The sequence below is a fragment of the Eucalyptus grandis genome, chromosome 7 (genome assembly GCF_016545825.1).
Source record: "Eucalyptus grandis isolate ANBG69807.140 chromosome 7, ASM1654582v1, whole genome shotgun sequence".
NCBI lineage: Eukaryota > Viridiplantae > Streptophyta > Magnoliopsida > Myrtales > Myrtaceae > Eucalyptus > Eucalyptus grandis.
Genome location: NC_052618.1, coordinates 55,711,862 through 55,854,145, shown reverse-complemented (window position 1 = coordinate 55,854,145; position 142,284 = coordinate 55,711,862). Strand labels below are relative to the sequence as shown.

The 142,284-nt window shown below is 41.9% G+C and overlaps 12 protein-coding genes and 4 pseudogenes across 15 annotated transcripts; 6 read left to right on the top strand and 10 right to left on the bottom strand.

Moving 5' to 3' along the window:
* Positions 1-8,101: 8,101 nt before the first annotated feature.
* Positions 8,102-19,709, bottom strand: LOC104455885 (annotated as a pseudogene).
* LOC104454333 lies at positions 19,689-23,170 on the top strand (annotated as a pseudogene).
* A 7,860-nt stretch (positions 23,171-31,030) lies between these two features.
* LOC108960635 (L-type lectin-domain containing receptor kinase IX.1) lies at positions 31,031-33,108 on the top strand. Its single transcript, XM_039317956.1, is given in 1 exon segment — positions 31,031-33,108. A coding segment is annotated over 1 exon segment (2,001 nt). The 3' UTR covers positions 33,032-33,108.
* A 5,925-nt stretch (positions 33,109-39,033) lies between these two features.
* On the bottom strand, positions 39,034-43,128 carry LOC104455884 (annotated as a pseudogene).
* Positions 42,768-43,803, top strand: LOC104454331 (eukaryotic translation initiation factor 3 subunit G-B-like). Its single transcript, XM_039316943.1, is given in 2 exon segments — positions 42,768-43,523; positions 43,525-43,803. Coding segments are annotated over 2 exon segments (528 nt in total). The 5' UTR covers positions 42,768-43,142; the 3' UTR covers positions 43,672-43,803.
* Positions 43,804-54,021: 10,218 nt separating this feature from the next.
* On the top strand, positions 54,022-55,768 carry LOC104455883 (annotated as a pseudogene).
* Positions 55,769-69,554: 13,786 nt separating this feature from the next.
* Positions 69,555-79,042, bottom strand: LOC120296235 (L-type lectin-domain containing receptor kinase IX.1-like). The gene is made up of 2 exons (XM_039317955.1): positions 78,798-79,042; positions 69,555-71,421 (listed from the first exon to the last, which is right to left on the bottom strand). Exons 1-2 carry the CDS (start codon positions 79,040-79,042, stop codon positions 69,555-69,557), a joined length of 2,112 nt encoding a protein of 703 aa, XP_039173889.1.
* Positions 79,043-79,448: 406 nt separating this feature from the next.
* On the top strand, positions 79,449-81,664 carry LOC104454332 (L-type lectin-domain containing receptor kinase IX.1). The gene is made up of 2 exons (XM_039317954.1): positions 79,449-80,326; positions 80,389-81,664. Exons 1-2 carry the CDS (start codon positions 79,449-79,451, stop codon positions 81,446-81,448), a joined length of 1,938 nt encoding a protein of 645 aa, XP_039173888.1. The 3' UTR covers positions 81,449-81,664.
* A 1,128-nt stretch (positions 81,665-82,792) lies between these two features.
* On the bottom strand, positions 82,793-85,598 carry LOC104455878 (wall-associated receptor kinase-like 20; the record flags this gene model as incomplete). Its single annotated transcript, XM_010070590.3, has 3 exons — positions 82,793-84,105; positions 84,543-84,599; positions 84,791-85,598. Coding segments are annotated over 3 exons (1,917 nt in total), but the record flags the coding sequence as incomplete, so codon positions are not given.
* Positions 85,599-87,451: 1,853 nt separating this feature from the next.
* On the bottom strand, positions 87,452-90,688 carry LOC104454329 (BTB/POZ and MATH domain-containing protein 3). The gene is made up of 5 exons (XM_010069144.3): positions 90,077-90,688; positions 89,310-89,658; positions 88,829-89,105; positions 88,083-88,323; positions 87,452-87,812 (listed from the first exon to the last, which is right to left on the bottom strand). The coding sequence occupies exons 1-4, from the start codon at positions 90,478-90,480 to the stop codon at positions 88,100-88,102; spliced, it is 1,254 nt and encodes a 417-aa protein (XP_010067446.2). The 5' UTR covers positions 90,481-90,688; the 3' UTR covers positions 87,452-87,812; positions 88,083-88,099.
* Positions 90,689-93,124: 2,436 nt separating this feature from the next.
* LOC104454327 (BTB/POZ and MATH domain-containing protein 3) lies at positions 93,125-94,978 on the bottom strand. The gene is made up of 4 exons (XM_010069143.3): positions 94,365-94,978; positions 93,909-94,257; positions 93,553-93,829; positions 93,125-93,438 (listed from the first exon to the last, which is right to left on the bottom strand). Exons 1-4 carry the CDS (start codon positions 94,727-94,729, stop codon positions 93,341-93,343), a joined length of 1,089 nt encoding a protein of 362 aa, XP_010067445.2. The 5' UTR covers positions 94,730-94,978; the 3' UTR covers positions 93,125-93,340.
* A 5,708-nt stretch (positions 94,979-100,686) lies between these two features.
* On the bottom strand, positions 100,687-101,478 carry LOC120296234 (BTB/POZ and MATH domain-containing protein 3-like). The gene is made up of 4 exons (XM_039317953.1): positions 101,474-101,478; positions 101,274-101,353; positions 101,007-101,146; positions 100,687-100,905 (listed from the first exon to the last, which is right to left on the bottom strand). The coding sequence occupies exons 1-4, from the start codon at positions 101,476-101,478 to the stop codon at positions 100,687-100,689; spliced, it is 444 nt and encodes a 147-aa protein (XP_039173887.1).
* Positions 101,479-108,460: 6,982 nt separating this feature from the next.
* On the top strand, positions 108,461-114,717 carry LOC104454326 (probable methyltransferase PMT11). Its single transcript, XM_010069142.3, has 9 exons — positions 108,461-109,535; positions 109,935-110,084; positions 110,198-110,468; positions 111,075-111,185; positions 111,428-111,587; positions 112,916-113,173; positions 113,255-113,377; positions 113,762-113,839; positions 114,045-114,717. The coding sequence occupies exons 1-9, from the start codon at positions 108,837-108,839 to the stop codon at positions 114,250-114,252; spliced, it is 2,058 nt and encodes a 685-aa protein (XP_010067444.2). The 5' UTR covers positions 108,461-108,836; the 3' UTR covers positions 114,253-114,717.
* Positions 114,718-115,111: 394 nt separating this feature from the next.
* Positions 115,112-121,636, bottom strand: LOC104454325 (protein HESO1). Of its 4 annotated transcripts, none has more exons than XM_039316276.1 (10): positions 121,163-121,636; positions 120,635-120,729; positions 120,376-120,518; positions 119,423-119,587; positions 118,084-118,262; positions 117,896-117,991; positions 117,468-117,537; positions 116,484-116,611; positions 116,032-116,142; positions 115,112-115,933 (listed from the first exon to the last, which is right to left on the bottom strand). In XM_039316276.1, the coding sequence occupies exons 3-10, from the start codon at positions 120,512-120,514 to the stop codon at positions 115,478-115,480; spliced, it is 1,344 nt and encodes a 447-aa protein (XP_039172210.1). In that variant the 5' UTR covers positions 120,515-120,518; positions 120,635-120,729; positions 121,163-121,636; the 3' UTR covers positions 115,112-115,477. The 4 variants fall into 4 exon arrangements, with proteins under 4 accessions (XP_039172210.1, XP_010067443.1, XP_010067441.1 ...); XM_010069141.3 differs by having other exon boundaries at positions 121,277-121,636; XM_010069139.3 differs by having other exon boundaries at positions 120,376-120,521; positions 121,163-121,634.
* A 5,499-nt stretch (positions 121,637-127,135) lies between these two features.
* On the bottom strand, positions 127,136-129,209 carry LOC104454324 (protein phosphatase 2C 37). The gene is made up of 4 exons (XM_010069137.3): positions 128,512-129,209; positions 128,080-128,397; positions 127,860-127,965; positions 127,136-127,742 (listed from the first exon to the last, which is right to left on the bottom strand). Exons 1-4 carry the CDS (start codon positions 128,983-128,985, stop codon positions 127,399-127,401), a joined length of 1,242 nt encoding a protein of 413 aa, XP_010067439.2. The 5' UTR covers positions 128,986-129,209; the 3' UTR covers positions 127,136-127,398.
* A 6,938-nt stretch (positions 129,210-136,147) lies between these two features.
* Positions 136,148-139,284, bottom strand: LOC104454323 (tropinone reductase homolog At5g06060). Its single transcript, XM_010069136.3, has 5 exons — positions 139,143-139,284; positions 138,804-139,011; positions 136,826-137,042; positions 136,607-136,713; positions 136,148-136,514 (listed from the first exon to the last, which is right to left on the bottom strand). Exons 1-5 carry the CDS (start codon positions 139,229-139,231, stop codon positions 136,320-136,322), a joined length of 816 nt encoding a protein of 271 aa, XP_010067438.1. The 5' UTR covers positions 139,232-139,284; the 3' UTR covers positions 136,148-136,319.
* Between the last annotated feature and the right edge of the window lie 3,000 nt (positions 139,285-142,284).

Sequence of the window (142,284 nt, the reverse complement as noted above, 5' to 3'; positions counted from 1 at the left end):
GGGCGTCAGAATAGCATTCTTGCTGTGGCCCCACACGCGGTTGGGAGTCGACTCTGATACCACTTATAACATCCCGGGCCCCACTGTGTAATATTATCCACTTTGGGTCACCCGCCCTGGCGCGGAAGAACCGCTATCCCAGCCATGGTCTTTTCCCTCATGGCTTTAAAACGTGTTACACAGATTAGAGGGACCCAAGCCTTATAAGCTAACCAAGACCTCCCTCCCTAAGCGATGTGGGACAAGAGATATAACCAAGACCTCCCTCCCTAGGCGATGTGGGACAAGAGAGGAGGTTGTCACACAATATAAAAAGGTCAGGTTTCTTTTATCAACGTAAAGAGCCGCACGTAAAAGGAGCCACAAGATTCCAGAAGCTGCACAAGAAAGACGTCCAGCCACACGAAGCCTTGAATAAGAATGCGAAGCCGTATGTATGTGAACCAAAAGACAAACGTTGGAGTTCTCGATTTTGGCGTATGGGAAACACTCGAGCATGTGAGCGATTGTAAACTCTGATTCTCCGATTATAGTGGATTATTTGCTACTAGCTCTCCCTGTGAACGTAGGTACCGATACTCAGACCGAACCACGTAAATTTCTAATATCCTTTTATTTCTCATTTATCTCTCTAGAGTTTGCGCGTTGACATAAATTGCAAGATCATATCATTTCCGTGTATTATATTCCAACAAGACCAATAACATTTGCTAATTAAGCCAATCCGATCAATTTTTGCCAAAAATAGTTGATGTAGACACCAATCATTCTATGTGGTGCGGTCACATTGATGTGGGCATTTTCAATAATATTTTTGTGGCACCCCTCGACGGCTCCCGAACCGTTAGGGTCGCCACAGTTTGATTACCATTCTCTTGCTTAACCTAAAGGTCTATTGATCCCGGGGGGTTTATATCTTTTAGATCGGTCCCTGCGTAATTTATATGGCAGAAGCACATCCATCAACTCCCTTCCTTATATTCAAAAAACGATGCACACCTACTAAACATTTTTAGGTAAAAGCCGAACACTTTTATTTACTTAAACCAGATGGACATCATTCATCGATACATCAAAATGTCATAGTCTTCTATACTCGACTAATACTTCAAAAGATGACCAACATCTCCTCCAACAGTCGTATACTTAAAGTCCATCGATCAGTGTCGGCGTCCAAAAGTTCCTTCCTTTGCTATCCTCCTCCTCGCAGTCATATCCAACCACTTGATCCATCTACCGATAGCAGTGGCAACAGAGATATCTTATCTAGTCTGAAATGTTAGTCCCCAAACGGGATGAGTACAACCACTCAACAGTAAAGATCCATCAAACTACACAATGCAACAAGCAAGACAATCAAGATATCACGAGTAAAGCATATATCATTCATGCTATCAAGCATACATCACCATGCAGTCATGCATATATTACCATGCAGTCATGCACATCTTGCCATGCCATCGTGCATATACCACCATGCAATCATGCATATCTCACCATGCCATCGTGCATATATCACCATGATTCGTATCATCCATGCTATCAAGTATACATCACCATGAGATCCATTCACGCCTTCATGATCACACTTTCAATATCAAATAGCATCAATTTACTTTCATAAGCAGATCAACACCCATGCATATGATTCAATTTCAATTCTTATCTTTCACAAGAATCTCATTATTTTTCATCCAGGGACCAATGTTTGCATCCCACAATTTATTGCTCGCATCCAACCTAGCATCGCGAGGGCCTCCGGCATGCAACTCTGGGCATCCAGCACACACCTCCGGGCATCTCGTATCCCAACTAGCATCACGAGGAATCCCCCCGGCACACACCTCCAGGGCTTCCAGAATTACGTACCGCCATACCACCAGGCATTCCCCCTAGACATTATGTACCGTATACTACCGGGCATCTCAAAACTCCCGAGAACATCTGGCACACACACTCCAGGTATCTGGCACCCACACTCTGGGCATCCCAACACTCCCGGGGCATCGTCGGCTCACACCTCCGACGGTCTCGTTATTATCACAATATATAATCTCATATATGTCTCATTTTCATCATGGCATTTGATGCAACAATATCAAAGATCTAAACCATCTTTTGATGTCACATGATATGCCAAACATCGCCATATATGCAGCATATATAACCACTCAAGACATCATATTTCGTAGGGCAGTCCATTTATTCTTGAAAATACAGCAAATTTCGGATAAAGCAAAATGCACTTCTTTAATAAAAATTCTGGAAAAATTAGTAAACGATCTCAATAAATTCTGAAAATTTAACACGATGTAAACAAGATCCAGAGGAAGATATTTCATGCAGAACACTATGTCAAGAAAGTTTCACATCAATCACATAAATCTATACATCACAGCAAAAGAAATTCCAATACCACTTTTGCACAGTTTCAGAAATAATTTCGATTAAACCCTTAAATGAACTCCGAAAATTATGAGATTTTAATATGTTATAATTGAGACATAGAGGTAAAAGTCTCATGAAGAAATTGAAATTTAATTCCTTCTGGATTAAAATCTATAATTTTTTATAACTCTTCCTATCTCTCGGTTCACTGTCCAGATTCATCCTTTTCAAAGAAAATCGTTTTCCCCGATCATTACTTGTCCGTTTATCCTCAAATTTTAGTATGGATGTCGTCTACAACTCTCATCAAGAACACGAGATCAAATTCGGACTAGATAATTTCACAGAATTCACGGAATCACAACAAATCAACATAACAATTTCCAGATCTAGCTTCATCAAAGAAAAATGGTTTCATCGACCTATACTTGTCCGTTTCCTTTCAAATTTTGATATGTTATTCTCCAAGAAGTCCTTTACAACTTTTATCAAGAAGTTGAAGTCAGTTTTCAACTAAAATATTGCATGCAACTCACGAAATCATCAAAAGTCGAACTATTTTTCCAGAAACAGAACACCAGGCTAGAACACAACTCTTGTAGCTTCGAGATTTCACACTTCATCCACATCCGAAATTTACCATTTTCTACACACACATCACAGCAAGCAAAGGGTAGATTGATGGACTCTACTTGTCTCTAATTCCTTAGCTTGACGACAAGGAAAACCCTAAGCTCGGGCTTGGCTCAACGGCGACGAAGACCGGCGGCGACGGCGGCGGCAGCTCAAGCACAGGCACGGGTGGTCTCTTCTTCCTCACACCGTGCACTCACTCACTGCTCGCATCTCTCTCTCTCTCACTTGCTCGCTCGCTCGTTCGGTCTCTCTCTCTCTCGGTTTTGCCGTCCGTTTTCCACTTTGGTCACTGGTTTTGTTAAAAACCAGTCAACAAAAGAGATGCTTCGGCGGCAGAAGGAGGCGAAGACAGGTGGAAGGGAACGTGGCTGCTCTTGGTGGCCTCCTTGCCACTTGAAGACATGGATGAGGCGTGGCTTGCAGCTGTCCAACACACTCTCTCTCCGCTGGCCACCTTGCATATTGCATGTACGACGTGGCCGATTGAAGCAATTCACAGCTGCTTCCTTCGGTCAACAATTCCCTCAATTGTTGACCGTCCAAAGACGTGGACGTGGCTGCAATTTGTTGACTCTCCTAGTCAACTGAAGAAGAGTTCAGGCAGCAAGGGGACGACGGTTGCTGGGGAAAAACATGGGCTGCCACTTGGCTTATCCATGCACGAACGTACCCCATTGATTGACTGTCCCAAAGTCAACTAATTGAAGTCCAACAAGGGTGGTCGGCGTGCCCTCGTGTGCCGCATGGGGACTTCTTCACGTGCATGTAAAATTTTCTCCGACAATTAATATTTCGAGACGTCGCGTGGCGATGAAACGGGTCGAATGTGGTGCCAACGATGATGATGATACGACGGGGTCCAAAATCGGTGCCGATGACGAATTCCGATAACAATTTCATCAATCCGTGACGTATCGTTATTTTTCCGAGGTCGGCAAAAATACGGATGCCACAATTTTAATACTTTTCAATTTTTATTTTATTTTTCATTTTCTTTCTCTCTTTTTTTTTCCTTCTCTTCTTCTTTCTCTAGCTGGTTGCTAGGTCTCGGGCAATGCTCGCCCTTCCCAGTGGCCATGGGAGCAAGCTTTGCCCATGGTCAACCTCGCTGGCCTTTGCCTCTAGTTGGTTGTTAAGACTTGGCGATCAGCTAGAGGAGGAAGAAGGGAAGGGGAAAAATAGAGAAAGAAAGTAAAAATATATATATTAAAATATTATTGTAAATTGTCTATGTCAAGGTTGGCCACGCCATGTAAGGCAACCAGTGTTCACATAAGCTGTTTTCAATCAAAATTGTCTAAATAGACTCAATTGGAAAAAAGATTAAAAAGATTATAACTTAATTGACACAATTAAAACGTTTATGACTGAATTGTCAAAGTGTAATGAATTTAAGACTTTTTATCCCCCATGGATGTGAATGGGGATCAACAACGTTGCTACTTATGTAACTCTTTGATTTCAACTGTCAGATCTCTTTATCTCGATATCTTAGATATATTGTTGTTATCAATTAATATCTAATTTCAAATCATCCATGAAAAAAAAACAAAAGAAAAGAAAACACTTATATAATATCTAATTTCAAATCATCCATGAAAAAAACAAAAGAAAAGAAAACACTTATATCCCTTAATTCAAGGGTCCATACAGTAAAAATGGATAGAGCAATGTGAGAGCAAAGTCAAGGTTGATATGTTAAGAGTGCGTTTAGTAATCATTCTATTTATGTGAACAATTTCTACTTAGAAATAATTTTTTCTAATTCCATTCCATAGACAAGTTTTTGAGCATTCGAACACATTTGTTAATTGCATAAAATATCTATTCTCATAATAGAAAAAGAACAGAGACTCGTTTGACACTACCCTCAATTTTATTTTATTTTTTGTGATGTGGAATTTCTTTTAATTTTTTAATAATTTTCTGAGATTTTTCTTTTCTTTTCTTTTTTCATTTTTCCTTTCCCTTCTTCTTCTTCCTCTACCCAACAACCTTGCCGGCCTTGAGGGAGCCTTGTCAAGGGCTGGCGAGGTCAACCTCACCACGGTTGGGCAAGGTCATCGAACCTCATCTCTGTCCGATCACCAGGCTCGTTGCCAAGCCCAGCAACTAGCTAGAGGAGGAAGAAGAAAAAACAAATTAATATGACTTGAATCTAGAATCATTCTCGAGAACAAATGAACAATTCTTTTTTACCTATTGATGTTGTTCCAAATGTATTCCTTAGCCACTAATCTGTCCCCGATAATACAAAAATTAGCTGACAAATTCAAACGGATTTTTTTTTATTTGGAACAAAAAACAAAAGAATAGAAATAGTTAAGAATTGGTTGGTTATCAAACAAGCCTTACATGGGGCAGCAGATTTATTTCGGATTCTTTGATCTACTTATTCAAAAACCCAACTACACGATATGTCACATTATCTAGTAAACTAATTTTAGAACCATTGGTACTAAAAAATGGAATATCTCACTCAATCTAGAAGCTCAAACAAGAAGGTGCGCGACAGTGCTTCAAGTGAAGCACTTTCACAATTCGTCAAAAATTAACCACGCCGAAAAAGCAACACTTTATGTGCCTTTTGGGTTGAGCCTTGTGAGGACTTTCCGAGTTGACAACGACAGTTAGATCCACCATCTAATCTAATGCACTTCCTTCCAAAAATTGGTGGAAATTGTCTTTGACGGTGATATAAATTCTTTTTTACGGCATTCACCTTGGTGCCGTGCCTTTTGAAGAGATCAATTAAACCACAACTTTTAAAAATCAACAATTCGAGTGACATCGATTATTTGTATTGCCAAAAAATTCTATGTTATATTATGTTAGAATAGAATATCTAATATGTCTTGCCAGAGATATTAACATTCAAGATATAAATCAAATGACTTCTTTTGGCAACGCAAATTTGCCCCAAATTGAGAAATTATGTTCTATTTGCTCCATAAATCAAACCCCAAAACCAAAGTTCTTGTGAGGACTTTCTGAGAACCTATTATTACATTGACAACAACAATTAGGTCCATCATCTAATGCACTTCCTTCCAAAAACTGGTGGAAATTGTCATTGACGGTGCTATAGCTTCTTTTTTACGGCATTTACCTTGGTGCCATACCTTTTAAAGAGATCAATTAAGTATCACCACTTTTAAATTTGACCATTCAAGTGACATCGACTATTTGTGTTGTCAAAAAATTCTATGTTATATTATTTTAGAATAAAATATCTGATGTGTCTTGCCAGAGATGTTAACATTCAAGATATAAATCAAATGACGTTGTTTGGCATTGCAAATTCGCCCCAAATCGAGAAATTGCGGTCTATTTGCTGCATAAGTCAAACCCTAAAACCAAAGTTCTTGTGAGGACTTTCTGAAAACCTATTATTACATTGACAACAACAATTAGGTCCATCATCTAATGCAATTCCTTCCAAAAATTGGTGGAAATTGTCATTAACGGTGCTATAGCTTCTTTTTTCCAGTAATCACCTTGACGGCAGTGCTCGCTGGTCAACTATAGTTAATGTTTTCATTCTCTTCTCTCTTGAGGAACTTGTTGCAAATATTGCTAGGGGAGTGAGAACTGAATTTTGTATTGCAATATTAAATTAACCCTGCCGCTCAGATAATGATCAATTTCAAGCTAATTCGAAGTTAGGACATTTCCCGTTTTCATGGAAACTTCTTTACCTTTGCTTCCTGGGCAAAACGAAGTGAATGTCTCGTCTCACGAGCTATATAGCTTTGGATAGTCTTGTCTGAGCTCCAGCTTTGCTATTTGAGGCGGTAGGTAGGCAATACGTCATGCCAAAGAAGTATGTGCTTTGACTAAGCCTTTACGTGGTTATAATAAGTAGAAACTTTCCAATAAAAAAATTATTTAATTCATGCTCTGAGGATAGTAGCAAAACAAGAGCATTAGAAGGGTGTCTGCAATTAGAGCTAAACCAAGCGAAAAAAACCATACTGACGACAGATTGTAAATTCTTGACAAGTCACTGTTAAGAATTGTCTGTCTCTTAACACTAGGTATAAACCAATCTAGCCGTATTATCTGTAGTCATGCTTTATTGTCTTTAAGTAGAACAGGCCATACTCGAAATTAGCATTGCTGCATAACTTGGTTAATGTTACCTACAAAGTTTTCGTTTCTATTACCTTTAAATGCTTTGTATGAGGAACTTATCGCTAATTACAAACTTTCCTCTCCGAAAGAGAAAAACACCATACTCCACCAAATCTTTCCAGTACCACCATAGCTTCGGCATCGTTAAGGAAATAATGGTCCGCCATAGAGGTTTCAACAGGTAAGTCAGCACCATCGAAATATTAACTTTTGTTCTGCTTCCTGGGATGAGTCAATTTGAGGGGAGCCATTTCTAGCAAGAATCTATGACTGGACTGATATTGCAAGGACAAGTAAGCTTCGAGTTGTTTTTTCACTGCTAGATTGCCATGTTTTCTCTCCATGCGAGCTCTTGCCTGATTATGGAGGGAAATAGATCTTGCTTAACACATGAAGTCAAGATCTGGCTGCAACATTTCTCTGCCGCTTGTTAGATCAGTTCATATAATCTAGGAGCAAGCTCTTAAGATCTTTTACATTTATCTCTCATTCGAGTAGTTTAGTCATTATGGGGATAACACGATCAGAAAAGCTAATAGGAAGATGAGTTGCATGATCCGCAATTGCAAGCCAACAATAAAAAAAATATAAAAAAAATAACTAATTAATTAATTAATTAATTAATTAAAAAAAAAAGAAGCTGGAAAGTGGAAAGGCGCCCCAGACTCGAATTTGTATTAGCATGGATGGATGTTTTAGCATGTCAGGATGTATCCAACGCTGATTGAACTCGTCTTGGTTGATTCATGAGGCATCAGTTATAATCGAGTCGAGCAGCCAAAAGAACTTAAAAGATAGGCTCTTTATGTTTCCAGATAGTGAGGTTTGACCCAGACGCATGTAGTCAAAGCTTATTCACTACAAAATATACTTTTGTGCATCCTGTCCAAAAAGGTTCTCTTAGTGCTAAATTCAAGAACAAGCAGTAAACCTACGGTAAAAAACTGCCTTCTGAAGAGGTTCTGTATTACATGAGAGACATAAACTTCAGGATTGTGAAAGGCTCCATCTTTGTGCTTAGAGACAAGTACAACAACCACGCATGATCAATAAAAATAAACTACCCATGACTATTCGACTGTGTTACCTGGTTCTGCAGAATTAACTCTCTACTACTTCGGCCGTTGCAACACTCATGATATACTCAATTTCTTCGGCAACTTCTTTCATGGAAGGACGGTTCTGCCTCCGTTCCTCCAAGCATCCCACGGCAAGAAACCCAAGCGCCTTCATGGTCTCCACGTTGGCGGTGCTCGCCTGTTCCTTTAGCATTGGATCCACAACATCCATTATCCTCTCCACCTCCACCATCCTCTGCACATAGACCGCCAGATTCACATCATCCGTTGCTCAATTGAAGTCTATCACCTTTTGAGATGTCAATAGCTCCAACAGCACTACTCCGAAGCTATATACGTTGCTCTTATCAGTCAGCTGGTAGTTGCGATAGTACTCGGGGTCAAGATATCCGAGTGTACCTTGAGCACACGTCGATATGTGGCTCATATCAGTGTGAGCCAACCGAGATAACCCAAAATTTGAGACTTTGGCCTTCAACTTCTCATCCGGCAATATGTTGCTAGACTTGACATCTCGGTGATATATCAGAGGAATTGTTGAGTGTTGGGATTGTCAGATTCCCAAAATCGGATTCGACACTAAATCGAACCCCTAAACTTGTGCGGAAGACGAGCCCGGGAAAAACATATGCATCACCGATCCTAAGGCACATCACAGAATCGAACGTACCTTGTTAGCCACAGATTAAACACCGACGCCGATATGAGGAAGAGAATTTAGCCATGTTCGATCCGATGACGCCAATTCGCCTTGAAGGGAAGATGGGTGTCGCCTCTTGCTTACTGTTCTTTCTTTTGGAAGCATTTTTGAGGGAGAGAGGGAGGAGGAACGTACGTTGCTTCAAAAGGTGTCTTCCTCCCTCTTTATTTCCCCCTTATATATGTCCCCTCCAAAAAGAAACGTGTCCCTTCATCATATCTCTCTATCCATAGGCCATAATATTGTGGGCCGGGCTTTTAGGCCCAACATGGGCGGACGGGCCAACTTAGGCCCATCACATTAATAATTAAAACCATCATCTCCCACTCGCACATGGTGAGCCGAACATGATCCTCTTTACCTCTCTTCAACATTCATACCGGTGAATAATCCGTGCGACCAGCATACTTTGAGAGCTCGTTGCCATACATCTGTTAGGAATATATAGCAGCTCATAATGGGCATCACACTCGAGTAGATTTAGTATGCAGTACCCTAGATCGATCGATCACATTTATATCTCTCTTGATCTCTTTTAAACAATGATATATATATATATATATATATATATATATATATATTGTATTCACAATTATGATTATCCCAAAGACAACCATAATTGGTCGACCAGTGAATACAAAACTACAATGTGATTCTCCAAATTCGATTTTCCTCTTTCCTTCAAACTTTCAATTTCAGTTCAGCTTGCTTTTCTAGAAATGTCCCATTAGATCGAATCAACTCATGATCATTGGCAACATCCTAAGATAGCAAACACTAAATAGAAATCTTGAGAATAAGTAAAAGTCATGAGGGCACTAAAATTGAGGAACCAGTTTCCTCAAGAGTCTCACACGGCATAAAAGTTGAGATCAAACTTTTGCCACTCTTATTGGTCGTCTCATGCATACGTAGTATGAAATACGTATTACGGTATTAACTCATTTCCCATGGAGCGTATGTCTACACCTTCAATACCGTACAGATGATAGTTCAGACATACCTAATGTCTAACTTGAGTTCACATATCTACTCATTCAGAAAATTCATTAGAACTCACATCTGGCATCTTAGACAGATAAAGTAAAATATGTGGGGTATTTTACTTTCGGACATAGTAAATATTGTCCTCATCTTAACACCCAGTTAAGGTGACAAATATATTTTAAGCTTGAGCTCTCAATTATCACCTAGATAATAAGCTTAAAAACCGTCTCATCTCTATTTATCACATAGTAAATAGAGGCGATTACCCGTGTGAATGGGCTAATCTTTTATCTGTCCGATATACTTTCTCAACTTAATGTAATGCACTGAGCATCAAGATGCATAAAAGTCAAACAAAGATTCATAGGCATTAATAATGAAAAACACAAATTCATAAAAGTGAACAACTCAGGGAAATTACAATATTCAGTACATCAAACTCTACGCAATCCTAGAGATTTTACATGACCACAAAACACATCTCTAGGTATTGGTTTTGTCATAGGATCTGCTACCATTCTATGCGTAGATATGTACTGTAAGTTCACATCCTTTCGTGCAACCATATCTTTGACAAAGTTATACTTGGTATCTATATGTTTGGTCTTGCCATGATATTTTGGATCTTTGGTGTATGCTATAGCTGCTTGTCTATCACAGTTAACCAATAATGGATTTGCAGCTTTCTCAATAACACCTAAATGATCCAAAAATCTCTTAAGCCAAACTCCTTCTTGTACTGCTGCTGATAATGCCATGAACTCAGCTTCCATCGTGGACAAGGCTATACACGTTTGCTTCTTACTGCTTCATATATGGCGCCATTGTTCAGTAAGAAAGCAAATCCAGAGGTAGATTTCCTTTCATCTAAATCTCCTCCCCAATCAGCATCTGAATAGCCTTCAAGTCGCAGATCATTTCCTTGGTAATTCAACTTGTAATCAGCAGTTCCCTTCAGATACCTCGGTATTCTTTTAACGGCTTTCTAATGTGCTTGACCTGGATTGGATTGGTATTTACTCACCATTCCAACTGCAAAACATATGTCAGGTCTTGTATACATCATAGCGTACATCAAGCTCCCAACAGCACTAGCATAAGGAACATTTGTTCCTTTTCTTTTGGAGTCCTTGGACACAATCTATGGCTCAATCCTTCACCTTTTGCAATAGGAGTGTCTATGGGTTTACAATCTTGCATACGAAATCGTTCAAGAACCTTATTTATATATGTTTCTTGCGAAAGAGATAACGATCTCTTAGAACGATCTCTTGAAATCTTAACTCCAAGAATGTATGCAGCGTCACCCATATCCTTCATCTCAAAGTTGGAAGACAACCAACTCTTGATAGTATTAACAAACTCCATATTACTTCCGACAATTAATATATCATCAACATATAATGATATGATCACAAATTGATCTTTGGATCTTTTGATATGTACACAATGATCCTCATCTATCATTGTAAAATCATATGCCATTATGGCATTATGAAAACATATATACCATTACCTTGACGACTGCTTAAGGCCATATATCGATCTCAAAAGTCGACATACCTTTTCTTCTTGGCCTTTTGTAATGAAACCAGTAGGTTGTTCCATATATATTTCTTCCTCTAATTCTCCATTGAGGAAAGCAGTCTTTACATCCATTTGATGTAACTCAAGATCCATACTAGCCACTATTGCCAGAATAATGCGAATAGAGGTAAATCTCACTATAGGAGAAAATGTTTCTTCATAATCAATTTCTTCATGTTGGTTATACCCCTTCGCCACAAGGCGATCCTTATGCCTTTCTATCGAGCCATTAGCTTTTCGCTTTATTTTGAGAACCCACTTGCTCCCAATAGCTTTGCGTCCTTTTGGAAGATCAACAAGTTTCCAAACTTGGTTTGACTTCATTGACTCAATCTCCTCTTCCATTGCATGAATCCATTTTTCCTTACTAGGGCAAATTAGAGCCTCATTAATATTTCTTGGCTCATCCTCATCTTGCGGAACAATCATAAAAGTTTCCCCTTCAATATCAAAATGTCGACGGGGAATACTTTTGCGACTTGTTCGCCGTATGGGAGATTGTACACTTTGTACATCATTCCCCATTATGCTCCCACTAGGATTAGATAATGATGGTGTTGTCTCATCATGTGGTTATAATTGAGAATGAGTTGAATTCAATTCATCACTTCTCATATTACTCCCACTTGGACGAACTCCACTAATATCATTATCTTGATCCAATGTTTCAAATAGGGAGTAATCTTCCCCTATTTCGCCCTTTCTTAGGAAATTCATCCTCTAAGAATGTGACATCCCGTGATTCAAATTCAGTTGTACTCCCACTTTCCTGCTCACCTATGAACACATACCATTTCGAGTGTTCAGAGTATCTTATGAAAATACTCTTCTTTCCTCTGGGACCCAATTTCCCAAACTTGTGAGAGGGCTCATGAGTATAGGCAGCACAACCCCATGACTTAAGAAAACTTAAGTCCGATTTTCTACCTGTCCATAACTCATATGGAGTGGAAGTAACTGATTTGGAAGGCACCCAATTAAGTATATAGGCAGCAGTTAACAACGCATCACTCCAAAAAGTGATAGGTAAGTTAGCATGCGCCATCATGGACCTAACCATTTCCAATAGAGTTCTGTTTCTTCTCTCCGCAACACCATTTTGTTGAGGAGTATATGAAATAGACAACTGTCTTTCTATTCCTTTTCCATCACATAATTTTCTGAACTTATCAGATAAATATTCTCGACCTCGATCGGATCTCAATGCTTTTATTTTCTTGTCTAATTGATTTTCTACCAAGTTCATAAACCTTTTGAAACAACTTAATGCTTCAGATTTATGAGAAATCAAATAGACATATCCGAATCGAGTATAATCATCTATAAAAGTGATGAAATAAACAGCCACATGCCTTCCTCTCACATTCATTAGACCACAGACGTCAGAATGGATTAAATGCAGAGGAAATTCAGCTCTTTTACCTTTTCCAAATGGTTTCCTTGTCGTTTTCCCTACTAGGCAATGCTCACATATGGGTAAATCGATTTTTTCAATATTGCCCAACAAGCCCTCTTTGGCTAGTCTATTCATACGTTGTTGGCCAATATGACCAAGTCTAGCATGCCACACATTCACATCATTATCATATGAATTAGGAGACGTGAGAAGGGAATAACAAACATTTGCATTAACATAGTCAATATCAAATACAATGAAACCATCCTAAAAATAATCATAACCATAGAAATTTGTATCCAAAAACAAATCCACACCTCTATTATGGAAGTTCATATTAAAACCTAGCTTGACCAATACTAAAACAGACACTAAATTCCGACGAATCTCTGGAGCATACAATACATCATGTAGGAACAAAGTGCGTCCACCACGCATGTTCAGTTGGCAGGTGCCAATTCATTTTACTTCAGCTCTGGAGTTGTTCCCACATAGATCCACTTAGTTCCAGTTGGTACTCGTCGGAATTCCACGAAGGATTCTCTATCCTTCGCTACATGGTCTGTCGCTCTTGAATCCACAATCCACAAAGGATTAGACTCAGTTAAGAATACAGAACTCGACACATAAGCAAAGTTTTGAAAAGTACAAGGGGTGTATACCTTCTTTGGCTCACGATTCTTGTCACAATTGTAACACTTCACTCTTGTAAGCTTCTTCATTCGAGGACGCTTTTCTCTTTCATGTTGGTTAAGCTTAGGTTTCTTCCCTAAATGACCTGCTTCCTTGCCTTTCCCTTTATCGAACCAGTTAGGACGTTTGCGCTTAGAGCTCGAAGCTCCATGTGAGCCAAAACCAGCATGATAGATTTCAGCTTCCAGCTTAGCCGCCAAGAGGCAGTCCTCTTCAGCTCAAGATGACGCACTGCATCCTCAAAGGTTTTGATATTCTCATTATGGGTCAGGTGCACCTTCATATGCTCCCAACTCTGAGGCAAGGAACGAATCACTACTTGCACTTGCTGCTCATCAGTCAGGACATGGCCAGCATCTTTCAGCTCATTAATCATGTTTGACATCTTTCTAAGATTTTGCTTCATAGTCTGACCATGAGGCTTCTTATAAGAGTCAAACTTAATAGTGAGCTACCTTAGTCTGGTCACCGAAGTATGACCAAATCTTGCTGCCAATGCTTCACACATTTCCTTGGCATTCTCAAAATGCCTAAACTCTCGCGTAACATCATTTTCCATGCTACTCAGCAACGTAATGTGAGCAAAGGAGTTCTTTCTTTTCCATGCAACAAATGTTTCCTTATCTCTCTTGTGTTGTGCAGTGTTTCCTTCTTCAAGTTCTACCATGGTCAGGTTAAGAGCTTCTAGTGCCTCTTGCTCTTCCAGCACATATTAAATTTTCATGTGCCATATTTCATAGTTATCGCCATTGAGCTTCTCACTTTTGTTTAGCTCAGCAACTGTGCTTTTTGTGGCTGAAGCCATTGATCTGAACATATCAGACATATATGCACGTATTATTAATGCCTATCATTTATGCATCCATTTTGCACAGACCCATCATATTAATGAACAATTTCAAATAAGGTTTCAGAATCAAAAAGTCACTATGTTTCCAATCATCCTCCAAAAATCCTAACTTAAAACTATCATTAATATAATTGTCTTATGCAAAATAAATTCTATGAAGCTACAAAAATTTCTATAAACTACCCACAGCAATCAACAATAATAGAAAGCAAATAATATTTGACATACAATAGAATAATAATGCTTTCACATAATACAACTTACATATCAATTGCGACATCAACAACAATCCAGTAGTAAACATTACATAAGATGTCCACAAAGCACACTAAACAAAGACCAGCCAATACATCTAACACCAAGTCAATACACAAACTGGGAAAGATCCTATTTTGTTCAATTTCTTGATCTTTTCTCTTGTAAGAATCCAGTAATAATCATCTATAAAATCCATCACAATTTTCCTCTATGAAGCGGCTTTGTTGACATCCCATATACGATTCAACACTCCTTGCCATTCTGGTGGAATAGTGTTCATGAAAAATCGCACCATCTCAGACTATGGCATGGGACGACCATTCCATATGACCTTTTGAATTTTCCTGTTGACTTCAAGAACGTGATCAATTAAGTCACCACTCTCCCATCGATGATCAATCAGCTCGGCTATCAACTTAGAAAGCATTTCCTTTTGTTCATCGGTAATTGGACGAACAGGTGTGCGCAACCTAAAGGGAGGCATTGTTCCTGCAACAAATGCAGAACAAATAAGGGATCACATATAATCCACATAAACTTAATTGGAAAAAGAAACACATTCTTTTCCTCCTTTTTTTTTGGGTCAACGGTCAACGATCGAAGTCAACGGGTCAACGGTCAGCCGGGTCGAGGTCAACGGGCGGTCAAGTCGGACCGGACGGGCCGGGTCGGACCGGTTGGATCGGACGGACCAGTCAAGCCGGTCGGATCGGACGGACCAGTCGAGCCGGTCGGATCGGACGGACCAGTCGAGCCGGTCGGACTTGTCGGGCAAACCGACCGGCACATGCGGCACGCGTGTGCAGCTGACGTCACGATGACGTCAGCTGGCGCGTGCCACGCACGCGCCATCAGAGCCCCTGCGCACGTGCGTTGCACGTGGGCGCGTCGGCCCCGCGCGCGCATGCGACGCACGCACCTGCGTCTTCGTGCGCGTGGGGGCACGTCCGGTGGCCTTTGGCGGCGTTCCGCCACTCGTCGCGCTCGTCTCGATGAGACCTTCCATCCAACACCATCATAAATGGATTTCGACTTACAGAAACTCGAAAAAATGGATGAACAGTGCTCGGGTGTCGGGATTTTTCCGCCCTGATCGGTGTCGGCCGATTAATTTCACAAAAAATCAATAAGAAATCATCCATAAACATGAAAGGGGTCGGGAAAAACATGGAAAAAAGGATCGGGAAACAAGAACTACGGCTTTGATACCAATGTTGGGATTGTCAGATTCCCAAAATCGGATTCGACACTAAATCGAACCCCTAAACTTGTGCGGAAGACGAGCCCGGGAAAAACACATGCATCACCGATCCTAAGGCACATCACAGAATCGAACGTACCTTGTTAGCCACAGATTAAACACCGACGCCGATATGAGGAAGAGAATTTAGCCATGTTCGATCCGATGATGCCAATTCGCCTTGAAGGGAAGATGGGTGTCGCCTCTTGCTTACTGTTCTTTCTTTTGGAAGCGTTTTTGAGGGAGAGAGGGAGGAGGAACATACGTTGCTTCAAAAGGTGTCTTCCTCCCTCTTTATTTCCCCCTTATATACGTCCCCTCCAAAAAGAAACGTGTCCCTTCATCATATCCCTCTATCCATAGGCCCTAATATTGTGGGCCGGGCTTTTAGGCCCAACATGGGTGGACGGGCCAACTTAGGCCCATCACATTAATAATTAAAACCATCACTGAGAAATGAAGGTAAGCAAGGCCCTCGGCCGTGTCATGTGCAATCTGGAGGCGACGAGTCCAGGACAATTTACCCTGTCCTTCACCACGGAGATGATCCAGTAGAGTACCATTCTCGATGTACTCATAAACCAAGAGCGGCTGCTCAAGCTCGACGCAACACCCGAGTAAACGAACGAGACTTCGGTGATTGACTTGGCACAAGATCCAAACTTCGTTCAGGACCTGATCAGTTCCTTTGGTGTTCCCGAGTTTCGCACACTTGATGGCAACAACAGTGCCATCATCTAGGATGCCTCGATAGACTTCGCCATATCCACCAGCACCAAGAAGCCGGTCCTTAGAAAAGTCGGCCGTTGCCTTTTTTATTTCTTTCCCAATGAACAATTTGGCTGCTCTGCCGCCCCTGGCATTAAGGATATCCCCACTCTCCCTGGTGAGGCGTTCTCGAGCCTCTTGAATGCGCCGGTGACGCCTATGTAGCAACAGAGCAGCGATGGCTGCAAGAAGGGCCACACCTATCCCAGACGTTAAACCTGCAACGATTTCAAAGTTGTCACACAGTGAATTGAGGACTGCATTTGATCTCATAAGACAGCAAAACAAGATGCTTTCACGTAGCTCAAACTGTAATTGTCATCTTCACACAATATAAGACCTACTGTGAAGGGAATTCAGCTAGATGCAAATTTTGACGATCAACAAATTATACGTGAAGTGTCCAAACATTCTATTCCTAAATAATCTTGTTAAATTGAGCTATCTTGGTTTCATCGACCATGATTTCCTTAGCCTAAATTCAGTGGAATCAGAGCCATCCTTTTAAATTTTGAAATCAACTTATGATTTGTAAAGTAAAACCGAATTTTTCAAACTGAAAAATTATGCTCTTCATTAAAATGAAATTATAATGATGCGGAACACATCGGAAAAAAAAATATCAAGATGTTATAATTAGAATAGGGAGTAGGCACCTGTTATGAAAGTAGTTATATCCGTTCCATAATCATCCGGATTTTGACATGTCACATCTGCACCAAAAGACAAGAAAATCCACTGCTTACCTATTTTTCGGATGGAGCAATCAAATAATAATTGATTACCAGTTAGGGTTTCCAAGAAGCAACATAATATTATTAAAAATAAATAAATATAAATGTACATAAGATTTATGGTTACTCTCGCACCAAAAATAAAAATATATGGAAGAATAAAAGTGCCCAAAAAACACTTTAAAAAACTTAGGGTGCGTTTGGTTGTGTTTCGTTTAAAAATTGTTCCAGAAACAGAAATAAAAAAAGTGTTTCTGTTCGGGAACAATTTCTGAACAAAAAAACACGTTTGGTAAACTTGTTCGGGAACAAAAAATAAATAGAAACACGTTTGGTAAATTTGTATAATTTTTTTATTTCTTTTATTTTTTTAATATTTTTATTTTATTTTTCTATTTTCTTTCTTATTTTTCTTATTTATTTTTCCTTTTTTTTTCTTTTTCTTCTTTGGCCGGTCGCCGGCCTCGGCCATGGCCGGCGACCGGCCGGCGAGGGCCGGCGGCCTCGCCCAGCCACGGCGAGGCTCGCCGGCCCCCGGCGAGGCCGAGCCTGGCCGTGGCTGGGCGAGGCTCGGCCTCGCCTTGGCTGGGCGAGCTCGAGCTCGCCCAGATCCGGCAAGGCCGAGCTCGCCCAGTGGCCGGCGAGGCTCGGCCTCGCCGGGCCACCGCCGGGCTACGCCGACCCGGGCGGTGGCCGGGCAAGGCCGAGCCTCGCCGACCGCGGGCGAGCTCGGCCTCGCCGGCCCCGGTGAGGCCGAGCTGGCGTGGTGGCGGGCGAGGCTCGGCCTCGCCTTGGCCGGGCGAGCTCGAGCTCGCCCGGATCCGGCAAGGCCGAGCTCGCCCGGCCGGCCGGGCCACCGCCAGCGACGCCGACTGGTGGTGGCCGGGCAAGGCCGAGCCTCGCCGGCCGCTGGACGAGGTCGGCCTCGCCGGATCTAGGCGAGCTCGAGCTCGCCCGGCCAAGGCAAGGCCGAGCCTTGCCCGGCCACGGCCGGGCTCGGCCTCGCCGGGCGGCGAGCCTCGCCGTGGGCGGGCGAGGCCGCCGGCCCTCGTCGGCCGGTCGCCGGCGATCGCCGGCCATGGCCAAGGCCGCGACCGGCCAAAGAAAAATAAAGAAAAAGAAGAAGAAAAGAAAAAGAGAAGTATTTCTAGATTTTGTTCCGAAACAAAAAACAACTTTTTGTGTTTCTTGTTTCTGTTTTCTTTTTTGTTTACGGGAACAAAAGAACAAAAAAGGAACACAAACGCACACAAACGCGTTTGTTCCTTTTTGTTCCCAGAACAAAAAAACAGAAATTTCTGTTTCTGGGAATGAGAAATGGGTGCAGCCAAACGCACCCTTACTCTCTACACAAACTCCTAGAGTGAGGTCCCACGTGAGCCCGGGCTGGCAAAAGCACCTGCTGACCCCGCCCCACGCTGGGTCGGCCCGGCACGTGGGATTCCCGTCGCAGTCCGACTGGGCCCCGGAGACGGGCTCCCGATCAGCACCCACTGGATCTCCATCCCGGGCTTGGGCCAGAGGCTCACAGGCTCGCTCGGGTCCAGGTTGATGAAGCCCGTGTACGCCCGGCAGCCCGCGTCCTTGACCCGGATAGAGTAGGACATCGTCAACCCGCCCACCCGGAAGTGCAGAAGATCTCTGAGGCCGCGCACACCGCCGCGCCGGCCGTGCCGTTCATGTAGGCGTGGCAGAGGCTCGCCGACGAGCAGTTCAGCGGCGAGTTGAGCAGCGTGGGGGTGCAGTTGAGGTAGAGGATGGTGTTGCTACCTGTGACGTTGAAGGGCAAGGAGGAGTTGAGCTGGACGCCCTGGCGGACAAGGTCAGACGTGACGCAGGCGTTGGTGAGCAGGCTTGCAGGCTTGATCACAAGCCGCTGGCTCTCCGGGTCAACAGAGGTGATCGGGTACGAGTTGTTGAGGGTGTCGAAGAAGAGGGTCCGCGGCGTCGCACCGGACCTTGTACGACCGGTCGCCGCACGGGGAAGTGCTCAGCGGGTAGGAGACCGAGGTGGAGCCGCAGTCCAGGTACCGGTAGCATATGAACTCCCTAATTTTCTTCTATGGACGTCTCTTTTACAGTCATTCAATTGTTCTTGTAGAAGAAATCTAATAGTTTGTCTTCCGAATCTGTCCAATTATATCTTGATTAGTTGATTTTCTATACGGATTGAAATAGATCTCTCACGACCAGTGATCTCTCAATCGTCTTTGGAGAAAGCAATGTGGAAAATTTGAATAAATTGCATTTGTATTTCATTGTAAAGACATATCTACATGACACTTTAGCTGCTGATGCAATCTCTCAGTTCGAAAAAGCTTTAAGTGGGAGTGAATTGACAATCTCGCGTGAAATGGTTTCTTCAAGGAATCTTTATAGGTCCAACGTTGGTCAATTTTTTGCCTCATAGAGGGAGATCTTGATGACAGGTACTAAATATGAAGAAACAAAGGTAGCTGGGGATAACTTGGCTCAGCTTGGGAAAGGAGGTGTTGTTCTCATGGTTTGCAGGACTTGTGGTAAGAAGGGAGATCACTGGACATCAAGATGTCCATATAAGGACCTTGCTCAACCAGTTGAGACCTTTGTTGATAAGCCAGCGGCAGCAGAGCCAACAAGCACTAAGGGAGCTTATGTGCCCCCGAGCATGAGAGCTGGGGCAGAGCGGATGGGGACGGAGATGAGGCGTAGGAATGAAGAGAATTCTGTCCGTGTAACTAATTTGTCGAGGACACTCGGGAGCCCGATCCGCTCGAACCGTTTCGCACGTTTGGCCTAGTTAGTCGTGTGTATGTTGCGATTGATCAAAAGACGAGGTTTGAGCAGGGGTTTCGGCTTTGTCAATTTGTGACACCTAAATTTTACTATTTTACTTAAAACTTAATCGCATACAAAATTAGGAATTGGTCGCCAAAAAAAAATTAAAATTAAGAAAAAACCGTCGGGTTGGGCCGGAGCTGGCCTTGGCCCGGCCCAGCCCCCTCCCTTTCCCTTTGCCCTTGCGCTAGGCCCGGCCCAGCCCAGCCTCCTTTCTCCTTCAGCCCAGCCCGCGCCTGTTCTTCCTCCCTCCAGCTGGTCTTCGCTCGAGGACCTGCAGAAAGACAGAACAGAGCGAGCAGCGAAAGCGGGAGCAGCAGAGGATCGGGTGGCAGACGGCAGCGTGGTCCACGGGTCGGGAGCGGCCTGGTCGGCGGCTGGCATGGCTGGTCTTCGCACGATAACCTGCAAAAGAAAAAGGTGAAAGGGCGAGGAACAGCAACAAAAGGGAGAGGCAGGAAGGATAGAGAAAAAGAGAGGAGAGGAACCGGAGGGAGGGAGGAAGCTCGAGGGAGCATCTAGCCGTGGCCGGAGGCCCATCCGTCCGCCCGTTGCCCGCCGTCCGAGGGGCGAGGGGCGAGGGGCTGAAGACGAAGCCGAGACAAAACACAGAGAGAAACCGAGAGAGAGAGAGAGAGGAGTCCGAGCGAGGAAGCGACTAAGGGAGAGGAAGGAAGCTTCAGCCGTCGCCTCAGCTGCGCGCGAGCCCCGCCTGACTACCCCTCCGCCAACGTCCTCAAATTGGATCCGGTACGTCCTCCTTGCGCCCTGTTTTCACCCGGTTCTGTGCATCCCGAGCCGGAGTTTGCGTTCGAATGGTTTGCGTGAACTCCGGCCTGTCCACTTCCCCTTTGGTTGCTGTATGTCTATTTGTTTGTTGGTGAGAGTCTCGGTTTGGGTTAGGGTCCTAGTTGAGCTAGAAACGCGTGATTCTGCAGCGCCCTCCACATGTTTGATAGAATGCCACAACGAGATCCAGTCTCCGTGGCTTTGTCTTTGACTGAAATCGAGTTGTCCAAGCATGTCGCGCTCTATTGTGATGTCCGGTGGTGTTGGGTGACCTTGGGCGTCGGTCGTGTGGTCGTTCGCTACGTTCCCATCGTCGTTGTTGCTTGTTCGGTGTTTGGCCAAGGAGGGTATGCTCGGCCGATGATGGTGATGATCTCCGGCCAACTAGTGGCCGGCGGAAGTTCGGCGGTGGAAGGGTCACCGGTTGTTCCGGGCTGCGTTGTTGTTTGGCTGAGTCTCGATGAGGCCATGTTTTGGGCAGGGAAGCTTCGGGCGTGCAGGGGTCAAGCACGAAGGAGAAGAAGACCAAAAAGAAAAAAAAATGAAAGAAAAAACAAAAGAAAAAGTAAAATATAGAAAAAGTAAAAAGTAAAACAAAATATAGAAAAAGAAAGCAAAAATTTGCTTCGGGAATGAGGAATGCAGAGAAAGGAGTGCAGCAGAAAAAGACAAAACGGAAAAGGACAAAAAAGAGAAAAGAATTAAAATAAAATAAAATAAAAAAGAAAAAATGTGAAAAGTGCGCTGGGGTGTTCTATTGTAGGTTGAGGTGTTCTATCGTGGGCTGAGCTCATTTCAAATGTGGGCCGGAAAAAGAGTTAAAAATTTCATGGGCTTTTATAATTAATTTCGAGCAGCCTTTTAGGATTAATGTTTTTAGTTTAACCTGATACAGTATGATTCGGGTCTGTTTAGTTGGGTCGGGTCTCATGACCCGGTCCGAATCCTTTTTTTTTATCAACAATAAATAAATATTAAAAAGAACAAAAAAATCAATTAAAATTTGAAAACAACAAATAAAATTAATTAATTAATCAAAAACCAAAAAATTCGAAAAAAAAATTTTAAAAAGCTTTTTGATAAATCCCAAAAAATTCGTAAAAACTTAAAATTAAAATTCATCAAAAAAAAAGTTTAGATTAATCTTTTGGTTTACTTTCTTTTAAAAAATGGAAGTCTTTCAATTTAGAATTCTACTCAAGAGGTTATAGTTGTCTTTAAAGACGAATACCTTTGATTATGTAATTTTGGTATGTCGATTTTGGCTTCCATTCAGTCTAGTTAGTATTAGCATTTATCTGTTCCTTAATGTTAATTGTGTGCTCTCCCATGCTATTTATTTAATGCTTTCCTCGGCTGCTAATTGCTACTTTAATAATTGCGCACCCGCATGATTATGTTAGTGGATAGGTATAAAGTCAATCCAAACTGCCTGACAAAAATCTTTTCTTTTAAAATAAACGAGATTAGGTACCAAAATGGCACTAATTGGTTAATTAGTATAATCAAGTCCCCGAACTTAGATTCTCTAGTTACGTAGGAAGTGAGGCACGCTCCCATGTCTCACTTGATTTCTAGCTGACCCCAATAAGCTAGTGGCGACTCCTTTTGTGTGAAATTCCTAAAAATATCCCAATGTCACGCGGGGTATGGGTTTGGGAGAGCCCGCGCCTAATCATGGGCCTTAGGCTCGTCCTTTAGGCAATACCCCCAAACCTATTCCCTCCCCCGATGGTAGGTCGTGACATCAACTTTGTAAACAAGGAAGATGCTGAGAGGGCGATCAATAAGCTCAATGGATATGGCTATGATAACCTCATCCTTCGTGTTAAATGGGCGACACCCAGAGCCAACTAAAACGAAATATGTGAGGTGTTATCAACCCCAGCGCAGCCCTAGTTGGCCCACCAGCACTTCCGATGGTGGGTCTGGACCTTTTCTTTTTTGGGTGTATTGAAGAATTTATGGTATTTTAAAGTTAATGTTTCCATTCTCTTCTCTCTTAAGGAATTTGTTGCAAATATTGTTAGGGGAGTTAGAACTCAATTTTGTATTGCAATATGAAAGTAACCCTGCTTCTTAGGTAATATAAATTTTATTCTCATTCAAAGTTAGGACATTTCCCATTTTCTTGGGAACTTTTTGAGCATTGCTTCCTGGACAACAAGAAGTGAACGTCTTGTCTCATGAGGCATCTGGCTTTGGACATGATGTAATAGTTGTCGCGACCAAATTTTCGGGTGCACCACCTAAAATTTGGCTAATGGATTACTACATCTAAATTTAGCCCGGACTCTCCCAAGCCCATACTAATTTACGACTTAGGTTCAAATTTTTGACATGCAAATAGATTTTATCTATGAATCGCCAATAATCAGTTTATGGTAGGTCGATTAGACACCTAAGTAAAATAACGAGAGAATTAGTTTACTCCTACAAACTAGAGACTTTGGGTACAGGGACTTGATTACACTAGACTTTTATAATGCCCTTTCAGTACCATTTCCTTTTATTTTCAAAAATATTTTTGCATGCAGCTTGAATTGATTTTAAATCTATTTCCCTACCATGTGAAGTGATCATGTGGATGTGCAAACCACCAAGTTAACACCCAAGAAAGTAATGAATAAATTGCGAAACTTACCTTGTAGCAATGAAAGTATCTGCGTCGTTAAATCAGAATTTACATCATCAACCCTATATATGATTTTTAATTACTACGCAATTTTTTTTTTGTTTTCATTTCATTAATGAGAATCATGCTTTATGCAATGCAACATAACTAAATGACCTAATTCTAATGACAATCATTAAATGACATACATTTTATGAATCTAATTTTAAATGACATGCACATAATATTTTTTGTGTTTTCTTAATAAATGTGCAATCTATCCTAGAGAATGGAATTAATTTATCCTAAGACATTTTTTTGTATTTTTTTATGAAATTCGAAATTAGAATTGCTAAAAAAAATCTAATTAAGGTGAGATATTATCTATTTTAAGTTTAGGATTAGACTAATTTGAATCCAATCTTAATTGAGAAATTTATCTCGACATGCAATTTAATTCAAAAATATTATCTAACCCAGATATCACCTAAACATGCATTCTAATATGATTAGAAAGATATCTAACTATTCTATTATGCTATTCTGTCTAGGAAATTAATTGTAATCTACATGATATGCAAATGCAATTTTTTTTGTGTTTTTGGGATAAATAAAGCAATTGAAAGATAAGCATCACACGGTGATCAAAGACATTACCCATTGTTCGAATTAGGAAACAATATCTAATCAATTTGATTATTTCGCTAATAAAATCGATAAATTGATCTTAAGCCTTAAAGATCAAATATCAATTTTATTCCCGCGTGATTAATTATTCCATATAAAGCCTTATAGATTGAATAAAAAATTGGCGTGCAGTTGCGAATTGGGCAATAAATCATAATTGGTAATACACCGATAATTCAAATATGCACATAAGATATCGAAAAGCATGCATTAGGCAATAAAATATCCAAATCAAATTTAATTACCTAATTTCGCAAATAATGTTACCAAATTTGAAATCAACAGAATCGGCTCAACCAGCGTTGTGTGGTTGTGCTCGGCGGCAGTGGGCTCACAGTTTGCGGGATTGACTCGGTTTGGACACGAGTGGAAATAGCGGTTGATGTCGAGGGTTCGGACGGCCACGGGCATCAGGACTAAAGCACGACCAAGAGTGCAACTAGTCACGGCTTGGCTCGGTTTGTTTCGTTGGAACTGGGATTGCTTCAAGGTCAACTATTGATCTCACGAAGACCCTTCTTTTCAAGCGGTGATCAAAGTCTCCTTCACCAGATTTTCACCACTTGGCCCTCTCCAGATATTATCTCTTTTGACTTCCCTCTCCGAGCAGGTGCTGGAACTCACGACTAATCGAACGTCTCGTTAGTGTTGATGGAGACCGGACTGGACAGTGTTGTGGCAGAGAACAACGACGAAAAACAACGAAGACATGGCAGCGTATAGCAGTGATGTAATAGCGAGCAAGAACGTTGCCGCGCGGGTTCAGATTGAAGCAGCAGCAGCCTCGATCACTGGGCAATAAGGGGCGGCTCCATGGACAGCGGTAGCAACCGCCGAAAAGGGAGCAACAGCGGAACGGTAGCAACGGGGTAGAGGACTCGCGCGATGGGGGGGCCGCCAAGAGATTCTCTCCCTTCTCTCCCACGCATGTGTTTCTCTATTATGTGCGTTGAGATTCTTTGATCCGATTCCTCCCTTTCGTAAGAAACGACCCTCTCTCTCTCTCTCACGTATGGCCATGTATATCAATCATGGCCTTTTTTCTTTTGACTATTGACCTCTGAATCTCCTTTTTTTTTTTTTTTTTCACTCACGTCTCTCTGTATCATGGCTCCTTTTGGCCGTGAGCTTCTTTCAATGGTGGGCTCTATTTTCTCGTGAACGAAGGTGCTCTCGCTCTCTTTGCTCCGAATTGTGGCCGTGCATTCTCGATTGTGTCCCTCTTGCTCTTCAATTGTGTGGCTGACCCCTCTTATATGCATGCACGAAGCTCCCCACCAAGGAAAGAAAATGTGGTAAAATATTATAAAATTTTGGCTTTTGTTTTTCTTTCCTCTCTGGGGTGCGCTCAAAATCTACAACTTTCACATTTTCAAACGAAGAATATATCACGCCGTGGACGTTCCTTGCTGATATATGCATGAATATATAAAATGTCAACTATCATAACTTCATTTCTTTTTATTCCTTTTCATTGGTCAAATTTTCCTTTTATGCTCTTGAACGAATATTGACACAATATTTGTTTTAGTCTTGTTCCAATTCTGAATTTTCCTCCAAATATTTGACGAAGATATTCATTTCTTGTTTGAAATAAAGGAATATCACATCGAAGAATAGAATGCCTTCATATCTATTAAGCTTAAGACCATTCGTTTGAGTCCATCCACCATCGTCGATCCAATGCGAATGCAATAATAAGAAAAATGAATGCACCTAAAATTATATGCTATGCAATTAATATTATATTTTTTAGGGTTTAAAAATTAATCCCTAATTTTTTTAATGTGATAAATGGCTAAACAGATCGCAAAATTTAGGTGTCAACAATAGTCTTGTCTAAGCTCCGGCTTTGCAATTGAGTGGGGTAGAGTTTATAGCATGGTAGGCATGGCTTGTCTAATTTTGCTTCGTAAATTCAGTTTGCTTATTGTGGATTTAGATCCTCAGCTTAGCTGATGACTGTGTATAGTCGGAATGGATGGACCTCAGCTCGGTTGACGATGTAATGTATCAACACTTCCGTTTTAAGTGTGATTTCCCGCTCTGATCATTGTTACCTTTACGGCTCTGAATTTTGTACAGCCATTATGTATGTTGCCATGTTTTAGCTCTTTTTCCTCGTCAAGATGACCTGGATGTACTAATCTCAGTGCTTCCATCAAATCCGGAACGATTTTCCTGAAAATCAGGTTAGTCCTGCGATCCTTCTATGCTCAGTTGGTAGGTCATGTGTATTAGCATCAACAGAATCCCGTGAAGGAGCTTTGGTTTCTTGTTGTTGGATGCTTGCACTACCATAGAAGAAGAAACAGTTCACAGGATGATGACTTGATCTACACTTTAGAGAGAGAGAGAGAGAGAGAGAGAGTGCCTGTAGAGAAAGTCAAACAACAGAAATATTTGATGCAGAATTTGTAATTTACTTGGAAATCCTTTTCATTTACACGGAAGTCTTTTTCATATTGCCAATTTGGAACTCGGCCCAAATCTACATATCCCGGTTTCTGTCTTACAAAGAACCTTGTATCTGCATTGGTTCAATAAGCCAAGGTATACCTTGCTGAAAATGGACTGAGGGACGCCGGGACAGAGTAGTCTGCCCCAGATGGTGATACAACTAGCAAGAACCGTCACAAAGTATAGTCAACCTATTCGATTGAGAGAGGTTTGTTGTTTGAAGGAAATTTCCACGAATTAATGCCGCTGTGTCTTGCTAAAGGATGTCAAAAGAAGCTGAAAACGACATTTTATAGGGACGTACACTTCATGAGATCAATGAGGCAGGAAAGCGGCAAGTGAGCTTCAAGGGTTCCTGGTAGCCCGAATTGTAGGTCACCAAGACATTAATTGCTTTCCACTATATAACTCAGGATCCCCAACTGCCATGTACTAGCGAGGAAAGTGAGATATTGGTTCGCACAAATTGAGATTTTGGTTGTTTGTGCCGTGATCAACGGTGCTTTCGCCGAACAGTCCTAAGTAGGCATGACCGTGGTTGGGCAGGATTACGAAGCCAACCAGCGCGAGGAAAAAATTTCTAGCCATAACGGATTTTGATGGGACTAAATCTTTGATAGGTGAAAGAGAATTAGGCCGAGAGATCCTTTTAATAGTGTCATATTCTCATTTTAGTGTCGTAAACTTCCAAGCGATTAATAAACAGCCACAATTTTTTTTAAAAATCTATCATTCAAATGACATGGACCATTCGTGTCGCGTGAAAATCTTATGCAGCTTTTTTTTTTTATAATAAATAATCCCACTCGTCTCACTACATATGTCGACATTTAAGATATAAATCAAATGATGTTTGACAACACAATTTTCCTCCGGATTCCATAACTAAACCGTAAAGCACTTAAAAATGTGTACACACGGTCTTCTCGTAGAACATTTCTAGATAAACATGGAAAAAAATATTGGGTGGCCTGTCTTACTAAGTTAGCAATAAACAATTCCGTTCGTTAATCAATGCAGTCCACGTTTTAGATTTTTCAAAAATTCCTTTTTCAATCGCATGCTCTTTTCCATAAACACCCATCGCCTTCATCTTCACGTCCTCGACAAAAACTGCCATAGCCACTTTAACAACCTAAGCTTCAAAGCTTGTGGAGCTTTCCAGTGCTGGATCAACTTCCTCTTCAGCTGCGTGACAGAAAATACACATCGAATAATTCTTTCTTTTCCTTATAAAAAGGACCTTTGCACAAAAGCAATTTGGGAAAAATCGGCACCCTATTTGGGCACACGTATTTGAAGTTCCCTCGCCATTTACACAGCTCCTTCTTCGTCTTCTTCGGAATCGATTCACAAATTAAGGGCTTCGCTTCTCTCGCCGTGTTGCAAAGATGGATCCTCTGTAGTTTTTGGCGGATTGTGATATGAGAGACGACGCAGTCAATTTTCGTTCCTGCTTTCGTGCCAATTTGGACTTTCCGAGTCAGTAGGCAAAGAGATTCCGTGTGATGGGTGAACTTAACAAGGAGCGAGAACAGAAGATGTGAACACTGTTCATGGAAAAAGAGCAAGCGTGTGAGAGAAGGATTCCTGGAAAAATCCGAAACATGGGCCTCATCATGAATGGAGTGATTTATGAATGAAGTGATTTATTATTGACACTAACACTGAAGATGGGGGACCACATGGAGGAGTGACTTTTCAGTAGGAGCCACTTAAAAAAGTGAGGTTATTTAAGGTACGAGAAAGATCAAGTAAATATTTTTCTAGTATGAATGTCCCTTGTCCAACCATTTCAACAAGACTGCAAAGAAGCTGTTGAATGGGTCAAATTTTGGTTTTGAGAATGCATGGTTCACTATAAAGCACACCATCCCAAACTAATTGAATGGTGCAAACCTCATCTTTAACAGCTGTAGAATACACTTCTCCTTCAACCATGTCTTGTTCTCTTTCTTTGTGCACTCTCTTGATTATTTTCTCCCTCTTCTACTCTCCTGTTATCCTCTTTGTCAATTCTCTTTCCTTCAATATAAGTAGCTTTGACACGATTGGAGGTGACATAATACTCGAAGGAGTTGCGAAAATTGTGTCTGGATCCATTGTTCTCACTGGAAGATCCTTTTTCAAATTTGAACAACGTACTCAAATTTCAGTCAATTCCGTCAACATTTGGCCTTCAAACCGGAGCCTCAAAGTTGTGCCCCTTTTTCTTCTCTTCTTCTCCACGATCTTGGCTAACTCCCTCGGTGAGGCACTCTTTTCTTCTCTCTCCTCAGGTCTTGTACGAAGCAACAACCCCACTTTTCTTCTTTTTTGACTTTTTGACTTTTTCTTTTTTTTATTTATTTACATATTTACATATTGGCTGGACTCCACAAATGAGGTGGAGCAGCCAACAAAAGCACACCATCCACCCTATGTAGGAAGATCTATCATGCCCACTTTTCTTCTACAAGAGTTAAAGCTTCATCACGGGTAATGCATTGGTCATTATATCGGATCAATTGTTGTCAGTGTGGACTTTCTCAAGTAGCAAAAGCAATTTGGGAAAAATCGGCACCCTGTTTGGGCACACGCATTTGAATTCCCCTTGCCATTTACACAGCTCCTTCTTCGTCTTCTTTGGAATCGATTCACAAATTAAGGGCTTCGCTTCTCTCGTGGCGTTGCAAAGATGGAGCCTCTATAGTTTTTGGCAGATTGTGATATGAGAGACGACGCAGTCAATTTTCATTCTTGCTTTCGTACCGATTTGGACTTTCCGGGTCAGCAGGCAAAGAGATTCCATGCAATGGGTGAACTTAACAAGGAGCGAGAACAAAAGATGTGAACGGTGTTCATGAAAAAGAGCAGGCGCATGAGAAAAGGAAATCCTGAAAAAGTCCGAAACATGGGCCCCACCATGAATGGAGTGATTTATGAATGAAGTGATTTATTATCGACACTAACACTGAAGATGGGGGACCACATGGAGGAGTGACTTTTAGGAGGAGCCACTTAGAAAAGCGAGATTATTTAAGGTACAAGAAAAATCAAGTATATATATTTCTAGTAAAAATATCCCTTGTCTAGAGATGTGCAAAAAAATTGAGATCTGCCTAAACCGCCTGGAACCGGATCGGAACCACTTGGAATCGATGGTTCTTAAGGGAATCGGTCCGATTCCTGGTTCCAATTTATGGGAACTGGTTTGGTTCGGATCCGCCCATCCGGATCAAACCGGTTATATTATTTTAATATTAAAAAAATTAAAATTAGCAAATCTAAAATTTAAGATTCCAATCACCATCTTGTCTCAATTCACTACTCTCCTACTCAATCTTGTCTCTCTTAGTTCAAAATCTCCCCGACCTGCCTCTTCCTCTCCAATTCACCTTCGGATCTGCTCATATCTTTTCGAGTCTTAGTCCGAACTCGATGAAACAGTGAGTTGATTCTCTTTCCCCCCCCCCCTCAAACTTGAACTCTCTCTCCACGTCGTCGCCATCCTCATCACCACCTCCACATTCACTATCACTATCGTCCTCTTCGTTGTTGGGCTCGTCCCGCTTCTACCTCCCCTCTTCCTCCTCCCCCTCCTCAAGCCTCCCCCATCATCCTCATTTTCGGGGACAAGGGCGAACTCAAAGTCTAAGAATGGCTCATTGTCCCCATTGTCCTCCTCATTCAGTCTCAAGGGAGAAGCAAGAGACGGCAGAGGCGGTGGCGAAGATGGTGGTGATGGTTGGGACGAAAGCAGCATGAGGGTCGCAACCGCCGCCACCGCAACGCTAATGCTTGAGGAGAATAAAGCTACCATGATCAAGAGAGTTAGAATAAGTAGATGTGGGGAAGGCGAAAAAGGAAAGGCGTGGAGGTTGGACCGGTTTTTATGGATTCACCCAGGAACTGAACCGGACCGGACCGGTGGTCCAGTTCCCAGGTGAATCCATGCAACTAGCAGGCGGTTCCTGGTTCCAATTTTTTGGAATCAGTTCTTAGCGAGAGGTTCCCAGTTCTAGGGTGGGAACCACCCACCCAAACCATGCACGCCCCTACCATTGTCCAACCATTTCAGCAAAGACTGTAGAGAAGCTGTTGAACGGGTCAAATTTTGGTTTTGGGAATGCGTGGTTCACTATAAAGCACACTATAAAGCACACCATCCCAAACTAGTTGAATGGTGCAAACCTCATCTTTAACAGCTGTAGAGTACACTTCTCCTTCAACCATGTCTTGTTCTCTTCCTTTGTGCACTCTCTTGATTCTTTTCTCCCTCGTCTACTCTCCTGTTATCCTCTTTGTCAGTTCTCTTTCCTTCAATAAAAGTAGCTTTGGCACAAATGGAGGCGACATACTACTCGAAGGAGCTGCGACAATTGTGTCTGAATCTGTTGTTCTCACCGAAGGCTCCCCAGCGCCATCATTAGAAGTAGGCCACATGCGGTATGCCGAACCCCTAGGTTTATGAGATTCTGCTACGGGGAAACATGCAGACTTCTCTACTCGTTTCTCTTTCACCATTGATACTATGAACTACACTCAACGTGGTGATGGCATTGGCTTTTTTCTTGCTCCTGTTGACTTCTCAATCCCACCCAACTCCGCCGGTGGATACCTAGGACTCTTCAATTCTACCACATATCATGGTGGGTCTCAGTACCAAATTGTGGTCATTGAGTTCGATACTTCCTATATCGAGACCATACCAAATGATATTTCAACGGAGCACATAGCAATTGACATAAAATCAGTCCCGCCATGTCAACATGCAATATGGGATTTTGCAGCACACAGCAGCAAGGCAACTAATGTTATGGTGACCTATGATTCTACTAGCAAGAATCTTAGTGTATTCTGGTCATCTGATGACAAGCCGGTTTCTCCATATAACAAAGATTCCTCGATTTCTTGCCCAGTTGATCTTGCTGACATTCTTCCTGAATCAGTAATTATTGGATTCTCAGCTTCTACTGGCCAATATTCAGAGAAACACAGCATCAATTCATGGGAATTCAACTCAAGCCCGGACATTGTGCCTCACCGGTCCGCCGATCTGTCAAAAAACGGGGTAGAGGTGGATATGTCGAAAAAGGGGGTAAGTAAGATGTATAGGATTGTAACATTCATCACTTTTCCCGTAGCATGTCTGTTGCTGGTCATTTCAGCAGGTTCTTGCTTATTTATGATCAAGATGAGGAAAAAATTTGAGTTTCGGTCTCTGACTCACACTGACAAAGAGATAGTAGCATTGCCACTGAAATTCTCTTATCGAGAGTTGCTTGTTACGACAAATGACTTTGCAAATGATCGAAGACTGGGCCAAGGAGGATCCAGCCAAGTTTACAGAGGATTTTTGAACCGTTTAGATCGCCAAGTCGCCGTCAAAAGAATCTTTGCAGAGTCCAGACATTCAAAGAAGCTTTTCACCAACGAAGTGAAGATACTAAGCCGCATGATACACCGAAATCTGGTGCAATTCATTGGATGGTGCCAAGAAGAAGGTGAGTTTTTGCTTGTCTATGAATATATGCCTAATGGTAGCCTTGATAATCATCTCTTTGGAACACGAAAAAGTTTGCCATGGGATGTGAGGTACAAGATAGCTTTAGGGCTAGCATTAGCCCTCAACTATCTTCATGAAGATCTAGAGCAATGCGTTCTCCACAGAGATGTAAAAGCTGCTAATATATTACTCGACATGAACTTCAACACAAAGCTCGGAGACTTTGGTGTGGCTAAGCTCGTTGACCCTCAGTTCAGGACACGAACGACGGACGTGGTAGGGACATATGGTTACCTGGCGCCAGAATATTTGAGTGAAGGTAAGGTTACTAAAGAATCCGACATGTTCAGCTTCGGGGTTGTGGCTCTAGAAATCGCATGCGGTAGGAGGACCTATCAGGAAGGAGAATTTCACATTCCACTGCACAAGTGGGTTTGGCAGCTTTACCTTGCTGGAAACATTCTTGAAGCAGCGGACGAAACATTTGGTTCGAGTTTCGATAGGAAGGAAATGGAATGCTTGATGATGGTGGGACTATGGTGTGTGCATCCAGATCCCAAGATGAGGCCAAAAGCGGGACACGTTATAAGATTTCTTCAGCTAGAAGTCCCGGTGCCTGAGTTTCCACGTGACACCTATGAGGCCTCCCCTTCATATCAGCCATCGGCACTAAGAATAGAGTCTTCCTCTTCTATGCAAGAAATGAGTTCCTTTTCAGCTAGATAGATCATGGCTCCTAAAGCCATCCGGCAGCACATGTTGACTTTTGGGAAAATGAAACAAATGTTGTGACGGATTAGTTATGCTCAATCGACCTTTTCTTTGCTGTAATATATTGTCTAGCTGCTGATCATTTGATTGATGTAGATGTCACAGAGACATCGGTACCGTTAAAGATGCCCACTTCTACAAAAGCTTGTATTGCATAACCTGATTTTTCAAGGAATCATGCCAAAGAAGTACGCGCTTTGACTCTATTTCAGTTATAATCTGGAGATGCCTTGAGTCTTTACAGGGGCCAATTTAGTCGAAAGATTGGGTGGTTATAATAGGTAGAAACTTCCAACAAAAAAATTATTTAATTTATGCACATAGGATGGTAGCGAAACAAGAGCACTAGAAGTGTGCCTGCAATTTAGAGCTAAACTAAGGGAAAAACACCATACTGGTGACAGATTGAAGGTTCTCTGACAAGTCATTGTTAAGATTATCTATCTCTTAACATTAAGTAGAACAGGCTATTCTGGAAATTAGCGGTGCTGCATAACTTGGTTAATGTTACCTACAAAGTTCTTGTTTCGATTACCTTTAAATGCTTTGTATGAGGAACTTGTCGCTAATTATAAACTTTCCTCTCCGAAAGAGAAAAATGCCATACTCGACCAAATCTTTCCAGTCCCGCCATAGCTTCAGCATTTTACGGGAAATAATGGTCCGCCGAAGAGGTTTCAACAGGTAAGTCAGCACCATCGAAATATAACCTTTGTTCTGCTTCCTAAGATCAGTTAATTTAAGGGGAGTCAGTTCTAGCAAGAATCTATGACTAGATTGATATTGCAAGGACGAGTAAGCTTCGACTCGTCTTTTACTGTTAGATTACCATGTTTTCTCTCCATGCGAGCTCTTGCCAGATTATGGAGCGAAATAGATCTTGCTTGACATGAGCAAAGATCTGGCTGCAACATTTTTCTTGCCACTTGTTAGATCAGTTCAAATAATCTATGCGCGGATTCTTAAGATCTTTTACACTTATTATCTCATTCAAGTATTTTGGTCATGATAACACGGTCAGAAAAGCTAACTGGAAGACGAGTTGCACGATCCGTAATTGCAAGCTAAACAATCAGAAAAAAGGAAAAGCAGGAAAGTGGAAAGGCGCCCCGCACTCGAATCTGTATTAGCATGGATGGATGTTTTAGCATGTCAGGATGTATCCAACGCTGATTGAATTCTATCTTGTTCAGTTTATGAAGCATCAGTTATGACCGAGTCAAGTAGCCAAAAGAACTTAAAAGTTAGGCTCTTTATGTTTCCAGATAGTGAGATTTGACCCAGATGCATGTAGTTAAAGCTTTGTTCGCTACAAAATATACTTTTGTGCATTCTGTCCAAAAAGGTACCGCTAGTGCTAAATTCAAGAACAAGCAGTAAACCTACTGTGAAAAAAACTATCTTCTGAAGTAAGCACGTCTATCCAGAGGTTCTGTATTATACATGGAGAGACATAAACTTCAGGATTGCGAAGGGCTCCATCTCTGTGCTAAGAGACGAGTACAACAACCACGCATGATCACCAAAAATAAACTACACATAACCATTCGTCTATGTTACCTAGTACTGTAGAATTAACTGTCTACTACTTCGGCTGTTGCAATACTCATGATATGCTCGATTTCTTCAACGATTTCTTTCATGGAAGGACGGTTCTGCCTCCGTTCATCCAAGCACCCAAGCGCCTTCATAGAGACATAAGGACCAATAACATTTGCTAATTAAGCTCATCCGATCGATTTTTGCCAGAAATAAATAATCTTTTTTGATGTAGACACCAATCATCCTATGTGCGAGCCCTCGCCATGCGGTCACATTGAGGGGGCTCGCCGTCGCGTGGGCATTTTCAATAATATTTTAATACTTTTTCGATTTTTATTTGATTTTTCCTTTTCTTTCTCTTTTTTCCCTTATCCTCTTCTTTCTCTAGCCGGTTGTCAGGTCTCGGGCAAGGCTCTCCCTTCCCAATGGCCACGGGGGCAAGCTTTGCCCATGGTCAACCTTGCTAGCCTCCGCCTCTAGTTGGTTGTCGAGACTTGGCGATCGGCTAGAAGAGGAAGAAGGGTAGGGGAAAAAAAAAAAGAGAAAGAAAGGAAAAAAAATATTAAAATATTATTCTAAATTGTCCATGTCAAGGTTGGCCACGCCACATAAGGTCGCCGGTGTTCACGTAAGTGGTTTTCAACCAAAATTGTCTAAATGGACTCAATTGGAAAAAATATGAACAAGTTTATAACTCAATTGACATAATTATAACATTTATAACGGAATTGTCAAAGTGCAGTGAATTTAAAACTTTTTATCCCCCACAGATGTGAATGGGGATCAACTTATGTGACTCTTTGATTTCAACCGTGATCTCTCTATCTCGATATCTTAGATATATTGCCATTATCAATTAATATCTAATTTCAAAACATCCATGAAAAAAAAAAACACTCATATCCCTTAATTCAAGGGTCCATACAGTAAAAATGGATAGAGTAATGCGAGAGCAAAGTGAGCGTTGCATTGTAGCCATTCTATTCATGTGAACAATTTTCTAGACAAGTTTTTTATTATTCGAACACATTTGCTAATTGCATAAAATATCTATTCTCGGAATAGAAAAAGTACAGGGACGCATTTGATACTACCCTCAATTTTTATTTTTATTTTGTGATGTGGAATTTCTTTTAATTTTTAATAATTTTCTGAGATTTTTCTTTTCTTTTCTTTTTTCCTTTCCCTTCTTCTTCTTCCTCTACCCGACAACCTTGCCGGCCTTGGGGGAGCCTCGTCAAGGGCTGGCGAGGTCAACCTTGCCATGGTTGGGTGAGGTCATCGAACCTCATCTCTAGCCAATCGCCGGGCTCGATGCTAAGCCCAAAGTGTGACTATTTGGAGGAGAAAGAAGAAAAAAAGAAAAAATTAATATGAATTGAATCTAGAATTGTTCTCGAGAACAAATGAACAATTTTTTTTTTTACTTATTGATTTTGTTCCAAATGTATTCCTTAGCCACTAATTTGTTCCCACTAATAAAAAAATTAACTGACGAATTCAAACAGAATTTTTTTTTGGAATAAAATACAAAAGAATAAAAATAATCAAGAATTAGTTGGTTATCAAACAAGCCTTACGTGGGGCACCAGATTTATTTCGGATTCTTGATCTACTTATTCAAAAACCCAACTACGCGATATCAATATGTCACATTATCTAGTAAACTAATTTTAGAACCATTGGTACTAAAAAATGGAATATCTCACTCGATCTAGAAGCCCAAACAAGAAGGTGCGCGACAGTGCTTCAAGAGAAGCACTTTCACAATTAGTCAAAAGTTAACCACGCCTAGTTCAAAAAAAAAAAAAAAAAAAAAAAAACCACGCCGAAAAAGCAACAACACTTCACATGCCTTTCGGGTTAAGCCTTGTGAGGACTTTCCGAGTTGACAACGAACATTAGATCGACCATCTGATGCACTTCCTTCCAGAAATTGGTGGAAATTGTCTTTGACGGTGTTATAACTTCTTTTTTATGGCATTCACCTTGGTGCCATGCAGATCAATTAAACCACAACTTTTAAAAATCAACCATTCGAGTGACATCAATTATTTATTTTGCCAAAAAATTCTATGTTATATTATGTTAGAATAGAATATCCAATATGTCTTGCCAGGGATATTAACATTCAAGATATAAATCAAATGACATTTTTTGGCAACGGAAATTTGCCCCAAATGGAGAAATTTTGTTCTATTTGCTCCATAAATCAAACCCCAAAACCAAAGTTCTTGTGAGGACTTTCCGTGAACCTATTATTACATTGACAACAACAATTAGGTCCATCATCTAATGCACTTCCTTCCAAAAACTGGTGGAAATTGTCATTGACAGTGCTATAGCTTCTTTTTTACGGCATTTATCTTGGTGCCATACCTATTAAAGAGATCAATTAAGTATCACCACTTTTAAAATTCGACCATTCAAGTGACATTGACTATTTGTGTTGTAAAAAAATTCTATGTTACATTATTTTAGAATAAAATATCTTATGTGTCTTACCAAAGATGTCAACATTCAAGATATAAATCAAATGACGTTGTTTGGCAGTGCAAATTCGCCCCAAATCGAGAAATTATGTTCTATTTGCTCCATAAGTCAAACCCTAAAACCAAAGTTCTTGCGAGGACTTTCCAAAAACCTATTATTACATTGACAACGACAATTAGGTCCATCATCTGATGCACTTCCTTCCAAAAATTGGTGGAAATTGTCAATAACGGTGCTATAGCTTCTTTTTTCCGGTATTCACCTGGATGGCAGTGCTCGCTGGCCAACTATAGTTAATGTTTTCATTCTCTTCTCTCTTGAGGAACTTGTTGCAAATATTGCTAGGGGAGTGAGAACTGAATTTTGTATTGCAATATTAAATTAACCCTGCCGCTCAGATAATGATCACTTTCAAGCTAATTCGAAGTTAGGACATTTCCCGTTTTCATGGAAACTTCTTTACCTTTGCTTCCTGGGCAAAACGAAGTGAATGTCTCATCTCACGAGCTATAAAGCTTTGGATAGTCTTGTTTGAGCTCCAGCTTTGCTATTTGAGGCGGTAGGTAGGCAATCCGTCATGCCTCCTGAAGAATGAAACAAATGTTGTGACGGATTATTTATGCTCAATAGAACTTTTCTTTACCGTAATATATTACCTAGCTGCTGATCATTTGGTTGTCTAGCTGTCACAGAGACATCGGTAACGTTAAAGATGCCCACTTCTGCAGCAGCTTGCATTGCATAACCTGATTTTTCAAGGAATCATGCCAAAGAAGTACGTGCTTTGACTGAGCCTTAACGTGGTTATAATAAGTAGAAACTTTCTAATAAAAAAATTATTTAATTCATGCTCTAAGGATAGTAGCAAAACAAGAGCATTAGAAGGGTGTCTACAATTAGAGCTAAACCAAGCGGAAAAAAACGTACTCGCGACAGATTGTAGGTTCTTGACAAGTCACTGTTAAGAACTGTCTGTCTCTTAACACTAGGTATAGCCAATCTAGCTGTATTATCTGTAGTCATGCTTTATTGTCTTTAAGTAGAACAGGCCATTCTCAAAATTAGCGTTGCTACATAACTTGGTTAATGTTACCTACAAAGTTCTTGTTTCTATTACCTTTAAATGCTTTGTATGAGGAACTTGTCGTTAATTATAAACTTTCCTCTCCGAAAGAGAAAAACACCATACTCCACCAAATCTTTCCAGTCCCACCATAGCTTCGGCATCTTTCAGGAAATAATGGTCCGCCATAGAGGTTTCAACAGGCAAGTCAGCACCATCGAAATATTAACTTTTGTTCTGCTTCCTGGGATGAGTCAATTTGAGGGGAGCCAGTTCTAGCAAGAATCTATGACTGGACTGATATTGCAAAGACCAGTAAGCTTCGAGTTGTTTTTTTACTACTAGATTGCCATGTTTTCTCTACATGCGAGCTCTTGCTTGATTATGGAGGGAAATAGATCTTGCTTAACACATGAAGTGAAGATCTGGCTGCAACATTTCTCTTGCCGCTTGTTAGATCAGTTCATATAATCTAGGAGCAAGTTCTTAAGATCTTTTACATTTATATCTCATTCGAGTAGTTTAGTCATTATCGGGATAACACAATCAGAAAAGCTAATTGGAAGATGAGTTGCATGATCCGCAATTGCAAGCCAACAATCAAAAAAAAGAAAAGCTGGAAAGTGGAAAGGCGCCCCAGACTCGAATTTGTACTAGCATGGATGGATGTTCTAGCATGTCAGGATGTATCCAACGCTGATTGAACTCGTCTTGGTTGATTCATGAGGCATCAGTTATAATCGAGTCGAGCTGCCAAAAGAACTTAAAAGATAGGCTCTTTATGTTTCCAGATAGTGAGGTTTGACCCAGACGCATGTAGTCAAAGCTTATTCACTACAAAACATACTTTTGCGCATTCTGTCCAAAAAGGTTCTCCTAGTGCTAAATTCAAGAACAAGCAGTAAACCTAAGGTAAAAAAAACTGCCTTCTGAAGAGGTTCTGTATTACATGAGAGACATAAACTTCAGGATTGTGAAAGGCTCCATCTTTGTGCTTAGAGACAAGTACAACAACCACGCATGATCAATAAAAATAAACTACCCATGACTATTCGACTGTGTTACCTGGTTCTGCAGAATTAACTCTCTACTACTTCGGCCGTCGCAACACTCATGATATACTCAATTTCTTCGGCAACTTCTTTCATGGAAGGACGGTTCTGCCTCCGTTCCTCCAAGCATCCCACGGCAAGAAACCCGAGCGCCTTCATGGTCTCCACATTGGCGGTGCTCGCCTGTTCCTTTAGCATCGGATCCACAACATCCATTATCCTCTCCTCCTCCACCATCCTCTGCACATAGACCGCCAGATTCACATCATCCGTCGCTCGATTGAAGTCTATCGCCTTTTGAGATGTCAAGAGCTCCAACAGCACTACTCCGAAGCTATATACGTCACTCTTATCAGTCAACTGGTAGTTGAGATGGTACTCGGGGTCAAGATATCCGAGTGTACCCTGAGCACACGTCGATATGTGGCTCATATAGGTGTGAGCCAACCGAGATAACCCAAAATCCGAGACTTTGGCCTTCAACTTCTCATCCAGCAATATGTTGCTGGACTTGACATCTCGGTGATATATCGGAGGAACTGCCAAGAAATGAAGGTAAGCAAGGCCCTCGGCCGTGTCATGTGCAATCTGGAGGCGGCGAGTCCACGACAGTTTACCCTGTCCTTCACCCCGGAGATGACCCAGTAGAGTACCATTCTCGATGTACTCATAAACCAAGAGCGGCTGCTCAAGCTCGATGCAACACCCGAGTAAACAAACAAGACTTCGGTGATTGACTTGGCACAGGATCTGAACCTCGTTCAGGACCTGATCAGTTCCTTTAGTGTTCCCGAGTTTCACACACTTGATGGCGACAACAGTGCCATCATCTAGGATGCCTCGATAGACTTCGCCATATCCGCCAGCACCGAGAAGCCGATCCTTGGAAAAGTTGGCCGTCAGCTTTTTTATTTCTTTCCCGGTGAACAATTTGGCTGCTCTGCCGCCCCTGGCATTAAGGATATCCTCACGCTCCCTGGTGAGGCGTTCTCGAGCCTCTTGAATGCGCCGGTGACGCCTATATAGCAACAGAGCAACGATGGCTACAAGAAGGGCCACACCTATCCCAGACGTTCAACCTGCAACGAGTTCAAAGTTGTCAAACAGTGAATTCACGACTGCATTTGACCTCATAAGACAGCAAAACAAGATGCTTTCACGTAGCTCAAACTGTAATTGTCATCTTCACACAGTCTAAGACCTACTGTGAAGGGAATTCAGCTAGATGCAAATTTTGACGATCAACAAATTAAACATGAAGTGTCCAAACATTCTATTCCTGAATAATCTTGTTAAATTGAGTTATCTTGGTTTCATCGAGCATGATTTCCTTAGCCTAAATTTAGTGGAATCATAGCCATGCTTTTAAATTTTGGAATCAACTTATGATTTGTAAAGTAAAACCAAGAATTCTCCAAACTGAAAAATTACGCTCTTCATTAAAATGAAATTATAATGATGCAGAACACATCAGGAAAAAAAAATCAAGATGTCACAATTAGAATAGGAAGCAAGTATCCTATCCATTCCACGACCACCCAAATCTTGACATGTCACATTTGCACCAAAAAAAAGAGAAAATCCACTTCTTTACCCTTTTTTGGAGCAATCAAATAATAATTGATTATCAATTAGGGTTTCCAAGAAGTAATATAAAATATAAATGTACATAAAATTTATGGTTACTCTTGCACCAAAAATAAAATATATAAGAATAAAAGTGCCCAAAAAACACTTTAAAAAACTTAGGGTGCGTTTGGAACCACTTCCCAAAGCCCCTTTGAAGCCTAAAGGTACTTGGCCAAATGCTAGGCCGTTTGGGAAAAAAATTTGAGCCCGCATTCATGGAATGCCAGCATGTGCGGCCGAAAGCCCAAGGCGGGGGACCCGCCTTGGGCTTTGGCTTTTTCGGCATGCCCACACGGGCATTATTCATAACTTTTTTTCCGAAATTGTCCTCACGAATGTTTTGTTTTTCCGGTTCTTGCCCTTGTGTCGCAACTGTTCATCTTCTCAGGGGATTCGGTTCCGATTGTGTGAGCGGCCGCGATCGCTAGAGGGACGCCGGCGATCGTCGGGGGTGGCGCGACCGACGCCGGAGATGGCGCAACCGCCGGAGGTGGCGCGACCGAGGGCCGGGTCACCGCAAACCCGGATCCGGGGCGGCAGACGGTCTTCTCCTTCCGCGAGCTTCTTCTTCCGCGAGCGGTCGCCGGCGACCGTCGCCCAGACGAGCGACGCCAGGCGGTGGCGCGACCGCCGCGACCCACGGCAAGGTCCGGGTCACCGCGACCCAGATCTGGGGCGCAGGTCGCGGAGGACCTTGCCGCCCGATCCTGGGTTGCACGACCTCGCGGCCCTCGGATCGGGTCGCGGCGGCGTCGCGCGACCTCCCGCGACCTCGCCGCCCCCGAGCCCGAGGGCGCGCGTCGCGCGACCCCGCCGCGACCCAGATCCGGGCGGCGAGGTCCTCCGCGACCTCGCCGCCCAGATCCGGCGTCGCCGGAGGTCGCCGGAGGTCGCGACGGCCGCGCGACCTCGCGCCCCCAGATCCGGCGATCACCTGGGAGGTCGCCGGAGGTCGCCGGAGGTCGCCGAAGGTCGCCGGCGGCCACTCGCCCTTTTGGTCAATTTTTTTAATTTTTCTTTTGATAATTTTTTTTTTTTTTTTTTTACCACAAAGATCTTTTGCAAGTGTAATTTCCCAAACGCTATTTTGCTCAAAATACTTTACAAAGAGCTTTCAAAGTGCAATTTACCAAACACGGTTGCGTTTTGGAAAACACCTTTTGCTTCAAAGTGAGGTATTTGATTTTCCTAAAGACATTCCCCAAAAGTAGTTCCCAAACGCACCCTTACTCTCTACACAAACTCCTTCGGTGGGATCCCACGTGAGCCCGGGCTGGCAGAAGCACCTGCTGACCCCGTCTCATCCCCCGAGAAAATATTGGGTAAGTTTTACTGCCCACGTAGGCGAAATGTAAGACCATAGAGAAATCGACACGTGGCAAATTTTGGGCCCCCCTGTCAGCCCCCACTCTCTCCCTTAACTCCGTCTCTCTCCCCTTTACTCTCTCTCCTCCCCGCCGTTTCTGCGCACAACTCCCTCGGCTCCCCATCTTCTCTCTCCACTTCTCTTTTCTTTCTCTTGCGTCTGCCATGGCTCGAGCTCGAGTCTGCTCATGGCCGACGAGCAGTTCAGCGGCGAGTTGAGCAGCGTGGGGGTGCAGTTGAGGTAGAGGATGGTGTTGCTGCCGGTGACGTTGAAGGGCAAGGAGGAGTTGAGCTGGACGCCCTGGTGGACGAGGTCGGACGTGACGCGGGCGTTGGCGAGCACGCTCGAGGGCTTGGTCACGAGCCGCTGGCTCTCCGGGTCGACAGAGGTGATCGGGTACGAGTTGTTGAGGGTGTCGAAGAAGAGGGTCCTGCCGGCGTCGCACCGGACCTTGTACGACTGGTCGCCGCACGGGGGGGAAGTGCTCACCGGGTAGGGGACCGGGGTGGAGCCGCAGTCCAGGCACCAGCAGCATATGAACTCCCTAATTTTCTTCTATGGACGTCTCTTTTACAGTCATTCAATTGTTCTTGTAGAAGAAATCTAATAGTTTGTCTTCCTGAATCTGTCCAATTATATCTTGATTAGTTGATTTTCTATCTGGATTGAAATAGATCTCTCCCTGACCAGCTGATCTCTCAATCGGCTGCTGGAGAAAGCAATGTGGAAAATTTGAATAAATTGCATTTGTATTTCATTGTAATGACATATCTACATGACACTTTACCTGCTGATGAAATCTCTCAGTTCGATAAAGCTTTAAGTGGGAGTGAATTGACAATCTCGCGTGAAATGGTTTCTTGAAGGAATCTTTATAGGTCCAACGTTGGTCAGTTTTCTGTCTCATAGAGGGAGATCTTGATGACAGGTACTAAATCTGAAGAAACAAAGGTAGCTGGGGATAACTTGGCTCAGCTTGGGAAAGGAGGTGCTGTTCTCATGGTTTGCAGGACTTGCGGAAAGAAGGGAGATCACTGGACATCGAGATGTCCATATAAGGACATTGCTCAACCAGTTGAGACCTTTGTTGATAAGCCAGCGGCAGCAAAGCCAACAAGCACTAAGGGAGCTTATGTGCCCCCAAGCATGAGAGCTGGGGCAGAGCAGACGGGGGCAGAGATGAGGCGTAGGAATGAAGAGAATTCTGTCCGTGTAACTAATTTGTCAGAGGACACTCGAGAGCCCGATCTGCTCGAACTGTTCCGCACGTTTGGCCCAGTCAGTCGTGTGTATGTTGCAATTTGATGAGAAGACAGGTTTGAGCAGAGGTTTTGGTTTTGTCAACTTTGTAAACAAAGAGAATACTGAGAGGGCCATCAATAAGCTCGACGGGTATGGCTATGATAACCTTATCCTTTGTGTTGAATGGGCGACACCCAGAGCGAACTAAAACGAAATATGCGAGGTGTTATCAAGCCCAGCACAGCCCTCATTGGCCCACAGCACTGCCGTTGGTGGTTCTGGATTTTTACTTCTTTGGGTGTATTGAAGAATTTCTGGTATTCTGAAGTTAATGTTTCCATTCTCTTCTCTCTTGAGGAATTTGTTGCGAATATTGTTAGGGGATTTAGAACTCAATTTCTGTATTGCAATATGAAATAAACGCTGCCGCTTGGTTAATATCAATTTCAATCTCATTCAAAGTTAGGACATTTCCCGTTTTCATGGGAACTCCTTTACCATTGCGTCCTGGACAAAAAGAAGTGAATGTCTTGTCTCACGAGGCATGTAAGCTTTGGACAAGACGCAATAGCCTTATCTGAGCTCCAGCTTTGCTAGTTGAGCGGCCAAGGTTATGGCATGGTATGCATGGTTTATTTTGCTTTCTCAAATTCAGTTTGCTTATTGTGGATTTAGATCGTCAGCTTGGTTGATGACTGCGTATAGTTGGAATGGATGGACCTCAGCTCAGTCGTCTATGTAATGTATCAACCCTACGGGTCTGAACTTTGTACAGCCATTATGTATGTCGCCATGTTTTTGCTCTTTTTCCTCATCAAGATGGCCTGGATGTACTAATTTCAGTACTTCCATCAAATCCTGAACGATCTTTCTGAAGATCAGGTAAGTCTTGTGATCCTTCTATGCTCAGCTGGTATGTGATGTGTATTAGCATTATCGAAATGCCGTGAAGGGGCTTTGGTTTCTTGTTGCTGGATGCTTGCGCTACCATAGAAGAAGAAACAGTTCACAGGATGATGAACTTGATCTACAGTTTAGAGAGAGAGAGAGAGAGAGAGAGAGAGAGAGTGTGTGTGTGTGTGTGTGTGTGTGTGTGTGTGCGCCTGTAGAGAAAGTCAAACGATAGGAGTATTTGATGCAGAATTTGTAATTTACTTGGAAATCCCGGGAAGTCTTTTTCATATTGCCAATTTGGAACTCGGCCCAAATTTATGTACTCCGGTTTCTGTCCCACAAGGAACCTTGTGTCTGCATGGTTCTATAAGCCAAGATATATCTTGCCGAAATGGACTGAGGGACCGCAGGACAGATTATCCTGCTGACGGATGATGATACTGGGAGTTCTAGCCGAATAAACCTCATTGCTTCTCCTACTTTAGGTCTCCCTTAGGATCCGGATGTGCACACCACAAACCCACAATCATCTAGCATTACATTCACTTCTAATCAAAACAAGAACCCACCATCATGAAGCATCCCGTTTGCTTCTAATCAAAACAAGACCTCCACGGCTCATCAACTGCGTCAAGGATGCTATCTGACAGGTAAAGCTGCTGAACCCACTTAACTAGTGGAAAATGGTATTCCACAACCTGATAGGTCTTCCCGCAAATCTCCATAATCACAACCACGAAGCTGACCATGGCAGACTCTTTCCTAATCTTCCCATCGTTCACATTGGGGGTGTCAACAGTTGTTTTTTTGAAAACCAAACCGAACCGAATGAGACCCAAACCGAAATTTCGGTTCGGTTTTTCAGTTTTTGGTTTTCAGCTTTTAATTTTCGGTTTTTGCATTTTTTTTTTTTTTGTCTGTTGTATATATTTTTTGTTTCCTAGAAATAAACTCTTATCGGTTTGTAAGTTTGGTTCGGTTTGGTTAACCGATAAAAACCAAACCGATAAAAAAAAATTCAGTTTTTTATGAGAACCGAATCAAATGAAAACTGAACCGAAAAAACCGAATTTTTCGGTTCGGTTCGGTTCGGTTTTTGACACCCCTAGTTCACATATTCCAGTGCCAGATAAGTAACCACATTTCTCTACTGCATGTGCCATTTGAGTCCCCTATCTGCAGTCGACGGGCTTAGCCACTCTGATATAGACAATCTTTGTCCTATGATATTGCTTCCAATAGTACATGTGCTGATTTTTCTGTGAAGTACACGTTGCTGTAAGTTTTCATAAAGATAGTAAAGGGCCGACACCAAGCCTAGAGCTTTGCTGTACCTCACACCCCATGGAAGACGTTTTAGAGGCCCAAAGAGATGATTTTCAAGTCTGCCGTTAGGCATGTTGTCCTATACAAGCAGAAACTCACCTTTCTCTCGACACCATCCACTAAATTGCACCAGGTTTTGATGCATCATGCAGACTGAAAATCTTCACTTCATGGATGAACACTTTCTGGGAATGGCTGGATATTGCGAAGATTCTCTTGACAGCTACTAGATAATCTATGCAGCACAGCTTTCCTTTATAATTTGGCCAAAAGCCATTAGTAGCTGCAAACGACTCGTGATTAGAGAAATTCATTAGAAACGCTTCCTTATTGCTCTATTAACATCAATGGCAGTGCCTGCATTTGCTCGAGAATGATACTTTTTCCTCTTCTCCACAAGCAAGCATCACAACCACTGATAGCAACAGACACGCTGCAAGAACCGTCACAAAGTGGGGTCAACCTGCGAATTTTGCAGTTTGACTGAGAGAAAGTTGCTGTTTGAAGTAAATTCCCACGAATTGATGTTGTGTCTTGCTGAGGGATGTCACAAGAAGCTGAGAACCCAATTACGACCTTTTTAGGAAAGTACTTGGTGAGATCAATGAGGCAGGAAATCGAAAAGTTGGTTAGATAGTCTACCGAAGCGGTGTCGTCATTGAACGACCAAAAGATGCGGAATGCCTGACATGTCTAACTGACCTCAACCAACAATGCCACATGGGAAATCCGACGCCCCTGGTCCCAGCACTTCTGGACCTAGCAAGAAAGGAGTAGAGGTGACCCCAGGAAATATTGAAAAGGTCCCCAGCTTGCTCTGGGGATAAAAAGACAAGGCGTACAGTGTTCTCACAAGAACACAATGCGGAAGACATCACCTCAAGTAACTTTGCAGATCTGTAAGGATGCATTTGGCTGGACTTATAGGAAAATCCTTTGGGAAAATATAAATGACTTTAAGGCTTTGTTCGTTTTGCGGAAAATAATTTCCGAGAAAATATTTTCCGAATTTTTCGGCGTTCGTTTCACGAAAAATGAATTCCTTTGGGAAAATGTTTTCCATAAAAGGAAAAAGTCTTCTCAATTAGGGAAAAATATTTTTGACTTTTTAAAAGTGGAAAACATTTTCTTACTTGATCTCTCTTATCTCGGATTTCTACAAATCCAAATTTCCCCCTCCCCTTTCTTCTTCTTCTTTTCTTTTTTTATTCGAATTATTTTTTAATTTTCTTTTTCTTCTTTAATTTGAGTCATTTAATTTCCTTTTTCTTTTCTATTTCTTTTTTTCTTTTTTTTTCTTTGTTTCCCATCTTCTTCTTTCTTGGCTAATCGTCGGCCATCGCTAGGCGAACCTCGAGCTCGTCGATCTCAAGCTCGCGCTCGCCGACTCGAGCTCGACACTCACACTCGCCAATCGGGGAGTGGCAAGCCTTGTGCTCATCGGTGAGCTCAAGGCTAGCTCGTGGCCAGATCGCGAGCCACGCCGTGGCCGAGAATCGGCCAAGAAAGAAGGAGATGTAAAACAAAGAAAAATAAAAGAAAAATAAAAATAAAAAAATTAATAATAGATTTTGAAAATTAATAATAATTAAAAATCAATTTTAAAAAAATATGAAGTATCCATTTTAAAAAATAAAGGATTAATACCGGAAAAATCCAAAACTCCAGTACACCTATGGCAAATTTACCCAAAATTATTTTTTTGACCACCAAAAACCCCAAACCGATATACCTTTGACAAATTTACTTCAAACTGGTATACTTGTGACAAATTTACCCTATGTTAGTTTTCGTTAAATTTTATTGTCAAATTATTAAGTTAAATGACACGTGATAGTTGACGGGTATACCAATTTGGGATTTTATGCTCCGTTTGTCACATTTTACAATTTTTGTGATTTTTTTTATAATATTAATCCAATTTAGCGGAGGGTATATTTGTTACAAATTTACCAGTTTTAGGATTTTTTGTGGTTGAATAAATTAGTTTGGGGGTAAATTTGTTATAAATGCACCAGTTTATGATTTTTTTTATAGTTAGTCGGGGTAAATTTGTCACAGGTGTACTAGTTTGGGATTTTTCACGGTCAAAAAAATAGTTTTGGATAAACTTGTCATATGTGTACTAGTTTGAGGTTTTTCAGGATATTAACCCAAAAATAAAAAAAAAAAATTAAATAGAGTATATGAAGGAAAAGATTTTCCTTACCGAACAGGGAAATATATTTTCCACTTCATTTTTAGGTTTCATCCGAACACCAAAAAATAATTACATTTTCCTGAAAAATGACTTCCTAGAAAATATTTTCCAGAAACACCACATTTTCCGCAAAACGAATGGAGCCTAAGTTTAAAGGGATTTTCCAAAATACAAATTGTGTTTATTAAATTGTGATTAGAAAGTCCATTAAGAAATACTTTTGAGTAAAATAGTGTTTTGAAAGATTATACTTACAAAGTACCTTTGTGGTTAAAAAGAAAAAAAAAAAAAATCATCAAAAGAAAAATAAAAAAGTTGGCCGAGAAGAGTAGGCGGCCGCCGCGATCGAAATCTATTGCCAACGGCCGACATCTGAGGTTGCAAGACCTTAGGCGGACCTCAGAGACAACTAGCGAGGGCCGCCTGGTTGTGCGACCTCAGGTAGCCCTTCATGGAGGTCACGACGACCCAAATCTGGGTTGACAAAGGTCGCACGACTCGACGAGGGCTGCCTAGTCGTGCAACCTCAGGCAACCCTTCACGGAGGTCGCGTGACCTAGATCTAGGTCATGGTGATGCAACTTGCCAGGGTTGCACGGCGGCCGCTGATGGTCACCGAGGTAGTTGTGACCCTGTCGTTCTCTCTCCAGCCTGTCGTCGACCATCACAGCTGCTCACAACCACACCATGCGACAAAGAAGATGAACAATGAATCACAAGGGCAAAAATGGAAAAACAAAAATTGAGTGGGGATAGTTGTTTAACAAAATTTTCATACTTAGGAGCCTTCTGAAAATGCTGAAAGCCAAGGTAGCCTAGAACTTGCCTTGGGCTTTTAGCCTTTCAAAGGCAAACATTTCCTCAAGATGAGTTTAAAAAATTTTACAAAACACCATATAATTGGCCAAAAGAACTTTGGACACCTAAAGCTCCTTCGCAAAGCAATTCCCAAAGCGAGTCCCAAACACACTCGTAGTGTGACATCCGGATTTCGTCGGACCTCGAATATGTAATTGTCCAAGACGGGTTGACGAATTTGTCATCGGACTACGTCAATGACACCAATTACGACTCGGCTTCATCACCACACTCGCCGTAACGAAACGTCATGTTTCATCACATTCTCGTGATAGCTCCTCATCTAAATTTCTCGCTTAACACGGTCGGCTATGAAGACACGTTAATCCCGAGCGGCCTCGCACATCGACCGAGCTGAAGGGCCGTAGCATGCAACGGCCATGCGTATGTCCGGAGCATCTTCTCCATGCAAGAATGAAGCAACCGAAGGCCCACGTTCGCAGCTCCATGCACGCATTCTTCCTCATCGAATGGCCATGCAGCCGAACGCCCATATGCTACCACGATTCCTATTTTGGTAATTACGTACATGCGGTGGTCAACTAAAGAAGTATATTGACCACCATGCAGCCCATGCCCACGTCCATTTTGATAGTCAACAGAAGGGGAATTGTTGACCAAGAAGCAGCTACGTTTCTCCTCCTAGGATGGCCAGCACACGAACGAAATCTTGGACCATGCATCAAATGAAGTCACGCCACGTCCATCCCTCTCTCTTGGGCAGTAAACGAAGACACCGGCGCCAAATTTGCTTCTCCTGGTGACTGCCACGAAGATCCATTTAGTTGACCCATGCAGTCAACTAAATGAGGACACGCCTATGCCAAGCAGCCACGTCCAAGCCGCGTCTTCTCTTTTCCCCCTCCCTCCGCACGTCGAGCTTCCACCTGCTGCTGCGTCGACTGAGACGTGTCAACCACAAGAAAAGGAATTTCTGGCCATACGGAGAGGTGACCGCCCACTCGCTTCGGGCGTGACACGCCTGCCAGCCGTGTCTCTCCTCTTGCCGCCACCACACCTGTGTTTTGTTGACTAAATTAGTCAACTAATGGAGGGGTAAAAACAAACTACGGAAGCAAGAAGGCAGAAGGCTCGAGAACGGAACAGCGAGCGTGAGAGAGAAAGCGAGAGAGAAAGAGAGGAAGAGGGGGGGATCGTTTCCTCTTCCCCGTGCGCCGTTGCTATGCCGCCGAAGCCGGTCCAACCTCTGGCACCATTCCGCCCATGCTTCGTCGACCACTCGCACCACGTGCCGCACCACCCACATCACCAACCTCCCGTGCTGCCGTAGGTCTGAGTTTCAGTCGCCGTCGCGTTGTTGTCGCCGTGAACCGGTGTATTTACTAACCCGGTGAGTTTATGCACTAAACTCTTCTTAGTAGACTAATGTCATCTAAGGGGTGTTTAGATTATGTGGTTAGTTAGATTAATCTAGTAATTTAATTATGCAAACTATGCATGTTAGGTGGTTAGATTAGATTAAGTGAGGCCTAGATAAATTGTATTATTTATCGAGAAGGGTTCGGGAATTTTCCAGATCCGTATCGGTATTTAATTTAGTGATTTCAGCCTAGGTTGGTAATTTTAGAATTTAAATTGGATTATATAATTAATTTTAGAAATTAATTAATTATTAATTATTTTTCCGGAAATTAGGCCGAGACAGTCGGTGACCGGAATTTCGTACTGATTGCAATGGTGTGGTTAATTTCTACAATTGAGTGTTAAATTATGCAAATTGAGTGCTAATTGAAATTTTGAGTATTTAATTCCAAAAATTGTGAATTTCAATATTTATTCAGAAAATCTCGGGTGCCGGGTTTTAAACACCGAAAATGGTTTTATATACTATATAAACTAGTGGGATTTAAAAAAAAGAAGGTTATGAATTTTCCGGGTCCAATCTGACTGTGTACCCACGCACGACTATTTTCACCGGCTGTTTTTAATAAGAAGAAAATAGACCAAGATCACTATTTTAACTGAGACATTTGAGTGCAATGCATAGTGTCTTGGGCCGAGATTGATTGGTCGTGTGATGATTAAGAGAACCTATCCCCGAACTGTGTCGGATGGACGTTACCCTATATGGGATACCCACTCATTGGGTTTCGGGTCGCAGTAGAGGCTGGACCTATGTTCCTTCGGGAAAGCCGTCTTTGAGAGACGTAGCCGTGCTCAATAGGGTGAGACAATGCCTAGCTACGCCAGTAGACCACCGAACTTCAAGTAGGTTGTGCCTTAGAGCGAGCGTAATTATCAATTGGAACGCGTGTTGAGTGAAATATCTGCGCCGGATTATGGGACAAAATTGTGTGACCTGGAATAGGATGTGTCATAATGATTTGGCCCCATAATCAGGACCCTTGTGCTGATTTGAGAATTGAGTGTGGCGTTCCAGTGGTTGGAGCTTAATTATTGCTCATATCGGTATGGCTATCGATGATATAAACTATCGACATGGGGTGGATTTGAGGCGAGGTAAGTCCTCTATACCAAATGCGTGATTGTGTGATTAGGGCGCATCTAGGCATATTACCCTCCTAATTGAGGTTTAGAGCGTGAACTCGCTAAGATTTATATCTCACCCCGTCATGGGATAATTTTTCAGGACCGTAGAGCGGAGGACCTGGAGTCGTGCTGAGATGATATGAAGTGTAAGTCAGTTATGACCGCTTCTTTTTGGAGAGTTGGTCTTTTGTAGTCTCTTGGTCAAAGACTCTGTATATGACTCAATTGGTTTATGAAACTGTGTTTTGTTTGTAAATCTATTGTCCTGCTTTTCTATCCCAAGCTTTTGATGTCAGGGGATTAGTAATTCGCTTCCGTATGTGCAATAAAATAAAAGGGTCGGCGACTCATCCTGGGAAGTTGTAAATTTTATCGACCACCAAGGGATGGGCACGCGCTCAGGGTTCGAGGCGTGACACGTAGTATGAGAGCGATCAATGGGGAACTTTTGTTAGTTGAATGGTGGCATTCGGGGTGTGACAATTACAAACTTTTCTTATACTCAAATTGGACAATAAAGCATACTAACATATACTGTGGCCAAGGTTATCTCATTATTGGCAGCACGGTGACTAATTTATACTTGTCGAAAACTTGAAGAATCTAAAATGGATAGGAATGAATGGGATGAGCAACTACAACTCAATGAATAATGCATCTTTCTTCATAGTAGATTGAGCATCTACCGTGCATATTTACAAAAGAAAATCATTTAATTCAAATCTATAGCATAGCATATGTACGAGGTCAAAAACAAGTTTCATCTTTTCAACAAAATTTTATACATATTTGAAATATTTGTTTCCTCAGTAATATCAAAATAAAATATCAATGATTCATTCCATTGATCTATCTCAATAATTCACACGTCAATAATCCATCGTATTAATTAATCTCATTAAATCACTCGTTAATGGTCCATTTCATTGACTAATCTCAAACTACATATCAATAGTCTATCTCATTGATTAAATTCGTGCTCATATATCTAACCATGATCATGTGTAACACCCCCACGATAAAGCAACCGGGATTTTCCTTGGTTAGGTCTCCACTTATATTGCCTATGGCTAGTCTACATAGATACCTTGACATTAGTATTCATACCTACAAACCCCTAATCGGGTCCACAACAATATTAAGTACCTACTGCCATTATAATCAAATCATGAATCCTACTCATAAACATGTTTCACAAACCGAATCAAATTACATTTCGCAATTTAATTTGTCAAATAAATTACATTTGGTAAAGAATTTCACAAATCAAAACATATAACCGTTCATAAACCATACTCGAAAGCTTTCATAAAAAAAAAGTTTCGCAAACTCAAAATATATAATGTTTCTAGATCCATTTCATGTACCCCTGCCCTTTTTCCTTTCCTTTTCTCTTCTCACTTTGCGCGTGGTCTTTTGACCCAGTCAACACCGCTATTACAATCCAAGTCACGGCAGGGACCGCATTTGCTCGCGCTTTTTCCTCCTCCACGAGCAAGCATTCCCCGGTCACAACCGTTGATAGCAAGAGTCACAAAGTATGGTCAATTTGCGAATCTTGCAATTCGATTGAGAGAGATTTGTCGTCTGAAGGAACTTTCCACGAATCGATGCTGTGTCTTGCTAATGGATGCGGTAAGAAGCTGAAAACCCAATTGCCCCCTTTTGTAGGAAAGTACTTCATGAGATCAATGAGGCAGGAAAGCGAGAAGTGGGTTTTATCGTCTGAGCGAAACTGTGCGGGTCATCCAACGACCAAAACACTCCTCGCCTTCATCATCACATTCTCGACAAAACTGCCAAAGCCACTCCAACAACCAAGCTTCAAAGCTTGTGGAGCTTTCCAGTTCTGGATCACCTCCTCTGCAGCTGCATGACAGAAAATACACTTCGAATAATATTTTCTTTTCCTTAGAAAATGACCATTCACTGCATTTGAATTCCCTCGCCATTACACAGCTTCTTCTTCATCTTCTTCATTTCGAATTGGTTCAGAAGTTAAGGATTTTGCTTCTCTCGTCGCGTTGCAAAGTTGGAGCCTCTGTAGTTTTTGGCGGAATGTGATCTGAGATGACGAAGTCAATTTTGTTCGTGTTTCCGTGCCCATTTGGATTCTCCGGGTCGGTAGGCAAAGAGATTCCGCGCGATGGATGAACTGAACGAGGAACAAGATCAGAAGATGTGAACGGTGTTTATGGAAAAGAGCAAGCCGAGTGGAAAAGGGATTTCTGAAAAATCTGAAACGTGTGCCTCGCCGTACACGTGATCCACAAATGGAGTGATTCATTGCCTGCCACTGACATTGAAGATCGGAACCGACAGACATTTCAGAAGCAGCCTGACTTGAAAAAACCAAGCGACCGAGTTATATTTAGTGGGAAGGTCCCTTGTCCAACAATTTCAGCAGAAACTGCAAGGAAGCTGTTGAACGTGCCAAAAACTGATTTTTAGGAATGCCTGGTTCATTATAAAGCACACCATCTCAAACCAGTTGAATCGCCAGTGCGAACCTCATCTTTAACAGCTGAAGAATACAGTTCTAACCATAATTATGTCTTGCTCTCTCTCTCTTTGTGCGCTTGCCTAGTCTTTTTCTCCCTCGTCTGCTGTCGTCTTAGTCTTATCCCCTTTGTCAGTTCTCTTTCTTTCAATATAAGAAGCTTCGACACCAATCTAAGCAACATACCGCTCGAAGGAGTCACGAGGACCGTGTCTGGAACTGTCGTTCTCACAAAAGGCATCTCTGCGCCTAACTTTTGAACAGGCCACATGCTTTATGCCAAACCAATAGATATATGGGATTCTGTTACAGGGAAACAAGCAGACTTCTCTACTCATTTCTCTTTCGCCATTGAGGCTTTCGGCACTGATCAATATAACGATGGCATTGCCATTTTCCTTGCTCGTGTTGGCTTCTCAATCCCACCTGACTCCACTGGTGGATACCTAGGACTCTTCAATGAGAGCATGGTTAATCATGGGCCTCTGAACCAAGTTGTGGTCATTGAGTTCAATACTTGGGTGAACCCAGAATTTGATCCTCCAATGCAGCACATAGGAATCAACATAAACTCACTCTCCTCGCTTGTTTATGACAGGTGGAATCCTGAATCACACAACGGCAATGCAACTAATGTTCTGGTGGCCTATATTTCTACTAGCAAGAATCTTAGTGTATTCTGGTCATTTGATGGCAAGCTGGTTTCTCCAGATAACAAAAGTTCCTCGCTTTCTTACCAAATTGATCTTGCTAAAGTTCTTCCTGAATCAGTAGCGATTGGATTCTCAGCTGCTTGTGGCCTCTATGCAGAGAGGCACGGCATCAATTCATAAGAATTTACTTCAAACTCGGATGTTATACATCCCCTGTTGGCAAATACATCAAAAAAGGGGGTAAACTCTATGATGTATAGGATTTAACATTTATCACTGTTCCTGTATTATGTCTATTGCTGGTTATTTCAGCATGTTATGCATATCTATGATAAAAAAATATGAGCTTCGGGCTCTGACTGACATTGACAAAGAGATATTAGCATTGCCAGTGAAATTATCTTATCAAGAGTAGCTTGTTGCGACAAATGGCTTTGTAAATGATCAAAGACTAGGCCAAGGAGGGTCCAGCCAAGTTTATGAGGGATTTTTGAACCGTTTAGATTGCCCAGTCACCGTTAAAAGAATCTTCGTAGGATCCAAACATTCAGAGAAGGTCTTCACCAACGAAGTGAAGATAACAAGCTGCACGATACACCGAAATCTAGTGCAATTCATTGGATGGTGCCAAGAGGAAGGTGAGTTTTAGCTCGTTTATGATTATATGCCTAATGATAACCTTGATAATCATCTCTTTGGAACTCATAAGAGTCTGCCATGGGATGTGAAGTATAAGATAGCTTTAGGGCTCGCGTTAGCCCTCAACTATCTTCATGAAGATCTAGAGCAGTGTGTTCTCCACCGAGATATAAAAGCCGCCAATATATTACTCGACTCGAACTTTAACACTAAGCTTGGAGACATTGGAGTGGCTAAGCTCGTTGATCCCCGGTTCAGAACTCAAACAACAGATGTGGTAGGGACATATGGTTACCTGGCACCAGAATATTTGAGTGAAGGCAAGGTTACTAAAGAATCCGACATGTTCAGCTTTAGGGTTGTGGCTCTAGAAGTTGCATGCGGTAGGAGGACCTATCAGGATGGAGAATTTCACGTTCCCCTACACAAGTGGGTTTGGTAGCTTTACCTTGTTGGAAATATGCTTGAAGCAGCTGACGAGACATTGGGTTCGATTTTCAATAGGGAGGAAATGGAATGCTTGATGATGCTGGGACTGTGGTGCGTGCATCCAGATCCAAATAGAGGGCCAAAAGCAGGACAAGTTATCAGATTTCTTCAGAGAGAAGCCCCAGTGCCGGAGCTTCCACTTAGCACATACGAGGCACCCACTTCATATCGGCCATCAGCTCAAAGAATAGAATCGTCTTCTATTGAAGAATTCAGTTCCTGTTCAGCAAGATAGATCATGGCCCTGAAGCCATTTTGACTCTCCAGATATAAAATAGATGTTGTGATAGATTATTTATGATCAAACTGTTAAATATAAAGGAACTGAGATTGATAAAGGAAGAGAAAGAACACGTGTGGAAAAACAAAGAGAGAAAAGCAACAACGAACTGATGATACAGAAAAGCAACAAAGAGCTGGTGATCAACGGTAAAGAACTCGTGATGAAGACAAACTTGGATCGACATCAATGAAGAAGAAGCCTGGAATGAAGATTGACATGGATCGCGAAGTCTGTGCGGTTATTCAGCTGAAAGTGGGAAAAACAAAACGTAGAAACAGTTAGTTGTATTCTGGTTTTCTTAATGAGCTGTATTCAGTTTTTCTATTCTGATAAGAAGTCTTCTTCTTCCTCGATGAAGTAGAAGAATAGAAGGAAGATCAAGCTGAGATAGAAAACGAGAGAGCAATCATCCATGGATGCTCTGCACTGAATAGCATATACATGTTGAGATAGAAAGATAGAAAACAGGGGAGGAAGAACAGAGGAGTTGTATTCATAGTTGTTCAATAATACACAGAAAGCTTTGTAGTACAATCTTATTGAAGTAAAGTGATTCGAGTGTTTTGTTTACTGATTCTTCTGTATCTAGATTCATATTCTTCATCTTCATCTTCATCTTCACACAAACGACCTACTTTTTGCTGTAAAGATGTATCATAGTATTGTATTAGTTGATTGATTCTCGTGCACTCCTGTAGGATCACACCAGGAAGAAGTAACGAATTCTTCGAAGTGCGTTTGACATGTCTGAGTTACGCCAGATGAAGCTACTCCAGTTGTCACATCTGTCAGTGCGCTCCTGCCTCTTCGGCAGGCAGTAAAAATCAGTGGATGTCTAATCTCGGAGTCTGAGTATTTATTGATCACATAAATGTTGCTATAAACATTGCCATAAACAAATGTTCGATACACCAATCGAGATTACAAAGTGATTGTTGACAGTTCATTCTGACTTCTGTTGAAATTCTGAATCTTTCTGCTGTGTATCCATTTCCAGCATACTAATCATCTATTTCCTGATTTGTAGTTTGAGGTTCATCTATCAAACAAAGCAGCTACCTCTGTGAGATGAATTTATAGAACCAAGTCACAGTGACTTCAACTCCTTCCAGGTGCAAAAGCTTTCAATCTTCTAGGTTCTCTCGTCAAAAGAATCAGAAGAGTTTCTCAATTAGTCCTTCATATACTTCCTTCCCTGTGATTTATATGGGTATTACCCTAAAAAATGTAACCCATGCAAGTAAGTCACTTTTAAAAAGAGGCCGAGGCTGACTATGGCTCACAAGGGTCATTCTCTGTCAAAGGATCAACTGAAAGAGAAATCTCAATGCCTTCTTCAAAATGTTTCCTACACAAAACAAAGAAGCATAAAAAGAAAGAGCCTCCTCTAGAATATTTTGGTCCATGGACATGACATGGGTTGAAGGACTGAACAATTCTTAAGGAGGGTTTCAATTTGCAATGAAATAAGTTAACGTCCAAATTTCTGAAGGTTTTCACCCTAATATTAATTCGAAAAAGCCTGTTTGCATGACAAAAATTCATTTTTTCAACGTACTATAATAATTTCATGGAGCTTTTAGTGAGAAGACAGGAAGAGTGAATCAGCAAAGAAACGCAAAATGACGTCGTTTTAGCACAGATTTGAATTTTAATATAAAAAATTAATTAAGTTAAATTATTAAAAAAGGGGGAGGAAGACACTTGCAGGTGGCTAAGGGCTGTGCCTCGCCGTCGCCTCCTCACCATCATTGGGAATGGTTGGCTACCTAGGTTGACGAGAAGCGAGGGCTCGTGAGCCCTCCCTCGATCTCGACAAGGGCGACCGACCCTCACCAAATTTGAGGGAGGACCACGACCCTCGCCCTGCATCTAGGCGAGGGCTTGTGAGTCCTCACCTCCGATTGGCCAGTGGTCACGGCACCTGACCAGGCCCGACGACCCCGACTAGCCCTCCCCCACCGTTGCTGGCCCTTCTTGACAACTTTTGGAAGCGGCGGCGAGGTGTAAGGACCCGGGCCCGTTTTAAATCCATGAGGACTCGGTGTCCAAAGCGAACAATATTACACAGTGAGGCTCGGGTCGTTACAAATGATATCAGAACTGACTCCTAACCACGTGTGGGGCCACAGAGCGCTGTGCTCCCAAGGGGGGGAGAGTGTGACGGCCCAAGCCGCAAGGAGGAGGGATGGCGGTGTATCAGCACTTCGATTCCCGGACATGCACAAGGAATGGGTCCCTCTCTTATCCCACATCGCTTAGGGAGGAGTCCAAGACTAATTTATAAAGTGTTGGGTCCCTTTAATCTATATAACGTGTTTTAGAGTGAGGACTCAATATCCAAAGCGAACAACATTACACAGTGGGGCTTGGGTCATTACATGATTGCCCTTGCTGTTTGTAATCTCTCTCTCTCTCTCTCTCTCTCTCTCTCTCTTTGTTTTTTTAATTTAATTAACTTTTATATTAATTATTTACCCACGTCAGCAGCAAAACAATGTCGTTTTTGTATTTGTCTAGTCACGTTAGCTTGCAAAACGATATCGTTTTGTACTTGTCTTGCCAAATAATCGCCACGTAAGAATTTTGGCCAGATTTTCTTGCTTTTGACATTGATCCATTTTGCTCAAATTTTGGCACTTAACTGTCATATTCCTAACTTTTGATACTTAAATGTCATTTTATGCCAAGTTTTGGCACTACAGGTGTCTAACACTCATATAATGCTTGTTCTTCACACAAGCATTCTTTTCATATCCACCTTTCGGAATAGATTTTTATTTCCTTCACAAGCCTGTACAAAGTTTTAACAAAATCAATTTTGCTTTCGAAAATGACTTCATAAGCCACACTCGTCAAGAAACAAAGTCTGTGTATATGATAAAGTCCCTCTCAGAAGAGCTTATGTAAGTGGCAATGTAACCATGCACACGGGGTTTCAGGGAGAGCTACTTATGAGCTCAAGTTTCCCAGACGACCAATAACGTCGTGTTCTTTCCCTTCAAGTGTGGCGTTTGCTGCTCAATCAATGATAAGGCCTAAAGTGACCTTCAATATTGAGGCAGAACAGCAAATTTGACACATTAGGTCAATTCATCTGGCTAATTCTATGTGCTCCCAACTAATGCGCAAGTAGCCAGGTTATTTGAATACGCTGACACCGGTACATACAAATTTAGTGTGTGCGTGTGTGTGTGTACATATATCTTGCTTGATGAATTTTGCCAGAGAAAAAGCTTAAGTCTTTCATCTTCGTCAAGAGGAAGGGCGCTTCAATGACAATTGAAAGAGAATAATGAAGTAGGAGAAGGTGGATGGGGGAGGCTGGACCTTCACTTGTACGTTTGACATTTGAAGTTGCTTCCAGATGAAACATAGGCAACCATCAAGAAAATTAGTCAATGTAGAAACTGAAAACGCCAAGTAACCAAGCATCTTGCATCCTCTTCCTACTATGTCGTAGATAGATCGTGATGACACTTGATGTTGTGTCGCACAGCCAATGAAGCATCCTCGTTGCTGAACTTCTACAAGAAATGCAAGAAGTAAGCATGCTATTCAATAGATATGTAATATCATATAAGCACGATAATGCATTATATTCAAGACCATTATTAACAGCAAGGTCCATGAAATTGTGGTACAGCTACTTGATTATCAGATTATAGTGCTGAGGTATGCTATATCTTAAGTAATATCCAAACCATTGGTTTGGACCAGTGAACTCATCTGTAGCGTTAAGGCACTTAAAGCTTATTTAAATCTGCTAGGATCCTCTATTTTTGTTCGGTTTGGACCAGTGAACTTATCTGTAGCGTGAAGTCACTTAAAACTTATTTAAATCTGCTAGGATCCTCTATATTTGCTCGACAGCCAAGAACGGTGCTCTTGGTCATCAATTGATGGAGTCAGACCGTCGTGGACTATATAATGCATTAAAACTCATATTAACTGCAAATTGTTTCCTCCTCACAGGCCTTAATCGAAGCCCTTAATCATTGTTTACCACGCACCTTGGTGACTTTTGGTCTCGATTCTCGATCCCCTCAATTGCTTATCCATTCTGTTCTTTGCCACATATTTATCCCTTACGTCACGCCACTTTCCTTCAACATTACTTGCTTCGAGCCTGATTCGGATGACATAATCTTTCAAGGTGATGCCAGGATTTTATATGCTGCCATAGATCTCGCTAGGATTGAATACGTGGTAGTTTTTACTAATAGGAGGTCGCCTTCAGTACTCCAAGCCTGTTTACATATGGGATACCTCGACTGGAAGACATCTCGACACATTTCTCTTTCTTCCATGGCCTATAGCGATGGCTTTGTGTTTTTCCTTGCTCCTGTCGGCACCACAATCCCAGCCAACTCTGCCAGCGGATTTCTAGGATTGTTCCAGCGATGGTAAAAACGGAAAGAGCATTGCGAGAGCAAAGTCAGGGCCGATTTTATTCAAGCGATTTGAAAAGTGGGGCAGCAGATCTATTCTGGATTCTATTCATACGATTTACTTATTCAAAAACCCATGATATGTCACGTTATTTAGTAAATAATTTTAGAATCACTGGCGCTAAAAAGTGGAATATCTCACTCAAGCTGGAAGCCCAAACAAGACGGTGCATGACGGTGCTTCAAGAGAAGGACTTTCACAATTCGTCAAAAGTCATCCCCGCCGAAGGAGCAACAACCCCAAACAAGAAGGTGCGTGACGGTGCTTCAAGAGAAGCACTTTCACCATTAGTCAAAAGTCGACCCCGCCAAAGGCACGTAAAGTGTTGTTGCTTTTTTATTTGAGAAAAAGAGCAACAAGACGTGCGTTTTGGCTTACGTGCCTTTCGGGTTGTCCCTTGTGAGGACTTACCGAGAAAAACAACGGTCAGATCCATCATCTACTGCACCTTCCTTCAGAAAAAAAGAGCAACAACACTTCACGTGCCTTTCGAGTTGTGCGGACTTTCCGACAAAAACAACGGTCAGGTCCATCATCTAACGCACCTTCCTTCCCATAATTGGTGGAAATTGTCGTTGATAGTGCTATAGCGCTTTTTTTTTTTATAATAATAGTATTCACCTTGGTGTTGTGGCTTTTTAAACGATCAATTATCATAAATTTTTAAATATTGACCATTCAAGTGACATTGGCTACTTGTACTGTTGAGAAATTCTATGTTACATTATTTTAGAACAAATTACTGGAGATGTTAACATTCAAGTTACAAATCATATGACGTTGTTTGGCAACACAAATGAAGAAATGTTCTATTTGCTCCATAAACCAAGCCCTACACCCAAAGATCTTACCCCAAAGGAGAAATTGTGTTTAATTTGTTTCCAAAATATCCTAGCCCCACAATTTCAATTTGAAGGGATTGCTTAGTGGCAAGGTATCTTGTCTTTTGGATTACCCGGCAGTGGCCAAGGCAATGGCGAAGCCGAACTTGAGATATTGATCCCAATGTGCGTGTATAAAGGGCTAACTTCTCTATTTCCAAACTTGCCAAACTCAACAAATAAAGATTTTGGTTATTTTTTTCATGAGCCACGGTGCTTTCGCTGAACAATCATAAGTAGGCCTAATCGGAGTTGGGTGGGATTACAAAGCCAATTGACATGAGGAAAAATGCATAGCCATCACAGATTTTCATGGGACTAACTCTTCAATGGGTAAAAGAGAATCAAGTTAAGAGATCCTTCTAACAGTGTCATAACTCTTTCACGGTGCTCATTTTAGTGTCATAATCTTCCTAGTGATTAATAAACTACCATCATATTAAAGAAAATCAATCATTCAAATGACATTGACCATTTGTGTCGCGTGAAAAATCCTATGCTACTTTATTTTTAGAATAAATAATCCGACTCATCTCGATATAGATGTCAACATTTAAGATACAAATCAAATGACGTTCGGTAACACAATTTTCCTCCGGATTGAGATATACGTTCAATTGGCTCCATAACGGTTTGATAAAGCACTTGAAAATGTGTACACGCGATTTTCTCATTCAACATTTCTAGATGGAGATGGGGAAAATATTGAATGAGGCATGTCTTGCCAAGGTAGCAATAAACCATTCCATTCGTCGATCAACATGGTCCACAATTTATATTTTTCAGAAATTCCTTTTTCAATTGCCTGCTCTTTTTCATAAACACCCATCACCTTCATCTTCACACCCTCGATGAAAATTGACATAGCCACTCCAACAACCAAGCTTCAAAGCTTGTGGAACTTTCCAGTGCTGGATCAACTTCCTCTTCAGCTGCATGACGGAAAATTGATTATTTTCCTTAGAAAGAGGATCTTTACACAAAAGCAATTTGGGAAAAATCGGCACTCTGTTTGGGCACAAACCTCACTGCATTTGAATTTCCCTTGCCATTTACATAGTTCGTTCTTCATCTTCTTCATTTCAGAATCAGTTCACAAGTTAAGGGCTTCGCTCGTCTTGTCACGTTGCAAAGATGGAGCCTTTGTAGTTTTTCGCGGATTGTGATTTGAGAGACGACGACGGTCAATTTTTGTTCTTGTTTTCATGCTGATTTGGATTTTCTGGGTCGGTAGGCAAAGAGATTCCATGCGATGGGTGAACTTAACAAGGAGCAAGAATAGGAGATGTGAACAATGTTCATGGAAAAAGAGCAGGCGAGTGAGAAAAGGATTCCTGGAAAGATCCGAAATATGGGCCTCACCGGACGCATCCGATCCATGAATGAAGTGATCTATTACCAACACTGACACTGAAGATGGGGGACCACGCGGAGAAGTGACTTTTCAGGAATGAGCCAATTAGAAAAGTGAGAAATGAGGTTATTTAAGGTACGAGAAAGACCAAGTGGATATTTTTCTAATAAGAGTGTCCCTTGTCCAACCACGTCAGCAGAAACTACAAAGAAGCTGTTGAAAGGGTCAAAATTTATTTTTAGGAATGCCTGGTTCCCTATAAAGCACACCATCCCAAACCAGTTGAATGGTGTGAACCTCATCTTTAAGAGAGAGAGAGAGAGAGGAGAGAGAGAGGGTGTGCCATAAAATTTTGAATATTCTTCCGTTTGGGCTCCAATCAACACGTGCCGCTGGGCGATTTCACAGCCATTGATAGCAAGAGATGTGTAGCAAGAACCATCACAAAGTATAGTCAACCTATTCAATTGAGAGAGGTTTGTTGTTCGAAGGAAATTTCCACGAATTAATGCCGCTGTGTCTTGCTAAAGGATGTCAAAAGAAGCTGAAAACGACATTTTATAGGGACGTACACTTCATGAGATCAATGAGGCAGGAAAGCGGCAAGTGAGCTTCAAGGGTTCCTGGTAGCCCGAATTGTAGGCCACCAAGACATTAATTGCTTTCCACTATATAAATGTACTAGCGAGGAAAGTGAGATATTGGTTCGCACAAATTGAGATTTTGGTTCTTTGTGCCGTGATCAACGGTGCTTTCGCCGAACAGTCCTAAGTAGGCATGACCGTAGTTGGGCAAGATTACGAAGCCAACCAGCGCGAGCAAAAATTTCTAGCCATAACGGATTTTTATGGGACTAAATCTTTGATAGGTGAAAGAGAATTAGGCCGAGAGATCCTTTTAATAGTGTCATATTCACATTTTAGTGTTGTAAACTTCCAAGCGATTAATAAACAGCCACAATTTTTTTTAAAAATCGATCATTCAAATGACATGGACCATTTGTGTCGTGTGAAAATCTTATGCAGCTTTACTTTTATAATAAATAATCCCACCCGTCTCACTACATATGTCGACATTTAAAATACAAATCAAATGATGTTCGACAACAAAATTTTCCTCCGGATTGAGAAACTAGGCTCAATTTGCTCCATAACTAAACCATAAAGCACTTAAAAATGTGTACACATAGTTGTCTCGTAGAACATTTCTAGATGAACATAGAAAAAATATTGGGTGGGGCTATCTTACCAAGTTAGCAATAAACAATTCCGTTTGTTGGGTAGGCGACACAACATCAAGTGTCGTCGCGATCTATCTACAACATGGCAGAAAGCGGGTGCAAGATGCTTGATTACTTGGCGTTTTCGGTTTCTACATTGACTAGTCTTCTTTATAGTTGCATATGTTTCATGTAGAAGCAACTTCAAACGTCAGACGTACAAGTAAAGGTCCAGCCTGCCTCATCCACCTCGCTCCTTTTTAATTATTCTCTTTCAATTGTCATTGAAGTGCCCTGCCGCTTGACAAAGATGATAGACTTCAGCTTTTTCTCTAGCTAAATTCATCAAGCAGGAGATCTATATATATCTGTACTAAATTTGTATGTACCAATGTTAGCGTATTTAAATAACCTAGCTACATGTGCATTAGATGGTAGCACATAATTAGCCATATGGATTAACCAAATGTGTCAAAGTTGCTGTTCTGCCTCAATATTGAAGGACACTTTATGTCTAGCAGCAAAAGCCTCACTTGAAGTAAATAACACGACGCTATTCGTTGTTTGGGAAACTTGAGCACATAATTAGTTCTCTATGAGTACCTGTGTGCATGGTACATTGCCACTTATATAAGCTCTTCTGAGAGGAACTTTATGATATACAGACTTTGTTTCTAGATGAATGTGGCTCCTGAAATCATTTTCAAAAGCTGAATCGATTTTTTTAGGACTTTGTACAGGCTTGTGTAGGGGAAAAAAACTATTCTGAAAGTTGAACATGAAAAGAATGCCCGTGCAAAGAACGAGCTAAGCGTCTGGTGACGCGTACATTACACGGAAGACTATATTAGAAGAGATTGAAACCGCCCCCTAGGAATTGTTCAAACCGTCAACCCATCTCACGTCCAAGGACTAAAATATTCTAGAGGAGGCTCTTTCTTTCTTTTCATGTTTTTTTATTGTGTAGAGGAAGCGTTCTGAAGAAGGCATTGAGGTTTCTTTTTCAGTTGATCCTTTGACATGGACGACCCTTGTGTGACCTAGTCAACCTCGGCCTCTTTTTAAAAAGCGGCTGGCCCGCATGGGTTACATATTTTGCTCCTATCGCTTGTCTTTCTGAAGTGGCATTATTTCCTAAACTCGACCCGTTCTGAGCCTTCAAATGACTTTACGACCTGCTCTGATCCTTGCTTAAATTTGAGTTGAATATACATCTATCCTGGCAAGATTTTCATCGAGTTCATGTGTCATCATGGGTTGTTTTAAATTAATTGATTACATCAACAGTATCGTTTTTCAAGAAGAAAAGCTGACGTGTTTTACTGAATTTTTTGACTTCCAACAGCATTAGGTCGGAGTTGGGAGGCTAATACCCATATAAATCACAGGGAAGGAAGCATATGAAGGACTGATTAAGAAACTTGTCTGATTCTTTCAACGAAAGAACCTAGAAGATTGAAAGTATTTGCACCTGAAAGGAGTTGAAGTCACTGCGACTTATTTCAATAAATTCATCTCACAGAGGTAGCTGCTGTGTTTGATGGGGAATCTCTTAACTCCAAATCAGTAAATAGATCAGAAGTATACTGGAAATGGGATGCGCAGCAGATAGATTCAGATTTTCGACAGAAGTCAGAATGAACTATAAACAACCACTTACCCACGCCGTTGGTGGCAGATGGTGGAGTTGTATGCTGGCCACCCGCAAGGTCAGAGTTCAACTTCCCACCTCGTCATTTGCGCGACTTACCTGCGGCTTGGGTCCCTGCGGTCGCCCCAGGTTTACGCCGTCAGTTGCCAGCGCTTCCTGAGTCACAAAAAAAAAATATATATATATATATAAACAACCACTTTGTTCTTACCAAAAAAAAAAAAAACTATAAACAACCACTTTGTAATGTGCTTGAATGGCGTACCGAACATTTGTTTATGGCAATGTAGATAGCGACATTCCGGTGATCAATAAATGCTCAGTCTCGGAGATTAGATATACACTGATTTTTAATGCCCGCTGAAGAGGCAGGAGCGCAGTTACGGATGTAACAACTGGAGTAGCTTCATATGGCGTAATTGAGAAGTGTCAAACGCCATTCGAAGATTTTGTTACTTATTTCCTGGTGTGATTCTACAAGAGTTCGTGAGCGACCACCTTTTTGCTATTATCTTTTGGCGAATCAATCAACTAATACAATACTTTGGTGTATCTTTACAGCAAAGAGTAGGTCCATTGATCATAATTAATCTGTCACAACATCTATTTTTTTTTGTTTTTTGGTGATCGAGGAACTACCTTCCAATGCCCGGTGGCACCGTCAGACGAGCCACTATTTAGATGTAAACCTCAGGGGAGACTAACCCAGCAACCCACCGCCAGGCCCTCACTTAAATCATGTTGACAATGAGGGGATTTAAACTCTCGACCGTAGCATTGCAGGAGAGAGCGAATATCACTTGCGCTGCCCATGGGTGGGTCATCACAACATCTATTTTATTTCCAAAAAGTCAAAATGGCTTTAGGAGCCATGATCTATCTTGCTGAACAGGAACTGAATTCTTGAATAGAAGAAGATTCCATTCTATGTGCTGATGGCTGATATGAAGTGGGAGCCTCATATGGGCCAAGTGGAAGCTCGGGCAGCGGGTGCTGAAGAAATCTTATAACTTTTCCTGCTTTTGGTCTTCTCGTCGGATCTGGATGCATGTGCCACAGTCCCGCCATCATCAAGCATTCCATTTCCTTCCTATCAAAACTCGAACCCAATGTCTCATCCGCTGCTTCAAGCATGTTTCCAGCAAGGTTAAGGGTGCGCATGGTGAACTTCCTCAGCCCAACAATTTCTATTCTTCTCTTCCCCAGAACAAAAAAAGAATAGAAACCTGTTTGATATGACAAGTTAGTTTTTGTTCCTAGGGAACAAAAAGTTAGCCCGAGAATGGTTTTGGAATAGAAATGAGAAGTAAAAAAAAGTTGCTTCTTGTTCCAGGGAACAAGTTTAAGAAATAAGTGAATTTTATTTTTTTATTCTTCTCTTGCTGACCACCATTGACCGCCCTTGATCGCCGCTCGCCGTGGCCCGCCGCCGTCGGCCGACCCCGCCGCCACCGCCGCCGGTCGCCGGAGGCCAACCGCCGCCGCCGCCGCACGTCGCCGCCGGCCGACCGTTGCCGCCACCGCCGGACGACCCCCGCGCCGCCCCGGTCGTCGGAGGCCGACCGATCGCCGCGCCACCGCCACCGCCGGCCGTTTTGCCGCCGCCACGTCACCGCCCGGCCGGCCGCCACCCACCAACTACCGCCGTCGATCGCCGTCGCGCACGGCCATGTCGGCCGCCGAAGGCCGGCGGTCAACGGCGGCCGATGGGCCTTGCGGCAGCGATCGGCGGCGGCAGCTAGCGGCGGCGGCGTCAGTGTGGTGGGTCACCGGCAAAAAATAAAAAACAAATAAATATAAAAAAGAAACTATTTTTTACCAAACGCATTTCTATTCTTTTTCTATTTCAGAGTAAAAATTTTGTGTAGTTACCAAACAAGTTTTTACATAGAAATTGTTCCGAATAGAAATAGAAAAGAACTATTTTTGAAAAAAAAAATTGTTCCCCAGCCAAGAAATGTTACCATGCGCAACCTAAGCTGCCAAACCCACTTGTGTAGGGCAACGTGAAATTCTCCTTTCTGATAGGTCCTCCTACCGCATGTGATTTCTAGAGCCACGACTCCAAAGCTGAACATGTCGGATTCTTTAGCAACCTTACCTTCACTCGAATATTTAGCGCCAGGTAACCATATGTCCCTACCACATCTGTCATTTGTGTCCTGAATCGAGGTTATCTTGGTTGGCTCACACTGATATGAGCCACATATGACGCGTGCTCAGGGTACGCTCGGATATCTTGACCCTGAGTACTATCACAACTACCAGTTGACTGATAAGAGCAATGTCTATAGCTTTGGAGTAGTGCTGTTGGAGCTCTTGGCGTCTCAATAGGTAATAGACTTCAATTGAGCGACCGATGATGTGAATCTGGCAGTCTTAGTGCGGAGGATGGTGGTGGAAGAGAGGATAATGGATGTTGTGGATCCGATGATGAAGGAAAAGGTGAGCATCGCTGACATGGAGACCATGAAGGCGCTCGGGTTTCTTGCCATGGGATGCTTGGAGGAATGGAGGCAGAACCGTACTTCCATGAAAGAAGTTGCCAAAGAAATCGAGTATATCATGAGTATTGCAACGGGTGACGTAGTAGACAGTTAATTCTGCAGAACCAGGTAACAAAGACGAATAGTCATGTCTAGTTTATTTTTGTTGATCATGCGTGGTTGTTGTACTTGACTCTAGGCGCAGAGATGGAGCCTTTCACAATCTTGAAGTTTACGTCTCTCATGTAATACAGAACCTCTTCAGAAGACAGTTTTTCCACCGTAGGTTTACTGCTTGTTCTTGAATTTGGCACTAGCAGAACCTTTTTGGACAGAATGCACAAAAGTATATTTTGTAGTGAATAAGCTTTGACTACATGCATCTGGGTCAAACCTCACTATCTGGAAACATAAAGAGCTATATTTTAAGTTCTTTTGGCTTCTCGACTTTATTATAACTGATGCCTCATGAATCGACCAAGACGAGTTCAATCAGCATTGGATACATCCTGACATGTTAAAACATCCATCCATGCTAATACAAATTCCAGTCTAGGGCGCCTTTCCACTTTCCTGCTTTTCTTTTCTTTTGATCGTTGGCTTGCAATTGTGGATTGTGCAACTCATCTTCCAATTAGCTTTTCTGATCGTGTTTTCCTGATAATGACTAAAATACTCGAATGAGATATAAATGTAAAAGATCTTAAGAACCTGCTCCTAAATTATATGAACTGATCTAACAAGCGGCAAGAGAAATGTTGCAGCCAGATCTTTGCTTCATGTGTTAAGCAAGATCTACTTCCCTCCATAATCTGGCAAGAGCTCGCATGGAGAGAAAACATGGTAATTGTTCTTGCAATATCAGTCCAGTCATAGATTCTTGCTAGAGCTGGCTCTCTTAAATTAACTGATCCCAGGAAGCAGAACAAAAGTTATACTTCGATTGTGCTAACTTACCTGCTGAAACCTCTTTGGCGGACCATTATTTCTTGAAAAATTGCAGAAGCTATGGTGGGACTGGAAAGATTTGGTCGATATGTCTCTCTTTCAGAGAGGAAAATTTATAAATTAGTGACAAGTTCCTCACGCAAAGCGTTTAAAAGCAATAGAAACAATAACTTTTAGGTAACATTAACCAAGTTACGCAGAAACGCTAATTTCCACAATGGCCTGTTTTACTTAGTGTTAAGATATAGATAGTTCTTAACAATGACTAGTCAAGAACCAACAATCTGTCATCAGTATGTTTTTTTTTTTCTCTTTTTTTCCATTAGTTTAGCTCTAAATTGCAGGCACACCTCTAATGCTCTTTTTTCGCTACTATCCTTGGTGCATAAATTAGCTAATCTTTTTATTGGAAAGTTTCTACCTGTTATAACCACCCAATCTTTCGACTAGATTAGCCCCCCGTAAAGGCTAAAGTCATCTCCATACTGTAACTGAAACAGAGTCAAAGCATGTACTTCTTCGGCATAATTCCTTGAAAAAACAGATTATGCAATGCGAGCTTTTGCAGAAGTGGCATCTTTTATGGTACTAATGTCTCTGTGACTTCTACATCAACCAAATGATCAGTGGCTAGACAATATATTGCAGCAAAGAAAAGGTCGATTGAGCATAACTAATCTGTCACAACATTTGTTTCATTTTCCCAAAAGTCAGCATGTGTTGCTGGATGGCTTTAGGAGCCATGATCTATCTTGCTGAACAAGAACTGATTTCTTGCGTAGCAGAGGAAGACTCTATTCTTAGTGCCTGATACGAAGTGGGGGCCTCATAGGTGCCATGTGGAAACTCAGGCACTGGGACTTCTAGCTCAAGAAATCTTGTAACTTGTCCTGCTTTTGGCCTCATCTTGGGATTTGGATGCACACACCACAGTCCCACCATCATCAAGCATTCCATTTCCTTCCTATTGAAACTCGAATCCAATGTTTCATCCGCTGCTTCAAGCATGTTTCCAGCAAGGTAAAGTTGCCAAACCCACTTGCATAGCGGAACGTGAAATTCTCCTTCCTGATAGGTCCTCCTACCACATGAGATTTCTAGAGCCACAACCCCGAAGCTGAACATGTCGGTTTCCTTAGCAACCTTACCTTCACTCAAATATTCTGGTGCTAGGTAACCAAATGTCCCTACCACGTCCGTCATTTGTGTCCTGAACTGGGGGTCAACAAGCTTAGCCACTCCAAAGTCTCCAAGCTTAGTGTTGAAGTTCGTGTCGAGTAATATATTGGCAGCTTTTATATCTCTGTGGAGAACACACTGCTCTAGATCTTCATGAAGATAGTTGAGGGCTAATGCTAGCCCTGAAGCTATCTTGTACCTCACATTCCATGGCAGACTTTTTCGAGTTCCAAAGAGATGATTATCAAGGCTTCCATTAGGCATATATTCATAAACAAGCAAAAACTCACCTTCCTCTTGGCACCATCCAATGAATTGCACCAGATTTCGGTGTATCATGCGGCTTAGTATCTTCACTTCGTTGGTGAAGACCTTCTCTGAATGTTTGGATCCTGCAAAGATTCTTTTGACGGCAACTAGGCGATCTAAACTGCTCAAAAACCCCTTGTAAACTTGGCTGGACCCTCCTTGGCCTAGTTTTCGATCAACTGCAAAGCCATTTGTAGCAACGAGCAACTCTTGACGAGAGAATTTCAGTGGCAATGCTACTATCTCTTTGTCAATGTGAGTCACAGCCTGATACTCACATTTTTTCCTCATCTTGATCATAAAGAAGCAAGAACATGCCAAAATGACCAGCAAGAGACAAGCAATGGGAGCAGTGATAAATGTTAGAATCCTATACATCTTAGAGTTTACCCCCTTTTTTGACGGATTCACCGGCAGGTGATGCACAACGTCCAAGTTTGAAGTGAACTCCCATGAATTGATGCTGTGTCTCTCCGCTTGAAAGCCATATGAAGCTGAGAATCCAATTGCTACTGATTCGGGAAGAACTTTAGCAAGATCAATTAGGCAAGAAAGGGAGAAAATTTTGTTATCTGGAGAAACTGGCTCATCATCAAATGACCAGAATACACTAAGATTCTTGGTAGTAGAATTATAGGTCACCATAACATTAATTGCATTGCCGCTGTGTGATCCAGGATCCCAACTAGCATAAACAAGTGATGAGAGTGAGTTTTTGTTGATTCCTATATGCTGCATCAGAGGATCAAATTCTGGGTTCACCCAAGTATCGAACTCAACCAAGACGATTTGGCTCTGGGGCCCATCAAAAGCTGTGCTTGTGTTGAACAATCCTAAGTATTTACCACCTGAGTTAGGGGGAATTGTGAAGCCAACGGGAGCAAGAAATAAGGCAATACCATCACTATATATAGTGGCGTTGTAAGTATCGATGGTGAATGAGAAACGAGTCAAGAAGTCTGCTTGTCTCCCTGTGACAGAATCCCATATATCGACGGGTTGGGAGTACCGAATGTGGCCTACTTGAAAGAATGGTGGGGTATAGCCTTTGGTTAGATCAACAGATCCATATGCAATTGTTGCAGCTCCTTCATATTGTATGTTGTTTATAGCTGCGTCAAAGTAACTGATATTAAAGAAAAGAGGATTGACAAAGGGTATAACAGGACAGCAGACAAGGGACAGAAAAATCGAGTGAGTGCACAGAGAATGAGAACAAGAATTTGCACGCTGCATAGTAGAAATGGTTGTGGTTAGAATTCTACTATGGAATTGTGAAGATGAGGTTTGCACTCATAATTCAACTGCTTTGAGATTAGTTCAGGGTGCTTTATAATGAAGCAAACATTCCTTAAGCAGGTTTTGACATAATGAACACGGATAGATCAACAGCTTCTTTGCATATCTACCAGTCATTGGACAAGGGACATAACTAAAATGACTAAAATATCGTTAGTGATTTCCTTACACAGTAGCTGCTTTGGTATGTCCCTCCTCCAGGTGGTTCACATTTTCAGCAGGAAATATTGAAGGAGAGAACCGACAAGATCGCAATATCAGACATGCAAATGTCAAAAAAGAAAGAGCCTTCATTCATTAAAAGCAAATGCATGCATAGAGAAAGAGCTCTCATAGAAAACAAGTGTTGCAACTTCTTGCTAAAGCATTTTCGTGTCTCTTTTGTGTGTTGTGACTATAATTGTTAATTGTGCTTCGCTGACTTATGCATCGAGATGTTGTGCAACCTCCAATTATTGAGAAAGGCTATTAACTGTCATAATTTTTTGCACGACGCTCATTCTAGTATCATAACTTTTTGATCGATTATTTAAGTGTCATAAATTTTAGAAAAACGTCCATTTAAAATACATCAACGATTTCTCTTATCTCAAAATCTTATGGGGCGTTCATTTAAATTGTATCATCGATTTAGTTTTCAGAGAGTTAATGACAATAAAACCGTCTATAAACAAAGCTATTTAAGCCCTTTCTAGCCCTCAATTGGGGGACTCGGTCTAAAATTATGTTGAAACTAAACCTAGTCCATGTTTTGAATCGGAAACTAATGTTTCATTTGTTTCGCGAAAAATGTCGTTTTTCTAAAAAATATTTTATAGAAAGTCATTTTTCAGGAAAATGACAATATTTTTGTGTTTGGTTGAAATCTAAAATTGAAGTGGAAAGTATTTTCTGCTATTCAGTATCTGATTTGATTTTCTTTAGTGCACTTTCATCATTTTTTAATTTTTAATTTTTTCTGTTTTAATTTTTTCTTTCTAAAAAGAATTAAAATTTTAATTTTAACTTTCTTTTTCTTTCCTCAACCAATTGTTGGCTACAGGGACGGCCAGCGAGCGTTGCAGGGCTTAGTCCTCGCCACCCTCTAGCACCTCTCGAGCGTTGCCAATCTAGCGAGGCTCGAGCCTTGTGCCCTTTACCAATGCTCGAGCATTGCTGATCTACGAGGCCCGAGCCTCGCCAACTTCTAGCCATGCTCAAGCGTCGCCAATCTATGAGGCCCAAGCTCGCTAGTGGCTGGTTGTCAGAGATTGATTGATGAAGAAGAAAAATAGGAAAAAATTAAAAAAATTCAAAATTAAAAATTAAAAATAAAATAAAAATAAAAATAATTAAAATAAGTGGTGAGATAAAGATTAGGGAAAACATTTTGCACCTTCTGAAAAGTGGAAAACGTCTTTCCCACTTTTGATGGTGTTTTTTAATGGCGGAAAATGTTTTCTTTGACTAGTTTATTTCCGTGAATCGAACTTTAGAAATTTAGAAATACGTTTTTCTAGAAGTTATACGTGAAACGAACGGAACAACTTTGGAAACCACATCGGTCGCCTTTTTCTTCAAAACTATCCTCATCATTCAACCTTTTGACGAGGCTCAATGTAATTTTCCTTGTTGACTTGGTTAATATAGGAGGCAGCCAAAAATAAAAATTTGACTAGTCATCAAAAGGAAGACAGTGGACGTTCAGCTGTCAAAATGGAAAAGCCTATGCACCGACAAAAGGGAGGGACAGAAGAAAAAAATGAAGGGAAAAAAAGAGAGAAAGGGAATAGAAAAAGGAAAGAAGTACACGCTCCCAGGTCTTGCCTAACCAAATTTATTACTATTTTTTTTTAACAACTCCCTGAACCTTTCGTTGATCTAATCAGAGTAATTTTCTGAATTAGGGCACAAAATTGAAGTTCCGTGAGATTTGAATTGCGACGTCTGATTTTGTAGTTGTTAAACTAGAGAATTATATGAAAATGATAGATAGGTCGTTGCGAACAACTTTGAATATTTGCTTCGGATGATCGATTTGTTGACACATGAGAATCATTTGTTTGCAATTAAGCTTAGTTTAATCATTTCGTAGTCAAGGTAGCGTTTTACTCGATTTTGATGTTATTTCTCCTTTATTTGATAGAATTACGAGTTTATCGAGTAGGTTTTCTAGTTTGGTTTTAAGTTTTCCCATGTGAGTAGTAATATATTTTTTCGGAGTTTGAAAATTCATATTTTGAAGGTAATATGGATTAAATAATATAAGTTATGAAATCTTATTTTTGGTGTATAAAAGTCTAGATTGAGTATTTACTACCTTTTAGTATTTGTGAATGGTTTGAGAATAGTTTTAGGAAATGTATTGTGAAATGATAAATATGTATTATTTTGCATATTGGTTTATGAAATGAGTTCTAAAATTATTGAGACATGCTTTATAAAAAGTATTTCTCAATGATAAGCTATGTTGCAAAAGGTTATCTCTTGGTTTGTGGAATGTATTTTGGTTTATAAGATTGATTTTAGATTGGATTATTGATATTGGAGGATGATAATTTCATACGCATTATCATTATGAACTTGAGTAGGGTTCTAGGTATGCATATTGGTTTTAGAATACCTTTCTTGGCCGAACTACTATTTGATAGTAAGTGGAGATCTTGCCGATGGGGAATCTTAATCATCTTATCACTAGACACTATATCGTGACTATAATTTGATATTGAACAATAAATTGGTCAATAAAATGGACCATTGACTTGTGATTTGAGAGAGATTGATAAAGTTTTGTTGAAATTAAACAGCTCATATTTGATTTGATATGTCTATTATATCTTGGATTTAGATCATGAATTTCTAATATTGTTATACACATAATAGATGCTCGATCTACTTAGATGAGATATACTACTTACTGAAACATAGTTGCTCATATCATTCGTCTTAAATATTTTTCAAATTCCTCGGTTAGTGGCAAATAGAAGGAGAGCGTTTATGTTATTTATAGGCAAAATTTTTCCAAAAGTCCTAAACCTAATGCATATTTGCCAACTGACTCATAAACATATCAATTTTGTTAATTGAGTTCATTTAGTCAATTTTGACTGGAATTTATAAAAGTGCACACCAATCATCCTATGTGACATGGTCAGTGATATAGATAATTTTTTATACTATTTCAATTTTTTTTTTCAAATTTTTATATTGATTTTTATTTCTTTTCTTATTTATTTTTTTCCTTTTTTTTCCTTCATTACTTTTTTTTTTTTTTTAACTAGTGGCCAGCAAGGGTCATTGGGCCTCATAGGCCACTAGGGCGAGGGTCACCGGGCCCTTGCTAGTAGCGAGCGAGGGTTGTAGCACTCGCCCGGCCTTGCACCGCAACCCTCGCCAAGAAGGCTATCGCAACTACGAGCAAGGCTTGGCGAGGGTCATTCGACCCTTGCTTGCAGTCAACAAAGTTTTGCTGGCCCTTGCCAACTATGACCCTCATTAACCATAGTTGGGAAAAAATAGAAAAAAATAAAAATATTAATAAATTCAAAAATATTAAAATACTATTGAAAATTGTTTATATCAATGTTACAAAGGACGTTTGGCAACCACGTCGGTGAATTTTGACCAAAATTAGCCAAATGAACTCAATTGACAAAAGCACGATATGTTTACAATTTTTTTGGATAATATTCCCCATTTTAATAGAGTTTGTATATTTCTAAGCTGTATTTGACTTGGACAAGTTAGCTAGTTTTAGTTGTTTGTTGGAGGTATACATATTCTTTTTATAGATTATGACTTATAGAAACTCGATGTTGTAATCAAAATTTTGGTTTATCAAAAATATATATAAATGGAAATATATATTTCGATAATAGGTTGTTAGTAGTGTTTGAGGCTGTTTCCTTCGATGAAAGGACGACCATGTCATTTCCCGATTCTTATTGGATTTGGGGTGTGACACTCAAGTTCGGCTTTGCCAATGCCTTGGCCACTGCCGGGTCATCCAAAAGACATGCTACCTTGCCACTAAACTATCCGTTCAAATTGGAATTGGAATACAGGGCTAGGATTTTTTGGAAACAAATTAAACATAATTTCTCAATTTGGGGTAAGAACTTAGGGTGTAAGGTTTGGTTTATGGAGCAAATAGAACATTTCTCAATTTGTGTTGCCAAACAACATCATTTGATTTGTAACTTGAATATTAACATATGTGGTAATTTATTCTAAAATAATGTAACATAGAATTTCTTGACAACACAAGTAGCCAATGTCACTTGAATGATCAATATTTAAAAAGTTCTGATACTTAATTGATCATTTAAAAAGTCACGACATCAAGGTAAATACCGTACAAAAAATGCTATGGCCCCTCCAACAACAATTTCCACCAACTATGGGAAGGAAGGTGCATTAGATGATGGATCTGACTGTTGTTTTTCTCGGGAAGTCCTCACGAGGCACAACCCGAAAGAGCAACAACACTTTACGTGCCTTTTGGTGGGGTCTGACCTGATAGTATCACGCACTATGTAGCACCAACACGGACACGTGACACGACACGACACGACACGTCGACACGTCATTTCTTAAAAATAGAGAATTTCGACACGTTCCGACACATTATATATTAGATATATTTTTATATATAAATACATAAATAAATAATAATAAAAATAGCCTAGAATTAATTTACACAAAAATATTAAATAATATCATTCATTATTTTAATTTGTTACAATAATACACAAAACTTAGAGGAAAAAAACATTGTTTAAAGAAAATGCTGAAATTATATTTTTAAATTTATTTATTTATCATATATAGCATTTTTTTATTACTTCTTTCAAAGTAAAGACTTTAAAAAAATAAAACAATTCTAAAAAAAAAACTGAAAAAAAAAAAAAAAATTGACCCCGTGTGTGTATATTTATAGCAATTTTATTACTTCTTTTATTACTTCTTTTGTGTATATTTATATTTTGACCCCTCAAGTATTATAAATTTTTAAAATTGACCCCGTGCGTGTCGGAATCGCGTGTCGAAATTCTGGACTCGCGTATCGGAGCGTGTCGGGACGTGTCGGAGCGTGTCGGAGCGTGTCGAACACATGTCGGAGTGTCGGACACGACACGAAGGCTTCTGGAGAGTGTCCGTGCTACATAGATCACGCACCGTCTTGTTTGGGGTTGTTGTTGCTCTTCTAGCGGGGTTGACTTTTGAGGAATTGTGAAAGTCCTTTTTCTGGAAGCACTGTCACGCACGTCTTGTTTGGGAGAAAATATTCAGTGGTTCGTGCGTGCCACGTCATCCGCTGACGTGGTGCGCACATACCACTGACCACGCGGAGAAGTGACTTTTCAGGAGGAGCCAATTAGAAAAGTGAGATTATTTAAGGTACGAGAAAGACCAAGTGGATATTTTTCTAGTAAGAGTGTCCCTTGTCCAACCACTTCAGCGGAAACTCAAGGAAGCTGTTGAAAGGATCAAAATTTATTTTTAGGAATGCCTGGTTCACTATAAAACACACCATCCCAAACTAGTTGAATGGTGCAAACCTCATCTTTAACAGCTGTAGAATACACTTCTCCTTACAACCATGTCTTGTTCTCTTCCTTTATGCACTCTCTTGATTCTTTCCTCCCTCGTCTACTCTCCTGTTATCCTCTTTGTCAATTCTCTTTCCTTCAATATAAGTAGCTTTGACACGAATGGAGGTGACATAATACTCGAAGGAGTTGCGAAAATTGTGTCTGAATCCATTGTTCTCACTGAAAGATCCTTTTTCAAATTTGAACAACGTACTCAAATTTGAGTCAATTTCGTGAACGTTTGGCCTTCAAATCGGAGCCTCAAAGTTGTGCCCCTTTTTCTTCTCTTCTTCTCCGCGATCTTGGCTAACTCCCTCAGTGGGGCACTCTCTTCTTCTCTCTCCTCAGGTCTTGTACGAAGCAACAACCCCACTTTTCTTCTTTTTTGACTTTTTGACTTTTTCTTTTTTTTATTTATTTACATATTTACATATTGGCTGGACTCCACAAATGAGGTGGATCAGCTAACAAAAGCACACAATCCACCTTATGTAGGAAGATCTATCATGCCCACTTTTCTTCTACAAGAGTCAAGCTTCATCACGGGTAATGCCTTGGTCATTATATCGGATCAATTGTTGTCAGTGTGGACTTTCTCAAGTAGCAAAAGCAATTTGGGAAAAATCGGCACCCTGTTTGGGCACACGCATTTGAATTCCCCTCGCCATTTACACAGCTCCTTCTTCGTCTTCTTTGGAATCGATTCACAAATTAAGGGCTTCGCTTCTCTCGCGGCGTTGCAAAGATGGAGCCTCTATAGTTTTTGGCGGATTGTGATATGAGAGACGACGCAGTCAATTTTCATTCTTGCTTTCGTACCGATTTGGACTTTCCGGGTCAGCAGGCAAAGAGATTCCATGCAATGGGTGAACTTAACAAGGAGCGAGAACAAAAGATGTGAACGGTGTTCATGAAAAAGAGCAGGCGTGTGAGAAAAGGAAATCCTAAAAAAGTCCAAAACATGGGCCCCACCATGAATGGTGTGATTTATGAATGAAGTGATTTATTATCGACACTAACAATGAAGATGGGGGACCACATGGAGGAGTGACTTTTAGGAGGAGCCACTTAGAAAAGCGAGATTATTTAAGGTACAAGAAAGATCGAGTATATATATTTCTAGTAAAAATAAAATATCCCTTGTCTAGGGATGTGCAAAAGAATCGAGATCTGCCTAAACTGCCCGGAACCGGATCGGAACCAGTTGGAATCGATGGTTCTTAAGGGAATTGGTCCGATTCCTAGTTCCAATTTATGGGAACTGGTTTGGTTTGGATCCACCCACCCGGACCAGAGGTTATATTATAATAATATATTAATTTTTAATATTAAAAAAAATTAAAATTAGCAAATCTAAAATTTAGGATTCCAATCACCATCTTGTCTTAATTTACTACTCTCCGACTCCATCTTGTCTCTCTTAGTTCAAAATCTCCCCGACCTGCCTCTTCCTCTCCAATTCACCTTCGGATCTACTCATATCTTTTCGAGTCCTAGTCCGAACTCGATGAAACAGTGAGTTGATTCTTTTTCCCTACCTCGAACTTGAACTCTCTCCATGTCGTCGCCATCCTCATCGCATTCACTATCACTATTGTCCTCTTTGTTGTTGGGCTCATCCCGCTTCTACCTCCCCTCTTCCTCCTCCCCCTCCTCAAGCCTCCCCCCATCATCCTCATTTTCGGGGACAAGGGCGAACTCCAAGTCTAAGAATGGCTCATTGTCCCCATTGTCCTCCTCATTCAGTCTCAAGGGAGAAGCAAGAGACGGCAGAGGCGGTGGCGAAGATGGTGGTGATGGTTGGGACGAAAGCAGCATGAGGGTCGCAACCGCTGCCGCCGCAACGCTAATGCTTGAGGAGAATAAAGCTACCATGATCAAGAGAGCTAGAATAAGTAGATGTGGGGAAGGCGGAAAAGGAAAGGCGTGGAGGTTGGACCGGTTCTATGGATCCACCCAGGAACCGAACCGGACCGGACCGGTGGTCCAATTCCCAGTGAATCCATGCAACTAGCGGGCGGTTCTGGTTCCAATTTTTGGAATCGGTTCTAGCGGGCGGTTCTCGGTTCTCGGTTGGGAACCGCCCACCCGGACCATGCACACCCCTACCCTTGTCCAACCATTTCAGCAAAGACTGTAGAGAAGCTGTTGAACTGGTCAAATTTTGGTTTTGGGAATGTGTGGTTCACTATAAAGCACACTATAAAGCACACCATCCCAAACTAGTTGAATGGTGCAAACCTCATCTTTAACAGCTGTAGAGCACACTTCTCCTTCAACCATGTCTTGTTCTCTTCCTTTGTGCACTCTCTTGATTCTTTTCTCCCTCGTCTACTCTCCTGTTATCCTCTTTGTCAGTTCTCTTTCCTTCAATATAAGTAGCTTTGGCACAAATGGAGGCGACATACTACTCGAAGGAGCTGCGACAATTGTGTCTGAATCTGTTGTTCTCACCGAAGGCTCCCCAGCGCCATCATTAGAAGTAGGCCACATGCGGTATGCCGAACCCCTAGGTTTATGGGATTCTGCTACGGGGAAACATGCAGACTTCTCTACTCGTTTCTCTTTCACCATTGATACTATGAACTACCCTCTACGTGGTGATGGCATTGGCTTTTTTCTTGCTCCTGTTGACTTCTCAATCCCACCCAACTCCGCCGGTGGATACCTAGGACTCTTCAATTCTACCACATATCATGGTGGGTCTCAGTACCAAATTGTGGTCATTGAGTTCAATACTTCCTATATCGAGACCATACCAAATGATATTTCAACGGAGCACATAGCAATCGACATAAAATCAGTCCCGCCATGTCAACATGCAACATGGGATTTTGCAGCACACAGCAGCAAGGCAACTAATGTTATGGTGACCTATGATTCTACTAGCAAGAATCTTAGTGTATTCTGGTCATCTGATGACAAGCCGGTTTCTCCATATAACAAAGATTCCTCGATTTCTTGCCCAGTTGATCTTGCTGACATTCTTCCTGAATCAGTAATTATTGGATTCTCAGCTTCTACTGGCCAATATTCAGAGAAACACAGCATCAATTCATGGGAATTCAACTCAAGCCCGGACATTGTGCCTCACCGGTCCGCCAATCTGTCAAAAAACGGGGTAGAGGTGGATATGTCGAAAAAGGGGGTAAGTAAGATGTATAGGATTGTAACATTCATCACTTTTCCCGTAGCATGTCTGTTGCTGGTCATTTCAGCAGGTTCTTGCTTATTTATGATCAAGATGAGGAAAAATTTGAGTTTCGGTCTCTGACTCACACTGACAAAGAGATAGTAGCATTGCCACTGAAATTCTCTTATCGAGAGTTGCTTGTTACGACAAATGACTTTGCAAATGATCGAAGACTGGGCCAAGGAGGATCCAGCCAAGTTTACAGAGGATTTTTGAACCGTTTAGATCGCCAAGTCGCCGTCAAAAGAATCTTTGCAGAGTCCAGACATTCAAAGAAGCTTTTCACCAACGAAGTGAAGATACTAAGCCGCATGATACACCGAAATCTGGTGCAATTCCTTGGATGGTGCCAAGAAGAAGGTGAGTTTTTGCTTGTCTATGAATATATGCCTAATGGTAGCCTTGATAATCATCTCTTTGGAACACGAAAAAGTTTGCCATGGGATGTGAGGTACAAGATAGCTTTAGGGCTAGCATTAGCCCTCAACTATCTTCATGAAGATCTAGAGCAATGCGTTCTCCACAGAGATGTAAAAGCTGCTAATATATTACTCGACACGAACTTCAACACAAAGCTCGGAGACTTTGGTGTGGCTAAGCTCGTTGACCCTCAGTTCAGGACACGAACGACGGACGTGGTAGGGACATATGGTTACCTGGCGCCAGAATATTTGAGTGAAGGTAAGGTTACTAAAGAATCCGACATGTTCAGCTTCGGGGTTGTGGCTCTAGAAATCGCATGCGGTAGGAGGACCTATCAGGAAGGAGAATTTCACATTCCACTGCACAAGTGGGTTTGGCAGCTTTACCTTGCTGGAAACATTCTTGAAGCAGCGGACGAAACATTTGGTTCGAGTTTCGATAGGAAGGAAATGGAATGCTTGATGATGGTGGGACTATGGTGTGTGCATCCAGATCCCAAGATGAGGCCAAAAGCGGGACACGTTATAAGATTTCTTCAGCTAGAAGTCCCGGTGCCTGAGTTTCCACGTGACACCTATGAGGCCTCCCCTTCATATCAGCCATCGGCACTAAGAATAGAGTCTTCCTCTTCTATGCAAGAAATGAGTTCCTTTTCAGCTGGATAGATCATGGCTCCTAAAGCCATCCGGCAGCACATGTTGACTTTTGGAAAAATGAAACAAATGTTGTGACGGATTAGTTATGCTCAATCGACCCTTTCTTTGCTGTAATATATTGTCTAGCTGCTGATCATTTGGTTGATGTAGATGTCACAGAGACATCGGTACCGTTAAAGATGCCCACTTCTACAAAAGCTTGTATTGCATAACCTGTTTTTTCAAGGAATCATGCCAAAGAAGTACGCGCTTTGACTCTATTTCAGTTACAATTTGGAGATGCCTTGAGCCTTTACAGGGGCTAATTTAGTCAAAAGATTGGGTGGTTATAATAGGTAGAAACTTTCCAACAAAAAAATTATTTAATTTATGCACATAGGATGGTAGCAAAACAAGAGCACTAGAAGTGTGCCTGCAATTTAGAGCTAAACTAAGGGAAAAACACCATACTGGTGACAGATTGAAGGTTCTTTGACGAGTCATTGTTAAGAACTATCTCTCTCTTAACACTAAGTAGAACAGGCTATTCTGGAAATTAGCATTGCTGCATGACTTGGTTAATGTTACCTACAAAGTTCTCGTTTCTATTACCTTCAAATGCTTTGTATGAGGAACTTATCGCTAATTACAAACTTTCCTCTCTGAAAGAGAAAAACACCATACTCCACCAAATCTTTCCAGTCCCACCATAGCTTCGGCATCTTTAAGGAAATAATGGTCCGCCATAGAGGTTTCAACAGGTAAGTCAGCACCATCGAAATATTAACTTTTGTTCTGCTTCCTGAGATGAGTCAATTTGAGGGGAGCCAGTTCTAGCAAGAATCTATGACTGGACTGATATTGCAAGGACAAGTAAGCTTCGAGTTGTTTTTCACTGCTAGATTGCCATGTTTTCTCTCCATGCGAGCTCTTGCCTGATTATGGAGGGAAATAGATCTTGCTTAATACATGAAGTCAAGATCTGGCTGCATTATTTCTCTTGCCGCTTGTTAGATCAGTTCATATAATCTAGGAGCAAGTTCTTAAGATCTTTTACATTTATCTCTCATTCGAGTAGTTTAGTCATTATGGGGATAACACGATCAGAAAAGCTAATAGGAAGATGAGTTGCATGATCCACAATTGCAAGCCAACAATAAATAAATAAAAAAGCTGGAAAGTGGAAAGGCGCCCCAGACTCGAATTTGTATTAGCATGGATGGATGTCTTAGCATGTCAGGATGTATCCAACGCTGATTGAACTCGTCTTGGTTGATTCATGAGGCATCAGTTATAATCGAGTCGAGCAGCCAAAAGAACTTAAAAGATAGGCTCTTTATGTTTCCAGATAGTGAGGTTTGACCCAGACGCATGTAGTCAAAGCTTATTCACTACAAAATATACTTTTGCGCATTCTGTCCAAAAAGGTTCTCCTAGTGCTAAATTCAAGAACAAGCAGTAAACCTACGGTAAAAAAACTGCCTTCTGAAGAGGTTCTGTATTACATGAGAGACATAAACTTCAGGATTGTGAAAGGCTCCATCTTTGTGCTTAGAGACTAGTACAACAACCACGCATGATCAATAAAAATAAACTACCCATGACTATTCGACTGTGTTACCTGGTTCTGCAGAATTAACTCTCTACTACTTCGGCCGTTGCAACACTCATGATATACTCAATTTCTTCGGCAACTTCTTTCATGGAAGGACGGTTCTGCCTCCGTTCCTCCAAGCATCCCACGGCAAGAAACCCGAGCGCCTTCATGGTCTCCACATTGGCAGTGCTCGCCTGTTCCTTTAGCATTGGATCCACAACATCCATTATCCTCTCCTCCTCCACCATCCTCTGCACATAGACCGCCAGATTCACATCATCCGTCGCTCGATTGAAGTCTATCACCTTTTGAGATGTCAAGAGCTCCAACAACACTACTCCGAAGCTATATACGTCGCTCTTATCAGTCAACTGGTAGTTGCGATAGTACTCGGGGTCAAGATATCCGAGTGTACCTTGAGCACACGTCGATATGTGGCTCATATCAGTGTGAGCCAACCGAGATAACCCAAAATCCGAGACTTTGGCCTTCAACTTCTCATCCAGCAAAATGTTGCTAGACTTGACATCTCGGTGATATATCGGAGGAACTGCTGAGAAATGAAGGTAAGCAAGGCCCTCGGCCGTGTCATGTGCAATCTGGAGGCGACGAGTCCAGGACAATTTACCCTGTCCTTCACCACGGAGATGATCCAGTAGAGTACCATTCTCGATGTACTCATAAACCAAGAGCGGCTGCTCAAGCTCGACGCAACACCCGAGTAAACGAACAAGACTTCGGTGATTGACTTGGCACAGGATCTGAACCTCGTTCAGGACCTGATCAGTTCCTTTAGTGTTCCCGAGTTTCGCACACTTGATGGCGACAACAGTGCCATCATCTAGGATGCCTCGATAGACTTCGCCATATCCGCCGACACCGAGAAGCCGATCCTTGGAAAAGTTGGCCGTCGCCTTTTTTATTTCTTTCCCAATGAACAATTTGGCTGCTCTGCCGCCCCTGGCATTAAGGATATCCTCACGCTCCCTGGTGAGGCGTTCTCGAGCCTCTTGAATGCGCCGATGACGCCTATATAGCAACAGAGCAACGATGGCTCCAAGAAGGGCCACACCTATCCCAGACGTTAAACCTGCAACGAGTTCAAAGTTGTCAAACAGTGAATTGACGACTGCATTTGATCTCATAAGACAACAAAGCAAGATGCTTTCACGTAGCTCAAACTGTAATTGTCATCTTCACACAATCTAAGACCTACTGTGAAGGGAATTCAGCTAGATGCAAATTTTGACGATCAACAAATTAAACATGAAGTGTCCAAACATTCTATTCCTGAATAATCTTGTTAAATTGAGCTATCTTGGTTTCATCGACCATGATTTCCTTAGCCTGAATTTCAGTGGAATCAGAGCCATGCTTTTAAATTTTGAAATCAACTTATGATTTGTAAAGTAAAACCAAGTTTTCCAAACTGAAAAATTATGCTCTTCATTAAAATGAAATTATAATTGCAGAACACATCAGGAAAAAAAATATCAAGATGTCACAATTAGAATAGGAAGCAGGTACCTGCTATGAGAGCAGTCCTATCCGTTCCACAACCACCTGGATCTTGACATATCACTTCTGCACGCAAAAAAACAAGAAAATCCACTTCTTACTCATTTTTTGGAGCAATCGAATAATAATTGATTACCAATTAGGGTTTCCAAGAAGCAACATAAAATATAAATGTACATAAGATTTATGGTTACTCTTGCACCAAAAATAAAATATGGAAGAATAGAAGTGCCCAAAAAACACTTTAAAAAACTTACTCACAACACAAACTCCTTGGGTGGGGTCCCACGTGAGCCCGGGCTGGCAGAAGCACCTGCTGACCCCGCCCCCTGCCGGGTCGGCCCGGCACGTGGCATTCCCGTCGCAGTCCGACTGGGCCCCGCAGACGGGCTCTGGCGGCAGCACCCACTGGATCTCCATCCCGGGCTTGGGCCAGAGGTTCACGGGCTCGCTCGGGTCCAGGTTGACGAAGCTCGTGTAAGCCCGGCAGCCCGCGTCCCTGACCCGGATCGAGTAGGACGTCGTCGACCCGCCCGCCCGGAAAGTGCAGCAGATCGCCGCCGCCCCGCACGCCGCCGCGCCGGCCGTTCCGTTCACGTAGGTGTGGCAGAGGCTCGCCGACGAGCAGTTCAGCGGCGAGTTGAGCAGCGTGGAGTTGCAGTTGAGGTAGAGGATGGTGTTGCTGCTGGTGACGTTGAAGGGCAAGGAGGAGTTGAGCTGGACGCCCTGGTGGACGAGGTCGGAGGTGACGCAGGTGTTGGCGAGCAGGCTCGCGGGCTGGACCACGAGCCGCTGGTTCTCCGGGTCGACGGAGGTGATCGGGTAAGAGTTGTTGAGGGTGTCGAAGAGGAGGGTCCCGCCGGCGTCGCACTGGACCTTGTAGGACTGGTCGCCGCACGTGGGGGACGTGCTCAGCGGATAGGGGACCGGGTTGGAGCCGCAGTCCGGGCACCGCGTGGCGGCGGAGGACAGGGCAGCAGCGGCAGCGCCGCCGCGAGGAGGAGGAGGGCAGCGGCGGGGTGGCGGTGGCGGTGGCGGTGGGCATCGTGGGAGGGAAGGGGATGATTACTATGGTGTGAATGAAGGGTTTTGTACAATTGTGAATTGGGTTGATGCAGCGTGAAGGATTTAGTACAAAAATGGTGGTGGCGGGAGGGGGGGTTGATCGTCAACGTTTGTGAACAAGAGATGATCTCATGGGAACTGTCAAGTTTTGACCTTTGGCCTGAGGGAATTAAAAAAAGTAAAAAAGAAAAAGAGGGAAAGTAGTTCCGACTTCGTGCATCGGTTGAGGCGTTTTTGGGTCAAATTCGGGGCTCTTCGGCTTCGGGCACTTGGCTTCGATATTAATTTGTTTTTCCTAAAAACCAAAGTCAATGAAAACTAAATGAAACAATTTTGATGGACAGAGATCTTTAATACGAAGATACGTCACTTGGGAGGGAGGGAGGCAGTCCGACCATGGATAAGATTTGTAATCACAAGGTTGGAGACTGCGAAAAATGCCATTATAATTCTAGAAGAGTTGGCGAGCTGAAAAGTCTTGTTAGGATATAATACCCCATGTTGTGTGCTCTTTGATATTTTTAATGGATACTCTCCATTGGAAAGGAAAAAGGGGGGCATCTAGAATCGCCAGCAGATGATGAAGTTGCGTCTCCAGGCAGTAGTGGTGGTAGGCCCAGACCATGTGTTTTCGGCTAACCATTGACTTCGAAGGAAGTTGGTTTTGATTCTTCCTGCCAAACATTTCAGAATGTCCAACCTGAAACATTCTGCCCATGATCGACGATGTGGGTGAGCCGGCACCTTGAATCATTTAGGTTCAATCCGTATGTTTATTCACGGGTTGAATGGCACCACATAGTGGGAAATAATCCTGACCCCCATGATTGCTCTCAATTGCTCGTCCAGCTGCTTGATGGTTGTGACGTCCAACTCGTCAAAAATCCATCCGGATCAAACCGAACCAACATAGCCAGTCTTTTGCTTGACAGGCTAAAAGGTAAAAAGAAAATGGAGATGCAACAGTAAACTTGCCGAATGAGAAGGTACAGCAACCAATCCTCGTGAATCCTCAGCATGCAAATGGAACCTCTCATGGAATTTGCGAGTCCATAGGGCACTGAGTCATCGATTAGTATATAAGCAACCATTGACAACTAGCCAAGCAGGAAGAGATGGATCAGATTCAGAGGCAGAAGAGGGGTGGAGTGAGCAGGTTTCAGATGCCACTCCATTACCCCAAATACACCAGCCAGGACTACAGGGACATGCCTGAGTGGAAGCTTGATTGCCTTCTTGCTGAGTATGGCCTGCCCATCACAGGTGACTTGAGCTACAAGAGAGACTTCGCCATGGGCGCTTTCCTTTGGCCCGACTGTCACCAGGACCCGAGGCCTTCCTCTCGAGGCTGTGCTCAAGAACACTTCTCTTCGCAAGAAAGTCAAGTAATTTCGTGATTTTATCTCTAGGACTTCTGAGATTAGTCTCATTCTGTCCTGCCCTCTCTCTTCCTTAGCTCGAATAGGTCTACAGTCCTGTGCTCGCATGATGTAATTTACTCTTCCAAACAGATGGAGTAAATAACTAACCAGCCGAGAGATACCTGAATGACTTGCAAATCAACATTATATGAATCCTGGATATGATCATTGATGAAGATATTGCACTAAGTGTATATAAAAATGCTGGGGGTTAAACATTTACAATCATGCACCATTCTACAACGACATAAAGGTTAGGTTAAGTTTGTTACAACAACACAGATTTGAATAAAGAATCCACTTAGGCTGCAAGATTGTTGGTTTCCATCCTCTGTAAGGACTGCTTAAGGAAGGAGGCAGATAATGATCCCCTTCATTAAAACCTCAAGATAAATAACACTCTTCACTAGTTAATTGCATTAAGAAGAGAGAGAAAGCAGAATAGAGCCATTAAATTCAATAAAAGGTATGTTGAACATACATGTGTTTTTCACAATGAACCATACATAATGTCCAGCTTAAAATCAATGATCAAAGCAATCAACTCCAATGGCAGGAACCAATAAATCTTGTCCTCGAGCAGAGTCTTCAAAGCTCTCTTTTTTATAGAACTCAAGCTGTTAAGGCAACGATACAAGCACATCCAAGATTCAGAATTCACACTCAGTACAAGGGTGCCATTAACTAACCCTCATCCATATTTCCCTCTCTGAAATCTGTATGATTCTCTGAGCTGGTCTACAGGCTCAACGATGTCAAGCATTAAAAGGAGTGCACCGAAGAGAACCGCCATCTGCAAGATGGTACCAGTTTTTAAAAAACAGCTTCCAATTAAACCTCCCCAAAAGCCTAGAGTTAACAAGTTGCCATTAAAGACCAAACAAACTTAAATTTCTGCGACGGATCTCATGGTTAATTTGCAGTTGATAAGGAATGATGAAGTAACAATAACATACTTCCTATGTCACCTAAATAGAATTTTTATGCATCAATGCTAGAATAAGATATCGAGAGTCAAAAAGACTAGATATCCTAGAAAGACCAAGAGGATTGAACTAATTACATGTTCAGGCAACTAATTCATTCTAAATTCCGCCTCTTCACACGCCTTCCATCTATATCCCCATGTTCAGCTCCAGTCACAACTGGCACCGTATCTAGTCCGTAAATGCTGCTGGTGCCTCTCTTCTTATTTGAAAATCGGTCAGAAGAATCATCCACCGTTACAAAAGCCTTGAGCAGTTCAGACAACAAGGAAGGGCAGCTCTCCTCCAAGTGCCTGAAGCCTTCTGACTGCATTACCACTGCAAAATTGAAAAAGATTCTCCCACATCAAATCCATTATTAAGGGCACACTTGGAAGAGTAGCTGAATCCCAGATTATCACTAGTAAAGAAAAGGCAGGCATAGGGAAATAATCAAGGGTTAACCAGTAGGCAGCTACAACAAGAAGACATACATCAGATATAAAAAATAGCCAGAAACCAATAAGATAAACAAGTGTTTCGGACAGCAAGGGAAGGAAGAAGGGATGAAGGAGGGGAAGAGTGCCATATATGATGAAGGGTACTGCAAATCAACCACAACAATCAGCAAACGTTTTCATAGAGAAACAACTGAACAGATTTAGCATGTTCAAAGACCTCTAAATGTGTCAAATCAAATATTGTGAGGAACAAACTTTGAAATACTTTTGCAGCCTAACCAAAGTTTTTCCTTTTTTTTTTTTTTTTTTGGGGTTATTGTCAAAGCACAAAAGTGTAATTAACCAGAAAAAAAAAAAAGTGCAACAGTTTTTTTAAGACAAACCCGCCAAGTTTGTTGGATGCGCAGCAAATTTTAGACACATTGCCTTCAGCTGTCCAAACTGGTGCTGCTCTGCTAGGGCAAGTGTTGTAGCCACTGTATCAGCAGTAATCTCCTCACATAATTTCGACTCACATAATAATTTCAATCGTTCTAGATTGTAGCGGTCGGCAGCAGCTAACAGATGCTGCACTACGTTAGTCAATGTACCAGAAGAGGATGAGCCCGTGATTTCACGTAGATCAGGCATTTCGTCCATGTAAATGAACAGGAGCATTGCCTGCAGAAGAAAATCAAAGAAACATTGCCAAATGGAGTCAGACGTGGTGGTTTACACACTAGCACAATCAGCGCCGAATTTACAGCAGCAATGGGGAAAGAAAGACATTGAGAATCATGCACTGCCAGTTTGCCAATATCAACATTATAAAGTTTCTAGTATATAAGAAGCTCACACCGGTCCAACAAAAACTTAATATCTTACCTTAAAAATTGAGGGATCCACATCCTCCACGACAACTTTCTCTATATTGCAATCACCAACAAGACCAAAAAATTGGGCTCGAAAGACCGGAGAACGAGCAGCGAGGATCAGTTTATGAGCTCTAAAGGTTTCGTCACCAACAACAAATGCTATGTCGCAGCCAACTTCAGAATCTAACAGGGCCTTCAGACACTGGCCCATGTCGGACGGCGGAATAGGAATTCGGTACTGTTTGGGGCCCTCGGTATGGGTTCTCACAACCCCGACAGTACAGTGCATCACAAGGCAATCGTCCTTGATGTAATCAGAAGTCTCTAAAGCAACTCTTTTCAAGAAACGCTTGTAACCCCTGAAATAGTGCAACTCGCAGACATGAGAAATGGACTCTGACATTTATAAAAGCTATTGATGCTGGTGAACTCGAAACCATTCACTGTTCGATAAAAACATAGGGGACAAAACATAACGAGACTAACACGCTGGATGATACACAAAGCCATAAGCATCTCTGGAGATGACATACCCGATTCAATTGATGATTTTCTAGAAACTGAACGCCACGAAAAATCACGTGAATGCGGGAAGAAGTCGTAATTCGGACCCAATTCACCTCCGACATATCCGATTAAGACCTAAATCTCGACATTTCAACACCCGAAGAATTGAAGCGGGACATCAATAGCAGCAATCGCAGCCCTACCGAAAAGCATCAGGCGTGCCCCACTCTCCAAATTCAAACAATCGAAATCGAATGCCCACGCGCTTACCACATGCTGCCGCGGTACTTGAGCGTGTAAGGCCCGCTCTGGAGCGCGCGGTCGAAGTGGCTGTGGACCTTGTGCTTCCCCTTCCCGCTCTGGTCGACCAGGGTCAGCTCGAACAGCGCCCTGACGTCGGAGCCGTCGCTGGCCAGGGCTATGAACACGGACACGTACGTCGTGCTGTCCTCGGGGTTCTTCCCGTCGGGGTAGAAGTAGATGGCCCAGTCGTAGCCCCCGACGGTGAACACGTCGCTGGCGATGAACTTCCCGGCCCCCATCCCCTTGGCCAGCGAGTAGCCGCTGATCGTGAACGTGTGCGACCCGTTCACCGTCCGGCTGATCGACGTCGAGCCGCACTCCCCCCCGCCGTCGCCGCCGCCGATCGGAGCGCACATCGCTTTGCGCTGCATCCGGCGGCCGGGGGGGTTTAGGGTTCACGATCGGAGATCGGGAGGCGGAGGTCGGAGGAGAGGGAGGAGGATTCAGAGGTGCGCGCGGGATTTCGAGGTTCCGGCAGGTGAATCATTCGATCGCCGCCTGGATTCTCTCAGCTGCATCGCCATGACGGGGAGGAGGAGTTTTATAAAAAAAAATCTCTCGTTTTCGAAATGATTTTTCGATTTTTCTTTCGAGTTTCGGGATTTTCCTTTCTCTCGGTATATATTTTTTTACTGCGCATGCCAGCGTAAATCAGCCTTACTTTCGCTTTGTGAACGTGAGCGACACGGTGTATTTTTTATTTTGAGTTGACTTGGTGATCCGCGGCGCTTTCTTTGGAAATGGAGAAATAAAATCTGGAGAAGCATCAAAAGAAAAAATTCTTTTAACTTAGTGCATTAAAGGGGTATTTGGATTTTGAATTTTTCAATTATACTAATTCAGTCCTAAATTTTTTCACATTTCATCAATTTAGAGTAAAAATCACTAACGTGAATACTAACGATCATACTTAACATTTGGCGGTTCGCTGTCTATTAGCCTGTTGTCCTGCCGCTGGCCACCTCCTTTGCCCTATGCGCTTATCGATACACCCCTATCCTCGTGTCCTTGCAAGGTTTGTGCTTCATTTGGCGTCATGCCCTGGTTACTCTTCTGAAGGAGGCTGTGTTCTGTTCTTATCCCGGGAGACCCCTTTCTCTCGCTCGTTTGCTGCTGGGCCTTCCTTTCTCCGCAGTTTGGCTGGCTGACCTCTGTTCTTCAGTGTGTCGGTTTCTCTTTTTGGGATGTATTCCTTCTTTCCCTTTGGCCGCAATGTTTGGCCTTTCTTCTCTGCTTTTGTTCTCGCCGCTTTGTTCTTGGCGTTTGTCTATGCTGCTTGTTTCTTCCTCTTTGCAGCTCTTCCCGTCTCCCATCCATTCATCTTGACGCCTGTGTCTAGTTGAGTGTATGTTCTCTTGGAGTCGGTTGTGTTCTTTATGCTTTTGTATAGCTCCTTGGTTCAAAAGTTATATTACATCTTACCTATTACCAAAAAAAAAAAAAAAAACAATCACACTTAACATGAGTTACACTAATGTTGCATTTTTATAATTTTTAATTTTTTTTAAATTTTCTAATAATTTATTTTTATTTTTTATCTTATTTTCTTTACCTTTTTTTTTCATTTTTTTTTTTTTTTTTGAATTGAGGGTCGATGACCCTCACCAACATCAGGCAAGAGTGGTGTGAGCCCTTACTATGGCTGATAAGGGCCTAGGGCAAGGGTCTTGACACCTTCATAAGCCAAAATGAGGGCGTAGGTGCGAGCTAGGTGAGGGCGTCTCAACCCTCAATGACCAAAAAAAACAAGTTAAATAAAAGAAAACCACAAGAATGATGAAAAGAATTCAAGTCAACATTAACCATGTCATGTAAGATGCTAATTTTAGTGTCAATCGCACTTTAGAGTTTACATTCTATTTTATGTAGATTTGATTTTACATTATCTTTCATTTTTTATTTATTTTTATGGAAAACATGGGCTGTTCTTTTTCTTTTTCTTTTTTGTTAACAACACAATAAATTATGTTACCAACTTCTTTTCTCACTCTAATCCTCACTCTTGGTCACTTCCAACCTTGTCACTCTCACTCTCGGTCATCTTCAGCCTCAAACATCATCACTCGTTTTCAAGTCTCACGCTTCTTATGAAATTAGGACATTTTGACCGAAACAGATGGGTCCATAGATCCAATAAGTAATTCCGGTTCTAGGGTGGGAACCGTCCACCCTAACATCGATCATTCCTAATTCGTGTCATGGTAGGCAAATTTAAAGCTTTTGGTGACAAAAAAGAAATTGGAGTTTGTTTTGAGATTTCTAACCCTTCATGAAATATCCTGATTTGCTAGAAGGCTATCGGGGTAATCTACTGCCCTCTTTACTCCCTCGCTCGAGCGTATAGCGATAACAAATAAAACTTGCATAGTTGTTTGGTTAACCACTCTGTCTTTCAATGACTGAGATCATTGTAAGTATAGGTACATTAATTATTTTGAAACATTTCCATATTTATATCCATACAAGGAGGTCAACCGCTGAAAACCCATATAGTTTTACAATTAAATAAGAGGCTACGTGATAGGGATTTGAAAAAAAAAAAAAAGACATAGAATCGTTCTTTTTTAGTCTAGCAATCCCACTGACGAGTTGATTAATTGCTATGACGCATTGCCATACGTCGAAGAATGGCATCTCAAATTGAAATCTTCCTCGAGAATGTACGTGTTCATGCATCGTTACAAGACAGACAGAAAAAATCAGACTAATAGATCGATTAAAAGAACAGAGAACTAGAAAAAAACCAGGTAAATCCAAAAGGAATTGATTTGTTTGATTTGTGTTAACCCTCTTTTTGAGTTTAATACGTTTTCACTCTTACTCATCAAAACCAGAAATTTGACACGACCGGCGTTGGATTCGTCGCGCCGATGCGTTTCCCATCAATTATCCGACAGCGCACACACGAGCGGGAAGGCGAGCGCCCGCTTCTCGTCCCATCCTGTCCCGGATCCCTTCACGGAAGCCGCCTCGAAGCAAGAACTCATGCCATCAACAAAAGAAAAGGAAAGAAAAGAAAAGAACAGCATCAACAATTTTTACCGTTTTAAAGATTTGCCCTCTCTAGTGATTGCACCTCTCTCATGGGGTGAAAAAGAAAAACAGTGTTATGAATAATCAAAGAATACAAAATTCTCTGCCTTTTATATACGACGATTTCCCCTGTTCTGGCCTTCACCCGACGACGCTGCTGCGGTTGTTCGTCCCCGGATGGATGGTCGGCCGGCAAACTCATCGAGTGCGCTGCTTGCTGGCAGCCAAGAGCAGCTCCGACAGCACCAGAGGGCAGCTCCCCTCCAGGAGCTTGAAGCCGTCCGACTCCATCACCGCTGTGAAATTTCAGAAGATTCGAAACAATCTACTCGATCAGTAAGGGGCGCGCTGGGTAGATGGTGGTTTAATTAGGAAAAGAACTTCGCCGCCTCATGTCTATGCAGGCTCACCTCCCAAGTTTGCCGGGTTCGCAGCGAATTTCAGGCACATTGCCTTCAGCTTGTGGAGCCGGTAGTGATCAGCCAGCGCGAGTGTAGTCGCCACCATGTCGATGGTGATCTGCTCGCCCAACTTCGACTCACATAGCAGTCTCAATCGATCAAGACAGTAGCGGTCGGCGAAAGCCGCCAGATGCAGCACCACACTGGTGGATGCAGAACGATTGGGCGAGCCCGCGATCTCTTTGATGTTGGGAAACTCATCGGTGTAGATGAAATCCAGCATTGCCTGCGAGAAGTTCGTCTTGCTAGCTCAAGAAAAGCTTGATATCCTCACCAATAACAGTTTGAGCAAGGACGATAGTTACCTTGAAAATCGAAGGATCCACGTCCTCCACGACGATTTTCTCCACGTTCCGGTCGCCAATAGGACCGAAAAACTGGGCTTTGAATACCGGAGACCGAGCGGCGAGAATCAATTTGTGGGCCTTGAAGATTTCGTCGCCGACTTCGAAGTTTATGTCAGTACCCAATCCAGAGTCCAACAGGGCCTTCAAATCCCCACCCATGTCCGACGGCGGAACGGCGATGCTGTAAAGTCTCAGCCCCTCGAGCCGTGCCTTCACGACTCCAATGGTGCAGTGCAGGATAAGGCAGTTGTCCTTGATGTATCGCGATGCCTCAGGATGATCTCTCTTCAAGAACCGATGCCATCCCCTGCAACAGCACGAAATCGAAGAAAGCATGGCAATAGGGATCTACTCGAAAGCATCGAACGCGACCCAACTCTCAAGATAAGCAACCGAATGCGATCAAATGCGTACCACATGTATCCGCGCATGAGCGTGATCGGGCCGTGCACAAGGGAGTGATCGAAGTGGGTGAAGACCAGGTGGTTGCCGTTCCCGCTCTGGTCCTCCAGCCTGAGCATGAACAGCGCCCTCACGTCCGAGGCCTCGCTCTGCAGCGCGAAGTATGCCGATGAGTAGTCGCTGTCCGTGGGGACCCTGCCGCGGGGGAAGAAATAGAAGACCCACTCGTGGCCGCCGGCGGGGAACGCCCGGCTGCACAAGAACTGGCCCACCGACAGAGACTGGGCCCCCGAGAAGTTGGGGATCACGAACGTGCAGGAGCCGTTCGCGGCGTCGAAGACCACTCTGGAGTCGTACTCCTCGTCTCTGGGCGTCATGGGGGGAAGCGACGGCGGGGTCCCGGCCGGTTCTTGGTGGCGGCTGATCGGCTCGGCCTCGAAGGTCGGGTTTTGGGGGAGGAATTCGGGGAGGAACCGGAGGGGATCTTGGAGATGGGCGGAGAAAGATTGCAGGGATTTCCGGGTCGATAGGGTTTCGGGTTCTTCGCCGGCGATGAACAGGCAGAGGACACATTTGGGAGACGGCCGTCGGCGGGTGTTTGCAAGCGTGTGTTCCGCAGGAGAAAAGCAATTTATCAAAGTCCATGATTGGAAGAAGAGAAAAATATTTAAAAATAAACCCACGATTACTGCGCTTCTCTTGGTTGTTACGTATTTTTTTTCCTTTTTGTATATCCCTTATAATTGAATTGAAATGATTTTCGTTTTTTTTTATTTTTTTTATTCTTCTATTTTTAGTGCTGAAAAAATCTATAATTTATTTAATTCCGAATACTTCAAATCGTTCAAATCACATAAATGTCCACGTGCGAAATCGCATTATAAAATATAATTGAATCTTGGATTCTGGGGATCTCATTGATGTACTTTTGGTATAAAAAGATAGGAAAGACCACCAAAAACTCAAACTTTGCCTTAAGTAGCATTCTACCCCAAACTTTTTTTGTGACCGAAAACAGCAAAGCTTTCTTTGACACATTTACTTCATTAAGGGCATTTTCGTCTTATCCTTTATGTTTTTCTTTTATTTATTTTATTTATTTTTCTTCTTCTCTCTCCGCCGCCCCGAGGCGAAGACGCGCCCGCGACCGCTACCCTCGCCGGACGCCGGCGAGGGTCGCCCGCCACGAGGCCGACGCCGCGCGGGTGACCTCGCCGACGCGGGCGGGCGGCCCTCGTCGGCGTCGGGCGAGGCCTCCCGGCGAGGGTCGCCTCGCCAGGGCCGCCGGCGGGGTGCCCTCGCTCGACGCGAGGCCCTCATCGGCGTCGGGCGGTCGCCCGCTGGCCGACGCCGATGAGGGTGACCTCGCCGACACGGGCGGGCGGCCCTCGTCGGCGTCGGCGAGGGCCTCCCGGAGGGTCGCCCTCCTGGGCCGACGCCGGCGAGGGGTGCCCTCGCTCGACGTAGGCCCTCATCGGCGTCGGGCGAGGAGGCCCTCGCGGCGTCGGCAAGGGTGCCCTCGCCCGGATGGCGGCGTGCAGCGGGAGGCCCTCGCCGACGCCGACGAGGCCGACCTCGCGACGGCAGCGGCGGGCAACCCTCGCCCGACGCCGGCGAGGCCTCCCTCGCGGACGCCGGCCTTCCTCCGCCGGAGCCGAGGCGGAGGGAAGAAAGAAGAAAAAGAAAAAAGAAAAAGAAAGAAAAAAAATTTAAAAAGTAAAAGACAAAATATCCCTATAATTTAGGGTAAATATGTCACAAAAATGAAAGTTCGGGGTTTTTGTGTCACAAATGAAAGTTCAGGGGTAAATGTCCACAGTTAGCAAACTTCGGTTTTCATGTCAGAAAAAAAGTTTGGGGTAAATTTGTCACTTTTGGTAAAGTTTAGGGTTTTTGGTGGTTTTTTCCAAAAAAGATATACAAATTTACCGTTCGATTATGGACATTGGGAAGAATTTAATTAGAAAACTAATTATCTGGAAACACATGTTACTTATTGGCGACCAATGTGTAAAGAGAAATGGTAATACACGAGTGGTGGATTTAATAACCATTATTATTTATAGAAAGAAAGGCGAAATTACATTTAAACTTTGTAGAAAAACGTGTCTTACGTGTAGTTACGAGATAAAGTAAATGAAATCGAGTTGAAAAATTGATTATAAAGAAAAGAAAATTAAAGGCCAGAGATCTCCAAAGAAAGAGTTGTTTATCTCTTAGTTCAAAACCTTTTCGAAATTTAGTACACATTTACTCTTACTCGTAATAAAGAAATTCGATGGTAACGTCATTCAATCAGGGATCCTTGCAAAGTACACTGCCCATGCCAATACGATGAGATACATGCACAGTGTAGGGGTGATTGGGTTTAGGATGGGTATGGTCCAGACCTAAATCATACATCTGATCCTGTTATAACCGGCTCCTCTTTTCTAGATTATATACTCGATTCTATTTATATTGGACCCTATACCCGAATTATCCTATTTTTTCAATCTCGCTCTAGGGTCAATCCTATTTCTCACTGAAATTTGTTTTGCAACCACTCGACATTCTATATGGCTTTGAATTTTACATTAATACGCGAGAAAACAACACAATATTCCTAATTTTGTATTGAAACATTGACATGAATTTTTTGACTAAACGAAAAAGTAAGAATCAAGGCTAATTATCATAAATAAAATCATAAAGCAAACAAAAATCATAACATTGCATAAACACTAGCAACAAACATGGGTCTAAAATTAGTCTTATTCTATAACTATCACATGAAACTGTTCATTTATCTAAAACGGTTAACAAATCTCTACTACAAGCATAAATCCTCATCCAAAAGTGAAATTAGCATAACTCTTCCTCCAAAAGAGAAATTAGGCAAGTCAATCCACATGGTATATAGAAATTTTGAGGCAACGAATGCCATCCGTCAGTCAGACGGTGCAAGAGGGATCCATCAAAGAATGATGAAGGAGGAGCGTCATGCATATCTAAAAGAGCCAAAAGATAAAAATGTCATGTGACTGCAAGAATAAGAATAAAAAGAATGGAAAAAGTAGGGTTCTAAACATCTACTTGCAGAATCGATTTCAAAACTAGTCCAAGAACCGATTCCTAGACCGGTTCAAACCGATTCCAAATTTTGGAACTAAGTTCCGGTCAGTTTCAACGAGAATTGATTTCTGTCCCTATTTTCCAGATGGACTAATCCATTTCATCTGGCTTGATTGCACATCCCTAGTACGGCGTACGAGCGTCCCCTGTTTGCGGTCCCCGTTTCTCCACGCAACCACGCTCCCTTACGTGTCCGAATTTGACACTACTATCACCGACCCAATTTGCGAGCCTAAACACCCCCTTTAGCGACCTGGCTTCCGACTAACACTGGTTCTTCACGTTAATATATAATACCCCTACCACCAAAGGGGGAAAAACAAAGAAACAGCATCGACAGCTTTTACGTTTCAGATTTGCTCTCTCCAGTGAGTCAACATACCTAATAGAGGTCAGATCTGCTACAAAACCCAAAACTGTACCAATTCATATCAAAATTGTCACATCTATGCACAAACATCTCTATGCAGAGATGAGATTAGCTATTTTCTTCTTCAACTTCTCTTATCTTTCAGGGGTGGAAAAACAGTGTCATGAATTATCGAATCATACAAAATTTATCCACCTTCTCTTTCAGCTACTGTTTCGGCGCCGGCCTTTGCCCAACCATGCTGCTGTTCTTCTGCGGAATGGTCGGTAGATTCATAGAGAGTGCAGACAGTCGAGAGAAGCTCCGACGATAGCAAAGGGCAGTGACTCTCCAGGTGCTCGAAGCTTTCCTACTTCGCCATTGCTGTGGTATTTTAAAAGATTCAGAAAATCAGCTCGATTGGTAAGGGCGAGCTTTTGGTACACTCTGGTTTTTCTAGGAAAGAACTTGGCCGCTGCATTTCTACAGAGGCTCGCCTCCCAAGTTTGCCAGGTTTGCAGCGAACTTCAAGCGTATCGACTCCAACTTGTGGAACCGGTGCTGGTCGGCCAGCACGACTATTGTCGCCGCCGTTTCAGGGGGAGATCTGCTTGCCCAGCTTTGACTCGGATGGTAATCTCCAGATGAATATCAAACGCGGGCCACATGTTTCCCCGGTTCATGAGCGTGCGCGGGCCCTTCGCAGGGGTTTGGATCAAAATGGGGGTAGATCGGGTGGTTCTCGTTTCCGCTCCGGTCCTCCAGCCTGAGCTCCAACAATGCCCTCACGCACGCCCAAGGCCTCGCTCATCAGCGCGACGAAGGGCGACAAGTACTTGCTATCTTTCGTGTTCTTGCCGCACGGGTAGAAGCAGACGGCCCAGTCGTGGCCGCCGCCGGCGAACACCTCGCGGGTCATCGTGTCAGGCGGTCATTGGTCGGTTCTTGGTGGCGGGTGATCGTCGGAGGTTTCAAGATCGGATTTCGTAGAAGAATTTGAGGGGGTTGAGAGGGTTGGGGAGAGGCCAGTGTGATTTCAACGGTCGTCGAGGGTGCGACCGTGTGCTCTACACGAGTAAAACATTCATGATATGGATTCTTTTATTGATTGAATTGAAATCACTTTTCAATTTTTAGGTTTTCTTATTCTTCTATTTTCGGTGCTGGAGACTTTTAGATTTCATTTAATACTACCTCACATCTTTTCATAAGTCGTAATTTTGTACATGCAAATTTCATTTGAGATCACATTATAATGAAAATGAAATCTTTGCTTAGGGGATTTTTATTGGGTCCTCCGTCATCATAAAGAATAATCTACTGTTGACCGACGTATTGAAGAATTCAATTATAAAATTAGTTCTCTGAAGACACGCGTTACTTAACCAAACGATGAAAGTTTTAAAGAAATTATCGCCCTGGTGATGGGCTTAATTGTTTTCATTGCTTTGGAAGGAAATGAAAATGACTTCTTGGTTTTGTAGAAAAGTGACGGTGAATGCATTTCACTCAAATAAAAAAATGAGCAAAGGTAATAGAAAAAGAAAATTGTCCGCCAATCAAAGATGATGGTTTTGGACTTGAGTAGGTCTTTAAAAAGCCTCAAGGGTCCTCCAAACAAGCGAGAGAACTGCCTTAAGGTGAGAGACCCTGCTTGACTGTGGCTCGTATTCCCTGCCAGCTCGAGAAGAAAATATCGAGTTGGCTGCAAGGGGAGTCAAGTGCCATGTCCCCAAGGCTTTGTATTGGGCGAGTCCAAGCAACCTGCCACCTTTCCTTAGGATGTGGATAGACGTTGGTAGACCTGGCTGGGGAGGCTAGACCTCCCTCGTGTCATGGTAGAGCCTACCTAAGTGAACCCGTAAACCTAGCTTAGGTAGGTAATGAAGCCATGGTACGCCCCGGTTTTAAAGGTTTAAAGGTGAACCTTTACTATCGTTGTCAATGACAAGGTTGCGAGGGAAAGCATAAGGAGGACAAGTGTTTCTCACTATTTAAATCGCACCATTTTCTCTTTCCAATAATAAAAGGGTCAAGCAAGTCGTATTTATACAACCGTATATCCATTCAAATATCATAATATACCTATTAAGTAATGCAAAAGAGGAACACCGAGACAAATGTGATTTTGCTCTAGAGTATACCCATCATGGATGAGGGCATTTTATATTCATTAATCTTAGGCAAGCAATTAAATGCACACTACTTAGGTTGCAACTTGCTCAGGAGGGATAAAAAAATGGGCATTGTTAAGAATACAAAAGTGACATTGCACATGCTATATATGCATCACAATGAGATTGAAATAGAGTTTTTTTATTTGGAAAATGAACGAAATAGAGTTTTTTATTTGGAAAAAAAAGGAAGCTCAATTTTTTCTATTCAAAATGGGTGTAACTAGCAATAGGTAATTTGATTTGCATGGTAAGCTAGAAATTGTGGCAAGCCTTCAATTGATTTGCTTTGGAGCGGAGTCATAATTGGATAAGAGAATCTTCTTTCCTTGGTGATTTTGGGAAAGCCGTCAAGTGCACCTTGTTTTGGTTGGATCTTGCAGGACCAAGTAGATCTCTGGCTTCAAACTTCAATTTAGGGAGCAAAATTTGCACATATGTATATATATAGATAGATAGATGGATAGATAGATAGATACATCAAAGTAAATGGAGCCAAAATGGAAGTAATTTTTGCCAACACAATACCAAAGAATGTTTTCTCTAGATATGAAGAAGTAGGATGTACTGCTTTTGGAAATCAATACACTTTTCTATAGTCAATTCTTAAGGTGGACCTGTATTTTATCATGATTGATGTAGTTTTATCAATAGTTGTAATCACAATACTCCGTCCCTATCTCTCTTCAGAGATGCATCACTTAAGATTAGCCAGCGCCACTATTGTTGCCAGCACATTGGCCATGATCTGATCACCCAACTTTAATTTGCAGAGTAGTCTCGATCGATCGAGACTATAGCAGTCGGTAGCGGCCACTAGATGCAGCACTACATCGGCATATGCAAAAGGAGAGATTAGACCCGCAATTTCACTAACGTCGGGAAACTTGTTGCTGTAGATGAATTCCAACATTGCCTGCAGAAAGTTGTTGAGCGCATAAGATGCTCACAATGCTAGTCCAAGAAAAGTTTTATATCCTCACCTATGCCAGTGTGAGCAAGGAGAAAAGTAGTTACCTCGAAAATATAAGGATCAACGTCCTCCACGACGAGTTTCTCTATGTCGCGGTTGCCAATAGGACCAAAAAGCTGGGCTCTAAATACTGGAGATCGAGTGGCAAGAATCTCTCTGTGGACTTTAAAAATTTTGTCGCCAACTAAGAAATTTATGTCGATTCCCAGTCCAAAAATCCAGCAAAGTCTTCAACCCAATGTTAAACAGTGGAATGGTGACTCTACAATGTCTCGGCCCCTCAACTCAACTTTGGCCTTCACGACTCCGACAATGCAGTGCAGGACGACGGTCATTCTTGATGTAGTGCGACACCTCAGGATCATCTCTCTTTAAGAACAGATGGTATCCCCTGCAATGGCACAGAATCACAAAACATGTCAATACGGATCTATTCAAAAGGATCGAGTGTGACCCAACTATCAATATAAACAATCAACTTCAATCAACCAGTGATCAATCATATGCATACCACATGTATCGTCTCAGTTCATGCCACAAGGGTAGAAGTAGATGGCCCAATCATAGCTGCCGGTGGCGAACACCTCGCTAGACATGAACCAGCCCACTCCCTGATAACAGACCTCCAAGGAGTTGGTGATAATGAATGTGTGGGAGCCGTTCACAGTCTCGAAGACCGTTTTGAAGTCGCACTCACTATGTCCGGCGGTCACAGGCAGAGGGGTGATGGTCAGATCTTGGTTGTGGGTGATCTCGAGAGACTTCAAGGGTGGAATATGAACCGGCCAAATCCCTGATAACAGGTCTCCAAAGGAGTTGGTGATAATGAACGTGTGGGACAGTCTCGAAGACCGTTCTGAAGTCGCACTCACTATGTCTGGCGGTTACGGGCGGAAGGGTGATGGTCAGATCTTGGTTGTAAGTGATCTCGAGAGACTTCAAGGGTGGAATATGAACCGGCCGACTCCCTGATAATAGACCTCCATGGAGTTGGTGATAATGAGCGTGTGGGAGCCATTCACATTCTCGAAGACTGTTTTGAAGTCGCACTCACTATGTCCGGCGGTCACGGGCGGAGGGGTGATGGTCAGATTTTGGTTATGGGTGATCTCGAGAGACTTCAAGGGTGGAATATGGAGAAGAATTTGTGCGTGGGGAACAAGAAATGGGGGTTGAGAGGGTTGGGGGTTTATATCATCAGAGATGAAAGGCCGAGGACTAATTTTGGAGGGCAAGTCTGATTTCAACCATCATCCCGTGAGTGCGTGCTGTGGGAGAAAAGGGAACGGGATAAAATATTTCCGGCATTTTTGCAAACAGGATAAAATATTCTCGTAATGGGAGAAAAAAATTTCAGGCAGGGGTTTGCAAATGGGACAAAATATTCTCATAATTGAACAGTAACAACATATATATTCTTTTATAAATCTACTATTTAATTGAATTAGAATGGCTTTTCGTTTTTCACTTTTTATTCTTCTAATTTTTAGTGCTGGAAATCTATATTTTATTTAATTCCGAACACCTCAAACCTTTCAAAACATATAATATTCTATATTGAAATTTCACGTGGAATCACCTTGTGAAGAAAATTGAATCTTTTTTATGAGATTTTTATGTCGATATACAAAAATAATTTACTTATGCACTGCTTGTTTGACGGTCGACATGTGGAAAAATTCAACCACAAAACTAACTCCCCGAAGACACATGCAACCTATTCATTGATGAATAAATTTAAAAGTCGTTACGCTGGCGATGGGCTTAGTCTTGAATCATGATCTTGCTTTCGGAAGGAAGCGGAGGCTACTTTCTGACTCCGTGGAAAAGCGAAGACGAATGCATCCCGATCAAATAAAAAAAGCAAAGATTATAGAGACGGGAAATTGTTTACCGACTGTCGACAACGACCAAAGACGGTGGCTATCGTCGTCGATGACCAGGACGTGAGAGGGAAAGGATCGGGAGGATGGGCATTTCTCTCTATTCAAATCTCACTACTTTTTTCTTTCTACGAATAAAAGGGTCGGGGTAGGTCCTATTTATACAATCGTGTACCCATACATATATCGGAATGTATCTAAAAGTACCATTTAAAAACAGAAAAGACAAATATGGTTGTGCTCTGGAGTACACTTATCGTGGATAAGGGCATTACATTCTCATCAATGGTTTTGGGCAAGCAATCTAATGGAAATTACTAAGGTCATAATTTGCTCAGACAAAAAAAAAAGGGAGTTGCTAAAAAAGTTTGATAGCGAGATCCCACATGCCATATATGCATGACAATTCATGGCACATAGTGAGTAAGTGAGATTAGAATAGTACTGAGGAGGATTTGTATTTTCTACTTCTAGAAATAAATATCGCTAGTACATTTATCTATAATGAGGCGGATCGATCTATGACGTAGTTTTTTTCAATATTTGTAATATAGTAACTTTCCAAGACTTATTTTTCAAAAAGACACCCTAAATCTCAAGAGAAACTCTACATCCCCTAAAGTTCTTTGGTCAAAGTCGATCCAATCACTCAAGCAGCACAAGCAGAAGCCCTTACCCTTTTTTGAAACCCTAACACAGTTAAATTCCCGAATGAGAGTTGAGTTTTCTAGTCAAACAGTTCCAAGTAGATATATGAGTTGAGATCAGAGTTCACGGGAAGTACTGCTTATCGCCCAAGCAATGATCTGTTAGCCCAATTTTAAGATATAGAAGTCGATAGAATTAGGAATTAAGATACTAAAGCCCACAAAAAAATATTCTCACAAAAAAAAAAAAAAATTGGTTGGCCTAGCCTCCTACAAGTCTGATAGAATTTACTTTGTTCTAAAACCTTTTTTTTTATGGACTTGGGCATTTCTACTCAATTGGCTATATGAATAACAATGTCCGTTTGACAAAAAATTTGCCTACTAATTTAGGAAATGTATAAAGTCCCTACTAATTTGCCTCAAAGCATGTTCATTACGGATAAGAGGACGTCCTTTCATTTAGTCATTTTGAGCAAGCAATGTCTTGCGCACATTATTTTGGTTGGGTCCTGGAAGATCCGGAAAAATGAGTAATTTTCGGCCTTCTACTCTCTAGGAAGCAAGGGTTGCACATACCAGAAGCGGCGACTATTCTAATGCGTCATAAGTAGGTACAAACCAAAGTGGAAGTGTTCAATTTGCCAACTTGACAACACCCATTGGTGCATTTCTTCCAAAATGGGTGGTCAAATCGGTTTTTGATTTTTGATTTCCATTTGGCAATGTGGATATGTCATTTCGTTGTTGGTAAACATGATTGTCTCGAATTTCCAGCATGTTGGATTTGCCTCCTCGATTGAAAAATTACTAATTTACTGATTTTGGTATCCAAGCCAATGTAGTTTTTACAGATGTCTTTATGCGGATTGTCTCTTTCACTTTGTCTTTGATTTCTAACCCTTCATTAAATATTTTTGCTGTGATTATTGAGGAAATTGACTACCCTCTTTTCCCTCACTCGGCATCAATTGTTCGCTTAATCATTCTTCGTGTTTTTGTAGACTAAGGTCATTGTAAGTGTAGGTATGTTGATTATCCTGAATTATTTTCAAATTTATATCCACGCAATAATGTCAACCAATGAAAAATCATATGACTTTTAAATTAACAAGAGACTGTGAGATAGAGTTTTGGAAATATATAATATTTTTTTTATGCATTAGAATTTGAATAGCGGATTGGTAAATCACTGAGACACAATGTAGATGCCAAAGAGGGGCATCCTACATTGAAATCTATATAAGAAAAATAAAAGACCAGCGACATTTCCAAACAGAATCGTTTGTTATATTTTGTTAACATTTTTAATGTTTTTGGGTATGTAAAAGGGCTAAAAGCCCAATACAAAAATTATTCAGGACGCTACGAAAAGAGAGTAGTGTCCAAATAGAATGATTAGCACCCCATTCAACAAGATAAATTTATTCTCCAAAGTCGTGTTACATTTAAAACTGAAAGTGAGAGTTCAAGAGTCATCATCTCATGTCTTTAAGGAAAGTATAACCACTATTATCATATTTTAATGAAGGAGGCAAAACCACCAAGCCAACCGCCCACTTCGTTTCTAAATAACCCCCTACACCTCCTGGGTTGCCTTAGACCCCATTCAATAGTTCAATCGTACATTAAGGAAATCTTCAATGCTTTGTCTATCAATGCTTTGCCTATGAATAACTCAAGATTAAAGTGGATTACGCACTTCTCCGATTTTGATCGGTTGGCAACATTCACTTTCGGAGCGGATTAAACCGATTTTAAGTCTTATAAATGTTCACTCTTACTTATTGTGAAATTTGGTGAGATTACAATTAATTGTTTTAAAAACTTAAATTATTATGTAAAAATGTGATTTATTGTTTAAATATTCCATCACTCCTCCTCATTCATAGACTAGATTTTGGCCTTAGCCTAAGATGTGAAAATATTTGATTGGAGAGGCAAATAGGGATCTAGAAGATTTAAACTCAAAACCTCCTAACTTTGATAAAGTGTGAGATTTGATGAGATCACAACTAATTATTTTAAAATTTTAAATTGTTAAATAAAAGTATTATTTATTATTTAAATATTCCAACAATCATACAAAAGAATATTTGATGGTATAGTCACTCAACCTATGAATCCCGCAGTGTACTTGCTGCACAGAGGGTCAAATATGCTACAAACCCAAAACTAATACCAATTTCATATCAAAATTGTCACCCTATGCACAAACATCTCTGTGCAAAGATTCAACTATTTTCTTCTACAACTTTATCTTTCGGGGGTGAAAAAACAGTGTTATGAATTATCAAAGAATACAAAATTCTCTGCTTTCTCAGCCCTCCTCCTCCTCCTTCCATAAACGGCATCCTCCTTTCATATTGTTCCGGCCTTTGCCTGACCCACGCTGCTGCCGTTCCTCTCCGGGTGGTCGGCAAACCTCATCGACTATGGTGGTTGCCGACGGCCAAGAGCAGCTCCAACTACACCGAAGGGCAGTTCCCCTCCAGTACTTGAAGCATTCCGAGTTCAGCACATCTACGAAATTTCAAAAGATTCGAAACATTTACTTGATTAGTGAGGAGCGTGCTTGGTAGATAGTTGTTTAAATAGAGAAGAACTTCACTGCTCCATTTCACAAAGGCTCACCTCGCAAATTTTGCCGGATTTGTTTGCCGGATTTCCAGCGAAATTCAGACATATCGCCTTCAGCTTGTGCAACTGGTGCTAATATTGTAGCCAGCGTGTCAACAGTGATCTGCTCGACCAACTTTGACTTGCAGAATAGTCTCAATCGATCGAGATCGTAGCGGTCAGCAGCAGCCAATAGATGCAGCACTTGACCGGTATATGCAAAAGGATAGATCAAGCCCGCAATTTCGCTGACGTCGGGATACTCGTCGGCGTCGGCGAAGATGAATTCCAATATTGCCTGCAGAAAGTTTCAAAGCGCATAAGAAGCTCGTCATGCTAGTCAAGAAAAGCTTTATATCTTCACAAATGCCAATGGAAGCAAGGACAATAGTAGTTACCTGGAAAATAGATGGATCAACGTCCTCCACGATGAGCTTCTCTAAGTTGCTGTTGCCAATAGGACAGAAAAATCCAGAAAGTTGAATAGTCATGTTTTCTCTGTTTTATTAGATTTGGCATGCGCTAACTAATTTACCCCGTCAATGTTGCAGTAGCTCATTCACAATTCCTGTCACAATTGAACCTGTGGCTTTAGAATGCTGCAATGAGCTCCTTTTCTATTTAAGGTGAATACCGTGCAAAAAATTGTGAATTAAGTGATGAAGTTTGTCTCCGTTTGGGCATGTGTGATTTCCTTCATAATGAATCATAAGAAATTCTTACCATTTTAGTTTGCACATTTTCAGGTTCATTTACATCGATATGTCATTTATACCAAACGGTGGATATGAATTCCGACTTTATTGTTGCAATTTATTTAATAGTAGATAAGATATAGCAAAATTCATAAATTTCATATCTCATTATATTCTTATCTTTACTAAAATTCCAGAACAACCAAATGCAGCCGTAGTGCACCCTGTTTTGGTTGTATCTTGCAAAGACCCAAATAGATCTTTAGGCTTCTAACTTCAATTTAGGAAGCAAAATCTTGCATACGCCACGTATTCGGTGAAAAGTAAATATATAGATACACCATGGGCAAGGAGCTATTAGTCTACCTTGATTGAGAATCATCACATAAATTGCGAGACCCGCGACTTGTGAAAATATTGTTTAATGACCATATACGACGATGGTTATTATTTAATAGAAAACATCACTTTTGGAGGAGGAGGAGGAGGACATTAATCAATCGTTCCAAAACCCACTTTTCAAGCAAGAATAGCACTTTAAAAGGACTCATTTTTCGAGAAGACGCTCCAAACCTCGAGAGAAATTGCATTTGCCCCCTATAAGTTCCTTGGTCCATGTCAACGGTGCGGCAAAGTCAATCCATGCAACTATCAAATTCTAGATTAGTGACTTTGAGCAATTTTTTAAAATTATTATCGTAGTTGATATGACAAAGTATTTATACTCAACAACATTTCTTCGGTCTAATTCTCATCATCAAACTCGATGAGACCACTGGTCTATGAAGGATGATTATTCCTTTTTTTCTTATGATATCTTCTTATCGTTACTCATTTAAATCTTAATGACGGCATTAATGCCGTCAAGTCATTTTGAAAGATAGAAACAGATAATGTGGCAATATGGAGTGATGTCGAGCAGGACGAGAAAGCTTAAACATGCAAAATGATTTTGTTCCAATGAAGAAAGAATAGCAAAAGAATATCTATAAGAGAAGAGATTATTTTAAATTAAGAGCACATTTAACCTAATAAATGTTGTACCAGAGGAGTATGATTGTTAAAATTGAAAAAAAAAAAGTAAGAAGAAATTAAAGAAATAATCTTTAGCTCCAAACTTATTCCACATAGAATCTGAAACCTATCTATTGGAGCGGGTTTCTCATTTTTTTGAACCCATAACTTATTCTGCATGCCCGACACCTAAAACTTGTCTAGTCTCATATTCCAGTGTTTACTCAAATTCAACCTATATTGTTAATTAAGTGTTTGAAATTAAGCATTACCTTTTATTACCACTACTTGCTGCTATAATCAAATACCATGAAATACCATAGAATTGTGTGAAAATACAAATTAAGAAAAATACAACAACTTGTTTTAGTTTATAGATTTTATCTATCCAGAACCCGAAATCTACTCATTGAAACTAGCTCCTCAATTTTTTAAATTCGGAATCTATCTCGTCAGAAGTTTCCATCAATTTCTTTATCAGAGTTCAGATTCTATTTCGTAACCATGCTCAATAAATAGAAGGCGGGTCAAGTGCAGTTATTACGGGCGAATATAGCGCGAGTTAATGATATTCTAAATAAAATAAAATAAGATAACAAACGACGAAACTCCAAAAGCGGAACTCGCCGCACACGCAACGCCGTCTGCAAGCAAATCCGCGCGAATTTTGCACCGTTCCATTGCGATTCTCGCTGATCGAAATCGCCCCGTGCAAGCCGGACGACTCTCTCCAGCCTCCTCCCCCACGTGGCCGACGTGTCTGCAATCCACGCCGGCCTCACCGAAAATCACCGTGCAGCTCGCGGTGATCTTATCAAAGCCACACGAAGGCGAATTTCATAAGAGTGTCCCGATCGGCTCTACGGGCGAAATGGAAGTGACGGTGCTGCGCTGTCTCTTCAACCGCGAGTCGCCGTCATCGCAGATCCACTAGCACACTCTCTCTCCACACTCTGTTTCTCTCTCTTCTTTCTCTCTCTAGAGGGGGGCCGAATCTCGTCGGCCCGATCCCGATCATGAAGGCGTTGTTCGGCAATGCGGATCTGCTGAGGACGCCGGCGATCGTCCGGCTCCTGGCGTTCGCCTCCGTCGCCTTCGTCTTCTTCTACTTGGGCAAGCACTGGTCCGAGTCCGACGGCTACGGCCAGCTCCTCTTCTTCTCCACCTCCGCCTCCTCCGCCGCCGCCGCAGGCCGCCGGACGACCCCCTCCGTCGCCCTCTCCCCGAATTTTAACAAATCCTTCGACGTCCCCTCCCTCGTCTCTCAGAACCAAACCCTAGCCCTCGCGCCGCCGCCTGGCCCGCCGTCACTGGAGGAGACCCCCGACGCATCGCCTCCGCCGCCTCCGCCGCCGGCGATCACGAGGTTCGGGATCGTGAACGAGAATGGGACGATGACCGACGACTTCGAGGTGGGGGAGTTCGATCCGGAGTTTGTCGACGATTGGGGGGATAATGCGACCGATGTTGGGGGGACGGGGAGTGAGGAGAGTGGGGCGAGGGTTAAGGTTCGGAGGTACGAGCTTTGCCCGGAGAGCCAGATGGATTACATACCTTGCTTGGACAATGTGGAGGCCATCAAAAGGTTGAATTCGACGGAGAAGGGCGAGAGGTTCGAGCGGCATTGTCCGGACAAAGATAAGGGGCTGAGTTGCTTGGTTCCGCCTCCGAAGGGGTACCGGCCTCCAATTCCTTGGCCAAAGAGCCGGGACGAGGTAATTCGTCGATTGATGACTTTGGGTTGTGCTCTTCTTCTTCGAATTTTTAGATAAATCGAAGCACATGTGAGGACAATGCACAGATTAAAGAATGCTGGTTCACGGTTATAACGCTTTTGGAATTTGGATTGGTGCCATTTTCCGTTGCCTTTTGCATTCAGTTTTGAGATGGACTTAGAGAAGAACACTGTATAGTCTCTATTCTTGGGAAAAGAAAAACTTTTTAGCACCTTGATTGTGTTGCTAATCTACGTCTGTCTTAACTGTGGAATTCAACAATTGGTAATAAGTTTTATCACCTTAAACAGTTGCCAAATCCTTACTGAAACAGGTATTTGAGCTCCTTTTGGTCCTTAGTACGGTAAATTCATTGCAAAGAAATTTTCTGATTTTCAGGTTTGGTACTACAATGTTCCACACACTCGACTGGTTGATGACAAAGGTGGTCAGAACTGGATCACCAAAGTGAAAGACAAGTTTAAATTTCCTGGAGGCGGTACTCAATTTATTCATGGAGCAGACCAATACTTGGATCAGATTTCTCAGGTTCTAAATTTGTATCAGTTACTGTAATGAAAAAGGAAATCTGAATGGGGTCTATGAGAACAAGTGGTTAATTCTTGTGTGACTGATGTTGAATTTTCTACTCGTACTTGTAGATGGTGCCTGAGATTGCTTTTGGTCAACACACCCGAGTTGCTCTGGACGTTGGATGTGGTGTTGCAAGTTTTGGTGCCTATTTGCTGTCTCGAAATGTCGTAACTTTGTCCATAGCTCCAAAAGATGTTCATGAAAATCAAATTCAGTTTGCACTTGAGCGAGGTGTGCCTGCGATGGCAGCAGCATTTGCAACTCGACGCTTGCTATATCCAAGTCAAGCTTTTGATATGATACACTGTTCACGATGCAGAATAAACTGGACTCGTGACGGTAGTGACTCGTGTCTCTTACCTTCTTTTCTTCTGTGGTGCAATACCGAAATTGATAGTTGCTGTAAAATGTGGGGGTTTGCAATTGTCAATTGAGTATACTAGCTGACTTAGTGATCCTTAAAGGCAAATTTTCCCCGTGCAAGTCAGGATAAGGTCTGTTCCCATGTCTAGTTTTAGAGACATCAGAGGAAGAGAGATGAATGTGATTCAGTTTGCTTACGTGGTTTCACACTCTTGAGTCACTGAGGAAAGGCTTAAAAAAGTAATTATTTTCTTGCATGCATATAGATTTCTTGGTTCAGGTGAATATGCGGAGCTTTGAGATTATCCTGTACCTAATACTCATGAATGCACATATTGCATATTCTCCTAAAAATAGCAAAGTGAAAGAAATTATCTCTTATTCCTCCATATTCTTGTTTTTGATACTTTCTGCTTTGTGACATGGGAGGAGAGGTCATTACTTCAAACTTTTGGAAAATTTTCTCAGTATGTTTCCAATCTACATGGCAACCTTTTAATATAAGTTCATTTATTGTTTTATACTCCATTTAGTCTTCATAAGGTCTGATTTTGATCTTACTCTCTGCATCATGCGGTGAAGATGGTATTCTGTTGCTTGAGGTCAACAGGATTCTCCGGGCTGGAGGATACTTTGCCTGGTCTGCACAGCCAGTTTACAAACATGAGGCTATTCTAGAGGAACAATGGGCAGGTAGTGCACAGTAATTTTCTTTTCTCATTTTTTTATTGTAGGATGTTTCGTTTTTTTCTGTATGATTTTTCCTCTAACTGCTAAAAGCTGTTCACTTGAATGAGCATGTGTCTGCTTCCGCTTGGGCTATGTTGAAACCTAGTAATTTGTCTACTGGTCCAGTAAAGTATCATTGTTTGATGAGCATGAAAGATGAATCTACCATTGGGTATTACCTTATCATCTTGAACTTTTGCATGCAGAGATGCTTAATCTTACTACTCGTCTTTGCTGGGAACTTGTTAAAAAGGAGGGACAAATTGCAATATGGCAAAAGCCATTGAACAACAGCTGTTACCTGAGCCGTGAGCCAGGGACCACACCTCGACTTTGTGAACCTGAGGACGATCCTGACAATGTCTGGTATTGCGCTTTCTTTGTTCTGTTGTGATCTATGGTGATCCTGGTGCAGTTTACACTGTTTTGTGCAAAAAGAGAAAAGGAGATACCATTTCGGTTTTAGAGATGATTTACTCGTATGGGCTGAGTTAGTCATTCATTGGCTAGCCATGATAATTATTTTCGTTGTCAAGTTGGCAGAGTGCCACTTTGATAATATGTGGCTTTTTAACTGCCATGCTGCCAGAAACATGTGGGACTTCAAAATTTTTAGTTTGTCTCACCGGTTACTGGCACTAGGTAAACTGTGTGACATTTAACAATTAGACACACAAATGTTGCTAATTTAAAGAGCAATAGCTTCAAGTATATTGGATCTTTCTATACCTACTTCTCCAAGATGCCATAGCTTCAAGTATATTTGTCATTTTGAGGCTTATGAAGAGATTTGAATTTCCAACACTGACACTTCAGTCTTTGGAACTTAATCTCATATTTTCTGTTCTTTATCAGGTTAATGGGTTGTAGGGGTATTGGTTGGGGATGTAGCTTTTTTTAGCTTAGGCACTATTTGGTAACCGGCTTAACAATGTATCATTCTATTTTTTTGTTAACTGGAACCAAAAAAAAAGAATATAAATCTGTTTGGTAATTTTTTTTATCTCTGGGAATAGATTTGAAATAGAATTGAAAAGTAAAAAAAAAAATTGGTCTTTTGTTCCTAAAAACAACTTCAGAATCAAGACCACTTTCTTTTTATTCTTCTTTTCCTTTTTTTCTTCTTCCTCCTTTTGCCGGCCACTAGTGAGGCTTAGCCTCGCCCAAATCTAGAGAGGCCAAGCTCGCCTAGCAACCGATGAGGTTCGTCGAGCCTCCGTGAGGCCGGCGTCACCCAACCAAGGCGAGGTTAACCTCACGAAGTGGCTAGGCAAGGCCAGCTCAGCAAGGTGACCTCACCAGTGGTGAGGCCAAGCCTTGCGGGGGCCGACAAGGTCGCCAGCCATGGTCGAGGCCAATGACCGGCTAAAGGAAGAAGGAAGAAGAAGAAGAAAGAAAAAAAGGAAAAAAATAAAAATGTAATGAAATTATTAAAAAATTGAAAGAAATTCTAATTCACAAAAGAATTCGAGGGTCATACTAAATGCATTTTATCCCAGGAATAAAAATTTTGGATGGTTATCAAATGCCTTCAAATGCTCAGAAATTTGTCCAAGAAACAGAATGGTTACCAAACGCATCCTTACTATATTGTTCTCTTATCATGCCTTTTTCTATGCCATGATGTTCAACACATGTCAAAAATATTTGTTCTGGGGCTTTTTACCACTATGACATTTACATGATCATGTCAGGTATGTTGATCTGAAAGCATGTATTACACAACTTCCTGAGAACGGATATGGAGCAAATGTTACTGCATGGCCTGCACGATTGCAAATGCCACCCGATAGGCTCCAGAGCATCCATATTGATGCTTACATATCCAGAAAAGAACTATTCAAGGCAGAATCAAAATATTGGGACGAAATAATAGCAAGCTATGTACGAGCTTTACACTGGAAGAAATATAAATTGAGAAATGTGTTGGACATGAGAGCTGGCTTTGGAGGGTATTGTAGCCATTTTTCTCACCTTATTTTTCTTCTTTTTGAGTAGTTGTATCTCAATTGTTTATGTGTTGATTTTGGCAGGTTTGCGGCTGCACTAATTTCTCAGCGAGTTGATTGCTGGGTTCTGAATGTGGTCCCTGTTAGTGGCCCCAACACATTGCCTGTCATATATGACCGTGGCCTTATTGGAGTTATGCATGACTGGTACTTGACCTTCACTATTCTATGCATCTCATAGTAATTGTCAGTATATTTACATTCCAATTTAAATATCCTTTTATGGTTTCTTTACATCACAAGCACTACTGCTCTTTGAGACTCAATCACTTGCAATGGTGTTTGGCTTGCAAGCTTAGTGGAGAATTCTAGACAGATAATCTTTGGCTTTTAAACTGCCATCAGCCTCTTTATACTTGAACAGAAAAAAGTTGCGGCTTGTGTATGATTAATTCTCTTTTTGTGTGGACTGTTCATCCTGCCCAACGTCCCATATTTCTGTTACATTATTAGTTCACACAGTAATTATTGGTTTCTTTTATATAAGCAGCGTTGATGGATTTGGTATTCATGGTTGAATGGTTGTATTAGGTGTGAGCCCTTTGATACATATCCCAGGACCTACGATCTGTTGCATGCAGCCGGCCTCTTCTCCTTGGAAAGAAAGAGGTATTACTTATTCTCTTGGTCTGAAAGACAGTAGATGGGATTGGTCTACTTCTCATTCTTTTCTGGGACTGTTATAGTTTCTTTGTAGATTATAGCAAGCGCTTTCTGAAATCATCCATTCTCTACCTAGAAACTTTGGAAAAATGTGTGAATATAAAGCATCCCTTTCCGGATATTTTCTAATGTCTCTGTTTTAATGTGTCAGATGCAACATGTCCACTATAATGCTGGAGATGGATAGGATATTAAGACCTGGTGGACGTGTATATATTCGTGATTCACTCGCGGTCATGGATGAGCTTCAAGAAATTGCCAAGGCCATGGGGTGGCGCGTTGCTGTGAGAGACACTGCTGAGGGTCCTCATGCCAGTTATAGGATTTTGACATGCGATAAGAACCTTTTGCATGCTTGAAAGCAGTTGGAAGAAAGTTTATCTGATATCTCATCGTTGAACCCAAAGAGGCGAATGCCAACAAATATCGACGGCGAAGATGCATACAGGAGCACCTATCGAACTGCATACAAAGGGAATTATCTGGTGTGCAGGATATCTATATATGATTTGCGGACATCTTGCGAGTCCATGACAGGAACGATCGTGGATCATAGTAGGCGTTGGTGCTAACTTGATTGCTTGGGGTACAGCACATACGAAAAGGGTTGTCAAAGAAAAGAGTCTCTTCCTGTAATTTAGACTGTATTCTCATCGTGCTAACAATTTTTTGGTTAAAAGCATTCATTATTTTTCTACTGATCAAAGTTGGAAACACGCTAGAGCTATTTGGTACTTTATTTGTACGATACTTGGCAAATGGCAAAGAGCAATTTTCGCCGCGTATCATCGATCTTTGAATAAACTGCAGCCGATGGTTGTACATGTTTCTCTTCTATTACACGTCCTTTTGAAGACATTTTAATTCAAAAGGAGCTTTGGTTTTTCTCTTATCGGTTCATACCATCACTTAAGAACCTTATGGACGTTTCTGATCACAACCAGAGATCCATTGTTTTTCCCATTCTCTGGTTTTTTGGGCTTTCACTAGACAGAATAATGACTACCCTAGCGTTTGCCCTGACCAACTCCAAGGAAAAGGTAAATACTGCCATCTTTGTTAGTGCTGGGGAACCTAAAATCAGTTTAATCATGCTGAATAGCTCGTGTCCGTTCGTGCTGCCCAATAGCCCCCGAGCTAATTAAGACTACAGTGTCACTTGAAACCGCTATTAGACGCACTTCAAGATATTTATGTTCACAAGGCAAGCTTACCACAGAAACATAGGCCTGCAGCAGGAAGAGTATAATTTCCTTTTCTCGGCGTCCAGATCAAAACAGCCCCCACAACATGGGGCAAAGAAGATGATACATATCCTTTACAAGTGTTTTGGATTTTGCCAAAAAATTTAAAAGACCTCGGCATTTTCACAAAGTCCTTGACCTCATCCAACTCAAATATCAATCGTTTTAATCTCTCTTCGCCCCTTTTGAGGTTGATAGTCTTAGAACCTCCAACAACCATTCTGCTCTCAGATTTCGTCACACTCAGATGAAAGCAAAACAAAAATAGCAAGAGCAAACCAAAAGACTAGTGAATCCACAGGGAAAGTTGCTCAAGCTCGCTCATCCAACTTGACACCCTTCACTCATCGACAATTTCCCTGCTAGGTCGAGGCTTCCACATTTGCCGCGGTTTATTCTGATGTTGCTGGCTTGGTGTTTGACGGGTTGAATCCTTTGAAGGATGGTGATGTGGTTTGGGTACAGCTGAGTTGTGGGCAAAGCTTGGTGCAGGTCCTTGATGGTTGTTCTTCACTCTCCGATGTTGATTCTGCACTGGGGAGGGTGAGGTTAATGCTCTCTGATTCCATGATGTATTGTTAAGGCGACCTCCATTGTAACTTCCATTTGTGACTGGTGTCCTTGTCAAAAACTGTACTTCATGTGGCCTGACCAGCGCAGCAAGAACAGCAGACCTGTTCTGACTGTTTGAAGTAAGCCTATGGTGGGTTATCTCAAACGCTTCTGAGATTCTCTTAAGTTGTCTGGAGCTAACAGCCCTTGCAGTATTCTCTGGCTGCTCAAAAGGATCCTCAATCTGACATGCCATCAGAAAGGAGATACATAATTAGTAGCAGCAGAAATTGAGAAAACAGATGCTATTCAGAGATAAGTTATGGACAAAAAGGTAGTTACAAATAGAGCATAAGTCTGGGGCATCCATCTCATGTTGTTCTTTATTTCTTCCCACTGTCCAGTATATGGGCAAATCCCAAGCTCTGGTGCCTTCAGATTTAAGCCCGAAAACTGCAATGCCCATTTTAAAGAACACCTTGAGACTCAAGTCATAAATTAGCATGGCCGCCACCAAGCTTTTCTAGTCATGCATGCAAGCAAAATCACTCCTCAGTGGGAAAAAATAGCATCATTAAGATTCTAAAAGAAAAACACAAAGAAACTAAACATGAATGAAAAGAGATGAAAAATCCCTTGCACAGAAAGCTTGGACTGCCTTAATTAAAGACTATATAATGAATCAAATGATATGCGAGTGCAAGTGATTGCATACCATTGTTCACTTCAAATAAAGTCTCCTAGCAGTACTTTGACCAATCACAAAGACAGTGTCAAGGAAATTCAGAGGTTACCTTCGCAAGAAATGATATAAAAAGCTCCGACAGTGAACTTTGGTTTGGCTTTGATATGCTTGATTTGAACCTGGCTATGTTAGCAGCACAGGTTTCTGCTATTCGCCTTTCTGCATCAGCCCTCACACCTGAGTCATGTTTCATTAAATAGTATTTAAAGTCATTAATTGTCTCACAAGTTGGTAAAGTTCATCCATCCTTTGTGATGGCCATAAAATTGATCTCAAAATGCAGAAAGCCATTACAACTTTCATGCAACAAAAGGCTAGCTGAAGTATGATGCAAGAGAATACTCAAAATCTTCTGCAACTTTTCATCAAGATGATAGCTTAAGTCACGAGAAGTTTAGGGTTGTAACTTTATGGGAGGTTCTACAGAATCTGAGGAAGCCATGAAAGTTCCACTATGGAACACTGACAACCCAATTAATTGACAACTAAACATAGCATTTGGAGTGTAAAGGGTGTTTTCCTTAACAGTAAAATGATTAAATTCTGAAATTCAATAATCCTTAAAGCCTCTCTGTACATCTCATAACCTAATATCCAAAATTACAGTGGTTGCAAGATCAATAATAGGTTCTTCATCTGTATATTCACTACATTCACTGCCTTAGGTGAGAGTTCTGACTTGTGATTATGTAACCTTCTCAAATTATAAACTCGTAGTAAGTCACAAATGATAGAGTGAACTTTCCATGCACACACACAAACACAGAAAGAAAATCTCTGCTCTCTTCATGCAACTTTCATTTTATAGTACACAAATCAACTTATTAGGAAAGAACACCAAAATTACACACCCAAGGCATGATTATAGATTCTGAAGTATTGAGGAAAACAGATGGCCCAACACATTAGTAAGAGCAATGAAAAGACATTGACTATGATAATAAAAGTGATGCGACTAAACAGCAAAGGTGGAAATACACAAATAATCTAAGAAAATCAAACTGGTCTTTTATCCAGAGTCAAGCCAAAATACCTTGGAGATCGTCAACGGCACTACAAGGGTAGATGTCTCTCAGAGGAGGTAAAATTGCTGGAGCGCAAGTCTGTAACAAAATCATTTAATGACACACGTTGTTAACAACCTTCAAGTTAAAAAGTGTCTACAAGCCATCATGTGTTATTACAATTAAAGGTTGCATATTCGCTTCCTAGATTATAACCTGTCATAGGGCTTTGTCAAAGAGTGTCCTAAGGGCAAAATTTGTGAAGCACTGCTATGCATAAAGACTTTACTTTCGAGAATCTGGAATTGTGTAGTGCCATGCTTTTGCACTTCACAACTAAATTAAATTTCAAAAGCCACCTGTGTGCTTTGGCGATCATTCTACACATCTTTAGAGATTATACATGCAAAATCTACCCTTACATTTCTAAAGCACAATTATCGTAGGAAAAGCTCACCTGAAAATGAAAGATCACAAGCAAACTAAGAGCGAAAGAGTTGAAACTCCCAGTCTTTGGATTGTTTATATCATGACATTTAGCCCATTCCTTGACCTACGCAGGCAAAGAGAAAGAATAGATAAAACAATAAAAAGAAGATGCATATCAGCAAGTATTGTCTTTTACTTTTTCTAACTTGAACATACAAGCAAAACCATGTCTCGAAAGCGTCCATCAATCTCACTGATCCAGAGCAAGAACTTTGACTTAATGTAGCCGTGCAAATTATCAATTGAAATGTCGCAAGAGATGCTCGAGTTTTTGCTCTCAATCTTCAAAATGGGTACCCTAGCATGGGCAATGAACTGCAACCTTCGCCACCTACCTGACAAAAATCACTGCCATTATAGTGAGCAACATGAATATGGCGACAAAATAAGACCAGACTAAGTAGAAAGAGATGTGTCCTCTGAATAAGTACCACAGCCTAATGCATTGGAGGCAACCTACAGACAGGTTTGTTCAAGAAAAAGATGTTCCTGATGCTCAACAATCAGGATTTTCCATGGAACGTCTTGAGTAATTTTACAGAATTTAGTCAACACGCAACCTTGTTCAACCCAAAACCTTTCCTCAGCTAGCCTTTCCAAAAGTAGTGGGAGAAATTTATTTTCTCAATAAAAAATCTATAGAAGAGCTATTGAATATCTCAAAAGAATTAGTCCTCTAAAGGTCTGCTGCTGCATGCCACCATCACTATACTAATCACTCAAGAATATCAAAGAAAACTGGCATTCTAACCATCACTGATAGCAGAAAGAACCCCACTGATAGTTTTACAAAATGATACAATAACCCAGCATGTCATTCTAAATGCGCGCATTACAATCATTCTATTTCTGTTCCAAAACAATGTTTCTATTCCGGACTTATTTCCAGAATAAAAATCTGTTTGGTGGCGCAATTTCATTTTTCTATTTCTAGAACAAATATTTAGTCTATATAGGTTTGGAACAGAAATGAGAAGTAAAAACTTTTCTCATCACTCGTCCACTCTACTAGTCAGCCACTCACCCACTGCCCGCCACCGCCTCCTGAGAGGAGAAATTTTGTGTTGTTATTAAAAAAAAAAAAAAAAAAAAAAATCTATTCGGAGAACAGAAATATTTCGTCGTCATCAAATACGAATTTTTGTTCAGAAACTCATCTAGAAATAGAAATAGAAAAATTTATTTCTCTTTCAGAAATCAATTTCTAGCCAAAATGGTTATCATCCGTGCCCTAATATACCAATATGTAGCTATAGCTAAGTCTCATCCTACCTCTTTCCTTTTTTATTTTTGTGCAATCAAAAAATCTTTCCATGTCAATGAATTCTCCAATATCAAATTTCAAGGGTAAGTTGTCAAAAAGTCAAATTACACTGCATGAAACAAAGACCGTATTTGCAACACATTTTTTTCTCTCACTTCAGAAGCTGTTTGCAGATTTTGATAAGGACACATCAGTTATAATTTAGAGAAAACACAAAACAGTAACACTCACCTGTCTGTCTCAAGGCTTTCAATAAGTCTCCTAATAGTGCCTGTTTAAGTTTCTTTCCAGCAGCTGAGATATATGAACCATTGGGTAACTGAACAGAGATATCCAGGTCCCCCTGTCTGGTGAAAAGATTAGACACAAAAGACCCAAATGGTTCCACGGTTGCACCTGTTAAAATCACAAGATAAACTGCATTTCACTGAAGAATCTCTTGACTTGTGTTATCTGATGAGATATTGCCAGGATTATCCCTGTTCTAATTTTCTTTTAACGGTTCAGGGCCATTCACACAGCTGATGGATGGTCCTCTAGCATGATGATTGTACTGCTTACTTTAGAGATGATCATCCAATTGGAAGGATATGACACACTAGAAGAAAATACAAAGCTCTGCTTCCTTCGAAGGATGTTAAGTGCTTGGGTGCTTGATTCCTAAAGACAAAAGCCAACAGCCTTTACAGTAACTATTTGTTGCTTTAGGACTACAGTCTAGCAGCAGCGGAACCAAAGTAAGGTTATTGCACCTAATCCACAGTTTCTGACATAAACCCAGACAGTTTAGAGGACAGCAATTTGTCCTTTCAAATATTTTCATCAGAAATAGAATGCACGGTAGCTGAAGAAAGTTTTCTGAATACAAATTCAAAAAGAAAGCAGCTTCTCATCGTTTCAGTTTCTATTTTGCAACTCCATATCTTTAGTGGTTATCTGTTCTTCAGTGGCTTTCCACATGCCCTGAGGAACGAGAAAGCAAAATACCGCTTCATTTTCCCTTTAAATCAAAGGCATGCAATGGGAACTAGGTAGAAAGAGGTTGCCTTCTGGTAAAAATTGTTGCCCTCCACACCTCATAAATCTTCAGAAGTATATTTTTCAGTGCAGCTATGTTATTACTCTTTTTTTTATCTTTGGGGGGTGTGTGGGTTGGTTTCAGGGTATGCAACAGAAATCATTACCTCTCAAACTTTCCACAGATTCAATAACCCTTCGCAATTCATCTATGATTTGACATCGAATCACCCAATCCTGTTGTTGCGGGTTTACTGCGTTTAGGATGTCGTTGATAACAAAATCCAAAGTTCTGTATGCACCCATTTCACTGCTGTCACATTAAAAAGAAAATGCTTTCAACCATGTGAAAAGATGTTGCTCAAGGACGACTTTTAGCAGCACTATGCAAGGATACAACACAACGTACGTACACACAGAACCCACCAGGTACGATGAACTCAATGGCCAGCCCAAAAGACCATTTTGGATCGCACATCACAATGAGATTTGCAAAGGCCCATTACAACGACCACCACTTCCTGAAAATTATTGTTAGAAAGACAATGTTAATCTGAATCTTAGGGTCGTCAAGACAATGTTAATCTGAGAAGTTCACCGCAATCGCAATATAGGCACACAAGCTGATTCACCAGTTAGAAATGAGTCTGGTGATCAACATTCATCACGAAACTCGCGCGAATCTAAAGTTCTATCACAGGAAAAACAAGTGAAAAAGCTCTAGTCGCAAAATTCGAAAGGAAAAGGAGGAAAAACAAGAACTACCGACTGCCCGAGGTTTGCCAAAGTCGGGACAAACAATAACGGTAGACCTAAATACACATATGGTAAAGTACTGGAAGAGAGCATTGAGCTGGACAAGTTACAGCCAACCCAACAGAGACACCCATCAAACCATTGAAATCGCAGTAAAAACTCAGCGTCAAATGCTGATATCAGAAACGCGCCACGCACTTCACAGAACCTCTCTACCAAGCAGCCAAGCGCCGGTGACCCATCTTCAATTGGACATCCATACAAACACCTAACCGGCAATCGAGCGAAACCCATATAAAGGAAGGCACTCACGTCAGCTGCGGAGGATCGATCGCTTGCTCAGGAGCCCAATCGAAACCGACCCAAATGCTCTCATGGGTCTCGGGTCCCAACGAAAGTCGAGCCCCTCCCTGCCCAAGATAAGATTCTCGCCACCGAATGGAAACGCGGCCAGTGCGAAACGAGTGAATATTATGAAAGGAGAAGTGGGGAGAGCTTTACTTAGCGAGGTGGGTTGTTCGCTTCTCCATCGTACGCCTCTTTTCCTATTCAGGACCGAATCGTAAAGACGGGGCCTGTCGACATTATCGATGATTCTGGGACCTACCCGTACCCACTACGCAGGACCAGCAGGTACGGCGGGAAACTTGTAGACGGTCAATGCGGAACAGCTAGAGAGAGAGAGAGAGAGAGGAGCATAAAAATGGAGTCTTGAAAGGGTAAAAGCGAGGAGCTTTCTTCGGATTTGGGGTGGCTCCGGTGATTTTGGAGATGTGCCCTGATTGGAATTTTGAGCGTCGCTTCGATCTGCAATTCGAAGTTTCGATTTTTTTTTTCTAGGAAAATCTTGACCTCCAAGCACAATTTCTCATTCGCATGTCACTGTATCCCTTGCTTTCGAATCTACCAGTTTGCAATTCGAGCTTTTCAGTCATTAGACTTCAAATTAGAGTTGCTATTGGTCACGTAATTCATTGGAATGTCGAATTTCATGCGATAAACATCCCTATCGGTCTCGTTCTTTTTTATGTCCATTGAAACAAGGTCAATTCAATTTTTTCGAGTGCTAATCATTAGCTTTCAAGTGCACATCGCATGATGTTGAAAGTTGACATATAAAATAATGTATGGTATTTGGTAAAACAAGAAGATAATAACTAGGTAATTAATATATATCAAAATTCATGCCAACAACCATGTGAATCCAACCATAAACATAAGAGAGTCTCTTCAAGTTCACCTTAGAAAAGAAATTAGGGTTTGATTCTCCAAGCCCCGATCGATTGATGAGTCTTCGACAACTCTCAATCTGAGTGTGATGGCGAACTCGAACCAAGTTCACTATGCACAATCTCAGAACTCTACCATCGCCCTTCTGAAATGTGCTCTCTCCATGCGCATGCAATTCCAATCCTAGAAACATGGGTCGAGGAGATGCCTTAGCAACGCTATAAGGACGGTGACTTTGGAATGCTAATCTCTTCCAACGTCTCTTACCATATTCAAGCTTCCGTTAATAGTCATTTTAAATTTCAAACTGAAAATGTAAAAGAAGACTGATCACCAAGAGTATTACTCCAAAACACATCAAGGCATTCGATCGCATTAATGAGCAAATTTTGTTCAAGTTTGACCTAGATAACTATACGTTAATTGAATAATCCACTCTATTAATTAATCGGATCGCTTTTTGTGATCTTTGCTAGTTAATAAACCACGAAAAAAACACCATCACATCAAATAAAAGGAATGCAAAAATTGATCACCTCAGTTTCGTTTTAAATTTCAAAGTCTCCTGAAAATGCTAATGCTAATCATTCCGTGGTTCTAAAAGAGCTGTATGTCCTTCGATGTGCGAAAACGAGTCCAGTGTTTTCAGGCTTGGGCCTCCTGAGGTTTCTGGGCCCATGGTCGGGCCGAACCCCAACTTGGGCCTCAAGAATCACGTCAAGGCCCGCCCATTAGTCGGGCCTGAACTGGCCTAGGTGGAACCAAACCCAATTAGTGTTTAAATTACTAAGCATATTGACAGAGACAACTCCAGTGTTGCATTTGCAGAAACATTAAAGATCTTCCGTTTTGGTATATTTTTTCAAGATGTCGACAATTCTCGATACTGCTGGTAAGAAAGAAAGGGACTAGAAAAAATGTTTATTTGGCAATTGCTAGTAAGTTATCAACTCTTATAAGAAATTATTACCGAGTTTATTCATGTGATTGAAAATGACCGATTTTTTTGGGTCAATTATCGGTTTTTTTTTTTTGTTAACTTTTTGACTTATCTAAGTATACTAGCTATTATATGAAACTACCAACATCTGTTTTAGCATTTTTTTGGGTCAATTATCAGTTTTTATCTATGTAACTCGTCGACGTATCTAAGTTTACTAGCTATTATACAAAACTACCAACATTTGTTCTAGCCCTTCGCCAACTTTTCTCTGATTAAATTATCAACTAGTTTCCATTTGCTTACTGATTTTACTTAAGTTACCGAGCCTTATATAAATCGCCAATATTAATCTAGATGTTTGAATATTAACGATGCTTATTTGATTGTACGAAAATTACTAGTCCTATATGAATAGCTGATGTTTGTTTGATTCATTTGCCGACATTTATTAAGTAGCTCAAGTAAAAGATGGTAAATGTCGTAGAAGAATTGTTAAATTTAAAATTGCTGATTATTTGTGCTAATAAAATTAGTGAATTATCAAAAAAGTTGATAATTTACAAATAACCAAGTAAACCCCGATCGTTAGTTACTCAATCAAAGCCAGTAAATCTAATATAAGAGTTTTTAAACTCAAAATATTGGCGAATTATACCGATAGAAGTTCATAAGTTTTTGGCAAAGTTGATAATGCACAAGCAACTAAATAAATGTAAGTAAATAACACAGAGAAAAGTTAATAACCTAAACTACCCGTAATTTAAATCATAATGGAAGGATTGGTAAATTCACGCAAATAAAAGTTTGTAGGACGTATGAAAATTTGGTAATTTACAAACAAGTTAATAAGCATTGGTTAATTCCTATAAACAAGTTAAGCCACTACCGCTCACAATTCTCTAATCAACGACACTTGAAACTTACCTATCCTTGCAAAAGTTAATGGACTAAAGACGGATATTCCCATTTTTTCTTCGACCCAGGAAAATAGAATTTTGCTAGAGAAGGTGGACACACGTTGAAAAGGACATGAAGAAAAGCTGAACCAACTGTTTCATGCCAGAGAGACAGTGGAATAAAGAGGCATGGTGATTGGTGATGGTGTGTCTTGGCCCGGATGGCATGGTAGTAGCAAAGGAATCAGATGCGGATTTCGATGAACTGGAAGGGTCAAAATGCTTAGTCCAATCGGGTGCTTCGCTCGCTCCATCATCTGTCCAATTCACCAGTAAAATCTTAAGGTGGAGGAAGAGCGGAAGAGGAGCCGACCCAATGTGATGAAATGCAAGGTAGGATTGCAACTTGAGGAATTTTCCCAAGTCTCAATCTCAGTCGTCACCCAATGAAAGAGCACCTGATCAGAGTTGTGGCCAAAATTACACCACCACTGCCCCCCCGAATGCCGTTGCTGTCATGCCATCACTTAGTTTCATTGTTATTGACATACATAACTTTTCTATTTAGATAAGACGGGGCTTGTTTTACATAATATTATACATAAAAGAACCATATGTCAATGAAATGCACAATGACATCATGTGGACCCGGCAATACTCGAGCTGAAACTCGAAATGAATTGCAGGAACACTAGATTGTTTGCAATTTTGGTTGTGTAGCATATTCCTAGTTCACTCACATACATATGTTTCTAATATTACTTTACCATGATGCTATGGGATTGCTCAACTTCATTTCGAAAATTCTTTCTATTTTTTTTTTTTATCGTACAGGTTTCATAACGACACTAAATTTTCAACTTCTATAACGGTATTATCGTAATGGTGTCATAATCCTTTACCTCCATAGCTCTCCCATGATCTTAATCAATGCTTTGGTATCTCAAAGGTCATGAATTGACGTGGAGGCATTAAGAGTATTTTTTTTTCTGGGGGGTCGAAGGAGGCATTTAGAATTGGAATTTTAGAATTCGATTCTCTCCGCTTGATTTGCTTTGCTTCTTCTAATTCATCATCTCGTCCAACAGTACTAATTCCTTTGTAGGGTCTCTCTTGATAGGGACGTTATGCTGGCTTTCTCAATGCAAAGGCATATTATTTAGTGGTTCCTATTCTCAAGAAACCACTTGAGGGAAATCAGAAAAGACATGTCAATACACATACATTGCATATACCCTTTATGCATATATACATATGTACATAAACATCATCCGATCAAATCAAACTGATCAGTCTTGATTTTAACATTCAAGCTAGGGCAAATTTGAACAATCGAATCTCCATTTAAAATCGACCCCATTATCTTGGCCAAGGAATTCTCCAATCTAATTATTAGAAGCTCATCTTTGCCACGTGTCAAATGATGAACGATAAGCTTTTCTTTTACTCTTGTGTTAATTCCCCGGCCAAATTCCGCGAGCATGATGAATGCACATGATGTTTTGGGCGACATCTATGGCATACCCAATTTTTCCACCCTCTAGATGAATGAACATCAAAAGCGACGAATTGCGCGTAATAATGCGTGGAGAGGTGATCCATTGAATGACAGGCAATGGAGTTTAGGCAACAGAACGTGACGGCAACAGCGGGAAAAGAAAGCGGGGGTGTCCCATCAGGCCAGCCCAGCCGAGTCCCCACCAGTCCGCCAGCGACGGGGCACGTGGCAGCGGCACTCCTCGGATCGATCGATGGCCAAGCAAAAGAAGGGCCAAAGCGCGCAGATATTTCCTCCGTCGCTACAGATTTCATCACATCACGTGACACGACACGATCGAGGTCGGGTCAAATCAACGTAATGTTTCGCCCTAACACCATGATTTGCTCCGAATCGCCAGCTATAAGGTTAAACAAAAGCCTCCTCCTCCTCCTCCTCCTCTCCTCGGAGGGCATCCATAAAACCCTCCCCGACACGTAACATTGACAGCGGCGTGTGAGCGTGCTGGGGTCGGCAAGAAAAGGCAGAAGAAAAAAAGAAAAAGAAGAAGCGAAAATCCCGTCCTCCAACACAATACCACCCGTCCCCATCGTATCTCGAACAAAATCTGACAGCAAAGCACCGCGACGGCTCGCCAATCCTGCCCCGACGCCTGGATCCGGGACGGGGACGTGCCTAAACGTCCGTCGCTGCATGATGTGCTTCCGGTGAGCCTCCCCCCCCCCCCCACTTCCCTACCGCTTTCAGTCCGAAAAGGCGGCGAGAATTCGTATCCGACGGGAGAAATTCCCGAATGGCATTCTAATCTTTGCTGAGCCGCCCCGCCCCCAACTCGGTCATTTGGATAACGTGCACGCGAATTCTTACATAGGTCGAGAGCATCCCGTCGACGACGAGTGTGGTAGGAACACTTTCTCGGAAAGTAAAAGAAGAATACCAAACCCGCGAGTTCAATCCTTAAAATTAGCTGATTTGCAGTCATGTGGGATTTTCCAAAATCCCTTCATCGTTATCTCTGTGCACTTCTGTAACTGAAGAAAAGTAATTCTTCCTTGAAAGCCACATCTGAGAGGAAAAGAGGAAAGCTTGAGTATAGGATTTGAACGGTTTCCAATTGCGCATCGCGACTGAAACGAAAGACGGAAAAAGATTGGGGACCCCTTTTCCCCCCTCCTTTTAGTAGAAAAGGGTCCATAGCTGGCAACGTCCCACGTCGGGAAATCTAGACAGGATTTCCGCAGGAAAAAGCTAATAACGCTCCGAACCGGGCCATGGTCTATAACCTTGAGCATCAACAGCAAGAACCCACAAACGAAGTGGCGCTTCAGACGTTGTATGGTCAAAAGATGGATTGAGGATTATATAGCGTGGGAAATTTGTAGGGTTCCCGTACCACATTTGTCCCCCTACCCAATGGGAGGGTGGGCCAAAACGAATAGTTGCAAAAAAATTCATGAATTTTGAAGGGGATAAGCGAAATCCTTACCCACAATCCCAAACCTCAGAATCCCTCGTCCCTACCATTCGTCGCAAACGCTCGAAGAAGAGAACAAGCAATCTTTCGCTCTCGACATGTTGCAATGCAATCAATTATACGCGCGACGTAAATTGAATTTGATTAGGGTTTTTCACCCGGGTAAATTGCCATTCTGTCATTCGCCTGATGTGAAAAACAATTACATCCCCTACTTTAGAGCTCTAATTACAATTCGGAAGAACCTTGAAATCTTTTTTTTTTTTCTCTCTTAAGAGCTTTCGCCAATTTTTTCGGGTCCAGCTCCACGGTCTCGATCTACAAAGCTTGTAGTAAATATATCGATACGGGCTAATTAAAGCAAAATGGGCAAAAGTGGGTGCGGCGGCGAGACTATCGCTGGTGGTCTCGCTTCAAATCGACCACCACCACGCTCACGTTGTCCGTGCTGTGCCTGGCCAGCGCCAACTTCGTCAGCAGTATCGAGGCATCGGAGCACGCCTTGTCCGAGCTCTCCGCGTTCGCGCCCACCGCCAGGTCGGAGCTGCCGGGCGACCGCGGCGGGGAGGGCGGCCTCTGCGCCCGCAGGCACATCCGGGCCACCCCGCAGGCCGTGTCGTTCGAGACCACGTCCCAGAGCCCGTCGCTCGCCAGGATCAGGCACTCGTCCTCCGCCGTCCGATCCACTATCGTCACCTCCGGGTCGGGTATGACGAACGGTTTCAAGTAGTTGTCGCCTGGCAAGAGAAAACAAATGGGAAAACAAGAATCAGCCCACACGTCAGCTACCCCACGTCGAGAATACACACGTGTCGACCGATTACGGCTCGGGCGGCGAAAGAGAAAACACTCACCGATGGCTCGCGACATGGCAAGGACCCCGAGGACACGCGCTCCGTCCCAGTAGATGACCCGGCCACCGGCGTTTTGGATCCGCTCCAGCTCGTCCGGCCGATCCGGCTGTCACCCATTAAAGAAAAGGAGGTTAGTAATGCGTGAGATTCACGCGCCACCGCAGCACGGCGGGGGCCACGAAGACACGTTGCGGACATGCAGTGCAAGCAAGCAACCGACCTTGTGATCGGACGAGAGGGGGATGGCGACGCCGTTGCGGCAGAGGACGGCGCGCGAGTCGCCGCAGTTGGAGATGACGATCTTGTCCGGCGTGACGATCGCGACGACGGCCGTTGATCCGACGGCGTCGCACTGCGGGGTCTGGAGCTCGCACCGGCAATTCGACGTCTTGGCCACGTCGCTCCACTCCTGGACCTCGCTGTCCATCCGGGTGAAGCTCCGCTGCATCGCCTCTTTCCACTGCACCGAGGACTCCCTGTAGCTCCCGATCTCCTCCTTCACTATCTCGTGCAGCCTCTTCTTACACTTGATAGCAACCTGCGAAAGCCAAACGAACACCGTAAGTTAGCGCCGGATTCGCAGCAAAGTCTCCCAGAAGTCTCCCAGGTTCTGGGTATGTATTTATTTTTAAAAAGTTCCGGAGGCAATTACATGAGAGCAGCCGTGGCCGTCGAAGACGCCGAAAAGATGCAACCCGTTAGGCTTCTGCGGGCTCTCGCTGCAGAACAACGGTTCGACGGAAACGGCGTCTTCCATGTCTCTTCTCCGGCCGCAGACCGAAGTCAACCCGAACTTGGGGCACTCCTGCGGCTCAACCTGCAGGTTATCCCTCGAACTCGTCGACCCATCCGTGGCCCTCGCGACCTTGACCTCGCTCGCGCCTTTCCCTTTCTCCTCTTCGACCCTGGCCTTCCTCGCCTCGCGCCCGCTCTCGATCCCCTCGCTGGGCATCACCTCCACCCTCTGCCTCTTGCGGCCGTTCTCCGAGGCGGGCGGCAGGGCCACGTCGGCGACGAACTTGAACGGCCGGGGCTCCAGGATCCGCAGCCTCGAGCCCCGGGAGCTCGGCTCCGCGGTAGCCGACGGCTCGCTCTCTCCGACCAGGCCGCAGCAAATTCCAGCCATCACAAGATCAATCTCACTCCCGATCGACCAAACAAAACCCAGCCCTTCCTCAACTTTCGAGCACGGCCTCAATTCAAACTTCAGCTCCGGAGCAGCTCTCGACGACCGAACGAAAAACCAAGAAGAAGCAACGGAAGCAAGTGCCGGGGGAGATAAACGGAGATACGGAGAGATCTGTTTTCAGGGAAATGGAGGACCCGCCATAACAATGGAGGGCTTTGGTGCGGCGACGGACCATTTTTGTAAGGGAGGAGGAGAGAGAGAGAGAGGGGGTGCGTGTCCCGGTGCGGGACCCACGGAGGGGGCCACCCCTCTGCCCGCCCTAATAATACTATTTTATCATTATTTCTTTCCACCTGGGGGCCACAGCGGGGGGCGAGGCGGGGGGTGACGGGCAGCCTGCCCGCTCACCGCCCCGGGCAGGGCACCCCCCGACACCTACAGTTGGCATGACGTCGAACCACTGAACGCGAGATGGACCGATCCCAGCCGTCCATCCCCCCGCATCTCCTGACCCCGGGAGGTCACAACGTGTATGATTAGCTTTTTCGTACGGCCCCAACGTGGCCCAATCAGGACGCGACACCCACCCGCAGGACGTCCTTACTTTACTGACACGCATGTGGTCCTCTCTCTCTCTCTCGTCGCCTTTTCGGGAGTTCCTTTCCTCGTCGATTTCTCTCTCTTCTTCTTCTTCTTCACACCGTATGATGTTTCGTCCGAATTCTTTATTAATTTAAATAAAATAAATAAATAAAAAGAGAAGGGAAACGGGAGCTGGTGCCGTGGTGGGAAATGACCACGTGGCGAGATCGTAGGGTACGAGATTCGGGGGCAAGCCAGTCGCGGGACGGATCAGTGAGGAGGTGAGGGTTCACGTTCGCTGGTACCTACTTTAGGATGTTCCCGCCTACCATTTTTTACCGGAGGAAAATTTCCCCGATGCCCTTCGAACTGCTCCGTTCCACGTAACGGAAGTTGAAAGCCTTCGTGTCCTCGGGCCATGCGAGTGGGGTCGCATGCATTTGAATCCGAAAGAAGAACCTCCATTTATTTAATCTTTATGCCCTTCTAAACCAGTAAGAGAAAAGAGATTAGGCATGATTACATCCGTTAAGTGAGGTCGAAAATAATCCTGACCAGAATAAACCTATTTAATCCAATTTCATTTATGTACTATAAATTTAATAATCTATACTCGATTACTATTATTAAAAAGCCTCTATATTTAACTTAGTTTAAGAAAACTCATAACCAAACTAGAAGGGTTTGATTAAAAATGATCCAACCTAAATTAACGCATTTAACTTGGTTTCATTTGTTTCTCCATGCAATACAAATGTAATAACTAACTCGATCCGTATTGCTAAAATATGTTTGTATTTAATTCAATTTAGAAACACTCATTATCCAATCTATGAAAAGAGTGCTGAGTTTAATTAAGTTATGAATAAATTTATCATTCTAGACTAATATAAGACTCGTTTATTAAATAAACTAATCCATGCAACGAATCAAACTATCAAATACTAGTTAAAAATTCAAGCGTCGATTTTTTAATTGTTTGGTTTTAATCGATACGGATGAATCCGCCACGCGCCTCCCCTCCATTTGTCGGGACAGGGGGGGACGCGGCGCGTGTGCGGGAGACGCGGAGCTGGCCGGGAGGGCGCTCCAGATGTGAGGGCGAAGGCGTCTACGTGTGATGGAGATGCGGGACACGTGTGGGGCCAGGCGTCGAATTCGGTTTGACGCCTCGACGGGGAATATCTGGGGTTCCCTCCATGACGCATCCCCCCGACACGTGTCGCGCGACTGACGTGGAGTCGATGGTGCAGAAACCCCGCGCAAGGACAACCCCCTCCTGCCTGCCGCCCGGACACGTTTCACGCACTTCGCATTGCCCCCTCCCCCACGGTCCCTGGATTTAGAAATTGTTAAATTCTGCCGTCCTCGTTTGCAATTCCGAAAATTTATATTCCGACCCCGCCCCCACCCCCCCACCCCCGGCCAACGCTCGGAAGCGAGCTTTTGCTTGACTCTTTGTAATGCGTCCTCTCTACCTAATACACTTTGAGGTGGCAAGCTAGGGCTTCTGGATTCGAATTTAATAATTCGTATGGAGCATAAGATCATCCCCGGGCCGTAAGTTCTAAGGCGTAGAGCCCGTGGAAATTCTCAATCATTATGAATTGCCAAAAATCATTGCACAATACTCAAACGGATCATAACTTCTAACGAAATAATGGAAATTATACATCTAACGCAATTAGCTGAGAAAAAGTTAAATCTACCTTTAGATGTTAGAACTTTATACACGTGACGACAAATTTATTGAAGCCTATCACGTCATGAAAATCTCTGACCAATTAATTGAGTTAAGTGACTGGTTAAAATTTAACAGATTTTGTGTTTTGAATCGCAATGTCCCAAACTCTAGAGGTCGTGCCATTATTGTGTCAGCAGAGTGATATTTAGTGAGTATGACATAACAATATATGTATATTGGTCTAGCTTCTTCCAATCAAAAACGGTACGGATGAGTCAAATCCAAAGGTTCCAGCGTCCGTATTATGAAAGGGTATTAGAACTATTAGCGGATGAACCGAGAATACGTTGATAGATGGGCTTTTTGACGCTTATGTTTTTCTGCAAATTAAATGCTGATCAAACTAACTCATGGGTTAATGGAGACTCAAGCAACCATCGTGATGGCTGGCTAAGGCCATTGAGAACGCACATAATGATTATTATACTTTTTTATCATAATTATTTTTATGTTATTAATAATAAGTTTTAAATAAATCCGTTTAATAACGCGATTTCGTATTTATATTTATGGAAAAATTTTTAGCTCAAAAATGGGTTTAAAATAAAAATGAGAAATAAATACTCTTCTTATTATTCACCCTCTCTACTTGTTGATTGCCGGTCGCCATCCATTGGTCCACCACAATCTGAAATGGAAATTTTTTTTATCGTTTGCTCAAAAACTCATTGAGAGAATAGATATATACAAATTATTTATGAAATATAAAAGGATTTATCATTCACATCACAAGTAGAGATAATTGTTAAAAAGTCATTGAACTTATTATACATATGCCAATTAAATAATAAGCTTTCCAATTTAATCAATGTAGTACTTTCAACTATTGGATGGAAACCGTTAACATGGATGCTATGTCCAACATTGAAGCAAACAATTTTTTAAGAAAGGAATTCGATTATATATATATTTGCTATGGTCGACAAGGGCTTGACCCTCGCATGGCCATAGTTGGGAAAAAATAAAATAAAATAACAAAATTACTAAAAAATATAAATGATTGCATCAGTAGTTAAATTTTTAAAAATAATTAAAAAATATAAATGATTGTATCACATAAGATAACCAATATTTACAACGATGTGATCAGAAAAATTATATTAATAAAATTGAAATATCTTAGGCTGAATTTGTACGTCCATAATAATTTGGGGATTTTTTGTTATAATTTTACCCCAGCAAGCACCAGCATTCAATGGAGCCGACGCAATGCCGGACACCCACTAACACATCGCCACGTACGCCCACGGGGCGTGTCCCAGAAAGCGACCCCACGTGACACTCGGCGAATTACTCCCCGGAGACGGCGGTCAGCCCGTTGACGTCACCGGCAACCCTCGACGACTTCCGCGAGCAAAAAGCAGAAAAGAAATAAAAATAAAAATAAAAAATAAAAAAACCGGTGGCGCAGTATTTTTCTAAAACCGCCCGTCTCTTCCCGTCCGATGGAAAATCCCGCCAAAATGGGTGAGTAGCCACCCCGGGACGTCGACACGTGGACGTGGACATGGGATCAGCCGACACGTCATGCGTCGGTCCATCCGAAAAAGCGGTTTCGCGAGACCGCCGATGTTGACAGGAAACATGTCTCTCCGTAGGAAATATGAAATTTTTTTATTTTTGGTCAGAGAAATATAAAATTGAGAGGGGGAGATTTTTTCCCCCGCCCTTCCCTTTTTTTCTTATTATTATTATTATTATTTTTTGTTCGGGATTTATGGGGAGGGGGCATTGAATGGCGTTTCGCTAGGGTGCAATGCATCTAAAAGGATTAGGTCGCATCTTTGGATATTTTCTCATGTCAACTTTAAATATTATTTTTGTCCTTTTCGAAAGAAGTTTCGATTTGGGCCTGAACTTGAGAATCGAAGGGACGAGAAAGAAATTTCTTCACGACGGGTGCTTTTTTTTTTTTTTTTTTTTAAATTATCAATTATATCTGTATATATCTAAGGGAGAGATTTACCTGATTACCTCACTTGTGTGTTTTCCTAATGAATCGACCAAACGGAAAGAAAAGGTGAGAAAAAAAATATAATTTCGGTTTTTATTAAAAATGTAGCACTTGGTAATTTTATTTTATAATCCCGCATTTGATCAACCTCTTACACTGTGTGAGAAATTTCAGAATTTTCTCTCGTTTTCAATTATTAAAGAGAATCGGAAAAATATTCATTTAGTTTTCTTTCAAGAAAATATTTTGCATATTAAGTAAAAGAACAAAATAATGTTGGAGTTTTTTTTTTTTTTTTTTGTAAGCATAAATAAAGTTATGAATGCATTGTTAGTTGATAATGTTGTAGGACTTACGATTAATCACGCACTTGCTTAACCTAGGCATGTCAGCTAGTTTGCACTGCGAACATTCCATAAATGGACAAATACATAATTTAATCACAATTACTATTGAATGCATGAATTTTGCATCTTTTTTACGTACATCTTCTCTCGTCCCCGTTGACATTAACATGAATAGTTAGTCACCTTGCTAGAAATAGAATTATCCATATCAACGGTTGGATGTGGAATTTAAAAATAAAATATTCGACTACCTACGTATTCAAAGTGTATCCATTTAATCATTTAAGTATACCTCTTATGTATTTTAACATTCTTTTCATCTCGCAAAATCTTTGAAAAGAAGGGTCCATGAAACGTTTTTTGTATTATTCATGTATAACTGTTCCATGAATAATTTCCCTCTATCAACAAATAATTCGAATATTTAGTAATTAGGCGATTTTGCAAAATTGATTATAAATAAATCTTTTGCATTTTCACTATTATAGGTCTCTGGATATTTTCTATTTCTCGAGAAAAATGAAAAATCAACAAAAAGGACAAGAACTCTACGTGCAGTCTTTTGGGTCATAGTTGGCTAGGTGGGGCGGTATTTCGGCTACGGTGCAGTGTATTTACGATATGGCGGTTGTCATATTCTAAAGATATTTTCCCAATTTGGATGATTTCTTTAAAATACTACAAATTATATACTGATTTAGTTTTACTCCACATAATCTCGATTTAGGGAGTGCTTTTTGTTCTCGTTCTAAGCCAACGAAGCAACTTCCTTTGGATTTTCAGCCAAAATGGAAAGCACTGCTTTAATTTTAAAAAAAATATTGAAAGAATTTAAAACAAATTCGGGTGTTGCCTATCTCTCTCTCTCTTTTTAACGTTTAGGAATTTCCAACATTAAATAAAAGTACGATCTAAACCTTACCAAACACAAGCAGGCAAACGCCTACCTTAGCTGGCCAAACTTTGAAATTCTTCCCCCAAATCCCGGGCTAAATCATCTACCGCCTTCTGTTCATTAAAGTCATAATAAATTCGCGATCCCGAATTCGGTTGACACATCATTCCAGACCGATTTGACAGATTGAGCATGGTTCGGTAAATTTATTCCATGAAAAATAAATAACTTTTAAAATAAATTTTCTAAAAGCAACCGTTTATATAATTATATTATTTATAGAAAAACATTTTCATCATTCTTCAAAAAAATGATAATTTTTTTATTAATTAATTATTTCAAACGATACAAATATTTATATTCTAAAAAAATATATTCAATATCAATTATTTTTCACTGAACAAATGAATTTTTTTTTTTGAAAAAGAGGATTCAGGTTTGGCATGGTGTCTAAGGCTCTCAGCCCAATAATTTGCCATTGAAAGCTCAACGAGGCCCAATCCAAGCCTGTGTGTTGATCGCCTCTCCTCACCCTCACCAAAGGATCTCAAATCACATATAACTAGACATTTGTGTGCATATTGCTCGAATTGTCATGTAACTTAAAATTAAAAGGATTAATACCTGAACTACCTAAAATTGATACACGTATGATAAATTTACCCCAATATAATTTTTTGATTATGAAAAACCCCAAACTGGTATACATGCGACAAATTTATCCAAACTAACCATAAAAAATTCTTAACTGGTACATTTGTGACAATTCGAGTGCCAAAAATCCCAAATAAATACATTTGTGACAAATATACCATTCGTTAAATTGGATTTAATCACAAAAAACTAAAAAAATTGTATGACCATGATAAATGGAGAGTAACATTTTAAACTGGTACACCAATCAACTGTTATGTGTCATTCAAATTAATAATTTTAGAGTACAATTTAATGAAAACTAACAGAAGGTAAATTTGTCACAAATATACTAATTTTAAATAAGTTCATAAAAAGCGTATCGGTTTGAGATTTTTTAACATTTTAACCCAAATTAAAATGGCAGTGACAAGTACCACTAACACAACACCTTGTAAAAGGGTACACATAAAATTAAATTATGAAGGTTCCAAACAACTCATATATATAACAAAAATTCACAAATACGTATAACTACATCATATCAAATAAGTTATATACTATTTCTCCAATACATAAAAGCATCGCACATTGTTGGCTATTAACTAATGAAAAAAAAAATTTAAATTAGTGTTTCATTTGTTTCACGAAAAATGAATGATTTGAAAAATGTCCTTATAAAAATAATTATTTATATCACTTAAAATAATTAGCCAATAAAAAAAAATCTTTTCAACAATAATTCATATCTAAACATTTTTTAACGATGAACTATTTTTTGTTCATTCATTTGTCCATGCAATATAAACGATCACTTTCAAGAAAATGAATATTTTTCACGAAACAAATAGTCTAAGTTCTTATGCCAAAATGAAAATATTTCCTATATGCTTATAAGACACAAGAGGGATTCAACAATTCAGAGTCATAAGAGAGAATTCCTGGTTTGCAGTTCTTGATACCAACGCGAGGGATGGATAAAAACCAGCATGAGAGAGAGATTATTATGGACGAAAACTTCAGGAACATTGGAGCTAAGTCGAAAACAAATGTCACAGCAAGAATATTCCTGGTTTGCGGTTCTTATATCAACGTTCAGAGAGAGAGAGAGAGAGAGAGAGAGAGCGGGGTCCCTTGTCGGGACCATGCCATCGAGAAGCAAATTGGTTCGACCGATCAATTTAACGACGCAGTTGGGTAAAACCCATTCACAGTCATCCCTCCATCAACAGAGATAACCTGACCCGTGATGTATGATGCGGCCGGCAAGCAAAGGAATGCAGCTAGTGACGCGACCTCCTTGGGTTCTCCGACACGCTGAAGTGGGGTCCGAGCTATTATCCCATCGTAGAGCTCCTTGTTCTTCAGTAGCTGCAACGTGAATTCGTCAAATGTGAGACGGTGAGAATAAGTCGCTGGCCATAACCACAAGGCGATGAAAGACAGGGTAAAGGTTCAATTACATTTTCCACAAACGAGGTCCTGGTATACCATGGAGCTATGGAGTTGCTCCTAATGTTGTCTTTTGCCCATTCACAAGCCAGGTTCTTTGTAATTTGGTTAATTGCACCTGACAGAAAAATAATGAAGGGCATTTGGTTTTTCAAGATCCGCAATCTTTTCAATAGCAATGTTGAAGCGAAAGGAGGAGGAAAAAATAAAGTCTAAATCAAAGTTTCAACCTTTAGTGGCAGCATAAACAGATCCAGTGCCTAAACTGACGACCCCAGCAACTGAGGAAATGAAGATAATGCTACCAGCTCCTGATGCTTTCAGGAGAGGATGAGCAATTTGGCAAAGATGATAGGCAGAATCAAAGTTGGTAGCCATAATTTTCGAAAATTCTTCAACTGTATAGTCAACAGTTGGCTTCCTAAAATTCGTTCCAGCATTGTTAATCTGGCATCAGAAACATACATAGTCATCTCCAGAGTCCAATAAATCAGCTTTTTTCAATCAGGATGTACAATTAAATGATAAAGTCATCTCATCTATCAATTGATCATTTTGATGTTGTCATAGGCAAAGTTTGCATTTGTGCATTTAGTGAGCATTAAGCTAAGGAAACTAGTCATTGCTGCAACAAAGAATATCATAGCTGACTTGGGGAAAAAACTGAAGTGTGACAGTTTTGATATCTGGCGCTGAAAAGTGCAATTTGTCAAAGTGGGAAAGCACCAAAAAAAAAAAAAAAAAAAAAAGAAAGTGGGAAAGCAGAATTCATATCGAAAGATAGCCATAGCAGAGCACGAATGCCTATATTTTGTCTGTAACCAAAAGTGTAAAATGATGAAACTTGACAGACCATAGAATGTTTCAATTTCAGAAATCTTAAAAAACAAAGCAAGGAAAGAAATTGAGGAGAAACACTAGCAATTGAATGGCTAGTGTTGCCTCGATTAATTCTTTCTTATGAAATTGCCAAACTTGACGAGTTTAGATTATTCACAAGAAAAGTACACCGAAGTGTGAAATTTATAAGAAAAGATGACATAGAAAGAAACAGAGAATAACATGATTTTGTGCATCACTTATTTTCTTTCCATGACACTTTCCATTGCATTGCTTATAAAAAAAACAGAACTCGTTCCTCACAAGGAACCATTGTCCAAACACTTCCCTTTCTTATAACTATGAAAGTCAGTTCAGTGGTTCTTTGGACTGCCTTTACCCGACTGACCAAAGTTCAAAATATCCACTCCAGAATTTGCTTGTGCATGTGAAAGGTAAATCCTTGAAAAGTTTGTCAAGCTTCCTTGATTCAGTGTTCACATCTTACTTGTAGAAAACTTAGAATCCCCAACTCTCCGTGTTACAACCAAGCTTCTAGCCATGTAAGATATTTAATACTAAACTCCTCTCATGGAGGCATTTCTTTGCAAGCAGGTTATGTCCCAAGCTTTACCATCACTCAACTCACTCGATTAATCATCGTTAGATATGGAAAGCATGAAGCAAATTAGTTAAAGCGACTACATGCAAGGCATTGACAGCATACCTTTGCAACATCGCAGAAGGAAATTAAACCTCAAACACCTCACCTAAAATTTGAGACATGTTGTAACTGGGACGTGTAAGAAGCATGTGCACATCACTAATTCAGCTCAGTTACACCATATGCTGCTAGATACAGTTGACTGATGATAACCACCAGCATAACCACATAACTAACTCTCTATAGTTCATTTTTTTCCAACATTTCTTCATTTATGTTCCCTGAGACAAGGCGGGAGCAATTTCCCCAGAATATGGAAGCCCGTAAGTTATATAAAACCCATGAATCGCGCGCGCACGCACTCGTGCACACACACACACACAGAGCAAAGGTGAAAAAAAATCAACAAGCTGACCAGCAGTACTCTAAAGATACAGTCGCCCTAATCATCATCAAAGTAAACGATCGTGCCAGACATGTAAAGCCGCGAACTTCGATTGTTATCCCTACGAAACAGAACAGCCCATTGCATGTGGGCCTAGTTTATTCAACGCCATCATATAAGAACAATGCCTCACAACATGCAGTATAACAGCAGCGACAAAATCACCATTAACAAAAAGAAATGAGAAACTTCCCATAGTCGAAAAAATTCACGCAGCGTAAATAGCCTCAAGTGACCGCTACTGCAGACAACAAATGCGAACACAACAATCAGAACTTACGAGAATGTTGAGCCTGCCACCGAACTTAGAGGAAACCTCCTTGATCAGATTCTCTCGCTGGTCACGAGAAGACAGATCGCAGACCGACCCGGTGACCGCAAGGCCCTTGCCTTCCCATTCCTTCAAGCACTTGCTCAGCTCCTCCCCGTTCCTCGAGCAGGTGTGCACGGTTGCACCGAACCCGCTCAGCTCCTCCACTATCGCGTGCCTGAGGCGGGTTCAAATTCCAAACGGCAGGAACTTTATCGGCCCGACCAATGAATGCGAAGCTGTCCCAACGATTTAAGCGGAGAAAAGAATAGAGAGAGAGACAGAGTGAGAGGACAAGGACGAGATTACCCGATTCCGCGAGTGCCGCCGGTGACGAGAGCAGTCGTGCCTCGGAGAGTCCAGCGCGATTCTCTGTCGTTCTTCTGCGCCGCTGCCATTGATTCAAAGCTCAGAAGACTCTTCGCTCTGGTTTGCGGGTGGGAGTGTAAAAAATGAGGTGGCGGATGTTTCAAAGGGGAGAGAGACGTACGAGGAGAAAATAATGGGTGGTTCGGGACCTCCACGTCAGCGTGGTCCCCGGCCACTCACGAGATGCCATGTGGAGGGGTGGGCCCCACTTGGTATCTTCTGCCTTCTTCCCCTCTCTCTCTCCTCTTCCTAGCCTGCCGATGCCCTCTCTCCTCCTAGCCTGCACGCTCTCTCTCCTGTTAGAGCATTTATTGCAGACATTTTTCTCTTTCCTTTGTATGAGAAAGAAAACAGCCGTTCAGATGCACGTCCCTCTCCATTTCTTTCCTTTCAAATTTTTGAATCTGAAATTCTCTCTCCTCACGTTCTTTCCTTCACACTCCCGCTCAAGAAAAACCTCTCTCCTCTTTTCAATTTTCAAGGGCTCTCTCTCTCCTCAGGTTCTTTCCTTCGTCTTCCTCCCTCATCGGCGACGACCCAAGCGAGAAGCTTGCTCAGAATCAGTAGCAACGGGCTCCAGCCATCAAGGAACGCAATGGTGACCCTAAGCGGAAGCATAGGGTGCAATTTGACTTGGCGGAGATCTCCCTTCGGGATTCCTTCCTTCGTCTTCCTTCCTCATCGGCAACAACCCAAGAGAGAAGCTCGCTTAGAGTAAGCAGAATCAGCAGCAACAGACCTTGACCATTAAGGAACGCGATGGCAACCCCGAACGGAAGCACGAGGTGCAATTTGACCTGGTGGAGATCTCCCTCCGAGGACCGCGACCCCTTCTTCTTGCCGTCGTCTGTCTTGATCGAGATCTCCCTCGGGATGCGACCCCATCTTCTGCTCGCTTTCTGATCTGTTTATGTTCCGCAAGGGTTAATAGATCGTGGTCTTTTTTTGCCATTTTAGTTGCAGCTGATCATCTCTCTCTGCGGCGCGTATCTGGGCAGGCCACACTCTCCACCATCTTTGCCCATCTCCCCTCCCCTCCCGCCTTCCTCCATACTTTCATAACTTCCTCTCCTTTCCCGCTTGACCCTTTTTCTCTCTCTCGGAGCGAGCTTGGGACGCATAACAATGGAAGCTGCTGACAATGCCGCAGAAAAAGCAAAAGCCGATTCCGTCTCGCATGAACCGAACCCCATCTTTCTCTTTGTTTTTCTTTCTTTTTTCTTGTCCAAAAAAACGTGTGAAGCTCTCTGCAGAATCAGTTGTCATCACTGAATTTCAAATATACCTGCTGTGTATGTAAATGAAATGCTTAAATCCAATGACACATTTGTGATCATTCAGTGAATCAAGCTTTGGCCGGCGTTAGAGATCATAATTTTCACATTGCTTCCTTTGCTTTTGCTTAATTTTAAGATCAAGGTTTTGTGGGCGAACCTTTCTTGCTCTGTTGCATAGAATACTTGCCTTGATACTAGAAATTGCTGCTTATTATGATACTAAAGATTCTTGGATTGTGTTTTGCTATAATGATTTACAATATTCTTTCACTTTGCCAGAAAATTTCGATTAGATTATTGTATCTGGGTAGAATGAACCTGCTTTTCTTAAATTGATGTGCTAATTCCAAGCAATAGAAAAACGCTGACTAGCACGATTTGAACAGATGATGGTGTCGCCTTCATCCTTTTAGGTTGATAATGCCATGAGAATAACTGAACAAGCCCCGCAAGCTCATTATTAGAGACGACAAAATGGCAAACAATGCCATGATAGATGAAACAAAAACAAAGCAGATTAAAAAGGCAACTGTATATGCCAAATTCTAAAAGATTAGTAAGTTGGACAAACAATGTTGGTAAATTATAAGTGAAGTTGGTACATTTGAAGCGAGCAAATGAACACGTTGGTAAGTTAGACAAACAATGTCGTTAAATTATAAATGGGTTCGACAAGTGACAAAAGTTTTTAAAAAATATACCAACATGGAAGAGCATTCTACATTTTGTGTACCATAAAGCTAGAAATCTGCAAAATGGTAACAAACAACAGCAAATTGCAACATTATTATTGATGATTATTTCAGAAAATAGCACATTTCTTCAAACTTATGGACTTAACTACATGCTTTCCCCTCCATATCCAAGGGACTTAACAATGCCTCATTTTATTTTTTCATCGAGATCACCATGATCAATTTTAGACCTCGGTTACAGACAGGGAAAGAACAATGCAGAGCGCCAAATGGTGCTCCATGAAACAGAAGGAAGTCTAGGCCGACGATTTTCCATATCTCGGGGGCGTGTCTGCATACCCCCACAAGCAACAAGCAAACCCTTCATGAATGCTGTCACCAGCGACCTCCTCGATCGGCGTGGCATCCAATATCTCTCTCACATCATCCTCCGCAAGATGGGGTTCAGTTCATGCGAGACGGAATCAGCTTTTGCTTTTTCCACGGCCTTGTCAGCAGCTTCGATTGTTATGCGTCCCAAGCTCGCTCCGAGAGAGAGAAAAAGGGTCAAGTAGGAAAGGAGAGGAAGTTATGAAAGTATGGAGGAAGGTGGGAGGGGAGATGAGATGGGCAAAGATGGTGGAGAGTGTGGCCTGCCCAGATACGTGCCGCAGAGAGAGATGATCAGCTGCAACTAAAATGGCAAAAAAAGACCACGATCTATTAACCCTTGCGAAACATAAACAGATCAGCGAGCAGGAAGACGGGGTCGCAGTCCCGGAGGGAGATCTCAGTCAAGACAGATCGACGGGCAAGAAGAAGGGGTCGCGGTCCTCGGAGGGAGATCTCCACCAAGTCAAATTGCACCTCGTGCTTCCGTTCGGGGTTGCCATCGCGTTCCTTAATGGTCAAGGTCTGTTGCTGCTGATTCTGCTTACTCTGAGCGAGCTTCTCTCTTGGGTCGTTACCGATGAGGAAGGAAGACGAAGGAAGGAATCCCGGAGGGAGATCTCTGCCAAGTCGAATTGCACCTAGGGGTGTGCAAAATACCCGGGAACCGCCCGGACCGCTCGGACCGCCCGGAACCGGACCGGAACCGCCCGGAACCGGCAGTTCTTGAGGGAACCGGTC

Excerpts from the sequence above, each read along its gene's own strand:
- LOC120296235 (XM_039317955.1), bottom strand. The coding sequence starts at position 79,042 with ATGGTAGCTTTATTCTCCTCAAGCATTAGCGTTGCGGCGGCAGCGGTT. Across the intron at positions 71,422-78,797 it reads GGGGAGGAGGAAGAGGGGAG|TTACTTTGACGCAGCTATAA; the intron begins GTAGAAGCGGGA and ends CTTTAATATCAG.
- LOC104454329 (XM_010069144.3), bottom strand. The coding sequence starts at position 90,480 with ATGCAGCGCAAAGCGATGTGCGCTCCGATCGGCGGCGGCGACGGCGGG. Across the intron at positions 89,659-90,076 it reads AAGTACCGCGGCAGCATGTG|GGGTTACAAGCGTTTCTTGA; the intron begins GTAAGCGCGTGG and ends GCACTATTTCAG. Across the intron at positions 88,324-88,828 it reads GCATCCAACAAACTTGGCGG|TGGTAATGCAGTCAGAAGGC; the intron begins GTTTGTCTTAAA and ends TCAATTTTGCAG.
- LOC120296234 (XM_039317953.1), bottom strand. Across the intron at positions 101,147-101,273 it reads CCGTCGTCCTGCACTGCATT|TTGGCGACAAAATTTTTAAA; the intron begins GTCGGAGTCGTG and ends TAAATTTCTTAG. Across the intron at positions 100,906-101,006 it reads TTGATCCTTATATTTTCGAG|GCAATGTTGGAATTCATCTA; the intron begins GTAACTACTTTT and ends AACTTTCTGCAG.
- LOC104454327 (XM_010069143.3), bottom strand. The coding sequence starts at position 94,729 with ATGACGCCCAGAGACGAGGAGTACGACTCCAGAGTGGTCTTCGACGCC. Across the intron at positions 93,830-93,908 it reads TGGATCCTTCGATTTTCAAG|GCAATGCTGGATTTCATCTA; the intron begins GTAACTATCGTC and ends AACTTCTCGCAG. Across the intron at positions 93,439-93,552 it reads GAACCCGGCAAACTTGGGAG|CGGTGATGGAGTCGGACGGC; the intron begins GTGAGCCTGCAT and ends GAAATTTCACAG.
- LOC104454324 (XM_010069137.3), bottom strand. The coding sequence starts at position 128,985 with ATGGCTGGAATTTGCTGCGGCCTGGTCGGAGAGAGCGAGCCGTCGGCT. Across the intron at positions 128,398-128,511 it reads ACGGCCACGGCTGCTCTCAT|GTTGCTATCAAGTGTAAGAA; the intron begins GTAATTGCCTCC and ends TGGCTTTCGCAG. Across the intron at positions 127,966-128,079 it reads CCCTCTCGTCCGATCACAAG|CCGGATCGGCCGGACGAGCT; the intron begins GTCGGTTGCTTG and ends AATGGGTGACAG.
- LOC104454326 (XM_010069142.3), top strand. The coding sequence starts at position 108,837 with ATGAAGGCGTTGTTCGGCAATGCGGATCTGCTGAGGACGCCGGCGATC. Across the intron at positions 109,536-109,934 it reads GGCCAAAGAGCCGGGACGAG|GTTTGGTACTACAATGTTCC; the intron begins GTAATTCGTCGA and ends TCTGATTTTCAG. Across the intron at positions 111,588-112,915 it reads GACGATCCTGACAATGTCTG|GTATGTTGATCTGAAAGCAT; the intron begins GTATTGCGCTTT and ends TGATCATGTCAG.
- LOC104454323 (XM_010069136.3), bottom strand. The coding sequence starts at position 139,231 with ATGGCAGCGGCGCAGAAGAACGACAGAGAATCGCGCTGGACTCTCCGA. Across the intron at positions 139,012-139,142 it reads GGCGGCACTCGCGGAATCGG|GCACGCGATAGTGGAGGAGC; the intron begins GTAATCTCGTCC and ends AACCCGCCTCAG. Across the intron at positions 136,714-136,825 it reads TGTTTATGCTGCCACTAAAG|GTGCAATTAACCAAATTACA; the intron begins GTTGAAACTTTG and ends TTTTTCTGTCAG.
- LOC104454332 (XM_039317954.1), top strand. The coding sequence starts at position 79,449 with ATGTCTTGTTCTCTTCCTTTGTGCACTCTCTTGATTCTTTTCTCCCTC. Across the intron at positions 80,327-80,388 it reads AAAAAGGGGGTAAGTAAGAT|GTTCTTGCTTATTTATGATC; the intron begins GTATAGGATTGT and ends TCATTTCAGCAG.
- LOC104454325 (XM_039316276.1), bottom strand. The coding sequence starts at position 120,514 with ATGGGTGCATACAGAACTTTGGATTTTGTTATCAACGACATCCTAAAC. Across the intron at positions 119,588-120,375 it reads ATCTGTGGAAAGTTTGAGAG|GTGCAACCGTGGAACCATTT; the intron begins GTAATGATTTCT and ends TGATTTTAACAG. Across the intron at positions 117,992-118,083 it reads TTCGAGACATGGTTTTGCTT|GTCAAGGAATGGGCTAAATG; the intron begins GTATGTTCAAGT and ends TTGCCTGCGTAG.